At 35.6% G+C, this 144,179-nt stretch overlaps 4 protein-coding genes across 7 annotated transcripts in view; 3 read left to right on the top strand and 1 right to left on the bottom strand.

The window, feature by feature from the left end:
- The window catches only part of CLEC6A (C-type lectin domain containing 6A), a 10,416-nt gene extending 4,097 nt beyond the window's left edge, over positions 1-6,319 (top strand). Inside the window, exons 4-6 of the mRNA XM_079143184.1 lie at positions 2,724-2,875; positions 3,480-3,595; positions 4,591-6,319. Of these exons, the coding sequence (XP_078999310.1) occupies positions 2,724-2,875; positions 3,480-3,595; positions 4,591-4,735 (413 nt within the window). The 3' untranslated portion in view covers positions 4,736-6,319. The remainder of the gene's footprint in view (positions 1-2,723; positions 2,876-3,479; positions 3,596-4,590) is intronic.
- Positions 6,320-41,889: 35,570 nt separating this feature from the next.
- Positions 41,890-51,517, top strand: CLEC4D (C-type lectin domain family 4 member D). 3 transcript variants are annotated; one of them, XM_079143182.1, is made up of 6 exons: positions 41,890-42,075; positions 43,766-43,852; positions 46,224-46,328; positions 47,035-47,183; positions 48,711-48,826; positions 49,862-51,517. In XM_079143182.1, the coding sequence occupies exons 1-6, from the start codon at positions 42,048-42,050 to the stop codon at positions 50,007-50,009; spliced, it is 633 nt and encodes a 210-aa protein (XP_078999308.1). In that variant the 5' UTR covers positions 41,890-42,047; the 3' UTR covers positions 50,010-51,517. The 3 variants fall into 3 exon arrangements, with proteins under 3 accessions (XP_078999308.1, XP_078999307.1, XP_078999309.1); XM_079143181.1 differs by having other exon boundaries at positions 47,032-47,183; XM_079143183.1 differs by lacking the exon at positions 43,766-43,852 and having other exon boundaries at positions 47,032-47,183.
- Positions 51,518-54,956: 3,439 nt separating this feature from the next.
- CLEC4E (C-type lectin domain family 4 member E) lies at positions 54,957-60,467 on the bottom strand. Of its 2 annotated transcripts, XM_079143179.1 has the most exons (6): positions 60,268-60,467; positions 59,412-59,504; positions 58,668-58,757; positions 57,534-57,685; positions 56,781-56,896; positions 54,957-55,743 (listed from the first exon to the last, which is right to left on the bottom strand). In XM_079143179.1, the coding sequence occupies exons 1-6, from the start codon at positions 60,302-60,304 to the stop codon at positions 55,593-55,595; spliced, it is 639 nt and encodes a 212-aa protein (XP_078999305.1). In that variant the 5' UTR covers positions 60,305-60,467; the 3' UTR covers positions 54,957-55,592. The 2 variants fall into 2 exon arrangements, with proteins under 2 accessions (XP_078999305.1, XP_078999306.1); XM_079143180.1 differs by lacking the exon at positions 58,668-58,757 and having other exon boundaries at positions 60,268-60,466.
- Positions 60,468-67,754: 7,287 nt separating this feature from the next.
- Positions 67,755-133,714, top strand: LOC306662213 (vomeronasal type-2 receptor 26-like; the record flags this gene model as incomplete). Its single annotated transcript, XM_079141751.1, is given in 9 exon segments — positions 67,755-67,772; positions 68,119-68,279; positions 83,120-83,417; positions 87,134-87,943; positions 101,411-101,635; positions 102,229-102,352; positions 132,795-133,225; positions 133,229-133,351; positions 133,355-133,714. Coding segments are annotated over 9 exon segments (2,550 nt in total).
- Between the last annotated feature and the right edge of the window lie 10,465 nt (positions 133,715-144,179).

The raw sequence follows: 144,179 nt of genomic DNA, 5'->3' as shown, positions 1-144,179 counted from the left end.
TGAACACATCACATCACAAATTTAGTATAAATGTTCAAAATTATTAACCAATAAAGTAAGACTCAATGGAAAGTCCATCTCTTAATAAGATGAATGGGACCTTTAAAAATGCAGTCTGATGTACTAATGATTGAATGATATTATTGCTAGAATGAGATTGGTTTCCACATTAATTCTGTTTCAGATTTTCAATTTAATGACACGATCAGATAAATCTTGGTCACTGAAATAAGTAGATAGGAATGAAAAGAGCTTTGATAGAAGGTCAACCAATTTTTAAAATTCTTTTAGTTACCTGCCTAAAATCATATAGTGAAGTATTAAAAATTAATTGTAATGGTCTGTTAACTGAAAATTTGATAAATTATTCTTTAGTGTTTAAAATAAATTAAAAAAATAGAACAACTTGCAAAAGTTTCATTATTTCTCAGTCATTTGCTTTCTCAGTTTTTGGGGAATATATCAGAAAAAATTTAATTATTCTTATTGAGTAATTAATTAAATCTGTTATTTTTATACTTAAAATGCACTTTGATCAGCCCATTAGTCTCAGAATAGATTGGGAAAATAAAATATTATTAATGCCTATATGGCTTTTTGACAAATACTTTTTGATAACAGCCTTCAACCTAAAAATATTTTATAAATTTATTTTATAAATTTTATATTTATATATTTATGACTAAATAAATATACATTTATATATAAACATATATTTATAAATGTATAAATATATAAATACATATTTAAAAATATAATAGTTAACAAATATATGAAAAATGTTCAATATCTTTAGCAATTAAAGAAACAAAAATTAAAATTACAGTCAGAATGGCAGTTATCATGAATACAAACAACAATAAATGTTGGAGAGAATGTGGGGAAAAAGGTACTCTCATATATTGTTGGTGGGACTGCAAATTGGTACAACCACTTTGGAAAGCAGAATGAAGATTCCTCATAAAATGAGCAATGAAACCACCATGTGGCACCGTTATCCTACTTGTTGGCATACATACAAAAGATTTAAAATCAATATTATATATAGAAATATATATAGTTTTAATCTTTTTATCAATTTAAATATTTATTTTATGAATTTTATAAATAGATGTTTATGTTGTTGTTGCAGTTGGAGATTACACCCAGGACTTCAAAATTCTAGGCAACGCTGCCTCTGAGCGACACTCTTAGCCTCACAACTTCTTTTTTTTTTGATCAACTTTGGAGCTTGAGAGTCGGTATATTTGACATACAAAAAATGTTTTCAATATATAACTTAATTGACAAAGTCAAAACTCACCATCGAAACAGACAATTAAATCTTTAAATTTCAAATAATTTGTTAATACACACTTTGAGGAACATTATAAAAACAGTAATTATTAGTGAATGGGATGGATAATTAATATTCTAAAAGTTGACAATAATAAACTGATAAAGATGTGGTCTGTTTTATTCATTTTATAGCATCATAGAAGGAATAATAAGTCTATAGATTTTCATCACAATCTGTAACAACAAAAATGATTAAAATAAGTCTATGTAAAATAATATGAATGAATCATAATGTGGAATAAAAAAAATCTTGAGAAGACTGCATATATTATGTTTTCTTTTCTGCCGTGCATAGCATTGAACAAGACAAGCAGTGTCTTGACATGCTTTGCTGGTGCTCTACTGAGTCACGTTTCCAGCCCTGTATTATAATACCTTGGTAAAAATTCAAAATTCAAAAGAACTCACTATTTAAACATACATATATATTATGCTTAAATTATACGTATAGTATAAATCATGCTGAGTATATGTATAACAAAAATATGGCAGTGAATTTATATATGGCTAGCTATAGATTTCTTCAATCCTAGGAAAGTGGCAAGCTGGTACTTCTAAGAGGAAAAGGGAGAGAACTGATCATTAAAACTCTTTAAATTGCTTAATACTGTGTAAAAATTAGCAATAAGTAACATTTATTGAGTAATCTGAGTTAAGCATCCTTTATAGTGCTTTTCATGTAATTAAATCCCCCATAAAGCTGTGATTTTTATTATTTCTATTTTTCAGATGAAATAAGACTCAAGGAGGTTATGTTGGGCTGTTGGAGTTGCTCAGTAGTAGAGACCTTGCCTAGGCATGTTTGAGGTCCCAGGTTGGATACCCAATGTCAAAAAGGGAAAAAATAAAAAAGGGGGAGTGAGGGAGGGGGAGGAGGTAGTGTAACTAGCTTAAAGATATATGAAATAAATGGTAGAGCTAGAAATATAATGAGGTGAAATTCTAATAATTACAATTTCCATTTTGAAAACCTAAAGCCTGGTGGCTTGCTCAAAATCATTGAGTAGAACTGGATTTCCAGATTCATCTGTGTTAGTCACTTCAAACTCCAAGACAATTTGTACTTTTAATGTACAAGGGATATGGAACAACAGGACTATAAAAAAATATAAAGCAACAACTTAGTAGTCAATTTTTGAAAAAAAAATCCAGAGGAATTTTGTAGGCTAACTTAGTAAATATTTAGGACTTAATATTTAATAATGTTTACTTAACATCAATTCTATGGCCCCAAATTATATAATTCAGAAAAAAGTAAATACCTGAATTAAGAAAACAACTCTAAAAAACAACCACAGATCCTGGAAGTATCATGTGTATAGAGCATATCTCTTTCATCTTATTTGTCTCATATTGCAATCACACTTCTCTTTCATGCAACACAGAAAAAGTCTGGGGATGTTGCCCAAGTACTTGGAAGTCATTTGGTTCAAGCTGCTACTTCATTTCTACTGAATTCCATGTTTGGAGTACATGTGAACAGAAATGTGTTGAAATGGGGGCACATCTGGTGGTGATCAATACAGAAGCAGAGCAGGTACTTTTTCATCTTTATTTTTATCAAGCATTTTTGAATTGTAGGTAAATATAGAGCAAAATTTACTCTTAGCCATTTCAAATGCATAGTTTAGTAATGTTTATTATGTTCACATTGTACTGCATCTGATCTCTAGAATTTTTCATCTTGCAAAACTGAAACTCTGTACCCACTGAACAACGACCCATTTTTCAATCTACAAAGTCCCTGGCAATCACTCTTCCATCTTTTGCTTCTGTAGTTTGACTACTTTAGATTCCTGGTGTAATTGGAATCATACCACATTTCTCTTTTTGTGACTGACTTATTTCATTTAGCATGATGTCTGAAAGTTTCATCCATGTTGTTGCTTGTGACAACATTTTTTTCCTTCTTAAGGTAAAATTATATATATAATATATATCTATTTATACTATATATAGATAGATAGATAGCTTATATTTTCTTTTTTGTTTTGATTTCCTTTTTTTGGTTAGCATGTCATCATGTAACTGTTTCTTGCATCTTGATTTTTCTTAGTATACTTTAAAGTTATTAAGAACAGTTATTCTGTTTAGTAAGGAAATTCTAAACTCTGCTAATTCCTCCTATTTTTTTCATGCAGAATTTCATTGTCCAGCAGCTGAATGAGTCTTTTTCTTATTTTCTGGGGCTCTCTGATCCACAAGGTAATAATAATTGGCAGTGGATTGATCATACACCTTTTGAGAAAAATGTCAGGTGAGTGCAGACCTAGATTAATGAACCTTAGGACTTTGTATACATATAAAAATCTAGGGAATTTTGTTAGCAGTGATTATTAATATTAATAATTTTTATGATTATAATAGAATCTAATAATCATTAAGTTCTTACAAGTAAACACACTTAAATTTTATGAAAACTTCTCTGTTTTAAACTCTCTTTATAGAGGAAAAATTGAAAAGCTTGCTTAATACTATTGAATATGATGAGAAACTCTGTTTCAATCCCATGTCTATCCAAAGACGGTGCTTTTAGTCATTATATTATTTTCTACCTCTAAACATAAGTAGCCACTTAAACTAATCTCTAATAAGTAATATTTAAAACATCTGGGTTAGAGCTATGTGTAATTTTAATAATTATATAATAGTACTTTTGTAGTATTTAAAAAGGAATTTAATTGTGCACTACCTTATTTTAGTCTCACACAATCTTGTGTGTTAGACACTTTTATTGTGATTTGTTTTCATAGATGAGGAATCCAATCCTGAGAAGATTAAGATCAAGATAAATTAGCAGTAAAACCAAGTCTTTTAATTACAAAAATATTGACCAAGCCCTGCTCCGTAGTGTATTCCTCGGAGTCAGGGAAACTTCTTTATGTTTAGACTCAGGTACCTGATGTTCATTTAAGACAACTCTTTGAGAACAGGGAAGCTTAGGAAGAGGCATATAAAGTCCTCTTTATAAACAAATATAAAGAGGCAGCTTCTATGACGTGCTGGTAAGTAAACATTAGATTGTATGTTGAGGTCCAAGTATACACCACGTCATGGAGAATGTTAGAGAAACATGTGAAATGTGCTTCCCTACTTGAGTTTTGGGGGAAGGGTGGTATGAGAAAAGGTAGTAATTGTTAGAATGTCCTCTCACTCTCAACCCAGTTCTGTTCAACATCAAACTTACATACTTTCTGATCAGTCACTGTGCATTCATTGAAGAAATTCTATCTATCCTTTGTTTCTCCTTAGATTCTGGCACCAAAATGAGCCCAATTTTTCTGCAGAGCAGTGTGCTTCAATAGTTTTCTGGAAATCTGGAGGATGGGGCTGGAATGATGTTTTCTGTGATACTAAAAGAAATTCAATATGTGAGATGAAAAAGATTTACTTATGAGTAGAAATGTATTCATTGACACCTTCAGACCCATCATGAAATGATAATTACTTGTAATGCACATGTAATTCTTGTGTCACAGAGATTCATGGACATATTCAGATGGCTTTTTCCCTTTAATCGATCTTCTTCTAGTTTCTCAGTTTCCACCAATGATCGAATAAGTCTTTCCTCCCTTTGTTCTGTTTTTTCATCTACTAATTATTCTTTTTTCCCCTTTCATTATACCTATTTCCACATACATTCCTTGTTCCAGAGGTTGTACTATTTTGTCTGCTAGAAAATTTATAAGACAGCATTATTTGAAAATTATACCTCTATTCCTCAAAATGCCATAGAGAAATTCCTGTAATGAAGATTGTGATTAGAATCGTAGTCCTCTGAAGGCCTGACAAGAGCTGAGGAATCTACTTTAGATTGCTCACTCACTTGGCTGGTAACTTGGCTTGGCCATTAGGAGGCCTCAGCTCCTCAGCACATGGAAATCTCTCTCAAGCTATTTGCATGTTCTCACATACAGCAGCCACCTTTCTCTAAGGCAAGTGACCCAAAACAAATGAAAGCAACAATGTCGTTAATCATCTAGCCTTAGCAGTTACATGCCATAACTTCAGCTATACTCCATTGGTTAGGTGAGAAAAACACAGCAGTCTGCTTTGATCTCCTTGGCTCTGCAGCGGAAAACCACAATGTGGCTGTTTCAAGATGGTCCTTTGCTTTCGCTCTCCAAGAATTACTTTTCAAACAACAGCTTACCATGCAGCCTTTGGTTTAGTTAAAATCAGACTATCTCTCTGTTCCACAGGTTCTTTTGTGCCAAATTGATTCATTGTGTTTTTCTCTCTTCCTGCCTATATCACTTCTTTCCTCTGAGATAAACTGGTGCTGCTGGTGCAACCAGTCTGGCTTCAAAGTACTCTTTCTTGTGCTATGTTCAATGCACCTGAGTTTCTGTGTCTCTAAGATTGTCTCACTGTCCAATATTGAATTTCAGCTAAGCCCCTCCCTCCCCCACTTCACTGAGAAGCCGTACTCCTGAATTGAATCACAGGCTGCTCAAAATATACTCTTCCTCTATCCCACCATCTTTCCTTCTTCTATTAATTTTTCTTTTGTATTTTTATCTTATTTTTCTAGCTTCTTAAAATAAATAGCTATAAAAGAATCCCATAGTTTTTTAGACCTTTTTTTAGTTATTAGCAAAACATTAGAGACTATACCTTTACTTTGGTTATCATTATGGCTAAATCCAACAGGTTATAAAATTTGATAATCTCATTATTTTTCCTTTTACATGGTGGTAATTGCATGGATATTTTCTTTTCAGTCTAGGAGTTTTTTTTAATAGTCTAGGTTTGTTGGTTATTATTTTGAAAATTTCATATTTAATTTCATTTAAAGAATATGACATATGCTTGTATTCTTGATAACTGCCGTTCTGATTGGAGTGAGATGAAATCTTACAGTATTTTTTATTTGCATTTCTTTAAATGCTAGAGATGTTGAGCAATTTTTTTCATTTATTTCCTGATCAATTGTATATCTTCTGTGAAGTATCTGTTCAGTTTCTTAGCCCACTTATTGATTGGGTTATTATTATTATTTTTATTTTTGGTGTTAAGTTTTTTGAGTTCTTTATATATCCTCGAGATTAATGCTTCATCTGAGGTGCATGTGGAAAAGATTTTCTCTCAATCTTTAGGCTCTCTTCACGTTATTGCTCCTTTTGCTGAGAAGAAGTTTTTAATTTGAATCCATCCCATTTACTGCAAATTGGTGCAACCATTATGGAAAGCAGTATGGAAATTCCTCAGAAAACGTGGAATGGAATCACCATTTGACTGAGCTATCCCACTTCTTGGTTTATACTCAAAGGACTTAAAATCAGCATACTACAGTGATGCAGCCACATCGATGTTTACAGCAGCTCAACTCACAATAGCTAAACTATGGAACCAACCTAGGTGTTATTCAACAGATGAATGTATAAAGAAAACGTGGCATACATATACAATGGGATATTACTTAGCTTTACAGAAGAATGAAATTATGGCATTTGCTGGTACATGGATGGAGTTGGAGAATATTATGCTAGGCTAAATAAGTCAAACCCAAAAAATCCAAAGGCAGAATGCTTTCTCTGATATGCAGATGCTAATTCACAATAATGTGGGGGGTGACCATTCGGGAAGAATAGAGTTATTTTAGGTAGAAGGGAATTAAGTGGGGGAAGGGATATGGGGGTAGAAAGGATAGTAGGGTGAAACAGATATTATTACCTCATGTTCATGTATGATTGCATGACCAATCATATATATACAATCAGAAAAATGAGAAATTATCCTCCATTTATGTATGATTAACAAAACGCATAAATGCATTCTAAAGTCATGTATAACTAATTAGAACAAATTATTAAAAATTAAAAAAAAAGAAACACCACCTCTTCCTAACCCATGTGAGCTGTTGATCTTTGAATATTGATGGGTGACTGTAATTAATAAAATGCATGTGTATTTGTAAAAAAAAAAAAAGGAATGTGACATGCATTCTATACTACTTTAAGAGTTTAATTACATTTTTTTTTTTTTTAATTGCACATCACTCCTTTACTATACTGATCTGGAAAAACAATTTAGTACTGATATACTTAAAATGAGTATTGGCCTCTTGTGGCAGGGCCAAGCAACTGGAACTTGATTCAGAAATCAGACACGTGAAAGACACACTTAGACATGATCAAGAGGCATTTCACTACCACAAAACGAGGCAGAGGAGGAATTCTAAGATATGTAGAAATTTGTATACACCTTAGAGACCAAGGAGCTTATCATATATGGTGTGAGGAATGGTGGCTTACTTTCTGGTGACCACAAGTGGGACTATTTAATCACCACCAAAAAGCCCAGAAGGGTGGTATTATGTATAAGCTTATGTTTTTCTTTGTTTTTTTTTTTTTTTTCTTTTCATGCAAGTAAATGTAACACAATCTTAATTCAGTATTGATATCTACTTTCTGAGCCAGCTCCTCTGTGGTCAGGGAGAAAATAGCTTTTTTTTTTTTTTTAAATGGTTGTTATGGTTTGGATATGAGTGTTCCTCAAAAGCTCACGTGTGAGACAATGCAAGAAGGATCAGAGGAGAAAGGATTGGCTTTTGAGAGTCATAACCTAATCAGTGAATTAATCCCTGATGGGATGAACAGAGTGGTAACTGGAGGCAGGTAGGATGTGGCTGGAGGAGGTGGAAATTGGGACATGGCTTTGGTCTATACATATATATCTGCTTCCTGATCACCATGTTGTGAGCGGCTTCCCTCTGCCACACTCTCCCACATGATGATTAGCTTCACCTTGAACTCTGAGAAATGTAGCCAGCCTTCTGTGGACTAAGACCTCTGAAATAGTGAGTCCTCAAATAAACTTTTCCTCCTTTAAAATTGTTCTGGTCAGATCTTTTAGTCACAGCAGTGAAAAAGCTGATTAAAACAACTGCCAGGTAGGTTACATTTATATTTCACTGGAATAACTAGAGGCTCCCCTTTTGTCCCACCCCATGACCTGACTACAGAATAGCACAAAACTGGCTCTTAGGAACACAGATCGGCTCTTTCTCTGGCTTCTTCTCATTACTTCCTCTCTATTCCCTTCTTAAGACATCTTTAAATGGCACTAAGAAAAAGCCAGAATTACTACCTCAGCTCTCCCAGATACGACAAGCCTTCCCTGGGCTTGGACTGACAATCTGTGCCCCAGTGGTGCTATTTTGACTACATTCTATGAAGGAAGTGTGTATGGGAGACTAAATGTTAAAATTAAAATGGAAGCTGACATTTCCCATCAGCAGCTTCAACTTAAGATGCCTACAGATGTGGTCAGTGTGACAGGTGCAGGAGATAGGTGCAAAGGAATGGATGGGTAGGGCATCCCTTGGTACAAAATTCTACTGTTCTGCCTTTGTTTCTTGACTTTGTTCTGAGCAGCCACAGCTCCTACAATGGTCTCTTCATCCTCCAGGAACTACATGGGATTGATGGGCTTCAAGTTCTTGTCCACTTCATAGACAATGGGAATACCAGTTGGCAAGTTCAGCTCCGTACTGACCTTTTCAGAGAGACACTCCAGATACTTGACGATTCCCCTAAGGCTGTTGCCATGGAAGGCAACCAAAACCCATTTCCCCTCCTTGATTTGGGGGGTGATTTCTTCATTCTAGAGGGAGAGCTCAGGCAATATTGTTCTTCAGATTCTCACAGGAAGGCAGCTGATTCTCAGTAAGGCCTGCATATCTGTAAGACTTATTGAAATTTCTCTAGCAGGAATGATCAGGCTCCATTGGAGGTGGGCCTCACCTTGCTTGGCAGTAGCTTCTGCTTTATTGAGGTCACTCAGACCCCCATAGTGCCACTCGTTGAGGTGCCAAGTCCTCACCACCTGCAGCTGGCAGCCACATCTAGTCAATGGCATCCAGGACTGTCCAGAGGGTTCAGAGTGCCCTTTTCTGAGCCCAGGTAAAGCAGATGTCGAACTCATGGCCTACTAGCATCTCTCAGTGCCTGCCTGGTCAGCATCCTCATGGCCAGCTGGGCTGAGGTCTGCAGTCTGCCAGCCACTAAAGGGTTCTCCAGGTTCCAGGTGCTCTCGCTAACAGGGAATCAGCGCCAGCCTGCAGGCGGCCATGGCAGTGAAATGAGGATGCCACAACAGGTGCTTGCAGAGATTCCAGGAGTCTCAGCCTTCCCCCAACCCTCGCCTGACCCCTACCTGCCCCCGCCAGTCTCCTGCCCCACTTTACCAGACAATTGTCTCCGCACCTGGCTTCCATGCCATATTTCTCCAAGTTTATTACATTTTCTTTGCATTAGTCCAGACAAAAAACTAAACCGTGTTAGACATTTGGAGAGGACGATAATACGTTAGTCTTGTGAAAAACTTGCATTCTGGTTTTCTATACAACCAGAAACCATGTGCTCTTCAGTGGAGAGTATTAACATAACAAGCATCCTTGCACTGAGTCTATTCTGAGAGACATAATCTTATACGTCTTCCATAAACTTCCCTGATATCAATTCTACCAGCTTACTCCTCCCAGGTCCCTGACCACCCAGTTAACTCATCAGGCACTGGCCATGAATTGATGTGAATCTATATCACAAGCCACCTTTTTTTCTTTTTTTTTGCCCCAGGCAAAGTCAACTATTGTATTTGCAGTTTGAAGTTATCCCAGTAGGGGGTTTCCATTTGGTGCAGACCATTGGGGCTACTTCTAAGTAGAGCTAAAACTTTCAACAGTCTACTTCTAGCTGGTGCCCAATAATGAGCATATTCATCTGTTAGCCAAACGTCCCCCCTTCCCCTCAGACAACCAGGACATAGACGAAGATCGAGGGAAAGAAAGGTGACATTGTGGTAGAAATAAGCACATTGGGATTGTGAGTCACTGACTCATTAAACCAATATATGCCCAATCCCATTAAAAATGTTCCAATATTTACCTTGATGGATCAGCTAAAATTGTTTATGATGGTCTTCTGTGATTAGGTATTCTTTTTCTACTAGGGCCAACTAGTAGGCCAAGAACTATTTTTTTTTTTTTTTTGAAAGAAACTACTTATCAAAGAAGGCATGCATTTACTCAGAACTAAAGGGTCCACAGATGTGATTTTACAGAGGTTTGACACTCTGGATTCAACCATTTTATCTGCCACAGACAGTTTGGCAGTATTGGAATTTCTGGGTCATAAGTCAGCCTTGGTAGAATTTCATGCCTGCATCCTGGATAAGTGGAAGATCCTTCTCTTGTGCTCAGTGTCTCAAAGTTTGTAAGATTTAAGGTCAACTGAGCAGAATATCCCACACAAATCCCTCCCCAACCTATAATGGCCCAACAAACATCATGTGTTCTTATTGGTGGTAGGTGTTTACAGATTTAGCAACTTATCTTTCATTTTGTAGGGGTATCTTGACAGGATATATATATATTTATTTATATATAAATAAATAATTGGATGCCAGATACTTCAATTAGGGTCTAGATTTTGGTGAGATTTATTCCCTTTGACATATTCAGACCATACTAAGACATGAACTACATCATGTGAATATGAGCAGTAGCTAATATTAGAAAATGAAATATTTTCAGAACACTAGAGGCCTGCTACCTAGAAACTCTTTCTTATTTAAAACATCTCTCCTTTTACAAGGCAATAAATTAAACTTGTTAATACATTTAAAAGCAAATTTTGCTCTATACATTCTTTTACATTTAACTGAAAGTACTGTAATATAAGAAAAAAAATACCGTCTACATTGAACCTAGATTAATTTGGGCTCAAGGTGTTGGCAGAAGGAAGCAGGAGACTTTAAGGGGCTAAATAACTGGAAAAAGGATTGGGAAGTTCATAACACTGCACATACTCTGACCTGGACTTGTGAGTAATGTGAATGGTTTTTGCTGTGATGCATATATAGATTCTGGAATGTTTTCCATCCTTGAATAGAATTTTTGGGTAACATTTTTTGTAGATTGCTTTAACAAGTATTTGAATATTGAAACTTTATATAGGAAGATATACTTGTATATTAAAGGATTATTAGGTACAGGTAATACTAAAATTTATATTTATACTTGGAAAATTAAATCTTTCTATCATTATGAAGCCACTTTAACTTTAGTAATGTCTTTGGCTTTAGTTTTTCTCTTGATATTAAAATTATTGTCTAATTTTCTTTAGGTTAGTGTCATGTTTTTTCCATTTTTATTTTTAACTTTTCTTGATTGTTATGTTTTAGATATGCTTCTTGCAAATAGCATATAGTGAGATTTTTAAACATGATATGACAATATTTTATGTCAAAAATTTAATCCTTTTAAATTATGGAAGTTCTTCTTAGTTTTAGTCAGGTTTTTCACCACTGTGACTGAAAGACCCAACCAGCACAACTGTAGAGGAGGAACAGTTTATTTGAGGGCTCATGGTTTCAGAGGTCTCAGTCCATAGACAGCAAGTTCCATTCCTTGGGGCTCAAGGTGAGACAGGACATCAGGGTGGAGGAGTGTGGCAGAGGGAAGCAGCTCACATGATGATCAGGAGCAGAGAAAGAGAGGGAAATATCTCTACTTGCCAGGTACAAATATACACCCCAAATCTAGGCCCTCAATGCCCAACCTCCTCCAGCCACACTCAACCTGCCTTCAGTTACCACTCCATTAATTCCATCAGGTTATTAATTCCCTGATTGGATTAAGGCTCTCATAACTCAATAATTTCTTCTCTGAACTTTCCTGCATTGTCTCACGTGACCTTGGAGGGGACACCTCACATCCAATCCATAACACCCATGTACGTGGTTCTAAATCTATCATTTTACCATGTGGCTTCCATGTTCCCCAACACGATCTGTGCTCTTGTTATTTTTTCCTTCCTGCTTACTTGTTTTTTTGTTTTTGTTCTAATTAGTTATACATGATAGGAGCATAACTATTCACTTCTCTAGTCGTATATGATGTAGAGTCATACCATTCTCCAATGGTCCAGGTGTTAAAGGCTTAGTCCCTAGGATGGAGGTATTGTGAGGTGGTAAGAACTTTAAGAGGTGGAACCTAGTGGGAGGTTCTTGGGTCATTGGGGCAGTGTGCCCTCAAAAGGGATTAAGGTAATTCTCATATAACCCCCTTAGTAGTTCTCTCTCGTTGTGGTACTGGGAATGTTATACCACTGAGTTTTATGCCAAGCCCTTTCTTATTTGCAACAGGTTCTTGCTAAGTTGCCAAGGCTGGTCTTGAACTTGGATTCCTCCTGCCTTGTCCTCCTAAGTAGCAGGGATCACAGCATGCAACACTGCATCCTGCCCTTGGTATTTATTTTAAGAGGGGTGTTACAAAAGCCTGAGCCTGGCCCCACACAGCTCTCTGTGCTTCCTGGCTGGAGATATAACTGCTATCATGAGAACCCCTTTAGGGTTTTCATTTTTCTGTTTCTTTATTTTTTGATATAAAAATATTTTTTTCTGAAAATATAATAAAAATCAGATAATAAAATTCTGTGGGAGAGCAACCTAAGCTGCCTTCTTTTCAACCAGGTAGCCATAAGCTAGGCAATGAAAAAAATCTTTGATTCCAATCTTAACTACTAATATCCATAACACGGAAGTCACTCATCACACATGGCAGGAGAAACCATACTCTGCTGAAACCCAAGAACAGAGATTTAGAAATTCATCACTGTGGAGATTTTCCTGGGCAAAACTTGTGAATGAGCTGCCTCCTTAGATTTAGTGGGAATACATTGGTATAGACAACTAGAAATTTTTATAGGGTATTAAAAATTCTGAGACATTAGTGTAACAGAAAGAAACAGCACAGTCATAAAAGCTAGTTTCATTTTAGTTTTTCGAGCTCAAGTGCTATAGAAAATTGAGTTTGAAAAGTACTTCATTAATCAAGGGGAAGTAGATTAGGGAGCCATATTTAGACTAAGAGAAATATACATGAGTTAAATAAAGTTAGGTCACCAGTGAATGAAAATGAATGAAAGGAGTTAAGAAATAAAAGGAAGAACCGAGAAGATCATTTGGTATATTCTTGCAAAAGAACAAAGAAAGAGTTTTATTGTAAAACTTTAAAAGATATATCAAACATTAAAATTATTAGTGTTTAAATAGGAAACACCCTTAATAGTTTGTTTATTTGTTTTTAGGTATTAGCAGTCAGAAAACTTCAAAAACTTTTAAAAGGTCCATGAGTTTTTCTGGCAATAATAAAATACAAAGATGCAGACAGTTGGTGTGGCAAATTTTCCTTTGGGTAATTACTATTTTCCTGGTGCTGGGGAACAATGAGGCACTTTACAGAGCTCCTGCCTTGAACTATCTTAATGTGACAGATATTGAAAAAAAAATGTAGACCTATGAATAATGGTTTACAATATAGAATATATAAATACAAGCAAGCTCCAAGGTAGCACAATTTTCTTTCCTGGGGCAGGGTACAGAGAAGAATGGCATATTTAGGATTGGAGAAAATTGGGTCAAAATCATGATGCCCTACTTTTATCTTAAAACATGAGAGAGAATAAGTATGGGCTGCCAGGGTCAAATTAATTTGTGAGAAGATGGCACTTGGAGGATTTGATGAAGAACTGAGCTTTCTAGCCTGACAGAATTTGAAGACCTCTCTCTGACTCTCAAGTCATTTCCTCTATCTAGTGACTCACTGCAGTTCTGCATGATGGAAAATTGTCAAGGGATTTTTCTAGCCTTGAAATGCAATCCTATTGAAAGATCACTTTTCCATGAGTAATCAGACTTCTGATATCCAATTTCCCTTTCGTTTGTTCTCCCTTCTGAATTCCAAGTGAGTAGATTCTGCTGCTTCACTTGCAGATCTTAAGCATTTCAAAGTTAACATGTTGAAATGACTCTCTTGATTTCACCAACAAAACTTTGCCTCTTGTAGTGTTTCCTATTTCATGAATGTAAGTGGTTGGGCGGGTGCATACAGTATAAATCTAAGAATATTTTCTTTTTGCTGCTCTAAAGTCAGGGCCTCATATGTGCTAAGCAAGTGCCTTATCAATGAGCTACATCCTCGACCCTAAGAATAATTTTTTAAAATTTTCTTCTCTTCACCTGCTTTGTCTAAACCATTATCAAGACATGTATTACGGAGTTTAAAGGGGTGAGATGTAGCTCAATGGCAAAGTGCTTGCCTCACATACATGAAGCCCTGGGTTTGATCCTCAGTTCCAAGAAAAAAAAGGTAAAAAAAAAAAAAAAAACCCACTCCCCCCAAAAAATAGTTTATAGGTCCTGACTAGCAATACTCCTCTCATCTCTGAGTTATGAACAAAGGAAGAAATCTAAATACTAACTTTATTACTGGCAAAGTTGTACTTAAAAAAGTGTGAATTGGACTTAAAGCCAAAGAGTGTTTCCTATTACTGCCCAACCCTAAATGTAATATAGGAATGCTTTTCAGCAGAGTTGTAGGTAGCCTTCAGAAACAAGTTCTTTCTCTCACTTGCCTGTATATAGCCAAGAAAGAGAGGAAATCTGGAATGAATGTACACTTAATTAAAAAATAAAAACAAAGACTTCTTATGTGTGAGAAGAAGTGAGCAATCTTTAAAGGTAGCTTTCTGCCTAAATATTTGCAATATAAATGAGCTGTTTTCCCACAATTAAGATTGTTAAACTCTATGGGTCTTTTGATCAATTCAGGTGGAGGTAAATTGGTTCTTAAGTCATTGTAACCATCTGTGGAGTTCACAGCTGAATTCACCAAGGTGTCTGTGAGTGTTCTCTGCTGGGAAACTGATGATCTCAGTGAGGTCATGTGACCAAATCTCAGGTGACTGGTGGTTTGTTGAATATTTAACCAACTTTTGCTTAGTTGAAGATTCTGTAACTATAAGATGCATTTACTGTATAGATATGTTAAAGAAAAACGAAAATTTGGAATCACATCTGATTCACTTTAAGTACAGTCCTTTCTGTAGACTTATCAGAATATTGTTTTTGTATTTTTATAACAAAAATCCATTGTGGATCTCCAAAGTGGGATATAATGGAATAAGCAGGGTTTTTCCAATTTTTTATGGCACGTTTATCAACATATCCCATAATAACATTCTGTGATATATCTGTTTAGGAAACACTGCTGCAAAAGTTAGAGGCTTAGACACATATGGCAATATATTATTTAATATGTAATTTACAAAACAAACAAATATTGTCAGTACCAACTGAGCTAACTTAATGACTTATTTATGATTCATCCATAAATTATATATTGAGGTGAAAAATATACAGAGGTAAAAAAAAAAGTTGAAGTTTTCATTACATTATATTTTATTGGGAGGAAGTGGTAGACAAAAGTGAAGAATATGTCATAAATCATGTAAGTGTCTTAAAACAGCCATGATGAAAGAATGATAGTGATGGTGGTGTGCTAATCTGCATAAGTTATTTAAGAAAACACCTCTGTGAAGTTGACATTTGGGTAATCATATCAAGGAGAAGAAAAATTGAAGCAGGGAGATACCCGAGGAAAAGAGTTGTCCAGGCTGAATTATAAGGACCAAGGGTCTGAACATGAGCATGTTTAAAGTAAGACCTAGTGTGAATGGACGTGTGTTTTGTGAAAGAAATGCACTAAGGTAGGAGGACCTGATGATGTTGTACTTTATAGGCCATGATAAGGATTTTTAAACTTTAAATTACATTCTAAGCAAGGTAGCCTTTGGGTTGAGAAATTACATGGATTCAACATCCTTTCATTTAATTTTTTTATATGTCCACATAGGGAAAAGTCTGGGGCAAGAGAATATTTTAAGTGGGAAAATTAAGAGTTCCATGTTTTTAAACATTCCAAATTTGGGATCCCTACAAATCAAGTAGGGATATCAGTAGAAATATCAGGAAGTAATTCTTAGACATTTAAGGAAATTCACTGCCTTGGAAAAATAAGGACTCATTCTGGTTTTTTAGAATGAATGATAAATAAGTTAATATTTTATCTCTTTTTAAAATGTTATTTTAAATCATAAGAACCCATGGCAATCTACTAAGGAGGAAACGTGGCTTATACATAAAAAAATTTTAGAGTAAAAACTATTATTGACTCTGGTGAAGGCTAACCCTTTACCTGGTCAGAGACTTGGGAATATGATAATTTTAAATGAAATTATCATTTTTTTGTTGACAAGATAGTTGACTTTTTTTTTTTTTTTTTTTTTTTTAGTACTAGGGATTGAATCCAAGGGAATTTTACCACTGAGTCACATGTCCAGTCCTTTTTATTATTATTATTTATTTTGAGACAGGGTCTTGCTAAATTGCTTGGGCTAAGTTGCTGAGGCTGACCTTGCTGAGTTGCTGAGTCTGGTCTTGAACTTGTGATCTTCCTGCCTCATCCTCCAGAGTCAGTGGAATTATAAGCATATGCCACCACTCCTGGCCAGATAATTGACTTTTTTGACAGTGTTCACATGGTATTGATTTCTGTATTACCAGTACCTGTCCTATTATTAAGACTGAAATTGTTTTGCTAAATAATGTGTCTTCAGCGTTTTTACAAAGGTGAGCTTTTGAATCTTCTGAAGAAACACTTTATATTTCATGTCTTATAATTCCAATATTTGTATTTACTTTCAGTCTGTTTTACACCCTTGCTTTACTCTTGGTCATGTACTCTAAAATAATCTCTTTTTATTGGCTTTGCATGAATCAGGCAAAACTCTTTTTAATATATTATTTTTCTGTCTGAAATGATAGTATTTCTGTAATTTATTTGGTGACAGTGAATGGAAGATATAGGGTGCAAATACCTGACTTTGTTTTTCATTATCAATTATACACAAAGTTTGTTACAGAGAGAACAAATTCTCATTAAAATTAAATTGGGAATCCATAAATATCTAAGCATTTTAATTGTCCATGGCACAAAGTTATCCAATCAGAAGGTTTTGATTTATTTTATTACCACAGTGGGTACATGTAGGAAATGTGTCTTACAAGATTTTTAAATTTTGATTTTAATATTATTTTGTATTTATACTTTTAAGTTGGAGTTCTTTTTTAAAAAAATTAAAGTGAATTTTAAAGTTTAACTTAGATCACTCTGAAATAAAATCCTGGCAGGTCCAAAATTGGAATTATCAAAATGAAATATCAGTGACTTTGTTTAAAATTATAAATTTTGGTGTAAGAGTAGCCTTCAAATCTGTTTCTGACTGATCATGTCATATTTGAAAAATAACTGCTTCAAAGGTAATTTTCTATAATTGTCAAAGAATATTTTATAATGCTTCCCAAATTATAACATTTCTGTGCTTGATACCTGGTACCAGCTAAAGAAATAGTACTCAATTATTGTTCATTTCCACATATAGTAACTAGAGGAAATAGAAACAAATTAGAAGTTTCTCAACCAGTATGATTCATTTAATAATTAAGAAATTCATTTTTTATACATGAAATTGTTCAAATAATAAAGTCATCATACTCATGAGGAAAATGAGCAAATACCCCAAACCCAAAGCAATGCCATATATAAAGTACATACAAATATTGGAGCTATCAGACATGAAATATAAAATGTTTATGGTTAGCATCCATAGGAGACTAGATTAAGATGTACAATTTCAGCTGAGAACTAGAATTTACTTAAAAATCCCATGGAAATCCTGCAAAAAGAATAAATGAAGTTATTTCTGAAAAGCAATTCATTTGCGCCAAGCATTTGAGATTTAGTATGGTTGGTTCCTGATTTAGGATGTTTCAATTTACGATTTTTTTTTTAACTTTACCATGGTGATAGAGTGATAAAAATTCAGTAGAAACCCTGCTTCAAATTGTGCATTTTGATTTTTTTTCCAGTGCTAACAACATGGACATGGAATATAATACTCTTTCCTGATGCTGGGCAGTAATAGCCAGCTGCAGCTCCCAGTCAGATATTTGATCATAATAGTAAGCAATTGATACACTACAGTGTATCGTGTTGCTAAGCTATGATGCTTAATAGGTTAGGTGTATTAAATGTACTTTTGGCTTATGATAATTTCAGCTTACGTTGGGTTTATCAGGACATAAATATATCATACTGTGAAACAGTAGAGACCCGCTTATGAAAAGAAAAAGGTAGAGACCCTCTGATATAAAACAAATATATATAAGTAAGATTGACCAAACCAAAATGGGTGCAAATAAAATCATTCAGCTTTGCTGACTGTGGTAAATACAAGGACAGTACCTGAGTAAAATAATGTGGCTATGAGTTAGGACATTGTGACCATTTATGTGAAGCAACCCATCCCTTCGGAGGCCCCAGAAGCTACCATCCGGATGGGCTGACTGATGAGAGGCATTCTCTGTTGAAGCCAGTACACAAATATAAGAAGAGGTGACACCTTGTTTAAGTGCCTAGACAACAATGCAAGGTGCAAGGATCCTGATGATCAGAGACAAGTCATGCCACCAAAGAAGCAGAATAAAGATTCAATAACCAACCCTAAAAGAAAAGGTCTATGAAGTGCATGAAACATAAAAAGGATTAGTAATAATTACTATTAATAAGTTCAGTTAGTTACAAGGTAACACAGACAACGAAATAAAACCAGGGAAACCATATATGACTGAAATAAGACATATAATGAGATGGAATACATATAAAAAACATTCAAATGGAGATTATGGAGTCAAAGAATACAAGATCTGAACTGAAAAATTCAATAGAGAATGTCAATAACAGACTTAAATCAGCAAATTTGAAGAAAAGTTATTAAAAAGTATCCATTGGAACTGAAAGAAAAAGAGGAAGGGATAAAAGAAAGCTTTTGTATGGATGGAATAGAGAATATTATGCTAAATGAAAAAAGGCAAACCTAAAAAACCAAAGGCTGAATATTTTCTCTGATATGTGGATGGCAATTCACCATAAGGGTGGTAGGTAGGGAAGAATAGAGGTACTTTATATTAGGTAGAGGGAGTGAAGGGAGGGGAAAGGGTATGGAGGTAGGAAGGATAGTAGAGTGAAACAGACATTATTACCTCATGTACGAATATGACTGCATGACCACTGTGATCCTACAATACACATGACTAGAAAAATGAGAAATTACAATCATTTATGAATGATCCATCAGAATGGATAAATGGATTCTATTGTCAAGTATGACTAATTAGAACAAATTTAAAGATTAATGAAAAAAGAAAGCTTATGTGACTAAGGGGACACCATCAAGCAACCCAATTATGCACTATGGGAATTATAGGATAAGACAAAAAGAAATGGGAAAAAGAATGTGTAAAGAAATAATGGATCAGAAGATGCCAGACTGGGGCGATCCAAGATGGCGGACTAGAGGGTGACTGCATCTCTAGTCGCTCCAGAACCCAGGATTCAAGAAGGGGAGGCATTGAGAGACTCGGACTAAAATAGAACCACGGGGTGAGTCTCCCCCACCCGGTGAAGCTCGGCCCGGGCAGCAGGCCCGGATTTGTGCAGCTTATTAGAGTAGGGCAGGGCAGCTAGAGTATTCTCCAAGCAGCTGTGGGCACTCCAGCGGTGGGCCTCCCACACGGCCAGCTTCTCGGAGCAGGCCCCCCAGTGAGAGCCTTTCCACACAGAGACAGCTCCAAGCCCTGGAACCAGTAGCGGGCTAGGGACAGCTTTCTTCAGAAGCACTGCATTATCAGGTTACTCCAAGACTTCAGGCTACTGAAGGCTGGGAGGTGATACGCTGGAAATCTACAAGGACAATATAAGCCAATAGAGGAAATCTGCAGTATCACAGAGTCCCGCTGACATCTGACCAATATGAGAAAACAAGAGAAGAAAATGTCCCAAACAAACCTAGATACTATATCAATAAAACCCAATGACGGCACAGCAGAAGAAATGTCAGAAAGGGAGTTCAGAATGTACATAATTAAAACAATCAGGGAAGCAAATGAGGAGATGAAAGAGCAAATGCAGGCATTGAAGGAAGAGATGAAAGAGCAAATGCAGGCATTAAGTAATCACACCAATCAATAGTTAAAAGAGCAAATATGGGAAGCAAAAGATCAATTTAATAAAGAGTTAGAGATACTGAAAAAAAACCAGAAATCCTTGAAATGAAGGAAACAATAAACCAAGTTAAAAACTCCATAGAAAGCATAACCAATAGGATAGAACACCTGCAAGACAGAACCTCAGACATTGAAGACAAAATAATTAATCTTCAAAACAAAGTTGACCAAACAGAGAAGATGGTAAGAAATCATGAACAGAATCTACAAGAATTATGGGATATCATGAGAAGGCCAAATTTAAGAATTATTGGGATTGAGTAAGGCTTAGAGAAACAAACCAAAGGAAAGAACAATCTATTCAATGAAAAAATATCAGAAAATTTCCCAAATCTGAAGAATGAAATGGAAAACCAAATACAAGAGGCTTATAGGACTCCAAATATACAAAATTACAACAGACCCACACCAAGGCACATTATTATGAAAATACCTAACATACAAAATAAAGACAGAATTTTAAAGGGCGCGAGAGAAAAGAATCAAATTACATTCAGGGGGAAACCAATAAGAATATCACCAGATTTTTAAATCCAGACCCTAAAAGCTAGAAAGGCCTGGAATAACATTTACCAAGCCTTGAAGGAAAACGGATGCCAACCTAGAATCTTATACCCAGCAAAACTTACTTTCAGATTTGACGATGAAATAAAATCCTTCCATGATAAACAAAAGCTAAAGGAATTTACAAAAAGATAGCTGGCATTACAGAATATTCTTAGCAAAATATTCCATGAGGAAGAGATGAAAAACAATGATGCAAATCAGCAACGGGAGGAACAAGCCTAAAGGAATAGCCAAATAAAGGAGAAACCAAATCATGTTAAAAAACAAAAATGAGTCAAATGACTGGAAATACAAATCATATTGCAATAATAACCCTGAATGTTAATGGCCTGAACTCATGAATCAAAAGACATAGACTGGCAGATTGAGTTAAAAAGAAAAATCCAACAATATGCTGCCTGCAAGAGACTCATCTCATAGAAAGCGACACCCACAGCCTAAGGTTAAAGGATTGGAAAAAACATACCATGCACATGGACACAGCAAAAAAGCTGGAGTATCCATCCTCATATCAGATAATGTGGACTTCAAGCCAAAACTAGTCAGAAGGGATAAAGAAGGACATTATATACTGCTTAAGGGAAGCATAAATCAGCAAGACATAACAATCATGAATATCTATGCCCCAAACAGTGGCTCATCCATGTACGTCAAACAAATCCTTCTCATTCCAGAAATCAAATAGACCACTACACAATAATACTAGGTGATTTTAACACACCTCTCTCTGCTGGATAGAATGTCCAAACAAAAATTGAATAAAGAAACCATAGATCTCAATAACACAATCAACAATTTAGACTTAACCAACTTATATAGAATATACCATCCAACAAAGAAGGAATACACTTTCTTCTCAGCAGCACATGGATCCTTCTCTAAAATAGACCATATTTTATGCCACAAAGCTACGGTTAGCAAATACAAGAAGATAGAGATACTACCTTGTACTCTATCAGATCATAATGGATTGAAATTAAAAATAAATGAAAGAGTAAAAAACAGAAACTTCTCCAATACCTGGAGATTAAATAATACACTATTATATGATGAATGGATAACAGAAGACATCACGAGGGAAATAAAAAAATTCTTAGAAGTAAACAAGAACAAAGACACATCATATCAAAATCTCTGGGACACTATGAAAGCAGTACTTAGAGGAAGATTTATTTCATGGGGCGCATTCAACAAAAGAAGTAGAAATCAACAAAAGAATGACTTAACACTACAGCTCAAAGCCCTAGAAAAAGAAGAGCAGACCATCACCAAAAGTAGTAGAAGACAGGAAATAGTTAAAATCAGAGTCAAAATCAACAAAATTGAAACAATTGGAAAAATTAACAAAATAAATAGTTGATTCTTTGAAAAAATAAACAAAATTGATAAACCCTTAGCCACACTAACAAAGAGAAAGAGGGAGAAATCTCAAATTACTAAAATTTGGAATGAACAAGGAAGTATCACAACAGACACAAGTGAAATACAAAACATAATTAGAAGCAATTTTGAAAATCTATACTCCTACAAAACAGAAAACTTCAAAGACATCAACAAGTTTCTAGAGACATATGAATTACCTAAACTGAAGGAGGAAGACATACACAACTTAAATAAATCAATTTCAAGCAATAAAATAGAAGAGGTCATCAAAATCCTACCAACAAAGAAAAGTCCAGGACCAGATGGGTTCTCAGCTGAGTTCAACAAAACCTTTAAAGAACAGCTCATTCCAATACTTCCTCAAAGTATTCCATAAAATAGAAGAGGAGGGAGCCCTCCCAAACTCATTCTATGAAGGCAATATCACCCTGATACCTAAACCAGACAGAGACACATCGAGGAAAGAAAATTTCAGACCAATATCCTTAATGAACATCGACGCAAAAATTCTCAACAAAATTTTAGCAAATTGCATACAAAAACATATTAAAAAGATAGTGCACCATGATCAAGTGGGTTTTATCCCAGGGATGCAAGGTTGGTTCAACATCCAGAAATCAAAAAATGTCATTCACGATATCAACAGACTTAAAGTTAAGAATCACATGATTATTTCAATAGATGCAGAAAAAGCATTTGATAAAATACAGCATCCCTTCATGCTCAAAACACTAGAAAAATTTGGGATAGTGGGAACATTCCTTAACATTGTGAAGGCCATCTACGCTAAGCCCATGGCCAATATCATTCTAAATGGTGAAAAACTGAAAGCATTCCCCCTAAAAACTGGAACAAGGCAGGGATGCCCTCTTTCACCACTTCTATTCAACATTGTTCTTGAGACTCTGGCCAGAGCAATTAGACAAACCAAAGAAATTAAAGGGATACGAATTGGAAAAGAAGAACTCAAACTATCCCTGTTCGCTGATGACATGATTATATATTTAGAGGAACTGGAAATTCCACCAGAAAACTCTTAGAACTCATAAGTGAATTCAGTAAAGTAGCAGGTTACAAGATCAATGCCCATAAATCCAATGCATTTTTATACATAAGTGATGAATCTTCAGAAAGAGAAATTAGGAAAACTACCCCATTCACTATAGCCTCGAAAAAAATAAAATACTTGGGAATCAATCTCACAAAAGAGGTGAAAGACCTCTACAAAGAGAACTATACAACACTAAAGAAAGAAATTAAAGAACACATTAGAAGATGGAAAGATCTTCCATGTTCTTGGATAGGAAGAATTAATATTGTCAAAATGGCCACACTACCTAAAGTGCTATACAAATTCAATGCAATTCCAATTAAAATCCCAATGACGTACCTTACAGAAATAGAGCAAGCAATTATGAAATTCATCTGGAAGAATAAGAAACCCAGAATAGCTAAAGCAATCCTTAGCAGGAAGAGTGAAACAGGGGGTATTGCAATACCAGATCTTCAACTCTACTACAAAGCAATAGTAACAAAAACGGCATGGTATTGGTACCAAAAGAGAAAGGTAGATCAATGGTACAGAATAGAGGACACGGACACAAACCCAAATAAATACAATTTTCTCATACTAGACAAAGGAGCCAAAAATATGCAATGGAGAAAAGATAGCCTCTTCAACAAATGGTGCTGGGAGAATTGGAAATCCATATGCAACAGAATGAAACTAAACCCATATCTCTCACCATGCACGAAACTAAACTCAAAATGGATTAAGGACCTCGGAATCAGACCAGAGACCCTGCAGATTATAGAAGAAAAAGTAGGTCCAAATCTTCACCTTGTTGGTCTAGGATCAGACTTCCTTAACAGGACTCCCATAGCACAAGAAATAAAAGCCAGAATCAACCACTGGGATAGATTCAAACTAAAAAGCTTTCTCTCAGCAAAGGAAACTATCAGCAATGCGAAGAAAGAGCCTACAGAGTGGGAGAATATCTTTGCCAATCATACTTCAGATAGAGCACTAATCTCCAGAATCTATAAAGATCTCAAAAAACTCTACTCCAAGAATACAAATAATCCAGTCGACAAATGGGCTAAGGAAATGAATAGATACTTCACAGAAGAAGATCTACAAGCAATCAACAAACATATGGAAAAATGTTCAACATCTCTAGTAATAAGAGAAATGCAAATCAAAACTACCCTAAGATTCCATCTCAACCCAATTAGAATGGCGATTATCAAGAATACGAGCAACAACAGGTGTTGGCGAGGATGTGGGGAGAAAGGTACACTCATACATTGCTGGTGGGGCTGCAAATTAGTGCAGCCACTCTGGAAAGCAGTGTGGAGATTCCTTAGAAAACTCGGAATGGACCCTCCATTTGACCCAGCTATCCCACTCCTTGGCCTATACCCAAAGGACTTAAAATCAGCATACTACAGAGACACAGCCACATCAATGTTCATAGCTGCTGAATTCACAATAGCCAGACTGTGGAACCAACCTACATGCCCTTCAATTGATGAGTGGATAAAGAAACTGTGGTATATATATACAATGGAATATTACTCAGCCATAAAGAATGATAAAATTATGGCATTTGCAGGCAAATGGATGAAATTGGAGAATATCATGCTAAGTGAGATAAGCCAATCTCAAAAAGCCAAAGGACGAATGATATCGCTAGTAAGTGGAGGATGACACATAATGGGGGGAGGGAAGGGTTAGTGTTAGGGTTAGAGTTAGGGTTAGGGAGAGGGGCAAGTATGGAGGAAGGAAGGACTGTATAGAGGGTAAAGAGGGGTGGGAGGGGTGGGGGGAAGGGAAAAAATAACAGAATGAATCAAATAACATTACTCTATGTAAATTTATGATTACACAAATGGTATGCCTTTGTGCCATGTACAAACAGAGAAACAACATGTATCCCATTTGTTTACAATAAAAAAAAATTAAATTAAAAAAAAAAGAATCACATGATTATTTCAATAGTTGCAGAAAAAGCATTTGATAAAATACAGCATCCCTTCATGCTCAAAACACTAGAAAAATTTGGGATAGTGGGAACATTCCTTAACATTGTGAAGGCCATCTACGCTAAGCCCATGGCCAATATCATTCTAAATGGTGAAAAACTGAAAGCATTCCCCCTAAAAACTGGAACAAGGCAGGGATGCCCTCTTTCACCACTTCTATTCAACATTGTTCTGGAGACTCTAGCCAGAGCAATTAGACAAACCAAAGAAATTAAAGGGATACGAATTGGGAAAGAAGAACTCAAACAATCCCTGTTCGCAGATGACATGATTATATATTTAGAGGAACCTGGAAATTCCACCAGAAAACTTTTAGAACTCATAAGTGAATTCAGTAAAGTAATAGGTTACAAGATCAATGCTCATAAATCCAATGCATTTTTATACATAAATGTTGAATCTTCAGAAAGAGAAATTAGGAAAACTACCCCATTCACAATAGCCTCGAAAAAAATAAAATACTTGGGAATCAATCTCACAAAAGAGGTGTAAGACCTGTACAATGAGAACTACAGAACATTAAAGAAAGAAACTAAAGAAAAACTTAGAAGATGGAAAGATCTTCCATGTTCTTGGATGGGAAGAATTAATATTGTCAAAATGGCCATAGTACCAAAAGTGCTGCTATACAGATTCAATGCAATTCCAATTAAAATCCCAATGATGTTTCACACAGAAGTAGAGCAAGCAATTATGAAATTCATCTGGAAGAATAAGAAACCCAGAATAGCTAAAGCAATTCTCAGTAGAAAGAGCGAAGCAGGGGGTATCACAATACCAGATCTTCAACTTTATTACAAAGCAATAGTAACAAAAACGGCATGGTGTTGGTACCAAAATAGAAAGGTAGATCAATGGTACAGAATAGAGGACACGGACACAAACCCAAATAAATATAATTTTCTCATACTAGACAAAGGGGCCAAAAACATGCAACGGAGAAAAGATAGCCTCTTCAACAAATGGTGCTGGGAAAACTGGAAATCCATATGCAACACAATGAAATTAAACCCCTATCTCTCGCTCTGCACAAAACTCAACTGAAAATGGATCATGGACCTCGGAATCAGACCAGAGACCCTGCATGTGTATAAGAAAAAGTAGGTCCAAACCTTCAACTTGTTAGCTTAGGATCAGACTTCCTTAACAGGACTCCCATAGAACAAGAAATAAAAGCAAGAATCAACAACTGGGATAGATTCAAACTAAAAAGCTTTCTCTCAGCAAAGGAAACTATCAGTAATGTGAAGAGAGAGCCTACGGAGTGGGAGAATATCTTTGCCACTCATATTTCAGATAGAGCGCTAATTTCCAGAATCTATAGAGAACTCAAAAAACTCTACACCAGGAATACAAATAATCCAATCAACAAATGGGCTAAGGAAATGAACAGACACTTCACAGAAGAAGATGTACAAGCAATCAACAGATATATGAAAAAAATGTTCAACATCTCTAGTAATAAGAGAAATGCAAATCAAAACTACCCTAAGATTCCATCTCACCCCAATTAGAATGGTGATTATGAAGAATACAAGCAACAATAGGTGTTGGCGAGATGTGGGGGAAAAGGTACACTCATACATTGCTGGTGGGTTTGCAATTAGTGCAGCCACTCTGGAAAGCAGTATGGAGATTCCAAAGAAAACTCGGAATGGAACCACCATTTGACCCAGCGATCCCACTCCTTGGCCTATACCCAAAGGACTTAAAATCAGCATACTACAGAGATACAACCACATCAATGTTCATAGCTGCTCAATTCACCATAGCAGATTGTGGAACCAACCTACATGCTCTTCAGTTGATGAATGGATAAAGAAACTGTGGCATATATATATACAATGGAATATTACTCCACCATAAAGAATGATAAAATTATGGCATTTGCAGGCAAATGGGTGAAATTGGAGAATATCATGCTAAGTGAGATAAGCCAATCTCAAAACACCAAAGGATGAATGATCTCGCTGATAAGCAGATGATGACATAATGGGGGGTGGGAGGGGTTAGCGTTAGGGTTAGGGTTAGGTTTAGGGTTAGGGATAAGGAGGGAGGTAAGAATGGAGGAAGGAAGGACTGTATAGAGGGAAAAGAGGGGGGGAGGGGTAGAGGAAAGGGAAAAATTTAACAGAATGAATCAAACAACATTGCCATATGTAAATTTATGATTTTTAATTAAAAAAAAAAGAAAAAATGACTGTGCCACTGGGGAGACTTCTGTGCAAGGGAGGCAGGCCCAGAGACCCAGGCTAGACCAGCATTACAGAATATTCTCAGCAAAATATTTAATGTGGAAAAGTGAAAGAAAATGTCATAAGAAAAGGGAGGAACTACCCTAAAGGAATAGACAAATAAAGGAGAAACCAAGTCAGGTTAAAAACCAAAAATAAGCCAAAATTACCAGGAATACAAATAATAATAGTAACCCTGAATATTAATGGCCTGAACTCATCAATCAAAGACACAGACTGGCAGATTGAATTAAAAAGTAAGACCCAACAATATGCTGCCTTCAAGAGACTTATGTCATAGAAAAAGATACCCACAGACTGAAGGTGAAAGGATGGAAAAAAAAACATACCATGCACAAGGACACAGCAAAAAAGTGGGGGAATCCACCCTCATATCAGATAAAGTGGATCTCAAGCCAAAGGCAGAAGGGATAAAGAAGGACATTTCATACTGCTTAAGGGAAGTATAAATCAGCAAGACATAACAATCATAATTATGCCCCAAACAGTGGCTCATCCATGTATGTCAAACAAATCCTTCTCAATTTCAGAAACCAAATAGACCACAACACAATAATACCAGGTGACTTTAACACACATCTGTCACCACTGGACAGATCTTCCAAACAAAAATTGAACAAAGAAACCATAGATCTCAATAACACAAAAGATAATTTAGACTTAAGAGACATATATAGAATATTTCATCCATCAGTGAGCGAATACACTTTCTTCCCAGCAGCACATGGATCCTTCTCTAAAATAGACCATTATGTTATGTCACAAAGCTACTCTTAGCCAATACAAAAAGATAGAGATACTACCTTGTATTCTGTCAGATCATAATGGAATGAAATTAGAAATCATTGACAAAATAAAAAACAGAAACTACTCCAATGCCTGGACATTAAATAATATGCTATTGATTGATGCATGGATAACAGAAGACATCAGGGAGGAAATAAAAAAGTTCTTAGAGGTAAATGAGAAAAAAGATACATCATATCAAAATCTCTGAGACACTATGAAAGTAGTACTAAGAGGAAAATTCATCTCATGGAACTCATTAAATAAAAGAAGAAAAAGTCAACAAATGACCTAACACTAGAGCTCAAAGCCCTAGAAAAAGAAGAACAGATCAACACCAAAAGCTGTAAAAGACAGAAAATAATTAAAATTAGAGCAGAAATCAATGAAATTGAAACAAAAGAAACAATTCAAATTTACAAAATAAAGTTGGTTCTTTGAAAAAGTAAACAAAATTGATAAACGCTTAGCCACACTAACAAAGAGGAGAGAGAAAACGCAAATTACTAAACTGCAGGATGAAAAAAGAAATATAACGACAGACACTATTGAAATATGAAAAATAATTAGAAGATATTTTGAAAATCTATACTTTGACAAAATAGAAAATCTCGAAGATATCAACAGGTTTCTAGAGACATATGTCCACCCAAAATGAATCAGGAGGACATACACTATTTATTTATTTATTTATTTTATTGTAAACAAATGGGATACATGTTGTTTCTCTGTTTGTACATGGCGTAAAGGCATACCATTTGTTTAATCATAAATTTACATAGGGTAATGTTGTCTGATTCATTCTGTTATTTTTTCCCTTCCCCCCACCCCTCCCACCCCTCTTTACCCTCTATACAGTACTTCCTTCCTCCATACTTGCCCCCCTCCCTAACCCTAACTCTAACCCTAACACTAACCCTTCCCTCCCCCCATTATGTGTCATCCTCCACTTACTAGCGATATCATTCGTCCTTTGGCTTTTTGAGATTGGCTTATCTCACTTAGCATGATATTCTCCAATTTCATCCATTTGCCTGCAAATGCCATAATTTTATCATTCTTTATGGCTGAGTAATATTCCATTGTATATATATATACCACAGCCTCTTTATCCACTCATCAATTGAAGGGCATCTAGGTTGGTTCCACAGTCTGGCTATTGTGAATTGAGCAGCTATGAACATTGATGTGGCTGTATCTCTGTAGTATGCTGATTTTAAGTCCTTTGGGTATAGGCCAAGGAGTGGGATAGCTGGGTCAAATGGAGGGTCCATTCCGAGTTTTCTAAGGAATCTCCACACTGCTTTCCAGAGTGGCTGCACTAATTTGCAGTCCCACCAGCAATGTATGAGTGTACCTTTTTCCCCACATCCTCGCTAACACCTGTTGTTGCACGTATTCTTGATAATCGCAATTCTAATTGGGGTGAGATGGAATCTTAGGGTAGTTTTGATTTGCATTTCTCTTATTACTAGAGATGTTGAACATTTTTCCATATATTTGTTGATTGCTTGTACATCTTCTGTGAAGTGTCTGTTCATTTCCTTAGCCCATTTGTCGATTGGGTTATTTGCATTCTTGGTGTAGAGTTTTTTGAGTTCTTTATAGATTCTGGAGATTAGTGCTCTATCTGAAGTATGATTGGCAAAGATTTTCTCCCACTCTGTAGGCTCTTTCTTCGCATTGCTGATAGTTTCCTTTGCTGAGAGAAAGCTTTTTAGTTTGAATCTATCCCAGTTATTGATTCTTGCTTTTATTTCTTGTGCTATGGGAGTCCTGTTGAGGAAGTGTGGTCCTAAGCCGACATGTTGAAGATCTGGACCTACTTTTTCTTCTATAATCTGCAGGGTCTCTGGTCTGATTCCGAGGTCCTTAATCCATTTTGAGTTTAGTTTCGTGCATGGCGAGAGATATGGGTTTAGTTTCATTCTGTTGCATATGGATTTCCAATTCTCCCAGCACCATTTGTTGAAGAGGCTATCTTTTCTCCATTGCATATTTTGGCCCCTTAGACTAGTATGAGAAAATTGTGTTTATTTGGGTTTGTGTCCATGTCCTCTATTCTGTACCATTGATCTACCTTTCTATTTTGGTACCAACACCATGCCTTTTTTGTTACTATTGCTTTGTAGTAGAGTTGAAGATCTGGTATTGCAATACCCCCTGCTTCACTCTTTCTGCTAAAGATTGCTTTAGCTATTCTGGGTTTCTTATTCTTTCAGATGAATTTTATGATTGCTTGCTCTATTTCTGTAAGGTATGTCATTGGGATTTTAATTGGAATTGCATTGAATCTGTATAGCACTTTTGGTAGTATGGCCATTTTGACAATATTAATTCTTCCTATCCAAGAACATGGGAGATCTTTCCATCTCTAAGGTTTTCTTTAATTTCTTTCTTTAGTGTTCTGTAGTTCTCATTGTAGAGGTCTTTCACCTCTTTGGTTAGATTGATTCCCAAGTATTTTATTTTTTTGAGGCTATTGTGAATGGGGTAGTTTTCCTAATTTCTCTTTCTGAAGATTCATCACTTATGTATAAAAATGCATTAGATTTATGTGCATTGATCTTATATCCCGCTACTTTACTGAATTCACTTATGAGTTCTAAACGTTTTCTGGTGGAATTTCCTGGTTCCTCTAAATATATAATCATATTAACAGCAAATGGGGATAGTTTGAGTTCTTCTTTTCCTATTCATATCCCTGTAATTTCTTTGATCTGTGTAATTGCTCTGGCTAGAGTTTCAAGGATGATATAGAATAGAAGTAATGAAAGAGGGCATCCCTGCCTTGTTCCCGTTTTTAGGGGGAATGCTTTCAGTTTTTCACCATTTAGAATGATATTAGCCATGGGCTTCGCATAAATGGCCTTTACAATGTTAAGGAATGTTCCCACTATCCCTGTTTTTTCTAGTGTTTTGAGCATGAAGGGGTGCTATATTTTATCAAATGCTTTTTCTGCATCTATTGAAATAATCATGTGATTCTTGACTTTAAGTCTATTGATATGGTGAATGACATTTATTGATTTCCTGATGTTGAACCAACCTTGCATCCCTGGGATGAAATCCACTTGATCATGGTGCACTATCTTTTTAATATGTTTTTGTATGTGATTTGCTAAAATTTTGTTGAGAATTTTTGCATCAATGTTCATTAAGGATATTGGTCTGAAATTTTCTTTCCTCGATGTGTCTCTGTCTGGTTTAGGTATCAGGGTAATATTGGCTTCATAGAATGAGTTTGGGAGGGTTCCCTCCTCTTCTATTTCATGGAATACTTTGAGAAGTATTTGGAATGAGCTCTTCTTTAAAGATTTTGTAGAACTCGGCTGAGAACCCATCTGGTCCTGGACTTTTCTTTGTTGGTAGGCTTTTGATGACTTCCTCTATTTCATTACTTGAAATTGGTCTATTTAAATTGTGTATGTCCCCCTCGTTCAGTTTAGTCAATTCATATGTCTCTAGAAACCTGTTGATGTCTTCGAGGTTTTCTATTTTGTTGGAGTATAGATTTTCAAAATAGCTTCTAATTATGTTTTGTATTTCAGTCGTGTCTGTTGTGAGATTTCCTTGTTCATTCCAAATTTTAGTGATTTGGGTTTTCTCTTGTCTTTGTTAGTGTGGGTAAGGGTTTATCAATTTTGTTTATTTTTTCAAAGAACCAACTATTTATTTTGTCAATTTTTTGTATTGTTTCTTTTGTTTCAATTTCGTTTATTTCAGCTCTGATTTTAACTATTTCCTGTCTTCTACTACTTTTGGTGCTGGTCTGTTCTTCTTTTTCTAGGGCTTTGAACTGTAGTGTCAGGTCGTTTATTTGTTGAGTTTTACTTCTTTTATTGACTGTGCTTCATGAAATAAATTTTCCTCAAAGTACTGCCTTCATAGTGTCCCAGAGATTTTGATATGATGTTTCTTTGTTCTCATTTACCTCTAAGAATGTTTTAATTCCCTTCCTATTATCTTCTGTTATCCATTCATCATATAATAGCATATTGTTTAATCTCCAGGTGTTGGAGAAGTTTCTGTTTCTTACTCTTTCATTTATTTCTAACTTCAATCCAATATGATCTGATAGAATAGAAGGTAGTATCTCTATCTTCTTGTATTTGCTAACATTAGCTTTGTGGCATAAAATATAGTCTATTTTAGAGAAGGATCCATGTGCTGCTGAGAAGAAAGTGTATTTGCTCTTGGTTGGATGGTATATTCTATAAATGTCCCTTAAGTCTAAATTATTGATTGTGTTATTGAGATCTATGGTTTCTTTGTTCAATTTTTGTTTGGAAGATCTGTCCAGTGGTGAGAGAGGCATGTTAAAATCACCTAGTATATTGTCTTATGTTCTATTTGGTTTCTGAAATTGACAAGGATTTGTTTGACATACATGGATGAGCCACTGTTTGGGGCATAGATGTTTATGATTGTTATGTCTTGCTGATTTATGCTTCCCTTAAGCAGTATGAATTGTCTTTCTTTATCCCTTCTGACTAACTTTGGCTTGGGGTCCACTTTATCTGAAATGATGGATACCCCAGCTTTTTTGCTGAGTCCATGTGCATGGTATGTTTTTCCCCATCCTTTCACCTTTAGCCTATGGGAATCTCTTTCTATGAGGTGAGTCTCTTGCAGGCAACATATTGTTGGATCTTTTTTTTAATCCAGTCTGCCATTCTATGTCTTTTGATTGATGAGTTCAGGCCATTAATTTTCAGGGTTATTATTGAAATATGATTTGTATTCACAGTCATTTGGTTCTTTTTTAAAATTTTATTTATTTATTTATTTTGACACAACTTGGTTCCTCCTTTATTTGACAATTCCTTTAGGATAATTCCTCCCTTTGCTGATTTGCTTCTTTGTTTTCCATCTCTTCCTTATGGAATATTTTGCTGAGAATGTTGTGTAATGCCGGCTTCCTTTTTGTAAATTCTTTTAGCTTTTGTTTATCATGGAAGGATTTTATTTCATCGTTAAATGAAGGTAAGTTTTGCTGGGTATAAGATTCTTGGTTGGCATCCATTTTCTTTCAGGGCTTGAAAAATGTTGTTCCAGGCCCTTCTAGCTTTTAGGGTCTGGATTGAAAAGTCTGCTGATATCCGTATTGGTTTTCCCCTGAATGTAATTTGGTTCTTTTCTCTCACAGCCTTTAAAATTCTGTCTTTATTTTGTATGTTAGGTATTTTCATTATAATGTGCCTTGGTGTGGGTCTGTTGTAATTTTGTATATTTGGAGTCCTATAAGCCTCTTGTACTTGGTTTTCCATTTCATTCTTCAGATTGGGGAAATTTTCTGATATTATTTCATTGAATAGATTGTTCATTCCTTTCGTTTGTTTCTCTAAGCCTTCCTCAATCCCAATAATTCTTAAATTTGGCCTTTTCATGATATCCCATAGTTCTTGTAGATTCTGTTCATGATTTCTTACCATCTTCTCTGTTTGGTCAACTTTGTTTTCAAGGTTAAATATTTTGTCTTCAATATCTGAGGTTCTGTCTTCCAGGTGTTCTATCCTATTGGTTATGCTTTCTATGGAGTTCTTAATTTGGTTTATTGTTTCCTTCATTTCAAGGATTTCTGTTCGTTTTTTTTCAATATTGCTAACTCTTTATTGAAATGATCTTTTGCTTCCAGTATTTGCTCTTATAACTGTTGATTGGTGCGTTCATTCAATGCCTGAATTTGCTCTTTCATCCCCTCATTTGCTTCCCTGATTGTTTTAATTATGTACATTCTGAATTCCCTTTCTGTCATTTCTTCTCCCATGCTGTCATTGGATTTTATTGATGTAACATCTAGATTTGTTTGGGGCATTATCCTCCCTTGTTTTCTCATATTGTTCAGGTATCAGTGGACTGCTGAGATATTGCAGATTTCTTCTATTGACTTATAATGTCCCTGAAGATTTCTAGTATATCCCCTCTTTGCCTTCAGTATCCTGAATTCTTGGAGGAAGTTGATAATTTGGTGCTCCACAAGGAAGCTGCCTGTCTTTAGGTGGTGGCTTTCAGGTGGGGTATATTTCCTGCTAGTGGGCAGGGGTGCCTCCACTTGTTGACCAATGGTCATCCAAAGGGTAACTAGGGTGCAGGCTGAGGCAAGGCCTGTTTGGGCCTGTGTCTCTGGTTTTACTGTCCTTGTGGGAAAACCTCACCCGACAGGGAAGACTCACCTGGTGGGGAGATCTCGCTGGTCAGTTCCCCTCCTAGAGGTTCCCCTCAATCCACCACTACTGCCTGGGCTGGGCTGCCTTTCTCTGCAACGTTTCCAGTGGCCCGGACCTACCTCCTGGGCCTGGGAGCCTTACCCTTTGCAGATGAGTCTCCTTATGCTGCCTCTCCTCAGAGAATCTGCCCGCAGTCCTGGAACCTTCACTCCGCCCCTAGCTTGTCTCTGTGGGGCTCTTCCACCAAGAAGCCTCCTAGGTCCTGGGACCCTGCTCTGCACCTAATCACCTGGCTATATGGCCCCTCCTCTGAGCAGCCACCTGGAGCCCTGTACAATCGCTTCGAGTCCCAGAGACCCACCATACGCCTCTTCCTCCGGGCAGCCACCTGGTGTTCAGCTCTTGTCACTAGGAGTCCTAACAACTCACTGCACACCTCCTCCTCCTGACATTCGCCTGTAGCCCTGGTGCAGTCAGTCCAAGTCCAAGTGTCCTGCTGCACTCCTCCTCCTCCGGGTAGCCTCCCAGGTGTTCAGGAGCGGTTGCTCTGAGTCCAAGCGCCCTGCCGCATGCCTCTTCCTCCGGGCAGCCGCCTGGAGCTCTGGTGTGGCTGCTCTGAGTCCAAGCAACCTGCCACGCTCCTCCTCCTCCTCTGCGCAGTCTTCCGGTGTTCAGGAGTGGTTGCTCTGAGTCCAAACAACTCACTGCGCCTCCTTCTCTGGGTAGCCAAACGTAGCCCTGGTGCAGTCACTCTGAGTCCAAGCTACCCACCACACTCCTCCTCCTCCTCCGTGCAGCCCCCTGGTGTTCAGGAGGGCTCACTCAGAGTCCAAACAGCTCAACGCACAACTCCTCCTCTGCTCTGGGCAGCCACCTGGAGCCCCGGTGTGTTGCTCTGAGTCCCAGTGTTGTGCTGAGTGACCCTGCTCTACGATGCTCTCAGTTGGCCGAGTTCATCGGTGGCTTTGAGTTGGTCCCAAGTCTCTCAATATCTCCTCTTCTTGAATCCTGATTCCTGGAGCAACATGAAATGCAGCCACCCTCTAGTCTGCCATTTGAAACCGCCTTCTAACTTTTTTATATTAACAACTTTTTTATATTTGGAGAAATTTCCATGTTAGGAGTCTTACTTCATCTCTCTACCCCTCCCCAGGGTACTGGAGATTTAATCCAAGGGTGCTCTCCTACCAGTTAGCTGCATCCCCAGCAGTTCTTTTTATTTTTTATTTTGAGACAGACTCTCACTAAGCTGCCCAGGTTGGCCTCAAACTTTTGATCCTCATCAGCAATAGTCTTTCCTAATCCTCCTGTGCACTTCCAAGTTACTTCAGTGTATTTTTAAAGTTCTAAAAATTTTTTCCATGATTCAAAGTAAAAATTATATATCTATTTCTGAAAATTACAATCCAGTACTCCCCTAATTCCAGCTGAATCTAACTCTCCAATTCTTTTCATTTTTCTATTTTTGCCTTTTTGTATTTTAAATTTTGATAATTATGTCATGATTATTACTTTTATTGATTTTACTGGTTACTTTTATAAGTCTAAAAATATTGTTGGCTGTCTGTTTTTTATTTCAGCTCACTAAAATAAGAATGGCTGTTCCTACACTTCCTTCATGTTTATTTACCTTTTTACTTTTTTGGGGGGTGGTCCTGGAGATGGTAGACAGGGCCTACTTTGCAGCCGAGCCCTAGCCCCAGACCTTTACTTCTTACTTGAGTCACACTTGTGAAGGTCATTGACACATTCTGTACTACAGCCATGACCAAATGTACAAGCTTTGTTTGAAGACAATCAATAAATTTTGATAAAATCATGCCTTTTGTGGGCCAAGAATCAGTTAAGATTTTGTTACCCTTTCTATAGGTCTCATGTCTCAATTCTGATTCATTTCAAGGAGACAGCTTCTATTATTAGCACAAATTAACTCTATTTGCTTAAATTCAATTAATTATTTCAACTCAAGCTGCATTTTAATTTGATTCCTGTTTAAACGCTAACTTTGTCATACAACTTTTATTATTTTCTAATATTGTTTGTTACCCGTCCTTGAAATCTGTCTGTTATACCCTTGTCCTTTCAATTGTTCTGGTACATGGTGTTTTGTTTAGTCTGGTCTTCTCAGAACCCTTCTGCTTCTGGTTGGTCCATACCTAGTTTGTTATTCTTTAGACCTTTCCACAGTTGTCATACATGGACTTCGCTTCCCAACTCTTATGGTTTAGATCTACTGTTTCCTTTATATTGTGCCTTTCTCTTTGTCTTACTGGATGTAATCCTTAGTTTACAAAACTGAATGTGCTAAAAGCAGTACATGTTTTAAATAAAAAGAAGTCTAATTCTAAGATCTTATTATGCCAACCAAGTGAGACATTCAATCTATTATTCCAGGGCTCCTTTTCCTTAATTGCAATCGGATAAGAATCCAATTATTAATATCCAATTATTAATATTATTAATATTATCAATCCAATTATTAATATTTAATATTAATATTAAATATTAATAATTATTAATTATTAATAATCCTGTATTATCCAGGAAGAAGAGAAGGACTTTTAATATTCAGTGCACCAGAGTCTCACTGAATGTGCCGTGTTCACTTTTGGGAGCCTGGCAGGATGTGGGAACAAAGGTGCTGGAACATGACAACTTTCGTTCTTATCAAAGTCTTTGGAAATCTCCCCTCTGCCTCTTTATATGACCTTTACTCCAATACCCCCCTTTTCTGGAAAACAAAGGGTAAAAGGAATATCATCTGTTATAAGTAAATTTTTCTTCTTATTATTGCCTGATAAATCTTCCTTGAGGTGAAGAAACACAAGGCCTGGGGACCTATGAATATGAAATTCATGTGCTTTCAATATTCAGTTAGGTTGATAATCAAATATCAGTTTTGTAGCGTGATATGATAGTGGTCATCATCAGGCAGAGATCGAGGCACTGAAAGAATGGTGTCCATATCTTTGCCATTGAAAACATGTTAACATCCAGTGGCATATTTGTGCACAAAGGCCCTATTTAGATTGTCTTCATAGTTATAGGAGTCAGTAGGTATGCTAATATTTTCTTTCCTGACTTTATCTACTGAAATTACTTTTAAAATTAGTACTATGTATTTTTCTCAAATTTCTTATTAACCTCATCATTTCTTCAGAAAGTGTTTTAAATAGATTTTTGTGTGTGTGTGTGTGTGTGGGAGGGTGATGACATTAATAATTTCCTTAGAAGTTGGCAATTCTTTGTGAAAAGAGAGATTCAGCTTTTAAAACTGGAATCCTGTTCTTCTACCTTCTAGTCCCATTCCTTTATTGATCTTCCTTTGATTTTTATGAGATGCCTATACCCAACATTCTTTTCCTTTTTCCTCTCTAATTTCTATATATAAGAGAATGCAGAAGTTCCTTGACCTTCTGAGTTTGACTTATTACACTTAACATAGTGGTCTCTACTTTCATCTTGCAAATGACATAATTTCATTTTTCTTTATGGTTGAACAAAACTCCATTGTGCATATAAACCATATTTTCTTTAGCTATTCATCCATGAATGAATACCTAGACTGGTTCCATAGTTTGGCTAATACAAATTGTGCTGCTATATACATGGGTATGTGTGTATAACTGTAGGATGATGACTTTAATTCTTCAGGATAAATACAGAGGAGTGGTATAACTGGATCAAAGGGTGCTTTCATGCCTAGTTTTCTGAGGAAACTTTATACTGATTTCCATAGTATAGTGGTTGTATTAATTTACAATGTCAACAATATTGTAAAAGTGTTCCTTTTTTTCTACATCTTCTTCAGTACTTATTGTTTGTGTTCTTGATGACTGTTATTCTGACTGGAATGAGATGAAATCTCAGTGTAGTTTTGTTTGAGTATTTCCCCAATTGCTAATGTTTTGCACATTTTTTTCATATTTTTTTGGCCATTTTTATTTCTTGAGAAAAGTCTGTTTAATTCATTTGAGTATTTGTTAATTGGGTTATTGGTTTCTTTTGGTGTAATTTTTTGAGCCCTTTATATATATTCTAGATATTAATTCTCTGTTAGATGAGTAACTAGCAAAGATTTTCTCCCATTCTATAGGTTATCTCTTCACATTCCTAATTGTTTCCTTTGCTGTGCAGAAGCTTTTTACTTTGATGCCATCTCAAATTATATTTCCTGAGCTTTCGGGGTTCTATTGTGAAAGTTGTTGTATGTGAAGGGTTATGGAAAATAATATTTCTACAAGACAGCTCCCTGGGAATAAATGGGGGTAGTGTGACTGGGGTGGAAGGAGGGGAAATTAGGCAAACATCAAACCTCTCCCAGTGCATCCTTTCCCAGCAACATTGGGCCCTGAGAGCAAAAGCAAACTTTCGTCCCTTCCAGGATTCATCCCCAGCATTTCCACCAAAAGCATTCAAACCTTCCTAACCAAAATTGGTACTGAAGGAAGGAGGCAAATACTGAAACTCTAGGCCCTGGACTTTTGCCCTTTCCCATTGCAGATGAATCCTGGAAGGAGAAAAGCAAATAGTGAAGCTCTCGGTTAGTATGGGTCCCAGAGGAAAGAGATAAGCAGTGAATACCAAGTTGTGAGCTTTTCCCAATGACAATAAGTCTCAAACTTTTTACAACTGCCTTCCTGTGTTAAAACTTTAACCTGCACAACTAGGTCCCTGATTGTCCAAGTGGCACGTCCGCCATCTCTAATGATTAAACTCATTGTAAACTATAAGACCCAGACTCCTTCTGTAACCCAGGGGCCATCTCCTAACCCAGAAAATGAGAACTCCTGTGCCTGATTGATTGCCTTCACTGCAAAATAAAGGAAAGCTCGTTGATCTGAGGATTGCCTCCTCTCTTCTGCCTCTGTTATTTGTGTGCCATGTGCTTATAGTCTATGTCTATGTGATAGTTTGTTGATTCTACATTTTCTTCTAGGAGTTGTATAGTTTCTGGTCTAATTCCTTGATCTTTGATATATTTTGAGTTGATTTTTGTGCAGGGTGAGAGATAGGAGTATAGTTTCATTGTCCTACATATGAATAACCAGTTGTCACAGCACCATTTGTTAAAAAGGTTGTTGTTTCTTCAATATATGTTTTTGGCACTTTGTCAAGGATCAGAGAACTATAGATGTGTGGTTTTGTCTCTGTGTCTTCTAGTCTGTACCATTGGTCTATGTGCCTGTTTTTATGCCAGTATCGTGTGGTTTTGGTTAATATAGCTGTGTAGTATAGTCTGAAGTATAGTATAGTATAGTATAGTATAGTATACCTTCAGCACTGGTTTTTTGACTTAGAATTACTTTGTTTAATCTGGGTCTTTCATTCTTCCAAATGAATTTTAGGACTGTTTTTCGAGATCTGTGAGATATGTTACTGGTATTCTCATGAGGATAGCATTGAATCTGTATATTGCTTTTGATATGGCCATTTTAACAATAGTAATTCTATCCATTGGGGACATTGGAGGTCTTTCCATTTTCTGAGGTCTTCAATTTCTTTCTTCAGTGTTCTATAGTTTTCATTGTAGAAGTCTTTCATTTCCCTGGTTAGATTTATTCCTAGGTAATTTATTTCTTTTTTGAGGCTGTTTTGATTGGAATGTTTAATGAAAAAAATGAAGGAATCTTTTCCACTGAGGTGATCAAAATAGTTGACAAGATGAATGGTCACTATCTATTACTATCTTTCTTTCCATTTCTTCTTTGGCTGTGTACTTTGCTGGGTTGTGCCTTTGAGTTGTATATATATATTGGTACCAGGGATCGAACCCAGGGGTGCTGAACCACTGAGCAACATCCCCAACTCTTTTTATATTTTATTTAGAGTCTCACTGAGATGCTTAGGGCCTCACAAAATTGCTGAGGCTGGCTTGGAACTCATGATCCTCCTGCCTTAGCCTCCAGAGTCCCTGGGATTACAGGCATGTGCTACCACACCTGGCTTGAATTTTACAATTTGTCCCTGATGAGCAGAGCTTGCTCTTCTTCCTTGTTGTCCTATCCTGAGCTGCCTTCCTCTGCAGTGCTGTTCTGCCATGGTGTTTGACCTCACCTCGGGTCCAGACTATGAAATTGGTCATCTATAGACTGCAACTTCTGAAACCATGAGCCAAAACAAACTTTTCCTCCTCTGTTTTTCTTATAAGGTCTTTTGGTCACAGTGAGGCAAGAGTTTATTAAAACAGGGCTATATTCTGGAAACTGGACTTTAAGAAAGATCTCTAAAGTGCTAGGTACTTGCATTTAGTCAGCGTAGGTCACTACAACAAAATATCAACTATTGGAAGAGGAGCAGACACTCAAACTCACAGTTATGGAGTTGGAAATCTGAGATTAGGGTGCCAGTGTAGGCAGGTTCTGGTGAGGGCCCTTTTCCAGGTTTGAAGATGGTTAGTTTCTTTCTATAACCTCACATTGAGAGATGGTGAGAGAGAGAGAAAGAGAGAGAGAGAGAAAGTGAGAGAGAGAGAGAGAGAGAGAGAGAGAAAGAGAGAGAAAGAATGAAGGGAGAGAGAAAAAGAGATTGATGGGGATAGAGAGAAATAGAGAGGAAGGGAGGGAGAGAGTGAGTGAGAAAGAGAGAGAGAGAGAGATCAGACATATCAAGTGCAAACTTTCTGATCAGTTTTAAAAGGGCACTAATTCCATCAGTAGGATCCCCACCCTCATGATTTTATATAAGCCTACTTGTTGTCCAAAGGTCTCATCTCCAAATATCATATAGGGTGTTAGGGTTTCAACCAACAAAGTTTGAAGGGACAAAAATAGTCACTCTTTATAGTAAGTGAAGTCAGGGACCCTGTTGGTGACTATCACAGAATTTTCCATTTTCTTTTTCTTTGCCTTAGCAATCCTATTTTTTTCTCACATAAGAAGATCCTGGGATTTAATGGACAGTTTCCACACCCTTTCCTCAATTCCAAAATAAATAATTTTGTGTCTTCACATCAACAGACATACAAAATGTACATGAAAAGTTTTTTGCTCCTTGCTCACTTGTCTTTGCCATCTAGAAGAGAATTCCTCATTCAGTTCAAGGAAATTTCTAGGTAGAGTTTATCTCATACATTTAATTGCCTTTGAAAAGACAATATCCAGGAAAAGAAAAAGATGAGGGGATGATTAATTAAATTTTTATTAAGCATAGTGGTTATTTCTTTCAGGGTATTAATAATGTTTTGTCTAGATGAAGAAAAACAAATTGTGAAATGTTGCATGACACACTTGGGATCTCAGTATATTATGGAAATATCTACTAACTCTTTTTGGGCATTGCTTTCTCAATTTCCTTTTTCACTTTGCCCCATCTTCCTGAGTATATCAAGGGAAACCCAATTTTTGAAAAGACTTCTTCTTTTGACTCAGCTCTTCTACTGGGAACTTTCTAATCTCACCAAGAAGGTAAAATTGGTGTTCAATCGAAGTATTTGTGCACATATTTCTCAATTCACAGAAATATATACCCTGAGAAAAGATAGAGGAGGTTCCTGGTCCTCTTGACCACTGGTCAACATAGAGTGAACACAATGGGGCTTGAAGAATCTCAGAGTAAACGTAAGTACTTCTTTCAGCTTTAAAGAGGCAGGAGAAATTATGACTAAGAGTTAACAATATGAATTGAAGATAATTACAAAGATCGAAGGCAGTGATGAGAAGCAGCAGTGGGAGAAAATGAGGATGACCTTGGGGAAGAGGAATAATATAGACACAGATGAGTTGGGTAGCAGAAAGTTCTTTAGAAAATGTAGGTTGTACCAAGAGAGGGAAAAAGTGTATAAAAGAGAAATAAGGTGAAAAGAAAGAAAATAATTTGGGAAGGTTCTTCAAAAAAAATGTTTTCGTTAGTGCACTATATTTATATACAATAGGGGTACATTTTGACACAAGCATACATGTTGGAATATCTTTTGCCTCTTTTGAGTCCCCAGTATTTCTTTTTCCCTCCTCTCCACTCTCCTCCTGTTCCTCTTTCTCTATTTTACTGGTCTTCCTCCTATTTATTTATTATTTTTAAATTGGTGTTTTATAGACATACATAAAGGTAAAATTCACCGTAGTGTATTCACATATGTACATAGCATAACTTGGTCAATTTCATTCTGCTTGGGTGGATTCTTTTACAGGAAAGAGAGAAGGAGGGTGTAGAAAACACACTGACTTTGGCTCATGGTATGTCAGAGGCTCTGATTATGATTTTGTTGACTTAAAGGACACCAAAAGATTTGTGTTGTAGAAACATTGAATAAGTTTTTACAAATATAAAAACTAACAAAAAATATGTAAATATAAAATTAATCTTATCAACCTACCATGGTGACCTTCAGTGAGATCACATTGTACAGTTGTCCTGAAAAATTCCTTTTATGTAACAATGTGTCTTGGGAAATTTTATGCTAATACATAATGATATGCATGATTATTTAGTTGTTACATGGAATTTCATCATGTTCGCTGATTGTAATTTAGAATATCTGATATTGATAATACACATGTAAATATTAAGTTCTAGTGTTTCCATTTCCAAAGTTACTACATTGTACATTCTGTTATTTGTAGCAAATTAATGCATTTTAAAAATGAATAAATGCTACTGAGTTGATACTTCTGAAAGATTTTCTATTTATAGTCTTAGCAGCATTTGCTTCCTCACTGTGGGTGCTTATTTCCTCACATCCTTGCCAACACTGCAATTTTCACTTCACCTCTAAAAATCTGTATGAAAACCACACTGCAATGTTATAGTTCATATTTCCTGATCGAGCATACTTTGATAGCCATTTATAATTTCAGCAAATTATAATTTTGGCATATTTCCTGCTCAAAGTTTTGCTCAGTTTTCTCATTGATTTTGAAATACTTTATTCAATCTGGATTATAATATCGGGACAAGAATTTTCTTCCACATATTCCTTATTATTTTATGTTATTTGTGTTATATAGAAGTTTTAATTTTTATGTACTCAAATTCTCAAATTTTTATAAATTTTGGGTTTATACCTTGCTTATAAAAATGTTCCCTATTCCAAAATTATAAGAAAGTTCACATTTTTTATTTCTTATTTAAACAGTAAGCTCTAAAATCATTCTGTTCAGAGGAAATATTTAAGCTGTCTTCTAGATCCTAAAATGTCTTGGATGTTCTTATATTTAACTTGCTTCTTAGTAGAATTGGCTTCCTTACACTTTGTGGCCAAGAGGAAGATAACCAAATTATTTTCCTTTTTTTTTTTTTTTTTAATACAAGGAGGCCGGCATTCTCAGTTGATCACTTGGGTCTTTGCAATTGTTTTCGTTGCTCTTCTCAGTGCCTGTTTTATTGCAAATTGTTTTGGTAAGTTATTAGCTAAGGTGGAACTCTTATTAAATTATTTTTTGAAAACAACTTTCATAAGGTTAATCTAAGTCTTTTACTGTTTTGATTATTGCCAACATATAAATGTATAATATATTCAGTGTCTTTGATTTATAATTTACGCGCACCTAGTTGACCTTCTATTCTTTGATGGTGCTATCTTATGCCACAGAATGAAAGACCATTTTAGATATGTGTAAAAACGGATGAAAATAGTACATGTTTTTGCACTGGGATTACAAAGGGCTGCGTCTTATGAGTAGGAAGTAAGCAGAAAAAAACAACTTTCCAATGTATTGACTTTGAAAAGAAGAACAAGGTTGGAAGTTCCCGTCCCTTTCCTCCTCCTCTCCTTCCTTCCCTCCCTCCTTCCTTCCCTCCCTCCCTCCCTCCTTCCTTTTTTCTTTCTTTCTTTCTTTCTTTCTTTCTTTCTTTCTTTCTTTCTTTCTTTCTTTCTTTCTTTCTTTCTTTCTTTCTTTCTTTCTTTCTTTCCTTTTCTTTATCCCTTTTACTTCCCTCCCTCCCTCCCTTCCTTCCCTTCCCCTATCCTTCATTCCTTTCTTCCTTCCTCTTCCTCCTCCCTCTTTTTTCTTTCCCTTACTCCCTCAAAGAGAAATTTTATTGGGAAATGAGTCACATATAAAAACTGTAAATAGTTAACACATATATATCAAGTTTGAGGATAAGTATACATTTGTAGAACCATAAGCATCATCACAGCCATAGGAAAACTTGTTCTTTATGCTATCAAGATCTATAATAAAATTATTAAAATAAAAGTAATATTCCATAGGTAGAAAAATAAATAGACTGGTGGAAAGAATAGAGATCTTAGTTACAGATCTTGCAAATATAATCTCTTTACATAAAAACAGAGGTGACATTTCATAGTTATGAGAAGAGGATAGTTTTGCTAAATTAACACTTAAATTCATTAATTTTCTGTGTTTAAGAAATGAAACTGGGCTGCTGCATCACACTAAGTACAAACACCATCCAAATTGGATTATTGACCAAAATATGAAAAGTGAATCAATAAAGTCTTAAAAAGATAAATGGAGAATATCTTTATGATGTTGATAGAGTAATGATTTCTTAAATCTCAAATGCATATATAAAATAAGGACAGTTTTGACAAATTATTTTACATTAAAATAAGAGTTACTGTATAGCAAGACACCAAAGTGGAAACAGAAAGCTCTAAGAGAAAACATTTATAGTATATATGACTAGTATATATATATGTACTACAAAACCTTTTCAAGTCAATGGGAAAAATGTCTATAACACAATAGCAAAATGGGAAAAAATCTTAAATAGACACTATAAAAAAGGAAAAAAATGAAAGTCAAATAAACACAGGAAAGTCAACTTCATTAAGAGGAATGCAACTGCCACTCACAATGAGAGGCGATACACACATTCCCGGATGGTAGTGATTAAAAAACCTGGCACTTCCCAATATTGTTGATGCTGTGGAAAACTGGTCTTGGACCTCTAAAGAGTTGGTGCTTGTGTGAGTGTGAAGTAGACAACCTCTTTGGAAAAATTTACCATGATTATTGTTTATAACACATTTATGCCATTGTCATCAATCCCACTTCTAGGAATATACTTTAGGAAATGCATGCATATGTGCTTTAGAGTGCTGGTTAATATTTCTCAGAGTAGAGTAGCATAGTTCACAACAGCCAAACACTGGAAGTAATAGAAATGTCTGCTAGAAGTAGAATAGATAAATATGTTGCATTGCATGAAGATAATAGATCACTATAGCAATGAAATGGATGAATCATTGCACATGCATCAGCATGGATAACTTCAGAAACAATATTGAACAGAAAACTGAACGAAAGGAATACATACCATAATTCCATATGGTTTTGGAATACATTATTGAAGTGGTAAAATTGTGAAGCAAAGTACTTTAAAAGTCATGAAATGGCTTCCTTAAAGGAAAAGTGGGATGCATTTTGTTTCTGAAGGCCACCTGGGATCTTGGCAATATTCTATTTCTTGAGTAGGACAAAATACCTGGAGTGTAACATACTATTATTATATGTTACAATAGTTTTCTAAATTGTACATTCATATTTTTCACTTTCTTTAAAGCATTTGGCTATATTTCAGAGAAAATGTTAATAAATATTAATATCGAATATTCATTTTCAACAATTGCTTTCAACCAATTCATTTGTTGCTGTACAAAGATACTGCCTAGGAAGAAAGGAGAATGTGTGGGATTTAACTATTAGGGTGAGAAAAAAGTTAGACAGACTGCCCTCATTTTCCTATTTAAGTGGTTATACAAGGAAAGGAAACTAAACTTTTTTTTTTTTTTAATTGACAGTGACTTATCACAACTCTTTACGCTGTAAGAGAGGAACACAAGGGTTCAAGTTACCAGAGTATCATATGCAGCTAACATGCATCAAAGAAGAATCAGTACTGAAAGGTAATGATAGCAGAGAGCATAAACAAATGTCTTCTTATTTTCATTTCTATTCAAGTTCATAATTTGATTTAAAGAATATCAGCAGTAAGCCAAGAAGGAGTAAAATAACATAAAGTAAGAATCTGTCATAGAGGTGACTATATCAGTAAATTGGGAAAAATATTTTTCATGACTACAATCAGTGGAATATAACACACATTCATAGGCTATTTTTGACATCCAAAACATTACATTAATATAATTCCATTTCCCCAATGTATTATATGGACAGATTCTTCTTAGATTATATAGGTCAGCTGAGCTCTTTTTCTCTTTTATTGTTCTGGAATTTGCAGAATCTCATTTGAGAGAATGGAGAAATGCTTGAGTTTTAACATATTTTTTGCCTCCTTCAGTTAGGATGTCTTGCAAAAGACTTTAAGGAAACACTGTAAATTTTAATTTAAACAAATATAGGGACATTGTCTTCTGAGAGAATACTTACTTTTCGGTTTTCTCATAGTCATTTTGTGGTTTCAGATATTATTTAGAAGATATTTAGAATGTAGTTTTTAGAAATTTTGGGGGGATAGGAAACAATGATTGTGGTAATACTGGTTTATTGACACAAATGTTAATTGGATATTAAGTAGTAGGATAGTTATGCAATCCGTCACAGATGAAAAACTCTAAAAATTGATTTCTATTTCAATTTTCACCTAAGGAGATACCTGGAATTGCTGTCCTATTGGCTGGAAAGTCTTCCAGTCCGAATGTTATTTTCCTTTTAATGACAACAAAACATGGGCTGAGAGTGAAAAGAACTGTTCAGGGATGGGAGCCCATCTGGCAACAATCAGCACTGAAGCTGAGCAGGTTTGTCAGGACCTCTACCACAGTTTCTCTACAACTTTGAATCTCTTTCCAGGGAAAGGATTTCTCTGCTCTTCTATGCCTCTGGGTCTTTGCTTCATCTTATCCATCTGCTTTGGAAGCCCTTTTCTTCCTCTCTTATTTTTCTTTTTCTACTTTTCTTCTTTCTGTTTCTTCTTTCTTTCCTCCTCCTCCTCCTCCCCCTCCTCCTCCCCCTCCTCCCCCTCCTCCTCCTCCTCCTCCTCCTCCTCCTCCTCCTCCATTTCATCTGTGGTTTTCTTTTATTTTTTCTCATACTAGAGATTGAACTCAAGGGCTCTCAACCACTGAGCCACATCCCCTGCCCTTTTTTTTTTTTTTTTTTTTTTTTTTTAATTTAAAGACAGGGTCTCACTGAGTTGCTTAGCATGTCATTTTTGCTGAGGCTGACTTGGAATTTGTAATCCTCCTGCCTTAGCCTCCCAAGTCACTGGGATTACAGGTCTGCGCTACCAGGCCCAGCTCAACTGTGGTTTTCTTAATAGTAAAGCCCACCATATGTTACAGTGTTCTTTATCATTTCTCTGACAATAGAAACATTACATACATGTGGAATTATATCGAAAGATATTCATCTTATTTGTGAAATATCTTTTAAATGTTAGAAAATTAGTTATTTTTCTTTATATAGTCAACTTCTGGTCTTTCCAGGTTTTATTCAAGTGTTATCTCCTCTAGAATAGAACCCTGACCACTTTCCCTACTCCACCATCTCTATTCTAAGTTGTAGGTACTGCTGGAACTCATTTACAAGTTAGGTTGTGGCATTTACTCTAGTGTACTAAAATTGTCTGTGTGCTACATCATCTCCTCATTGACTCCAGCTTGGTAGAGGGCTGGGGCCATACTATACTCATCTTTGCATCTCTGGTGTCCTGTGCAGAGCCAGGTAGGCATACTGTATAAGATTTATTAAATGTTGGGTGAGTATGTGGATAAATGAATGGTTATTCAGGACTGAAATAGATTCTCAGAATAAAGTTTATATAAAATAGTTCAGATATATACTTTTAATTCCAAATAAAGAAATCTTCAGGTAAATTCAATTTTTCAAAGATGAAATTTATCTTCTCATATACTATATTTATGACTCAGATTCTATTCTTTTATTATTAGCCAACAGTTTGAGGATTCTGTCTCTGTGCCTTTGCCATCTATAGGCTTGCTGACTATTTAAATAAATGGAATTTAAAGAAATAGTCAATTAAAAAAGGCAATTGTAGAAACAAAAGCCCCTAAAAATAAAATCCATTAAGCAGGTATTAAGAGAGCTGCAAGCATGAGTTCATTTAATCTACACAGTAATTCTACGAAATAGTAAGTTGTCCCTTTTGAAGATGAGAAAACTGGGGATTCAGTAAGTTTAAAGCATTTACTAACATTAGAAGCAGGATTTAACCAGTAATCTATTTGACTTCCTTTCTCTTTCTCAACAAAGACTTCCTCACTTAAGATCAAATATATTTATAAAAATCTATATTTTGTGTGCAGAACTTCATGGCTAAATTTTTGGATAGACGATTTTCATATTTCCTGGGACTCACAGATGAGAATATGGAAGGTCAATGGCACTGGGTGGACCGGACGCCATTTAACCCACATATGGCGTGAGTATATTGGTTGGGGCTAAGGGCATTTATAGGCAAATGTAAGAAGATGTAGGAAGAATAATTCACTTTAGAGTGGAGTACACCAATGTAAAATATTTACTCAGAATAGAGCACTGAGGGTCAAATAGCATCTATAGACTGTTCCCAGTTGCAGCATAACAAAATTTTTGATATATTCATTTATTCAATATTGATGGACAAATGGATAGTTTAACAGTTATTTGAGAAAATATTCATATGTATATAATATATATTTATATATAAAATCATACCATGTTGCTTATATAAATTCAAGTTTAAGGACAATTTTATGTATAATACAGTATACATACAAATATATATAATCATATCATATATATATGTATGTATAAATACTTGGTACTTGGGACTGAACCCAGGGACACTGAGATATAACCCCAGTCCTTTACTTTTATTTTGAGACAGGGCCTTGTTAAGTTGCTAAGGCTGGCCTTGAACATAATTGTGATCTTTCTTAGTCTTTGGAATTAAGGTGTGTGCCACCACATCCTGATGATAATTTTTTTTTTTTGAGAATTATAACCTCATTTTCTTCTGTGAAACCAATATTATATAATATAAATATAATACAAAAACACAAGTACAATTAAAATTTTTTAGCAATAACATGAATAAAGTAAAAAGAAATAGTGAAATTTATTTTAATAATGCTTTAAAATCATTAGTTATATATTTAGCCTAATAATCCAAATCTTGTTTTGACATGTAATTAATAGAAAATTATTAGTGAGATGTTTTATACTCTTTCTTTCTTCTAAGTAAACTATGCACATAACACCTAAACACATCTCATATGGAGAGGTCACATTCCATATGGAGAGGTCACATTTCAAGTACTCAATAGATACTCAAGAGTCACATCAAATAGTGACTCTTGTCTTGCACAATGTAGCTCTAAAATGTTCAAATGGGAGCATTTTTTCTGACATGGTCCCCTGATATCTATATCAGTAATCCATATGTCTATGTCTCTCTGTTTCTTCTTTCTTTCAGATTCTGGCATGAGAATGAACCCAACAACTTTCAGGAAGAAAATTGTGTTGTCATTGTTAATGTCCAAGATAAATGGGCCTGGAATGATTTTCCTTGTAACTTTGAAACAAGTAGGATTTGTAAGATACCCGCAACAGGATTCAACTAGAAACCTATAAAGTGATCCTTGTGTTGAAAACAGAAAAAAAAGAACCAAATCAAGCAAGGCAAAATGTACAGCATCATTCAAACAGAGGAAACATGCAGAATCTAGAGCTCTTATTTATTTTTGTTCAATTCATTCAAGATTGTGTGTGTGTGTGTGTGTAAGATAATGTGGTTTGTATGGTGTTGTGACAGAATTACTCATGAGAACCATTTTCATTATCTTTGCTTTCTTGATACTATCTGAAGGTAATTACTTTTTGTTTGGTACGCATCCATTACATATCTAACAGAATTGCTTGAATAATGCAATCTTTTTGCCATTTTTCTCTTGATCTAATTCTTAACTCTTAGAATTCAAAAGTATTATACTCTTAACTGGTAGTGATGAATCTTTTTTTTTACCCAAATATCACAGACTTTGAAGTCTTTAAGTGATATTTTCGTTGTTTGATGCTTCATTTTCAGACTTTGTAATAATGTCATTGTACTGATATATTTGTGAGTGAAAATTTTCCAGATAAACAGTAGAAAGTAGTTCTAAATTATGATGCTGCACAGGTAGAAAAATGATGAATAACTTCTTTTTACTCCACTCTAAACAATTTTTAAGGCAGGAAGTATCAAACTGACAATATCATTTTTAGTGATAAAGACTATTATTGACCACTTGAAACAAACACCTTCAGTCCTTTAGCTGGGGAAAAAAATCCTTGGGAAGCTAAAAAGCTCACTTTTGCATTGCTTGCTCATGATAATCACTGCTATGGCTCAGAGCTATATTTTACCAGAGATGAAATGTATTCCCTTTGGAATTATTAGGAAAGTTACTGGGAATAATTTGGCTCTTCACTTAGCTCATGATTAAAATTTATTACTTATTTGAAGTTCCACTATATTGGTGCCTTTATTTTTAATTTGAATTAGGAAGGACACATTTTAACCCATTAATTTATATTGTTAAAATATATTAGAGCTATAAAGCTACAGTTCAAACTAGAAAGGAAGTCAATGTTTTGGCATCTTAAAATTATTATGTATATTATTATGTATGTAGAATCACTTGTGAAGCAGTCCCATTCAACTTTAATAAGATACGGTACTTTCTTAAAAATTTTAATCTGCTAATGTTTCCTGGCTTTCAACTGAAAAATTTTAAGTAATAACTTTTTAACTGACTTCCTCTGCCATTATTTAAAAAAAAACATTTATTTTGTAAAATGTTATTGATTTTCTGATTTTGGAGTGTTGTTTGATTATGTGCGGGGATTGTGTGTGTGTGTGTGTGTGTGTTGTGTGTTTACATCTCAAACTGATGCTTTTAACTGAAGTGATACTAAGTAGTTTTAATTCTGTTTATCATATACACTAAATTACACAGCACTGAACCTGTTAAAGTAATTTTATGTAGATGGTACTGGACTTTGTACAGTTAATTTTTCTGTTTTTAATTTGTACAAACCTGTATATAGGTAGAGATTCGGTTGTCAATAAAATGTGATCTTTTATTCACCTTTGTCTACATCTGTATAATCTGTTTGTCCAAATGCCAATCATCTTTTATCACCTCCAAAACCATCACCACCCCCAAAGTTCCTTGGCCTTTGGATTGGTCTCTCTGTTTCCAGTCTTAGTCATTTTCAGTCTCTTTTCAACTCTCATGGCTCTTCTTTTATTCACAGTTTTTTAAACATAATTTAAACAGTAATTCAATAAAAATAAACTTGAAATTTTACTAGATTATGATAGTCCTAGAAACTAGAAACACTCAAAACATTTTAAGCAGTGTTTTTGTTTATTAAAGAGGAAAAACAGGAAACACATAAATAAAAGTAAGAAATAAATCTTCAGTCCCCCAATGACTCTTCAGAGAAAATATGATTATCAGTTCCTTATATATACTTCTATATGTTTATGTACATAATACATAGCTATATATACCACATATGAAGTGTTAAGTATACATACTGTATAAGCTAGGTGTGCACTATATGAAATATAGACATAAATGTGCTTTATGAACATATATTAATATGTAATCCACAATATTTTATACTGGTATAATCAATACCTACATATTTTTAATTTTTTTTAACTTAATAATAGTTTGGAAATTGTTTTTATCTTTTCTTTACAAGTGAATAGTATTTCATTGTACTGTTATATCATATTTGGAAATCTTAAAATTACAAATTATTTCCTTTTTATAATAAAAATCAAGATAGTAACTCTAAAATGAACCACCAAGCAGTCCAAATTCAGAGCTGGAAAGGGGGATACTGTTCCATGGATTTTTCCGCTACAAATATATGGGACTTATAGAACAAATCTGAATGCATTGAGAGGTGATGTGCAGTTCTGGAGAGTTAGATGAATTATATCTGTACATAGAAAACTAGATAAATATGAAAAATGATGACAATATTAACCACAATGAAAAATAATACCTTAAGAGTGCATGATATTATTAGATGTATAATAAAACATAATAGTACAAGATTCAGCTGTGAATAATATTTACAAATTAACAACAATGTAAATGTTGAATATTTAACATTTAAATACAAATTTAAAAATAAATGATCATATAGCGTCAAGAGAATAGACACTGCGCATATGTGAAATAGGAAGATATTCTTGTTCACTAGGTGCAAGTAATAGAAACTAACCAAAAATTTAAAAAGAAATAAAAAAGTTATAATATAAACTATGTTTAGAAGCTATTGAGAATAGAAACATGGAGCTCAATAGATGAAGAAACATCTAAAAAGTTGAATGAAATTGCTTCTTGAGCTTAGGAACCAGAAGTCAGAGGAAAACAGCTACCTTCAATTACAACCCTTGCAGAAAAATTTATTTATTTAAACAATGTATATTTATGTAGATAATTTGAAAATCTGATAATGTAATTAGTCACATCAGTATTTATTTACTTATTTTGTGGTACTTGGGATTGAGCCTCTGACTTTATGCATGCTAGACAAATGCTAGCATGCCACATAGCTGCACCTCCAGTCCTTACATCAATATTGAAAGAGATGCTTGAGCGTTGTCATTGTCCATTTTCTGTTGTTTACCAAAACACCAGAGGCTTGGAAATATATAAAGAAAAGAGTTAATTTAGCTCACAGTTTGGGATGCTGAGAGCCTGAGGTCAGCTGGCCCCATCAGTGTTCTCTTTGGTGGAAGCTCTCTGGCTACATCACAACATAGAAGATGGCATCATGGTGGGAGGGCATGTGAGAGGGAAAGAGCAGACACACATTGAGACAGGAAGCAAGAAGGATACAGGGAATATAGTCACTTTTTCTATAACAACCCACTGTCACAGGAGCTAACTGGGGTTCCATGAAAATTACATTAGTCTCTTCCAAGGGCAGTGTTTTGCAACTGGCCTAATTACTTTCCATTAGGTCTCACCTATTAAAAGATCCCCCACTTCTTACATTACCACTCTGGAGGCCAAGTTTGCAGCACGTGCAACTGTAGGGGACATGGTCAAACCATATCCAATGATAGGAGGTATCATTTAATGAAATCAAGAAACCACTTAGTTTCAACTTTTTAACAAATAAGGAATAAAAGGAATTTTCTAAAGGGTGTCTACCCTAAATCTGTAGCAACTATTCTACTCAATGTAAAACATTAGAAGCATTCTTTTTAAAGTTAAGAGCAAAGCAAAATGCTTGCAATAGCAGCTTTTATGCAAGAGGATATTGGTTATCTTAGCTAGCTTAATATAAAAATAAAACTCTAGGCAAAAAGTAAAACTCATTATTTCTAGACCAGAACTGTCCAAAGATGGAGGAGAAAGACCTGAAGTATGAAAAAATTTCCTTGACTTATGCTAGATTTTGTTTTATTTTAAAATGGCAATAAAAGATATTTTTTTAATCTTCTAATATTTAGATTTACTAAAGCTAATTTTCCCATTAAAGGGAAATGCTTTGAAGATGTATTGTATGACCATTTTTCTAAGTTAATCATGATTATTTTGGAAAATGAAGAAATTAGTGTGTTTTTGAAGACAAAAAATAAAGGTATTTTTGGTTAAAAATAAATAAAAAGAAAAGTGAAATTAATTCAAACAACATATTCTATTTAAATCAACATATTCAGATGATATCCATGATTATCATTTTATCATGTAATCAATATGAAATTATTAGTGCTATAGCTGTTTTCCAAGTTAAGTTCTCAATAATCTGGTGTGTATTTTATATTTCTAGTATATATCAATTAAGATAATACTCAATAGTCTCCTGTGGCTAGTGACCAATAGGCTATTAACTCAGTTACATGGAGAGTATACATATCTACATAGAAAATATAAGGGACCATATGGCCAAATGTTAAAAAAGAAGAAGTTTAGTAAAATTTCTCACTAAATTATTAATATACAAAGATTAACAATATAATACCCTGAAAATTATAGAAAACATATTTTCAAATAAAACATTACACTTAAAATACCAAAAAAATATATAGTAGAATAAACTTGACAAAGTGTGTAAGTTTTTTTGAGAAAATTTTAAACTTGATTGCAAAACTTGTACTCATAAATGCACATATAAAAAAGATTCTGCTCCACCTTATGAATGATTTTCAGATTGCATCATCAAGAAAGGGAAAGGAACTGGAATGAGGAAATAAAAGAATAAGAACATTTTACACGATTCTTTATAATTCCTCTTCAGAGCAACTTTTTTTTTCTTTTTAAATTTTCTGGGCTAGGGATCCACTCAGGCCTTGCACATGCTAAGCAAGAGCTCTGCCTTTGATTTATACCCCAAATCCAGACAAAGCAACATTTTAGGAAAAAGTCATAATCTCTAAAGCATATACTTTTTTGAAGTTCTACAGCCTGTGTGTGTGTGTATTTTCTATCCCTTGTTTTCTAACTCTTGAAGTTGCAAAGGAGAAAAGCTAATAATTTTTCCCCTTCTAATCTCAGGTCCATGATTCATGTTCGCCACACAGAAGATAAATTAATGAGGAAACCATACAGATTTATTTAATAAAAGTTTTACATGACACAGGAGTCATCAGAAATAATTAGTCAGAGGAACAGTGAAATTAACATATATTTTATCTCATGACTTGAAGATGCTTGTTGTCATTATACAGGAAAATATAGAGAAGATATATTTTTGGACAGGAGATGAAAAACAACATGAGAGAATACAGGCTTTTCGGGAATTAGAAAGGGCAATCATTCAAAGGCACTTTCCAAAACCTTCTTTGTTGTACTCTGTACTTGCTCTATGTTTCTGTACTTTCATATAAATACCAATGAGGTGAATGTATCAAAAGGAAAGTTCCTTGCCTTTCCAGGCTAGTGGATTGCTTTGTAAATTTTGAGAAGAGGACCTTAAACTAATGTAGAGAAAAATGTACTTCAATCAGCATCATGAATTACAACGTCGAAAACCATTTTTTTTAATATCTGAGTAATAAATACTTATGAAGTCCTTCTGATATGCAATGAACATTTTCTCTTGTTGGGCTATGGGAATATTCATGTTCTTGTTCCCTATCATTTATATATTTAAATCATGCCTATAGTTCTTCAAGATTTTTCTTAGTTTTAAATATTTATTTCTGGCATTTCGCAAATACGAAACACACTGTAGAAACAGGGTATATCATTCCAATTTTGCCTTGGATTTGAAGAGTCCCTGATGGTGGCACAGTCCTCTACTGTAACTAAATTGTTGGGCTCTCCTGCATCCCAGAAGCTGAAAAAGAGACATGAAAAATTTTAAATCCCAGCAAGAGGAAATAAAATGACCTAATACATGAGGCAAACCACATTTGTATTATTTCACTTCACAAAAATTTTGTGATGTAGAAATTATAATCTCTATTTTGTCAAAGAAGAAAAGGAATCTCAGAAAAGCAAGAACATTTGTCCAAGTCATGGAGTGTGGGTATTAAAACTGAACTGGATCCTTCATACTTTCTATTCTGGCATGTTCCTTCATGGTTTTAGACCCAGGAGGAGAAGTTAGGGGAGGCTTGATTAGCTGATGGATTTGTTTCCTTTGCATTCTTATCTCATGTTAAACTTGGTTCTCTTTATTCTACTCAGTGTATGTGTTAACTTAGGAACAGCCTTCAATTTTACAATGATGTAATGAAGTAACTTCTCCAGAGAATCAGAGCCTCTGGATTCTATTCTTAAAACTGCAGTTTATTAGCTAAGTAGGACATTTAGTCCTTTGATCTTTAGCTAGATGAAGATCAATAACATTGATGTGTCTCAGAAAGGAGTAATTTAGGTAAAATGAAATAATGAATGAGAAAAATCTTAAGTGCTGTGTTCTAATAATTCAAGATTGTTATTAAGGAGAAAAGGGACATTATCAAATAGTTCTCACTTTCACATTAAAAGGGGGAAACCATACAAATTTATTTAATAAAAGTTTTATGTACTTTCTCAAAACACTATTTTTTCTCAATTTATTCTAGTTTGGGAGCATAATACTTGATTCTATTCTTTCTTTTGCAACTTAAATAAGCATTTCTTTCATTCTAATACCCTTCTCGTTTTCACTGGTTATTTTTCCTTGATTCTTGAGATAATCCCAGGAAATGGAAGAAGTAAGAGTTGTGCCTCTTTTCTCTCTTCTAGTTTTTCCTCTTTCTGAATCTAATATAACCAAGGATGACCTTCATGTATCAACAATAAAAAAGTTTTGAGAATTCCCATGAACAGTGGTCTAACTTTAGGATTGAGGGTAATGTGATGACTTTCCTACAGGAAGGTACATACCTCAGTGACTTTGTGAAAGGTGTGCCATCCACCCATTGCCACTCACCCTCAACCACCTGGTCTGTTAGTCCAATATAAAACATTCTATTTCTAGGTTTTGCATGGTAAAGGAATTCCTACGAAAGAGATAAAATCAAAAAGAGAAAATCAGCTATTTCACTTCTGTGATGTTGCAAGACATTGCAATTGAAAGAGGTAAAGTAGGATTGAGACTAGAGATGATAGATAAACGAATCTGAAATTGTCATATCATCAAGGATCATCTTCTAATTTTTGATTGCTGTAAAATACACATTAAAATGAAACTGAAAAGGTAACACTCAACAGGAAAATCTCAATAATTAATTCAAAGTTTACCTACATTTATAGGTAGTCAAATTTATTGTTTATATCTAGCACAAAACATTATTATTCATGACTTAAAAATAATGGTTCATAGTTGCCTTTCTTCTCTCATATGATATGTTTATTAACAAAAGGATTATTCTAAAATTAACTCCCAATTCTCTTTTCTTTCTCCCATCTAACTATTAATGTAAATCCACAAGGAAATCCCCTTTTTGTTAGGTTCATTAGTAAAGAAAATAAATTAAAACAAATAATGAGTTACAGAAATATTAGAAGCAGCATACATTTCATCATGTTCATTTAACAAATTGTAGTTGGGGTCATATATTGACCCATGTGTGGGTAAAAGGATGGATTCTATGGAGAACATTACATCAACACTGAAGGAGCCTGTACTCCCATTACCTGTTCCTCCTGGGTGTTGATAACCACCAGGTGAGCCCCCATGCCTGAGCAATTGTTTACACTCAATATCCAGGACATGGTGTTTGTAGAATAGAAATAGCAGCTGGATTGAAAATGTTCCCAGTTCAATGGACAGCAATTCTTAACTGACCCTAGGAGAAGAGAAATTTCAATTAGTGCCTCAGATGAACTGAGTGAGAAAACAAATTTCTTCTGATCCTATGGAGTCCAACATTGATAGTAGAAGCCTTGGAATTCCTTTTTCATACCCCACACCTTATTAAGACTTTAGATAGTTCCAATGTCAGTAAACATATGAACATCATTTTTCTTGGCTTTTGAACATATCTTTATTTTATAGATGTCAGTGCTAGTAACTACAACAATATATGCCATCTATTTCAGTTATGCAATTGATATAAACAAAACCCTATTGTGTGTTCTTAGATTACTAAAGGCAGAAAATGAAAGCTATATATTTTTTCTGGGTGGCTTATAAGCAAGCATCTCTTTTGTTACCTAAACAATATATTCTCAAACAAGGTGTTAAGATGGGCAAGATTTCTTAGAATTATACAATTTCAGCCTTTGAAATTTCTTTCCAAACAAAAACAGCAAAATCTCTCAATTTAATGGTGAGGAAAATTATAACTCAAAGAAGAGAGTCCATTTCCCAGTGTCTTGTACCATTTTTCTAAGACTTGGAACAAGACAGGATATACAGGTATATGCAGTTTATTTCTGAGGTTCTACCAAATTCTCTACTCTGTACTTTTTTTTTTTACTTTATTTTTGAAACAGGAGAATAAAAAAGAAAATGCTATACACTCCCAGGAATAACATTTTCCATTTATAGATTTACTGTTCAAACATATCCTCAAATTTATTCTAAACCTTTTCTCAAATGTCCCTGAGATTCTCTGCCCCAATGCTAATTACATTTCCAAAGTTTCATTCCTCTAATCTTACCAATTCCTCAACATTCTTCTATTGTACAGGCAGGATATCACATTTTGTTTAAAAAAAAAAAAACAGAATCTATTCCAATGATATTTTCTTTATTCCAAAATCAGTCTAGAAGCCATAAATAGTTGATTTATAAATTTTGATGTTCAATTTTGGGAACTGTTGTACCTGATCCATCATTGTAGCAGGAGAGCTCCTGTAAATTCTCATGTGGTTGAAACTTTTTCTCATCACAAATTTGAAAGCTATGATATGTCACTATAAGAAAAGGGGTCCAGTTAATGCTCATTGTTCTTTTTTTTGCTTGTTTATAAATTTTTTTCTCAGTTTAGTGTTCATAACAAAAGTGGCAATAATTATCATCATGTTTACATCCTATTTACTTTCCTTTCCACCTACAGACACACTGGGATTCACTTTCTAAAAGAGAGAAGAGAGAATTCACATTTCACGGTTTTCCTGACTTGTGAAGAAGAATACACTTTATTTCAGACCCAAAGACCCAGAAAAACCAAATATGTTTGCATTCCCTCTCATTCCAAGTCTAACCTCTCAAACCTTTCTTCCAAAAATAGTTTGTTTTATATCTGATCCTGACCAGTGAATCCAAGCTCCAAGTTAGTGTCTCATGAAGAAGATTGCACTAATGATCAGGGTACAATAGGAAGAACTCTAGAAACAGGGAGGTGAAAAATGTCCATCATGAAAACTGTGTCAGAGGTCACTGAAATTTGGTAGTGGTCCTATAGGAGTTGGGGTTTCTGGCTTGAAGAATAGCCTGGAGATTAAGAGGGGGAAAAAAAGCAAAATAGAAAGACAAGTTTCAGGAGAAGAAAAGTCAGAGGCAGCAAGTAAGAGTTTACTCTTAATATCACTGTAGAAGATTAGATTGAACTTGACCTCAGAACCCACCGACACATCTGGTGATAAAACAGGCACTGAGAAGCAGGATGGAGGCACTGGCCACAGCCCACAAGAACGCCTGGGAAGAGAAGAATCTTCTTTCTGTAGAAAGGCAGACTCAAACACAGTCAGTCTTCTTGGGACAAGGTCACAACCGAAATTTAAGTCTTATTTATTCTTATTTCTTTCCACTCACATGGTCTTAGCCCCAGAGTTAGCAATTCAGAGGAGCTCATTTGGAACCAACAAGTTTTCAGGGACTGCTGATGCTGCTGGTCTGAGGACCCCACTTTAAGAGTAACTGGTATAATTAATTTATCACTAATTTTAAGACTAACTCATGAACTCAGTTGTACAAGATTTCCCTTCTAATTCTTCCAGTTAAAAAATTACTTTCATATTTATAAGGTTCTTTTTCTTTCTCTCCCTTTTATCCCTTCTACCCCTCTGCTTTTCTTGTCTCTCTCCTCTCTCTTCAGTGTCTCATCTATCAAGTTCTCTGTAAATTAATCAGATAAAACACTGACAATCCTGTAGTAGTTCCCCCCTCTTCCTAATGTACATTTTAAGGACAAGGAAAGTGAGATCCATAGAAGTTAAGTGACTCAGGACATCACAGAAAGGGAAAAACAGCAGTCTGGTAGCTCTCCCTGCACTCGAGTCAGTCAACAGGCTTCCCTGCATAACAGTCTTATAACATCACTCATCACTTCCCTCTCTAAACCTCTTTTTTCCCTCTTCTCATTCCTTTCTATTTTTTTTTCTCTAATTCCCTGAGTACTTTTCTATTGTCTTGCCCCTCACCACATTTATGTCCTTTTCCAATAAAATATCTATGGGAGGAAAGGGAGAGTTGCAAATTTACCTGTGCATCGTAATGCAGATGATTTGGATGAATTCATCCTTTCTCTGATTCTCTCTCTTCTTAGTTTCTGGGTCCAAGAATGTTTGATTTGTAAAATTCCAGGGAAAATGAATCATGAACGATTAATGCTTTATCTCTTTTTAGAAAGTTCAACACTAGTACACATAGATTACTAGCTTGTTTGGTGACTGTGCATTTAACTCAGTATTTCCCTCCTTGCATAAGTTCAAGGGAGGTTACTGGGCAACACATTTTCCTCACTCCAGTAAATAACAAGATGAGGAAATGACAAAGCACTAAGCAGCAACACATGTAGGCTGACTAAGGTGAAATGCAAAAAACCTAAAAAAAAAATTTTCTTTTGGTGGATAAAATGACTCATTTTCTTCAAGCACAAAGATGCAGAAGTATGATACATATGACTTGGTAATCCCCACATTTGATGAAACAGATGTTCCATGTGTTAGAAAATGTCTTTGGTCTCAAAGGAACTTTGCATTATTTCAATAGATTAGGAAATATGCTCTGTGTTCTTCATTTTATAGTTATATAGATTTATTTAAAACAATTTAAAATTATATGTGCAAATTGCTATGGTTTGTAAGAGTGTCCACAAAGGTCTGTATGCAAAGTCTTGGTCCCCAGAGTGGTGCTATGGGTAGGTGCTTTGGATTAAGGAGTGAGCCCAGTCGGAGGTTCTTAGATCACTGGGGGTATATCTTTGATGAGGATTGTGGCTTCTCAGTTTCAGTCTCTATCTCCTTTGCTCTTGCCATGATGTGTTGTTCTCACTTGACATCCAAACCATGTGGCTGTCCAATGTTGGACTTGAACCTCTAGAACCATGAGCCAAAATAACCCAGTCTTTACTTTATAAGTGATGTGTATCAGACATTTTGTTATAGTGATGGAAAATTAACATATATATATATACACACATATATATATTTATACACACATATATATGCATATATATGTATATATATCAACTCTGTATAAAACTAAAATGTTTAACATACGAGTATTAAATATGTGTATATTTTATTGTATGTGATAAAGATAATATATGTCTTACATAATAGACCATATGTGCATCAATTATATATAATAGAATGTATATCATATCTATAATAGAATATACACATATGTAATATAGATATTATTAGCAAAGAGCTTTGACAATAAAAAAATTATCTACTGGATGAGTTATATAAATTATTATTGATGAATGATATTTATCAGAGTGAATTATTTTAGTATTTCCAATCAATCAGACATCATCAATATCAATAAGCAATTATGTTAATAATTATATTGTCAATATGCAATTAACTGGATACTAATAAATAAATATTTTCATAGTCAAACATGTATGTTAGCTGGGCATGGTAACCTCAGCAACTCTGCAAGATTTTAAGTAATTTAGCAAGACCCTGTCACAAAAAATTAAATAATTAATTTACAAAGGGCTGGGGATGTGGTTCAGTGATTAAGCATCCTTGGGTTCAATGCCCAGTACCAAACTAAACAAAACCAAACAAAAGCACAACAAAACCCCCTAAACCATGTATATAATTATATCAGCACATTAATTGTACAGATTAGTGGATTTACTGTGGTATTTCCATACACGCATATCTAGTGCATTGATCATATCTATCCATTCGTTTAGCTTCAACACCCCTGCGATCCCCACCTCCCTGCCTCCTGGCCCTCCTTCCTGTCCCTAGTAATTACTTTTCTATTTTCACTGTTGCAATTATTATTTTGCAAAAGTTAGCCTTTCATTTCTGAGACTAAGTAAGAATAATTTAAAACTTAACAATTTTTACCTTCACCTACTCCATCTCTGGTGTTCTTCCTTTCTTTTTATAGATGAAACATCTGACCTATAACATTTTTCTTACTGTTTATAGAAACTTCTTTTGATGTTTCTTATTTGGCATGTCTACTGTAAATTCCCTCCATATTTGTTTGATGACATCTTTATTTCTAGTTCACATTTGAAGAGTAATTTTGATGGGTACAGTATTGTCAGTTGGAGGGCCTTTTATCTCAACATTTTAAACCGCCCTACACTCTCTTCTTGTTTAAATGGTTCGGTTGAAAAGACAGATGTAATTCTTATATTTGCTCATCTACAGGAAAGATGTTTTTCCTCCCCTTCATCTTCTTCCAGAATTTTTCTTTACCTTTGATTTTCTGTGGTAAGAATATGTTACTCTTACGTGTACAAGTGTGTGTGAATGTGTGTGCATGTGTATCTCCACTGCTCTGCTTGGTGTTTCCTGAATATCCTGGATCTGTACTTTGGTGTCTGACATTAATTTGGGGAAATTTTCTTTTTTTTTTTTCATTATTTTTCCAGCTTTATTGACATATAATTGATAAAAGTTGCATATACACTATATAGCACAATGTTTTGATTTATGTATACATTGTAAAATGCATACCAGTCATCACAATCAAGAAATTAACATATCAGCTACTTCAGATAGCATTTTTTTGGTGGTGAGAACATTTAAGATTTAATATAATGTTTTAATGTTTTCAAAAATTAAATGACAAGATTTTGCTGCTTCATTTGGGAAATTCTTTAAGTAAAACTGTTTTTGTTATTGTTGCTAATTGTGTATAGTGGTGAAGATTACAATATGTACTAGTACAATTTGTGCCACCACCTTGATTTGTGCTAAGTAAGAAGCAGTTTTTGGTCATCATTATTTTGAACCATCAGTGCACACAGTCAGCACAATAAAAATGTCAAATAATGTTTTAGTATTATTATGAAAATATATATTTCCCCATGAGCTCCCTAAAAAAAAAATCAAGGGTTACTCCAGATCTGTGGTTCATGCATTAGTTTAAAACTTAGACTAACAAAAGATATTTTTTTCTAGATTTTTTTTTTTTTTTAATACTGGGAATTGAACTCAAGGCCTTATGCATGCTTGGCAAGCACTCTACTGTGGAACTGCATCCCCAGCCCTTTTTACTTCTTCATTTTCAGATGCAGGGGGGGTCTCACCAAATTTCCTTGGCTGGCCTTGAATTTGTGATTCTCTTGCCTCAGCCTCCTGAGTGGTTGGGATTACAGATATAATCTATTACTGCTCTTGGATGCTATAAATGTCTTTTCCCCATACCATCCTCCTGTTAAATTCTGTTCTTTCATTTCAGACAGGTAGAGGTTGCTTCTATTACATACAACCAAAAGAAATATCATAAATATACTTTGAGAAATTAAAAAAAGAAAATGAGCCAGGTGCAGTGGCTCATGCCTGTAGTCCCAGTGACTCGGGAGGCTGATGCAGGAGCATTGCAAGTTTGCAGTCAGCCTCAGCAACTTAGTGAGGCTCTAAACAAGCCTGTCTCAAAATAAAAAGTGAAGGCATCAAAAACATACATTTGTGAAAAGACAGCCTCTTCAACGAATGGTATTGGGAAAACTGGAAATTCACATGTAGTAGAATGAAATTTAACCCCTGTCTCTCACCCTGCACAAAACTCAAAGTGGAACAAAGACTTAGAAGTTAGATCAGAAAGTCTGCAGATACTAGAAGAAAATTTAGGCCAACACTCCAACATATTGGCTCAGGAACTGACTTCCTTAACAAGACTCCTAAAGCGCATGAAGTAAAATAAATACTTAATAAAGGGGAATGGCATCAAACTAAAAAGCTTCTTCAAAGCAAAGGAAACAATCAAGAACGTGAAGAGAGAGCCTTCAGAATGGGAGAAAATCTTTTCCACCTGCACCTCAGAGCATTATTTTCCAGGATATATAAAGCACTCAAAAAACTTAACACTAAAAAAAAAAACCAAAAAACCCAATCAAAAAATGGGCAAAGGAACTGAACAGACACTTCTCAGAAGAAATATGAATGGTCAACAGATATATGTAAAAATGTTCAACACATCTAGCAATTTGAGAAATGCAAATTAAAACTACACTAGGATATCATTCTAGTCAGAATGCCAATTATCAAGAATACAAGTAACAATAAATGTCGAGGATGTGGGGGAAAAAGTTACACTCATACATTGCTGGTGGGAATGCAAATTGTTACAACCACTCTGGAAAGCAGTATGGAGATTCCTTAAAAAACTGGGAATGGAACCACCATTTGACCCAACGATCCCACTTTTCAGTTTACATCTAAAAGACTTAAAATCAGCATACTACAGTGACACAGCGACATCAATGTTCATAGCAGCTCAGTACACAATAGCTAACCTATAGAACCAACGTAGGCACCCTTCAACAGATGAACAGATAAAAGAAATTGTAGTATATATACACAATGTTATATATACTCAACCATTAAGAAGAATAAAATTTTGACATTTGCCAGTAAATGGATGGATCTGGAAACTATCTTGCTAAGTGAAATAAGCCAAATCCCAAAAAAACAAACATCAAATGTTTTCACTGGTATGTGGAAGCTAACATTTCATTCTTTTTTTTTTTTTTTTTTTTTTTGTGCCGTGCAGGGAATCAAACCCAGGGCCCTGTGCTTGCAAGGCAAGCACTTTACCAACAGAGCTATCTCCCCAGCCCAGTGTTTCATTCTTGTTGGAGGTTTTCCTCTAACTCCGGCGATCATTGGCTATTTAAGAGTGACTGATGGATATTACTTTAGTGTTATATATTTGTGTTAGGAATGTTAGGATTTATTCTTGGCTATTCTCCTAGACTAGCTGTGGAAGTGGATGTGGGAAGGAGTCATGAGCAATCCACAGGAAAAGAGGCTACAGGTCTCACCATTTAATATGCAGATTTGAATTTAGCCTCTCTGTAGGTGAGACTGACTAACTGTAGAAGGCTTTTTGTTATCAGAAGAGTGCTGGGGAATTGTCCAAGGTCAAAAACTATAGGCCACATTGTATTTGTCTGTGTTTTCCTAGAGTTCTGCTGAGTTATTGGCCAAAAGTAGGAGCTTCCTAAATGTTTTTATGACAGAAATAAATGAATAAGGAGATGAATGAATGAATTTATCTCTGACTTTGACTTCTCTGTGCAGAAATTTATGATTACACAAATGGTATGCCTTTACTCCATGTACAAACAGAGAAACAACATGTATCCCATTTGTTTACAATAAAAAATAATACATTTATTATGCCAAAAAAAAAAAAAAAAAAAGCTTGTTGCTCAATCACCAGCCTTCAGGAGGAGTTGTGGATGGAATGTGACCTGTGATAAGGTCACCATAAACGACTTCAGCACTCAAGGAAAGCACATAAGTAATGATAAGCTGCGTTTTAACCCCAACCTAGCCCTGACTCACCACAAGACTCTGATTTCCTGATGATCTTTCATAAGGACACAGCATACTTACTAAGCCTTCCTTGACCTAACAGACCCCGACTGAAGATGACAAAGACAGCTGAGGGATTTAGTATTTTAGTCATGTTCTTTCATGTGTCAGTACCCCTAAAGTACAGAGAGGTGACCATGAAATGGTTAAACAGCAAAATCCCTGGCTTTTGTAGTCAGTGAGAAATGTCTTAGAGAAACTGTCATACAGCTAAAGATTTCTGGGGGAATTTTCTCAGTCATTATTGTTTCAAGTATTTATTCTCTTTCTGGTAATCCTATAACAGTCATTCAACTACAACCCTTGTAGTTGTCTCACAGCTTAGAAATATTCTACTTTTTTCCTTTTTTTCTGTTTGCTTTTCAGTTTTGAAGTTTTATATTGAGATATCTGTAAGCTCAGGATTTCTTTCCTCTACCATGTGAAGGCTACTAGTAAACCCATCAAAGGCATTATGCACTCTTCTAACAGTGATTTTTATCTCTAGCATTTTTGGGTTCTTTATTACAAAGTCTCTTTCTACTTTCATTGTCCATCTGTTCCTTCATGCTGCCTAACCATTAGGTTCCCTAGCATATTAATCATAGTTGTTTTAAGTTTCCTATGTGATTAGTGAACATTCTCTAAGAGAATTTGCAAAGCAAATTTGTATTTATATTACTACCAAGTGCTCTCAATAGTTATTGTGAGTTAATGCTAGAATCAGAAAGATGATCTAGCAACAGAATTAGAGGTATATGTTTGCAGTATTATAAGGACCATTGGATATAATAAAGCAATTCAGAAACTATTTCAATAATGCCTAGTAAGTTAATAATTTCATATTGTAATTTTGTCCACTAAAATTACACACATGACTACATGTATTTCATGAGCCAGAAGATATCAAGTTTCTGAGAATTTTTGAGAATATGGATACACATAACTTGGTATACAGTCTTTCTACATGCTGATAAAGTGTTGTATGTGTCATAACTTGTGAATACATTATCAATGTACTCCTGGGAATACTTGGAAAAGCTGGACTTTTGGTACTGAGAATGTCAGCATCCACAGATGCCTTCACTCAAACTTGGCTCAAAATCAGCAGAGTCAACCTTCAGAGGACAGCCATCACTGGAATGAGATGGTGAACAGAAGAAGCCAAGATGAACTAAGGATAAGGTGGGCTTTTCTTATTTTCCAAGCAATGAAATGTGTGTGTAATTCTAGAGAGGCTATTACCCTCCTTTTGATAGTAAATGAAATGGGTTGGATAGGACTTGATAGTAGATAAATTTGATTGGAAAAAGATAAATGTCATATCTCATGTACATTTTAGTTTGTAGTTATGAACACAAGATCAAAGGCTATAAACAGATTATAAACATAATAGATAGTTCTTATCTGTAAGCAATCCCTTGATTTCTTCTCCATGAAGTAAATCAATTTGAAATAATTTTGCTGCTTGAGAAAAGACTATATGGAAACTGAGAAGTTAATTGTTTCATGATTCATACATATTTCAAAATAGCCTAAACTGGGCACAGTGGTGGATACCTGTAAATCAGCATCTTGGGAAACTGAGGGAGGAATTTTGTAAGTTCAAGACCAGCCTGGGCAATTAAGCAAGACCCTCTCTCAAAATAAAGTAATGAAAAGGTCTATGGATGTAGCTTGGTGGTAGAGGGCCCTTGAATTATCTCTAGTACCACAAACAAACAAACAAACAAACAAAAACCTGTCATACCCCATAAGTATATACAATTGAACACGTTAGACATATATATATCATTAAATAAGTGACTTTGAAATGATCAGAAATGTTTTTATCTAATGAAAATGATTTGACTTATTTTTGCAGAGATATACACTGGATAATTTCTTTTTTGTCCAAAGTTATGCAGGTGTCCAAGTTTTACAGGAGTCCAATGAAGCATCCATACTCGACTGTACCTTATATACCCTTCTTCCTCTGATCTCTCCTACCTTGTTAAATGTTTGAGCATAATGAAAGCATTATTTGAATGAAGCTTCTTGATTCATGACAACATAATTTCAACATAAAGTCTATTGTACTTATCTTGGCCTCTCTAGATACTCTGAATTCATTGAGAATATAAAATTGCTAGGAGTTTTCTGTTATTTAAAACTTGTTTTTAATTAAATGTTTTTTCTGATGAGAATATGGACACCAGGTGCGAAGTTAGATTTTTGACCCCTTGGAGATATATAATAACTACAAATGGGACATGAGTTGTAGGCCAGAAAAGTGCAAGTTGGAAATACTCGTACAAAACAACGGGTGCTTACATATTATCAGCATATTAGCATCAGGTCAAAACAAATCCTTTACAATCTTGCCCTACACTGATTGCAGAGGTGTATGTTTTGAGCACTGTTCAAGCACTCTTAGCATTGATTAGTTCTTGACAGGATTCTCAACAGAGTGTTATTTCTGAGGTTTCAAATTATATTAACGTTTATCAATGTTAATATGAAATCCCCTGTTGTTTATTCTCTGATGGTTGTTCTCCTCTTTGTACTCCAGGAAAAAAATTCTATTCTTTCATTAAATGTACCCACTTCTGGCTACTATCAAGATGGCGATTTCATTATTGGTGGACTCTTTTCCCTAAGAGTGACTGATGGTTACACCAGAAGCAGATTTGGCTTTGGAGATAAAATCTATATACCAGATCATGTTCATGTGTAAGTGTTTGACTTCTCTGCAGTACATAAGAAGGTTTAAGAAGTACTCTATAACTGAGAATTATTTTACCTTGTTTAAAGTTGTAGGGCATGGGGATAAGAATTTTTTTTTACTTACATCCATTTGAATTGGTTTTCTGGGATTACTTTGGTGTATTGCCATGGATAATTTAGCAAAATACATTTTTCTGAAATATATTCCATAATCCAAGGGAGGAATATGTGAAATTCTAAATTGAATTCCGTTTACTTCATCTCTGACCTTACTTGCTTTGCCTCAAGCTACACATAAAAAAGCCAAAACTAAGGTGGAGGCACGCAGTGAGTTGCTTGGACTCCTAGTGACCGCACCGGAATACTGGGCGGCTGTCTGGAGGAAGAGGCGTGTGGCGGGTCTCTGGGACTCAGAGCGATTGTACGGGGCCACAGGTGGCTGCTCAGAGGAGGGGCCGCATAGCCAGGCGATTAGGTGCAGAGCAGGGTCCCAGGATCTAGGAGGCTTCTTGGTGGAAGAGCCGCACAGAGACAGGCTTAGGGCAGAGCGAAGGTTCCAGGCCTGAGGGCAGATTCTCTGAGGAAGGGCAGCCTAAGGAGATTCATCTGCGAAGGGTGAGGCTCCCAGGCCCAGGAAGTAGGGCCGGGCCCCTGGGAACTTTGCAGAGGAAGGCAGCACAGCCCAGGCGGTAGCTGTAAATTGAGGGGAACCTCTAGGAGGGAACTGACCAACGAGACCTCCCCACCGGGTGAGTCTTCCCTGCCGGGTGAGGTTTCCCCACAAGGACGGTAAAATCAGAGACTCAGGCCCAAACAGGCCTTGCCTCAGCCCGCAGCCTAGTTCCCCTTTGGATGACCATTGGTCAACAAGTGGAGGCACCTCTGCCCACTAGCAGGGATTATACCCCACCTGAAGGCCACCACTCCTAGAGAGGCAGCTTCCTTGTGGAGCACCGCATTATCAACTTCCTCCGAGACTTCAGCCTACTGAAGGCTAAGGGGGGGATATATATAAATATCTTCAGGGACATTGTAAGTCAATAGAGGAAATCTGCAATATCTCAGCGGTCCACTGATACCTGAACAATATGAGAAAACAAGGAAAGAGAATGCTGCAAACAAATCTAGATGTTACATCAATAAAACCCAATGACAGCATGGCAGAAGAAATGACAGAAAAGGAGTTCAGAATGTACAAAATTAAAATGATCAGAGAAGCAAACGATGAGATGAAAGAGCAAATGCAAGCATTGAATGATAGCACCAATCGACAAAAGAGCAAATACAGGAAGAGAAGATCATTTCAATAAAGAGTTAGAGAGGTTTTTCAAGATGGCGGCCTAGAGGGTGGCTGCATTACGTGTTGCTCCAGAACTCAGGATTCAAGAGAGGAGATATTGAGACGCTTGGGACCAACTCAAAGTAGCCGGGTGACTCTCACCCCCTGGGGGGGCATCCCGGATGGGACGGGGGTCCCGGAACGCAGGAAACTTTGTGAAGTAGAACTGCCGGCGAGACGCCCCTCCCCCCGCTGGAGCGCCATAGAGGAGGCAGCTCGGCACAGCGCTGGGACTCGGAGCAGCCACTGGGGCTCCGGCGGCTGCCCGGGGGAGGAGTGGCGGGGAGAACTGTGTGGACTCAGGACACCGGGGCCTGCCCTGAGGAGGAGGAGAGGAGCGTGGCCACTTGGATTCGGAGAGACTGCGCCAGAGCTGCAGGCGGTTGTCAGAGGAGAAGCCGCGCGGCGAGCTGTTTGGAATCAGAACGACGCTTCTGAACCCCGGGGCCTGCCCTGAGGACAAGGAGGAAGAGGAGCAGCCGCTTGGATTCGGGTGACTATACGGGAACTACAGGCGGTTGCCAGAGAAGGGGCTGCGTGACGAGCTGTTTGGACCCTGACCACTTCTGAACCCCGGGGCCTGCCCGGAGGAGTAGGAGAAGGAGGAGAAGGAGCGCGGCGGGTCCTTTGGACTCGCAGTGACTGCATTAGCGCTCCAGGCGGCTGCTCAGAGGAGAAGGCGAGTGGTGAGTTGTTTGGTCTTAAAGTGACAGCTCCTGAACACAGGGGGGCTGCCTGGAGGAAAAGCGTGGTGGGACGCTTGGTCTTGAGGGACCACACCAGAGCTCCGGGCGGTTGCCCAGAGGACCCGTGCAGCGGGTCACGTGGATTCAGAGCCACTCAGAGGGACTGCTCCTGAACACCCGGGGGGTTATCTGGAGAAGGAGGAGGAACGGGGAGGGTCACTTCGACTCGGAGTGATTGATTGCCCCGGGCTACGGGTGGTTGGTGGGAGGAGGAGGCACGAAGTGAGTTTCTTGGACTCCTAGTGACCGCACCGGCATACTGGGCGGCTGTCTGGAGGAAGAGGCCTGTGGCGGGTCTCTGGGACTCAGAGCGATTGTTCGGGGCCACAGGTGGCTGCTCAGAGGAGGGGCCACGCAGCCAGGCGATTAGGTGCAGAACAGGGTCCCAGGATCTAGGAGGCTTCTGGGTGGAAGAGCCGCACAGAGACAGGCTTAGGGCGGAGCGAAGGTTCCAGGCCTATGGGCAAATTCTCTGAGGAGGGGCAGCCTAAGGAGATTCATCTGCGAAGGGTGAGGCTCCCAGGCCCAGGAGGTAGGGCCGGGCCCCTGGAAACTTTGCAGAGGAAGGCAGCCCAGCCCAGGCAGTAGCTGTAAATTGAGGGGAACCTCTAGGAGGAAACTGATCAGCGAGACCTCCCCACCGGGTGAGTCTTCCCTGCTGGGTGAGGTTTCCCACAAGGACGGTAAAACCAGAGGCTCAGGCCCAAACAGGCCTTGCCTCAGCCCACAGCCTAGGTCCCCTTTGGATGACCATTGGTCAACAAGTGGAGGCACCTCTGCCCACTAGCAGGGAATATACCCCACCTGAAGGCCACCACTCCTACAGAGGCAGCTTCCTTGTGGAGCACCGCATTATCAACCTCCTCCAAAACTTCAGCCTACTGAAGGCTAAGAGGGGATATATATAGAAATCTTCAGGGTCATTGTAAATCAACAGAGGAAATCTGCAATATCTCAGCGGTCCACTGATATCTGAACAACATGAGAAAACAAGGAAAGAAAATGCTGCAAACAAATCTAGATGTTACATCAATAAAACCCAATGACAGCATGGCAGAAGAAATGACAGAAAAGGAGTTCAGAATGTACATAATTAAAATGATCAGAGAAGCAAACGAGGAGATGAAAGAGCAAATGCAAGCATTGAATGATGAGATGAAAGAGCAAATGCAAGCATTGATTGATCGCACCAATCGACAGTTAAAAGAGCAAATACAGGAAGCAAAAGATCATTTCAATAAAGAGTTAGAGATATTGAAAAAAAAACCAAACAGAAATCCTTGACATGAAGGAAACAATAAACCAAATTAAGAACTCCATAGAAAGCATATCCAATAGGATAGAACACCTGGAAGACAGAACCTCAGACATTGAAGACAAAATATTTAACCTTGAAAACAAAGCTGAACAAACAGAGAAGATGGTAAGAAATCATGAACAGAATCTACAAGAACTATGGGATATCATGAAAAGGCCAAATTTAAGAATTATTGGGATTGAGGAAGGCCTAGAGAAACAAGCCAAAGGAATGAACAACCTATTCAATGAAATAATATCAGAAAATTTCCCAAATCTAAAGAATGAAATGGAAAATCAAGTTCAAGAGGCTTACAGGACTCCAAATACACAAAATTACAACAGACCCACACCAAGGCACATTATAATGAAAATACCTAACATACAAAATAAAGACAGAATTTTAAAGGCTGTGAGAGAAAAGAACCAAATTACATTCAGGGGGAAATCAATATGCATATCAGCAGATTTTTCAATCCAGACCCTAAAAGCTAGAAGGTCCTGGAACAACATTTTTCAAGCCCTGAAAGAAAATGGATGCCAACCAAGAATCTTATACACAGCAAAACTTACCTTCAAATTTGACGATGAAATAAAATCCTTCCATGATAAACAAAAGCTAAAAGAATTTACAAAAAGAAAGCCAGCATTACAGAACATTCTCAACAAAATATTCCATGAGGAAGAGATGAACAACAAAGAAGCAAATCAGCAAAGGGAGGAATTATCCTAAAGGAATTGTCAAATAAAGGAGGAAACAAGTTGTGTCAAACAAATAAATAAACAAAATTTAAAAAATGAACCAAATGACCGGGAAACCAAATCATTTCTCTATAATAACCCTGAACGTTAATGGCCTGAATTCATCAATCAAAAGACAAAGACTGGCAGACTGGATTAAAAAGAAAGATCCAACAATATGTTGCCTGCAAGAGACTCACCTCATAGAAAAAGATACCCATAGATTAAAGGTGAAAGGATGGGGAAAAACATACCATGCACATGGACTCAGCAAAAAAGCTGGAGTATCCATCCTCATTTCCGATAATGTGGACTTCAAGCCAAAGTTAGTCAGAAGGGATAAAGAAGGTCATTTCATACTGCTTAAGGGAAGCATAAATCAGCAAGATATAACAATCATAAACATCTATGCCCCAAACAGTGGCTCATCTATGTATGTCAAACAAATCCTTCTCAATTTCAGAAACCAAATAGACCACAACACAATAATACTAGGTGATTTTAACACGCCGCTCTCACCACTGGACAGATCTTCCAGACAAAAATTGAGCAAAGAAACCATAGATCTCAACAACACAATCAATAATTTAGACTTAACGGACATTTATAGAATATTCCATCCAACCAAGAGTGAATACACTTTCTTCTCAGCAGCACATGGATCCTTCTCTAAAATAGACCATATATTATGCCACAAAGCTAATGTTAGCAAATACAAGAAGATAGAGACACTAGCATGTATTCTATCAGATCATAATGGATTGAAGTTAGAAATAAATGAAAGAGTAAAACACAGAAACTATTCCAACATCTGGAGATTAAACAATATGTTATTATATGATGAATGGATAACAGAAGATATTAGGAAGGAAATTAAAAAATTCTTAGAGGTAAATGAGAACAAAGAAACATCATATCAAAACCTCTGGGACACTATGAAAGCAGTACTTAGAGGGAAATTTATTTCATGGAGCGCATTTAATAAAAGAAGTAAAACTCAACAAATAAACAACCTAACACTACAGCTCAAAGCCTTAGAAAAAGAAGAACAGAACAGCACCAAAAGTAGTAGAAGACAGGAAATTGTTAAACTCAGAGCTGAAATCAATGAAATTGAAACAAAAGAAACAATACAAAAAATTGACAAAATAAATAGTTGGTTCTTCGAAAAAATAAACAAAATTGATAAACCTTTAGCCACACTAACAAAGAGAAGACGAGAGAAAACCCAAATCACTAAAATTCGGAATGAACAAGGAAATATCACTACAGACAGGATGGAAATACAAAACATAATTAGAAGCTATTTTGAAAATCTATACTCCAACAAAATAGAAAACTTCGAAGACATCAACAGGTTTCTAGAGACATATGAATTGCCTAAACTGAATGAGGAGGACATAAACAATTTAAATAGACCAATTTCAAGTACTGAAATAGAAGAAGTCATCAAAAGCCTACCAACAAAGAAAAGTCCGGGACCAGATGGGTTCTCAGCCGAGTTCTACAAAACCTTTAAGGAAGAGCTCATTCCAATACTTCTCAAAGTATTCCATAAAATAGAAGAGGAGGGAACCCTCCCAAACTCATTCTATGAAGCCAATATCACACTGATACCTAAACCAGACAGAGACTCATCAAGGAAAGAAAATTTCAGACCAATATCCTTAATGAACATCGACGCAAAAATTCTCAACAAAATTTTAGCAAATCGCATACAAAAACATATTAAAAAGATAGTGCACCATGATCAAGTGGGTTTCATCCCAGGGATGCAAGGTTGGTTCAACATCAGGAAATCAATAAACGTAATTCACCATATTAATAGACTTAAAGTCAAGAATCACATGATTATTTCAATAGATGCAGAAAAAGCATTTGATAAAATACAGCACCCCTTCATGCTCAAAACACTAGAAAAAATAGGGATAGTGGGAACATTCCTTAATATTGTAAAGGCCATTTATGCTAAGCCCATGGCTAATATCATTCTAAATGGTGAAAAACTGAAAGCATTCCCCCTAAAAACTGGAACAAGGCAGGGATGCCCTCTTTCACCACTTCTATTCAACATCGTTCTTGAGACTCTGGCCAGAGCAATTAGACAAACCAAAGAAATTAAAGGGATACGAATTGGAAAAGAAGAACTCAAACTATCCCTGTTCACTGATTATATATTTAGAGGAACCTGGAAATTCCACCAGAAAACTCTTAGAACTCATAAATGATTTCAGTAAAGTAGCAGGTTACAAGATCAATGCCCATAAATCCAACGCATTTTTATACATAAGTGATGAATCTTCAGAAAGAGAAATTAGGAAAACTACCCCATTCACAATAGCCTCGAAAAAAATAAAATACTTGGGAATCAATCTCACAAAAGAGGTGAAAGACCTCTACAATGAGAACTATACAACACTAAAGAAAGAAATTAAAGAACACCTTAGAAGATGGAAAGATCTTCCATGTTCTTGGATAGGAAGAATTAATATTGTCAAAATGGCCATACTACCTAAAGTGCTATACAAATTCAATGCAATTCCAATTAAAATCCCAATGACGTACCTTACAGAAATAGAGCAGGCAATTATGAAATTCATCTGGAAGAATAAGAAACCCAGAATAGCTAATGCAATCCTTAGCAGGAAGAGTGAAACAGGGGGTATTGCAATACCAGATCTTCAACTCTACTACAAAGCAATAGTAACAAAAACGGCATGGTATTGGTACCAAAATAGAAAGGTAGATCAATGGTACAGAATAGAGGACACGGACACAAACACAAATAAATACAATTTTCTCATACTAGACAAAGGGGCCAAAAATATGCAATGGAGAAAAGATAGCCTCTTCAACAAATGGTGCTGGGAGAATTGGAAATCCATATGCAACAGAATGAAACTAAACCCATATCTCTCACCATGCACGAAACTAAACTCAAAATGGATTAAGGACCTCGGAATCAGACCAGAGACCCTGCAGATTATAGAAGAAAAAGTAGGTCCAAATCTTCATCTTGTTGGTCTAGGACCAGACTTCCTTAACAGGACTCCCATAGCACAAGAAATAAAAGCTAGAATCAACCACTGGGATAGATTCAAACTAAACAGCTTTCTCTCAGCAAAGGAAACTATCAGCAATGCGAAGAAAGAGCCTACAGAGTGGGAGAATATCTTTGCCAATCATACTTCAGATAGAGCACTAATCTCCAGAATCTATAAAGAACTCAAGAAACTCTACTCCAAGAATTCAAACAATCCAGTCGACAAATGGGCTAAGGAAATGAATAGACACTTCACAGAAGAAGATCTACAAGCAATCAACAAACATATGGAAAAATGTTGAACATCTCTAGTAATAAGAGAAATGCAAATCAAAACCACCCTAAGGTTCCATCTCACCCCAATTAGAATGGCGATTATCAAGAATACGAGCAACAACAGGTGTTGGCGAGGATGTGGGGAGAAAGGTACACTCATACACTGCTGGTTTGGCTGCAAATTAGTGCAGCCGCTATGGAAAGCAGTGTGGAGATTCCTTAGAAAACTTGGAATGGAACCACCATTTGACCCAGCTATCCCACTCCTTGGCCTATACCCAAAGGACTTAAAATGAGCATACTACAGAAATACAGCCACATCAATGTTCATAGCTGCTCAATTCACAATAGCCAGACTGTGGAACCAACCTAGATGCCCTTCAATTGATGAGTGGATAAAGAAACTGTGGTATATATATACTATGGAATATTACTCAGCCATAAAGAATGATAAAATTATGACATTTGCAGGCAAATGGATGAAATTGGAGAATATCATGCTAAGTGAGATAAGCCAATCTCAAAAAGCCAAAGGACGAATGATATCGCTAATAAGTGGAGGTTGACACATAATGGGGGGGAGGGAAGGGTTAGAGTTAGGGTTAGGGAGGGGGGCAAGTATGGAGGAAGGAAGTACTGTATAGAGGGTAAAGAGGGGTGGGAGGGGTGGGGGGAAGGGAAAAAATAACAGAATGAATCAAACAACATTACTCTATGTAAATTTATGATTACACAAATGGTATGCCTTTACGCCATGTACAAACAGAGAAACAACATGTATCCCATTTGTTTACAATAAAAAAAAAAAAAAAAAAAAAAAAAAAAACCTTGTAGCTAGGTGTGGTGGTGCATGTCTGTAATCCCATTTCTGGGAGGCTGATATAAGAGAATCCGGCTAGCCTGGATATCATAGTGAGACAACACCTCAAAACAACAATAACAACAAGAAAAATATTTTTAAATTAATAAGTATATAATTACAAAGGAAACCATTTACATAAAAAATCTATTAAAATATTGAGTATATTTGAGTTATAGTAGTCATGTTCTACTTCTTTTTAACTCTCTAATAAGATCTAACTGTGGATTTGATGATTATAGCAGTTTTGAAGAAATAGTAGGCATGAGAGATATTTTTAAGATATTACAACAATTGTAATGTTTAAGATAGTTTGTATGATTCCTGTTGGTGACAAAGACACAGGAACTGTTGATATGATTGCTACATTTTTGCTAGAGGGTATTAAAGATATAACCTTTTTGTCATGCAAGCTCACAGATTTCCTGAATTCTAAGAATTTCTTCAGTTGGTTTGTAGACCCCAAGTTAAGAACAGCATTCATTTATTGATGTTACTTTAATAAACAGCTTTCCAAAAAGTGAATATTACTCAGACTGAAACATGTAGGTGAATTTCCAGGGATTGCTCTAGTTCTAAAAGAACTTTAACTTGGTGACCCTACTTGAATAATTTTAAATTTTCATGTTAGCATAATTTGGCTCACTTAGGTAACTTTTTACAACTGAATTCTGCTCAGTTTCAGTACTGGCCTTTGCATTTATTTTTATGTTTTGTGTGATAATAAATTACCAAAGTGAAAATATTTCATTTTTAATGCAACATTTCTCAAACTTAGATCCCTCGGTTTTGCAAACACAAACTCATATGATTGTTTCCTCTTTCAAATTAATAAATTTTATTCAAGAATGGGAAACCCTGATTGAGGCCCCACTGAAGGAGGAATTTCCAAGAGTTTGCTTTTAGACAAATATTTTCAGTTAGTAGTTGAATTAATTTAAAAATGCTTTTAACAGGTATTTATAATTTTTAGCTTTAGAATTCACTGTTATTTCATTTTCACAAAATTTTTATGCTTTTAACTTTTAAAATCCTAAACCTATATCATTATCTTCACTTAATTATTCTACTCCACCCTGCCAACCCCATGTCTGTACCCCTAACTTAAAGTACAAATACATCATCTTTCTGGGGAGACAAACTTTGACTTTGTTTTTTGAAAAGTTAAACATGTCATTACTTGTTTTATGAGTGTTTTTGTTTTTTGTTTTTTATGAGACGGGTTCTCACTAAATTGCGCAGGCTGGTTTCTAATTTGCAATCCTCCCATCTCAGCCTTTCAAATGCTTTGGATTACAGACATGCACCACCATGCCTGCATTTATGGGTGTTTTTGTTTGTACTAATGTTAATGTGTTCAAAGAATAATTTATTACTATTAAACTCTCTGTAGCATTACACAAAAAAAAAAAAAAAAAAAATAAAGAGTTAGAGATATTGAAAAAAAACCAAACAGAAATCCTTGACATGAAGGAAACAATAAACCAAATTAAGAACTCCATAGAAAGCATATCCAATAGGATAGAACACCTGGAAGACAGAACCTCAGACATTGAAGACAAAATATTTAACCTTGAAAACAAAGTTGAACAAACAGAGAAGATGGTAAGAGATCATGAACAGAATCTACAAGAACTATGGGATATCATGAAAAGGCCAAATTTAAGAATTATTGGGATTGAGGAAGGCCTAGAGAAACAAGCCAAAGGAATGAACAACCTATTCAATGAAATAATATCAGAAAATTTTCCAAATCTGAAGAATGAAATGGAAAATCAAGTTCAAGAGGCTTATAGGACTCCAAATACACAAAATTACAACAGACCCACACCAAGGCACATTATAATGAAAATACCTAACATACAAAATAAAGACAGAATTTTAAAGGCTGTGAGAGAAAAGAACCAAATTACATTCAGGGGGAAACCAATACGGATATCAGCAGATTTTTCAATCCAGACCCTAAAAGCTAGAAGGGCCTGGATCAACATTTTTCAAGCCCTGAAAGAAAATGGATGCCAACCAAGAATCTTATACCCAGCAAAACTTACCTTCAAATTTGACGATGAAATAAAATCCTTCCATGATAAACAAAAGCTAAAAGAATTTATAAAAAGAAAGCCAGCATTACAGAACATTCTCAGCAAAATATTCCATGAGGAAGAGATGAAAAACAAAGAAGCAAATCAGCAAAGGGAGGAATTATCCTAAAGGAATTGTCAAATAAAGGAGGATCCAAGTTGTGTCAAAATAAATAAATAAATAAAATTTTAAAAAAGAACCAAATGACTGTGAATACAAATCATATTTCAATAATAACCCTGAAAATTAATGGCCTGAACTCATCAATCAAAAGACATAGAATGGCAGATTGGATTAAAAAAAAGATCCAACAATATGTTGCCTGCAAGAGACTCACCTCATAGAAAGAGATTCCCATAGACTAAAGGTGAAAGGATGGGGAAAAACATACCATGCACATGGACTCAGCAAAAAAGCTGGAGTATCCATCCTCATTTCAGATAATGTGCACTTCAAGCCAAAGTTAGTCAGAAGGGATAAAGAAGGTCATTTCATACTGCTTAAGGGAAGCATAAATCAGCAAGATATAACAATCATAAACATCTATGCCCCAAACAGTGGCTCATCCATGTATGTCAAACAAATCCTTCTCAATTTCAGAAATCAAATAGACCATAACACAATAATACTAGGTGATTTTAACACGCCTCTCTCACCACTGGACAGATCTTCCAGACAAAAATTGAACAAAGAAACCATAGATCTCAATAACACAATCAATAATTTAGACTTAACGGACATTTATAGAATATACCATCCAACCAAGAGCGAATACACTTTCTTCTCAGCAGCACATGGATCCTTCTCTAAAATAGACCATATATTATGCCACAAAGCTAATGTTAGCAAATACAAGAAGATAGAGACACTACCATGTATTCTATCAGATCATAATGGATTAAGTTAGAAATAAATGAAAGAGTAAAACACAGAAACTATTCCAACATCTGGAGATTAAACAATATGCTATTATATAATGAATGGATAACAGAAGATATTAGGAAGGAAATTAAAAAATTCTTAGAGGTAAATGAGAACAAAGAAACATCATCAAAATCTCTGGGACACTATGAAAGCAGTACTTAGAGGGAAATTTATTTCATGGAGCGCATTTAATAAAAGAAGTAAAACTCAACAAATAAACGACCTAACACTACAGCTCAAAGCCCTAGAAAAAGAAGAACAGAACAGCACCAAAAGTAGTAGAAGAAATAGTTAAACTCAGAGCTGAAATCAATGAAATTGAAACAAAAGAAACAATACAAAAAATTGACAAAATAAATAGTTGGTTCTTCAAAAAAATAAACAAAATTGATAAACCTTTAGCCACACTAACAAAGAGAAGACGAGAGAAAACTCAAATCACTAAAATTTGGAATGAACAAGGAAATATCACAACAGACAGGATTGAAATACAAAACATAATTAGAAGCTATTTTGAAAATCTATACTCCAACAAAATAGAAAATTTTGAAGACATCAACAGGTTTCTAGAGACATATGAATTGCCTAAACTGAACGAGGAGGACATAAACAATTTAAATAGACCAATTTCAAGTACTGAAATAGAAGAAGTCATCAAAAGTCTACCAACAAACAAAAGTCCGGGACCAGATGGGTTCCCAGCCGAGTTCTACAAAACCTTTAAAGAAGAGCTCATTCCAATACTTCTCAAAGTATTCCATAAAATAGAAGAGGAGGGAACCCTCCCAAACTCATTCTATGAAGCCAATATCACATTGAAACGTAAACCAGACAGAGACTCATCAAGGAAAGAAAATTTCAGACCAATATCCTTAATGAACATCGACTCAAAAATTCTCAACAAAATTTTAGCAAATCGCATACAAAAACATATTAAAAAGATAGTGCACCATGATCAAGTGGGTTTCATCCCAGGGATGCAAGGTTGGTTCAACATCAGGAAATCAATAAACGTAATTCACCATATTAATAGACTTAAAGTCAAGAATCACATGATTATTTCAATAGATGCAGAAAAAGCATTTGATAAAATACAGCACCCCTTCATGCTCAAAACACTAGAAAAAATAGGGATAGTGGGAACATTCCTTAACATTGTAAAGGCCATTTATGCTAAGCCCATGGCTAATATCATTCTAAATGGTGAAAAACTGAAAGCATTCCCCCTAAAAACTGGAACAAGGCAGGGATGCCCTCTTTCACCACTTCTATTCAACATCGTTCTTGAGACTCTGGCCAGAGCAATTAGACAAACCAAAGAGATTAAAGGGATACGAATTGGGAAAGAAGAACTCAAACTATCCCTGTTCGCTGATGACATGATTATATATTTAGAGGAACCTGGAAATTCCACTAGAAAACTCTTAGAACTCATAAGTGAATTCAGTAAAGTAGCAGGTTACAAGATCAATGCCCATAAATCCAACGCATTGTTATACATAAGTGATGATTCTTCAGAAAGAGAAATTAGGAAAACTACCCCATTCACAATAGCTTCGAAAAAAATAAAATACTTGGGAATCAATCTCACAAAAGAGGTGAAAGACCTCTACAATGAGAACTATACAACACTAAAGAAAGAAATTAAAGGACACTTTAGAAGATGGAAAGAGCTTCCATGTTCTTGGATAGGAAGAATTAATATTGTCAAAATGGCCATACTACCTAAAGCGCTATACAAATTCAATGCAATTCCAATTAAAATCCCAATGACGTACCTTACAGAAATAGAGCAAGCAATTATGAAATTCATCTGGAAGAATAAGAAACCCAGAATAGCTAAAGCAATCCTTAGCAGGAAGAGTGAAACAGGGGGTATTGCAATACCAGATCTTCAACTCTACTACAAAGCAATAGTAACAAAAATGGCATGGTATTGGTACCAAAATAGAAAGGTAGATCAATGGTACAGAATAGGGGACACGGACACAAACACAAATAAATACAATTTTCTCATACTAGACAAAGGGGCCAAAAATATGCAATGGAGAAAAGATAGCCTCTTCAACAAATGGTGCTGGGAGAATTGGAAATCCATATGCAACAGAATGAAACTAAACCCATATCTGTCACCATGCACAAAACTAAACTCAAAATGGATTAAGGACCTCGGAATCAGACCAGACACCCTGCAGATTATAGAAGAAAAAGTAGGTCCAAATCTTCACCTTGTTGGTCTAGGATCAGACTTCCTTAACAGGACTCCCATAGCACAAGAAATAAAAGCTAGAATCAACCACTGGGATAGATTCAAACTAAAAAGCTTTCTCTCAGCAAAGGAAACTATCAGCAATGCGAAGAAAGAGCCTACAGAGTGGGAGAATATCTTTGCCAATCATACTTCAGATAGAGCACTAATCTCCAGAATCTATAAAGAACTCAAGAAACTCTACTCCAAGAATTCAAATAATCCAGTTGACAAATGGGCTAAGGAAATGAATAGACACTTCACAGAAGAAGATCTACAAGCAATCAACAAACATATGGAAAAATGTTCAACATCTCTAGTAATAAGAGAAATGCAAATCAAAACCACCCTAAGATTCCATCTCACCCCAATTAGAGTGGCGATTATCAAGAATACGAGCAACAGCAGGTGTTGGCGAGGATGTGGGGAGAAACGTACACTCATACATTGCTGGTGGGGGCTGCAAATTAGTGTAGCCACTCTGGAAAGCAGTGTGGAGATTCCTTAGAAAACTTGGAATGGACCCTCCATTTGACCCAGCTATCCCACTCCTTGGCCTATACCCAAAGGACTTAAAATGAGCATACTACAGAGATACAGCCACATCAATGTTCATAGCTTCTCAATTCACAATAGCCAGACTGTGGAACCAACCTAGATGCCCTTCAATTGATGAGTGAATAAAGAAGCTGTGGTATATATATACAATGGAATATTACTCAGCCATAAAGAATGATAAAATTATGGCATTTGCAGGCAAATGGATGAAATTGGAGAATATCATGCTAAGTGAGATAAGCCAATCTCAAAAAGCCAAAGGACGAATGATATCGCTAATAAGTGGAGGATGACACATAATGGGGGGGAGGGAAGGGTTAGTGTTAGGGTTAGAGTTAGGGTTAGGGAGGGGGGCAAGTATGGAGGAAGGAAGTACTGTATAGAGGGTAAAGAGGGGTGGGAGGGGTGGGGGGAAGGGAAAAAATAACAGAATGAATCAAACAACATTACTCTATGTAAATTTATGATTACACAAATGGTATGCCTTTACGCCATGTACAAACAGAGAATCAACATGTATTCCATTTGTTTACGATAAAAAAAAAAAAAGCCAAAACTATAAATTTGACAGTAAATCACCAGACTGTCAGTGTGATATTTTTTTTAGGCACCCAATTTCTGAACCTTTTCATCATTGAATGTGTTATTTATTTCTTATGGTGCCATGTGTTTTTTTGACTTACCTCTTTAGGAAGAAAAATCTAAAAGAGTATTTTTGTACCTTTGCCTTTTAGGGATCTTACTAAGCATTATCAGCACCTGCTGGCCATGGTTTTTGCTATAGAGAAAATCAACAAGGATCAGAATATGTTGTTCAATATGTCTCTGGGATTCCACCTCTTCAATGTTGACTTTATTGAGATGAAGGCTGTGGAGAGTTCCATGTCTCTGCTTTCAGGAAAGAGTCCTCCAGTTCCTAATTATGACTGTACGTCTGAGAAGAGAAACAAGCTGGTGGCTGTGGTAGGAGGCGTTGCAACAGGAATAACAGCTCAGAGTTCTCAGGCGCTAAGTCTCTACAATGTCCCCCAGGTAAATGAAGAATCTGTGTTTTTGATATTTAACATAGTAATACAGTAAGTAATACAAGTCAAAATTTAATTTACATTTTTTTTCTACAGAATTATGGAACAATTCTATTCATAGGCTGCTTTTTACTCATTTGTAATATGCAGTACTATGAATGTTTTTCATTTATGTTCAATTACTTATCTGCAATATCAATTTTGGTTGCAAGATAAAATTTATACAAAAGTTATGTAGTCTCTATTATAGGCAACATTGGGTTGTTTTCAATTTTCCTTTATTCTACAGTTTTTTAATTTATGTCCTTGTTTTACAAATTATTTTATTAATTAGTTTCAATTTAATTTTTTCTAGTAGTAGCATTTTGGTGTCAAATGTATTAATTCTTATAAAGCTTATGGTAAAATTAAAAATTGCTATCTATAGATATTAGTTTGTCACAAATATTACTTGAGATTCAGTTTACTTTCTTCTTAACATTGCTGGAGTAATTTTAAAAGTCTTTGTCAAATATAAGAAGCAATTAAAGATTTTTTGTTTTAATTTTTATTTACTTGTGTTTAAGAGTTAACTTATTTTTTATGTATTCTTAATCTTATATTTTGGTTATGTAATGGTAGGGTGGTGATTTTATTGTTTTCTTATTGGTTAAAAAAGTCTTCCTTCTTGCCCTTTCCCTATAAATAAATGCAATATTTCAAATTATAGAAGAAAATAAGCTATTTTATATAAATTTCAAATACACATTCTAAAAATAAATGTTAAAACTTGTTCACTAATATTTTGGGGGGAATTTTTAAACAAAACTGAAACTAGAGACTAGTTTAATAAGACTTATCTACCCATCATCAAGCTTCAACAAAACAAAAATAGGATAACAATATTTTGGTTTATTTTACCAAATGCTGATTTTTTTCTTATATTTCCTGCTTTCTTCACAAAAACAGATGTTCAACTTCATTTTATGCTTTCATAATTTCTTTTTTCCTTATCTCTTTCTCTCTCCCTCTTTAATGTTTAAAGCATTCATTCACACATCCAGCTCTGTGACAAGCATTTAATATGCATGTATGTCCAAAGATCATGTTTTTTTTTTTTTATTTTTTCATACCTGGGATTAAACCCAGAAACCGTTTTTCCACTGAGTTACATCCTCGGCTCCTTTTAGTTTTTATTTTGAGACAGTGTCTCACTAAATTGCCCAAGGCTTTGCTTAATTGCTGAGGCAGGCTTTGAACTTGCAATTCTCCTGCCTCAGCCTCCCAGATTTCTGGGATTACAGGCATGAGCCACCATGCTCAGCACATCATGGTTTTGGAAGTGATGTGTGAGATCTCTGCTAAACATTCAAGTTTAGATGCCTTGTCAGTAGTGGAATATATGAACCTATAGTTTGGGTAAAATTCTGTGCTAGACATATTAATTTAGGGAATGTGTGTGGAAAAATGGAAAATGTCTCAATCTGAGTCATGGAGTCTTCTGATGTTATGAGTTTGGAGAGATGTGGAAGATTCAGTAAGGTAGACTGATAATGTTTCATATCCTGCAAATTAATCATAGAAAGATCATTCTGGAAATTAGTTCATGAAGATGTTTCAAGGAAAGGATTATGATCTACTGTTTTACATCAATAGCAGATTCAATAAAATGAGTTCTGTTACTTGACCATTTGATTTAGAAGATTAGATAATTAATGTCTTGGTTTTTAAAGGATGAAGAGTGGTGGGGATACCCCATAGAGTAGGTTTGAGAGATAAGTCAAGCGACATACAGGAATAGCAGTCTAGACAATTCAGTTGCAGAGTTTTTTATGTATATGAGTAATGACATGGGGCAGGGGACTAGACTGTGTTGGATAAAGAGAGATTTTATATGAAGTGATAGGAAAATAATTAGACTTTTCTCCTTCATTTTGGCATAGTGGGCTGTGTATACAGATATAACAGTAAAGTATAGGGTTCCTAGGGAAATGCAGAATTCTTTCTCTAGTGAATTTTAAAATGCTTAATGTATTCCTTTTCTCAATTAATTTGATTCTAGAAAAAAATCTAGTGTTAAAATTTTGTTGCTTTGGTAATCTAGAAAGTTCATAGCCCACCATGGGGAGGTTTTTTTTTTTTTAATGTTTTGTATTGGTGCATTATAGTTATACATAATAGTGTGGTCTGTGTTGGCAATCACATATGCAAGGAATATAATTTGTTTCATTTCAGTTCCTAGTACCTTCTCCTTCAGCTTCTACCTCCACTTTCTACTTCACTGGCCTTTCCCCATTTATTTATTTATTTTTATAAATTGGCACTTAAAAATAAGAAGTGAAGTTCACCATGTTACATTCACACAGGTATATAGCATGATTTGGTCAACCTCATTCTGTTATTCCTCACCTTTCCCATCCCTTCCCAATCCCTCAACCTTTTTCCTCAACTCCATTTTCCTTCAGTTTTCATGATGTTGAACTCCTATACGTTTCCCCCCTTATTTTGCTCTAGCTTGGGCATGTCAGAGACATGTAACCCTTGACTTTCTGAGTCTGGCTTATTTCTTAAGTTCCATCTATATACTGGCAAATACCATAATTTTATTCTTTATGGCTGGGGAAAACTCCATCATGTATATATAAACCACATTCTCTTTATGCATTCATCTATTGATGGGATCTGGGCTGGTTGCATAACTTGGCTATTGTAAAGTGTGCTGCTATAATTATTGATGTGCCTGTATCACTCTTGTATCCTGATTTTAGTTCTTTTGGATAATTTGAATAAATACCAGGGGGTGGTACATTAAGCATTTACATTTCTATTAAAAAAGGGAAGAGCCTAAGTAAATAATATAATGTTACACCTCAAGTTCCTAGAAAAGGAAGAAGAAACTAATTCTGAAACCAATATAAGACTGGAAATAATTAAGATCAGAGCTTAAATTAATGAAATCAAGAAAAATACAAAGGATCAGTAGAGGATTGGTTCATTGAAAAGACTGATATACCCTTAGCCAAACTAATAAAAAGAGAGAGAAGACCCAAGTCAACAAAATTAGAGATGAAGAGGGAGATATCACCACAGACATTTCTGAACTCCAGAGAAGCATTAAAAATTATTTTGAAAATTTATGCTCCAATAAACAGGAAAACCTACAAGATATTGACAAATTTCTAGACCTGTATGACCAACCCAAATTGAACCATGGGGTACAGAAAACCTAAAGAGACCAATCTCAAGCAATGGGATAGAAGTAACTATTAAATGTCTATAAACAAAGAAAAGCCCAGGATCAGATGGATTCCCAGACAAGTTCTACCAAACTTGCAAATAATCTTCACGAATTTATGTCACTTTAAGAGCATGAAATGAAAACTTTTTTGACTCTTTGGATATATTTTTAAAAAGAATAAAGAAAAGCATGCACACCCATATTTGTATTCATATAAATGTAAGTATATACATGTGTGTGTATATATTTATATTTATGATTAAAAGAATGTATGTGTATATATAGTGTAAATTAAATGACAGGAAATTAAGCAATTAAATAAATGTGTGTGTATGTATAGTGAAAATTAACTTATAGGTGGTATATAACAAATTGATACTTCTTAGTCAACTTATTTCTTCAATTGTTTTATTCCTTCCACAGAGTATATACGAAATGGGTTAAATTAATCATTTGTGAATAAACATCATAATTCTGTTTAAGCAGTAACATTGTGTTCTTTTTAGATCAGCTATGGTCCATTTGACCACAGCCTCAGAGACAGAGCCCGGTACCAGTCTCTTTACCAGTTTCCCATAAACCATACAGCTCTATATCAGGGAATTATTCAAATAATGCTGCACTTTGATTGGACTTGGGTTGGCCTTGTGGTTCCAGATGACATTCGGGGAGAAATGTTCCTCAGGGACATGACACAGGAAATGACCAGCAATGGACTCTGTGTTGCATTTGCGGAAAGGATTCCAGAGTTTCCTGTTGAGGATATTATTAACAATGAACTTTTTATGGAAAGATTCACATTTACAAATGTCAGTGTTGTATTTGGAGACATATATTCTCTTCTGAGATTTGTATATAAATTACTTTGTAATCTTCCTTTTGGAAATATCTGGGTTACGACGTCCGACTGGGATATAACTCTACTACCCTTTGGACAAGAGCAAGGCTATACGTATTTTGGTGGAGGATTATCATTTTCTGTACACATAGAAGAGATCCCTGGTTTTAATAATTTTCTCAAAAGTGTTCAGCCTGCAAAATATCCCCATGATGTTTTCATCCAGGATGTGTGGTCTGTATTATTTGAATGTCCGTATCTTTATCAACATGGGATCAAGTTGTTGAGCCAGTGTGAGCAAAATGGTAGCCTGGCAACTCGAACTCTGCCTGTCTGGGATATGAAAGCCTCACACCAGAGTTACAACATCTACTCTGCTGTAAATGCCATTGCCCAGGCACTTCATGAAGAACTCTCACTAAGGGTGGAAGAAGGATCACTTGACAGAGGTGCAAGTATAACTCCTCATTCTTGGCAGGTAGCAGCAATTCATTCTTGTAATTTTCTAGGGCAATGGATCATGGATTGTCTTTTCTCTTTCTTGATTCATGATGCTTTCACAGTTATATATTATTATTTTTTTTTGTTTTGTTTTCTGGTAAAAGTCGTAAAGGAGTGCAATAACTGGCAAACATACTCTCCTTGAAACAAATATATTCTCTTAACATAAGTTTAATCTATTGGTGACTCCTGGAATTAATCGACACCTAATCATGACATTAATGTTTTATGTTAGATTTAATTTTTGTATGTTACTGAGAAAAATTAGTCTGAAATTTTCTTTTTCCTGGTTTTATTGAGGTACATTTGATAAATTAAAATTGTACATTTTCAAGGTGTATAACATGATATTTTAATATATGAACAAATTGTGAAATGATTAACCACAAGTAAACTAGTTAACACATCCATCACCTCACATAATTGTGAATGTGTGTGCTTGCAGGTGTGTGAGAATACTTAATATTTACTGTGTTAGAAAATTACAAGTATGTAATATGTAATTATCTGATGTAGTCAGCATGCTGTAGAGTAGGTCTTCTGTATTTATTCATCTTGGAATTGCAAATTGGGTCCCTTTGTCCACACCTCCCCATTTCTACCACCACAAAATCTTTGATAAACACCCTTCTACTATTTATTTGATTTCATGCATATTATCACAAATGGCAGCATTCCCATTTAAGGGTGACTAGTACTCTTTTGTATGTACACATACCATGTTTTCTTTATTTATCCTTTTGCAATCTAATACTTAGATTGTTTCCATATCTTGGTTATTTTGATTAATGCTTCAGTGAACATGGGAGTGATTTTGTTTCCTTTGGATATGTACCTAGAAGTGGGGTTGCTAGATCATAATGGTAGTTCTGTTTTGAATTGTTGAGAAGCCTCTGTATTCTTTTCCATAGTGGCTGTACCTGTTTGCATTTCCACCCACATCTAGTTGTGGTTTTCATTTGTGTTTCCCTGGTGATTAGTGATGTTGAGCATATTTTTATGTCTTTCTTGGGAACATGTCTCTTTTCAAGCTATTTCTCATTATAAAACACCTTTTTGTTTTTTGCTAATAAGTTGCACAAATTACTATTATGTTTTGGAAATGAACCACTTTTGGGATATGTAGTTTTCAAATATCTTTTCCTTTCCCATGGATTGCCCTTTCGCTTTGTCAATTGTTTCCTTTTGGCTCGATGTTCTTCCACCTGTTTAATTTTGCTGTCATCACCTGTGCTTTTGATGTCATATATGATAATTTCATTACCAAGACCAATGATATGGGACTTTTCCTCTATATTTTCTTCTACGAGTTTTATAGTTTCAAGTTGTTAATCCATTCTGAGTTTATTTTTGTATATGGTACAAGATAAGGATCCAATTTCTTTTCTTTTTACATGTAGAAAACCAGTTTTCCCCAAACCCATTTATTAAATTGATTATTTTTTTAATTGTGTGTTTTTGGTGGCTTCATCAAATATAGTTGACCTCATCTGTGCAAGTTTGTATCTGGACTTTCTGTTTGGTTCCATTGGTCTATGTATCTATTTTTTTTTTTTTTTTTTTTTTTTTTTTACAGACTGCATTTTGATTCATTGTACACAAATGGGGTACATCATTTCATTTCTATGGTTGTGCACGATATAGATTCATACCATTCATGTAATCACACGTGTACATAGGATAATGATGTCTGTCTCATTCCACCATCTTTCATACCCCCGCACTGTCCTCCCTCTCATTTCCCTCTATGTAATCTAAAGTTCCTCCATTCTTCTCTCACTCCCACTCCCCAACCCCCATTATATATCATCATTCACTTATCAGGGAAAACATTTGGTCTTGTATCTATTTTTATGCCAGTACCACACCATATTTCATACTATGGTTTTATAAATATAATTTGAAATCAAGAATTATGATGTGTTCAGCTTTTTTGGGCTTATTAATTTTTTTCTATTTTTCTTAGCTTTCTATAAAAAAGGTTTATCAATTTCAGGAGTTTTTTTTTTTTAAATCAACTCAGTTTTATTTATTATTTCTGGTTTTCCTTATAGTCTACTTCCTTCCTTCTAATCAATTTTCCTTGGTCTATTTTTTCTTTTTATGCTTCCTAGAGATGTAGCATTGGTTATTTTTGATCTTTCCTTTTCAAAAATATTATTAATACATTTTGTTATACATAATAGTGTGGTTCATTTTGATATAGTCATACATGCATGGAATATAATTTACTCCATTTCAATCCTCATTTCTCTCCTCCTCTACCCCTTCCTTTACTTTACTGGTTATGTCTCTATTTATTTATTGTTCTCAATTGTTTCTTTAAATATATACATAAAGTTGAAGTATATTCCTATATGTACATAGTATAATTTGACCAGTTTTATTCTGCAATTCCTTCCTTTCCCCTTTCATCCTTTCTGCCCCTCAATTGCATTCTCTTACTCCACTGAGATCCCTTCTTTATCTTGGGATTCCCCCTTTCCATTTTTTCCCTTACTTTACTGTAGTTTATCCATATGAGAGAAACATTCAACCATTGACTTTCTGAGTATGACTTACTTCATTTAGCATGATGTGCCACAGTTCCATCCATCTACCAGCAAATGCTATAATTTTATTTTTCTCTGTAGTTGAATAAAACTCCATTGTGTATATATTAACACATTTTCTTTATCCATTCATCTATTGATAGGCACTTGGTCTGCTTCCATATCTTGGCTATTATAAATTACATTGCTGTAAACATTGATATGCATGTTATCACTACAGTATGCTGATTTTAGTTCATTTGGATAAATATCAAGGAAACTGGGAAAACTGGGTCATATTGTGGTTGCTTCCTAGTCTTTTGAGGAACCTTCAGGTTTCCAAAGTCGTTATAATAATTTGCAGTCCACTAACAACATATGAGTGTTCCCCATATGCTTACCAGCATTTACAATTACTCGTGTTCTTGATGTTTGCTCTTCTAATTGGAGTGAGATGAAATCTTAGGGAAGTTTTGATTTACTTTTCCCTGATTGCTAAGAACGTTGAATACATTTTTGTGTGTGTATTTGTTGGCTATTTGTATTTCTTCTTTTGAGAAATGTCTGTAGTTTTTTTGTCCATTCATTGATTGAGTTATTTGTTCTTTTTGCGTTAAGTTTTTTTAGAGTCCTTTATATAGTCTGAATATGAATCCTCTGTAGAGGGATAACTGACTCAAATTTTGTCCCATTCTATAGGATTTCTTTTCATGTTTTTGTTTTCTTTGCTGTGCAGAAGCTTTTCAAGTTGATGGCATCCCTGCTATTGATTCTTGGTTTTATTTTTTGAGATTATTTTGGGGGGGAATTTTTTTTTAAGGAAGTTGGTGTCTGAACCAATATATTTTAGTATTGAATCTATGTTTTCTTTAGCATTTGCAGGGTTCCTGGTCTAATTCCTAGATCTTTGATTCACTTCGTTGTGCAGGGTGAGAGATAGGGATTTAGTTTCATTCTACTACATATGAATATCCAGTTTTCATAGCAACATTAAAAGAGCCTCTCTTTTCTTCAGTGTTATTTTTTTGGCACCTTTGTCAAATATCAGATGACTGTATCTATGTGAGTTTGTCTCTGTGTCTTCTATACTATTCTACTGGTCTTCATGCCTGTTTTGATGATAATATCTTTTTTTTTTTTTTTTTAACTATAGCTTGGTAGTATAATTGGTGGCTGGTGGCTGTGAATTGCTAAGAGACGACTCCCCTTTACTGGGGCTTGTGTGGTGCCTGTATCTGAGGGCTTGGTTGCTGTCTCCAACAGCAAAACCTAGGAATGCAGAATCTCTGTGGGTGATCTATTGTATAGAAGTGTCTACCCTGGCTGGTGCATTTTCTCAAGATTCTATCCATTCTCATGACAGGGGTAGAATGTCAGTTGACTTGTTTTCACCTAATCTCCTCCTGAGACTGTAGGAAGTGCTGCTTTAGAGTTAGCACTCCCAGGAGTGACTTGCTCTTGAGTAAGCTCCATTTCACTCCCCTTGACTGTGATGATGGGGTAGGGATTTGGGCAACCTTCACTAGCAGTGATCCTTCTACAGTTTTATTCTAGTTTGATTACTGAGGCCACCTGTTTCAAAGCTATTCCCTATGGTTGTATTTTTTACCATCTAAAATAGATGGAAAGAAACTGCATATATTTAATTTCTTTGAGGGAGGTTGTGTAGCTATGGCCTCTAGAAATGGTTATCCAGTCAAGGATGGCTTTCAACCCATAATTTGGGCTGAACTATGTGATCTCCACCATTTTTGTTGCTCCCAGTCCTGTTTTAACGTGTCTGCTTTTCTTTCCAACAGTTGTTGAGGAAGTCAGCTTTTTACCTCCCTTTTTCTTTCTGTTACCCCTTCCCCCTGAATCCAACCCGATCTGGATTTCATGTTAAGGATTTCGCTTCTTATATTCTTCTCTGGTAACCAAATTCTAAACTCCAATTCTTGAGCTGTCCAATATAGAGTTTTAGAGTGTTTACTCTGCCACCTTCCTCTCTGGTCAGCTATTCTTTCACTGCTTTATTCTGGGCTGTAGGGGAGTCAAGGGTTGCTGCCTAGAACCACTCCACCATCTTGAGAAAGCTCTCAAAACCCCCCATTTTCTCAACTTAAGCATTTGGTGTAAAATTTCCATCTGGAAATGCTTGTTTCATCCTATAGCTTTTGGAGGTTGTGTTCACATTTTTCTTTGTCTCCAGATTTTTTAAGTTTATCTTTTGATTTCTTCTTTGATCCATTGGCTGTTCAGGAACATTTTGGTTAGGTTTCACAAATTCTCAAAATTTCTCTTCGTTACCTATTTTCAGTCTCATAACATTGTAGTCTGATTTAATTCAAATCCAATGTTTCTTTTTAATTTTCTGTCTGAATGATCTATCCATTACTGAAAATGGGAGCATTTCTTTACTCTCTACTATTATTTTATTGGAGCCTATTTCTCCCTTCATATCTCTTGATATTTACTTTACATATTTAGGTGCTCTGATGTTAGTCCATATTTACATTTGCAATCGATATATCCTCCTGGTGAATTAACCCTGTTGTTATTATGTGACATTGTCTTACTCTTGTGACAGTGTCTGAATTAAAGTCTTCCCTACCCAATGGAGCTATTTTGCTCATTTTGTTTACCATTTGCATGCAATGTCATTTTTTTTCCCATTCCTCCATTTTCTGACTGTGTGTTTCCTTGAAGCTAAATCAAGTCTCTTGTAGGTAGCATTTGGTTGGATCTTCTTGTATTTAAAAATCTATTTAATCCCTTTATTCTTTTGATTAGAGTGGCCAAACTTTAAGTATACCCACATGCTTCATAACAATGAACTGACTTAATAACAGAGTGTTCTCCAACTCCATCTATTTTGTTGCTAATGCCAGAATTTCCATTTTGAAAGCTGGATAGTAGTCCTTTGTGTATATATTTTGCATTTTCACAATACATTTGTTATAGTTTTTAACATGTCCTTCAAAGTTCATGTGTTAGAAAATTGACACCCAAATGCAACCATATTTAGAAGTGGAATTTTTTATTTTTCTTGGTACCAGGCATTGAACCAGAGGCACTCTACCATGAAGCCGTATCTCCAGCCCTTTTTATGTTTTATTTAGAGACAGGGTCTTTCTAAATAGCTTAGGCCCTCCCTAAAGTTTCAAGGATGGCTTTACACCCACCATCCTTCTACTTCAGCCTCCGCAGTTGCTGGGATTACAGGCAAGTGCCACCTGGTCCAACTTAGTGGTGGGCATTTTAACTTGATTAAATAATGATGGCTCTATGTTCATGAGTGGATTAAGTCAATTATTTGGGGAGTAAGTTCACTCCCAAGGGAGAAGATAACTTATAAATATGAGTTTGACTTATTTCTCTATCGCTCGCACGTGTCCTTTCACCATATGATGCCCCTGCCAGATACAGGGCAGCAGAAAGGCCCTCTTCAGATGCAGTCCTGTTGATCTAGACTTCCTCAATTGAGTCAAACAAATCAGTATTGTTTATAAGTTGTTCCATGTGTTGAATTCTCTTATAGCAGCATAGAATGGAGCCTCTATAGATGGCTGCACCAATTTATATCTCCATCAATAGCATACAAGGGCTGTGGTTTTTTTGATATACTTCTCCACAATTTTTATCTGCCATTGTTTAGAAAATTGAGCATCTTGACAGGGTTTAGGTTATGTCATCTTATTCTCAGCTTTTGTTTGTCTAAAAATGTCTTTTTATCTCCTTTATTTCAGAATGACTATTTTGTCAAGTAAAATATTCTTGTTCATTTTTTTTTTCTTCTAGAACTTTGAACATACCATCTAATTCTCTCATGGCCTGAAAATTTCTGCTGAGAAATATGCTGACTGTCTTAAATAAGGTTATTTTCTATGAATAGTCTCTTTTGGTGCTTTCAAAATTCTCTAACTTTTGACAATTTGATTATAATATGTCTCAGTGATGTCCTTTTCATGATAAACCTGTTTTGTTATCTTTAACACTCATGTCCATAGATGTTCCTATTTCTCTTCAGATTAGGAAGCATTCAGCCATTATTTCTTCAAGTATGTTTTCTGCACTTTTCTCTCTTCTTTTGAAATTCTCATAACTCATAAATTATTCCTCTTGATGATGTCCCATAGATTTATAGGCTTTTTAAATTCTTTTTTATTATTATTTTCTTTTTTCTTTTTCTTCACTGAATAGATAATCCAAATGATCTCTCTTTGTGTTCACCAATTCTTTCCTCTGCTTTTCAATTCAGTTGACACTACTGTGTTTTTCCTTTATTTATTATATTCTTCACCTTCAGAAATCCTGTGGCTATTTTTTATGTTTTCTATTTGAATTGTTTACCAGATACCACCTAGTAGCCTGTGTTCCTTTGTAGCTTACCAATATTCCTTAAAACAACTATTTGGTATTGTCAGATAACTCAGATATGTATTTCTTTAGAGTCAGTAAGCAGATAATTAGTGTTCTTTTGTTTCTTTGACTTTTCCTTGATTTTTCATGTTCCTCAAAGTTTTACATGATTGTCTGAGTTTTTGAGGAAGGGACCATCTCCTCTAATCTTTACTGACTGGCTTTACAGAGAAATAATTTCATTTTTTGTCAATCATCCTTGAGATACTATGATTCCTCAGAACATTTTTATGGATACTCCCAATTCACATCTCTGGTTCCCTTTTGAAGAAGTGAACTTCTTCAGAATGTATGTTTTCTTCTTGGTCTGTTAAAAAGAGACTAGGATCTACTGAAAGCCTTCTTTTTTCCCCTTAGGGCAGTGCCGTGGAATATTTTCCTTGAATATCTTCTTGAAATCCCACAGTGCTAACAAACTTTCTACAGAGGCTTTGCCTGAAATCAGTTACATGATACATACAAAATAATGTTTTGGCAGTTTTATGGGAATTGTATTTAGTCTATAGGTCAAGTTGGGCAGAATGACATCTTTTTTTGTTTTTTCCAAAACTATAATCACCAAATAAAGTAAACAACAACTCTTAAGTTAGAGTGCAAAATTCACCTTATTGTTTTAAAGATGAAAAAGCAAGAAATATAAACACAAATACCTTTTAAATAGTTGTATGGTAAGGTAATTCTATTTAGAAACATTTTTAATAGAAAAATTACTTATAAATCAATTTACAAAAGATGAAAAACTCAATGTTTAATACCAACTTTAACAGAATGGCATCTTAATATTATTGGGTCTCTCTATTCAGGAACATGGAATAGATCTGTACTTTTAAAGATCTGCTTTCATTTGTTTCATCAGAGACTTGTTCCTATCTAATTATGAATTTGAATAATGCTACCCTCATAGAGTGTATCAGAAGTCTTTTTACAGCTTTTATTTTCTGTAAGAAGTTATAGAGAAAGGATGTTACTAAGTCATTGCATGTTTGGTAGAATTTTGCTGGTATAATTGGCTGGTGCTTTCTCTTCTGAAAAGGTTTTATTTATTGATTTAATTTTAAAAATAGACAAATCTATTCAGATAATCTATTTTGCCTTCTGTGAGTTTTGGTACATTGTGTCTTTAAGGATTGATCAATTTCATCCAAGTTATCAAATTTGTGATTATTTGTTCATGACTCTTCTTTATTTTCCTTTTTGTATCAGTTGCATTAGTAGTTATAAAATCTTTCATTTCTGATATTAGTTATATGTGTCCTTACTTTTTTTCCTGTTAGAAGTTTATCAATTTCATTGTAAACCAATTTTTGGTTTACTAGTATTTTCTTTTCCTGTTTTCATTTTCTTTGTTTTCTGTTTTAATTTTTGTATTTATTTTTTCTTACTTACAATAGGTTTATACTGAAATTTTTTCTTCTTGTTTCCTAAAATGGGAGTTTATATTATTGGTTTTAGATTTTTTAAAATTTCTAATATGTGCATTCAATGCTATAAATTTCCCTCTAAGCACTGTTTTGGCTACATCTTATAAGTTTTGATAAACTGTATCATAACTGATTTTATTTTGCTCAAAGTTAAAAAAATTTTCTTTTGAGGACTTATGTTCTTTAGAAGTGTATTGTTATAACTAATAGTTTTGTATTTTCTTGCTTTCTATTATTTATTTCTAATTGAATATTATTGTAGTTTGATTGCAATATTTTTATTCTTTAAATTTTTTTTTTCTTTAGTTTGTTTTGTTTTTGTTTTTGTTTTTTTATGGCCCAGAATGTAGACTATCTTTGTAAATGTTACATGTGATTGTGTGGACACTATATACTTCTGTTCTTCTGTTGTTTGATGGAATATTCTATGATATTCTGGTCTGTAAAAGTCAGTTACTTCCGGTTGATTTGTGGTGCTGCTTAGTTCAAGTATGTCCTTAAAGATCTTCTGCCTGCTGGATCTGGCAGTTGGTTTTAAAGATGAATGAAGTCTCCAGTTGCAATAGTGAATTGGTCAATTTATACTTGTAGTTCTAATTATTATTATTTTTTGCTCATAGTTTTTATTTTATTATTATTATTATTATTTTGCGGTACTGGGGATCGAACTCAGGGCCTTGTGCTTACCAGGCAAGCACTCTACCAGCTGAGCTATCTCCCCAGCCCTGCTCATAGTTTTTGATGTTCTTTTAGTAGGCATACATGTGTTAAGAATTATTATATTTTCTTGTATGACTGACCAGTTTGTCATCAAGTAATGCCTTTTTGCATTCCTTATAATTTTATTTGTTATGAAGGCTGTTTGTCAAAATTTAAATGCGTTAATTCAACTTTCTTTTCTAATGTTAGCATGGAATATATTTCTCTACCACTTGACATTTAATTAATTCATTTAAAGTAGATTTTATGTTAGATAACACATGGTTGAGTGCTTGGGGTTTTGTTTATTTTTCATTTTGTTTTGATTTTTATCTTGTTTTTCATTCAGCTTGTCAGTCTGTTTTTATTATTTGTTGTACTGAAAGCACTCAAATTAAATTGATTATTGACATTTTCATTAATATCTATCATGTGCAACTTTTTTCTATTTCTTGGCCTTGTTTTTGTTTGTTTCTTTATTTTTGTCGATTCCTCATTTTCTTCCATCTCTAGTTTTGACTGAACATGCTTATTTTTCTATCTTCTCTCCTTTCTTAGAATATCAATTATGACTTTAAAAAAAACATCTTGTGTTTTCTCTGGCATTCATTGTTGACATTTAAAAATAGTACTTGCATTGACTGCAGTATAGTTCTGTAGTAGACTTCTCACCTAGCATGTTTGAGGCCCTGTGTTTGATCCACAGTGCAACAAAATAATAATGTTGATAATGATAATAAAATACAATAAATACTGCCTGTCAGTAGTGCAGGTGTGTTATGACAGTATTTCCACTTCCTCTCTCCCATCACAACACTGCTCTCAGTTATTCCATCTACCTATGTGATATTTCACAAAATATGATATTCCTATAGTTATTTAGAATAAATGGTTATTTATTAGATCATTGAAGAATGAGGGAAATGTAGTGTTTTACTGTTCTAAGTATAATATAAAAATATAATGCTATACTTTTTATGTCTATTTTATTTTCTATCTAATCTTTTTCTTTTCCCTGAAAACTTTCCTTTATCATTTATTACAGAGCAGGGCTACTGACAAAAATTTCCCTATTTCTGTCTGTGATCATTTTTATTTCTTCTTCATTTCCAAGTGATGATTTTTCTGATACAAAATTTTAGTGATTTTTGATCTTTCAACTATATACGTATTTTACAACTTTCTTCTTGTTTGTACATATTTTGGAAAATGTTGCTGTAATTTTTATCCTTTTTCCTCTGTAAGTATTAGTATTAGTCCCGTGTTTTCCCTAAGACTTTTTGTCTGTTGTAGTTGGAATTGAAATGACTTAAGTGTGGTTCTTTTATGTTTATCCCACTTGGTGTTTGTCAATTTTTATTACTTGACAGAACATCTGAGACAAGGAAATATGTAAAGAACTCAGAAATTATTTTCTCACAGTTTTACAGGCAAGGAATTCTTGCTGCACCCTCCAGAGGAGAGAACACTGTGTCCTCATGTGTCTTAAGGTTGAAGGGCAAAGAGTCACAGGCAATGAACTCACCCTCGTGTAACAGTATTCATCCATTCTGAGGATGGAGTCCTTATGACCTAAACACCTCCCCTGAAGCCCTACCTACCTCCCAGCACTGTTGCACCAGGAACTAGGTTTCAATGTGAGATTTTTAGGGGATAAAATCATTCAATCCATACCAGTGGCATGCTTACTATATCTACAGTTTGATGCCTGTCATTAAGTTGGAAAATTCTTTTATTTTAAACCTGACATACTCTGCCATAGTTTCGTTTATGCTTAAAAATATTTTTCTGCTCCATTCTGGTGTTTCCTCCTTTTGGTAGCCTCATTTTGTGTACTGTGCCTTCTTTTATTGTCTCAGTGTTCTTAGATATTATGCTATATTTTTTCTTTTTTCTTATTTTGCTTTTTAGTTTGGGATGTTTCCCTTGACATAACTTCAAGAGCACTAATTTGTTCCTCAGCAGTGTTCAGTCTACTGATGGACCCATCAACAGCATTTTCTATTACAGTATCTTTTATGTCTAATGTTTCATTCTGATTTTTCTTAGGGTATTAATCTCTCTGCTTACATTATTCACCCTCTTTTCCAAATTTTTATTTATCCTGTGTATTGGAAGATTAATCATAGTTTCAAAACTTCTAGTCTGACAATCCCAAATTCTCCACCATTTTTGAGAGCGGTTCTTTTGCTTGCTTCATTTGTTAGATTATGTTTTTCAAATTGATTTTAGCATGATATGTAAGTTTTAAAATAAATTAGAGATGATGGATTAGGTAATTAATAATTGAAGCTCTTTCCTTCCTTTGGTTGTAGGTGTCCAAGATTTCATTTCTTGTTTTGTCTTGCTCACCATCTTTGTTTCCTAGAACCTCCTTAAATATGCAGAAACTTTCCATTGTTCCAGTTTTAATCTTGTCCTTTTGTGCAGAAACTGTGCTGACATGGTGATAACGTGGAAGATGAGGGGAAATGTTCTGTGATCTGAAGATCAAATTTTTGTCTTTTGGTGTGACTGTGTCCTTGTGCTGTGATCTTTAAAAGTGCATCCCATATATTTTTCTTCTTTAGGTGAGACAGAAAGGATAGAAGGGATTGGAGTTTAGCATTTTTCTTTTCACAGGTTTATTGGGCTCTTTCACATAGTTTCCGTGAAGTCTTGTGGGAAATAAAGTGCTCTGAGCATGTTTCAGAATAGTTACTCTTCCTTTGGTTGGAAGTGAGAGGGGATTTTTTTTTTTTTTCACTGTGAGAACCTGGTAGAATACACAGTAGTAAAACTCATGAAAGGTGCCCCTCCCACATTCCCTCAAGTTAAGGTCTCTAGTAGTATTCCTCTCTCCAATTCGTGCTTGTTTGGTCTCCACATGATAAATAATAATGGTGTTTGTTTTCCTACTAATTTATGTGTACAGAGACTTCTACTCCCACTAAACTGTCATTTTCCAAACTTAGGTGTCACACTAGTTTTCAAGGCAGCAATTTGCCTCAATTCTCTAATGCACATAAGAAGTGTTTATCTGTAAATTTCTTCAGATTTTTCCTTGCTGGCATTGGTATGAAAAGAGGTCCTGAGAACTTTTTACATATTGAAGTGGAAACTAGAAGTTCATTACTGATTTTTATATTCCAGGATTGTAGTCACTAGCTTTCTCTCATTTTCTTCTTTATTTCTGAAAAGTTTTTAGTTTATTCTTTTGAATTTTATTAGTACATATAACATTACACGCAGTTTTCATTTTGCGTTAGCAGATGCACAACAAAATTTGAACATTTTCCCCCAACATTTTTGTATATTTATGCATGCAAACTAAGGAAAAACTTTTAAATATATACATTCTTTAGAGTTTATTCAGTTTTCCCAAATGATCTACAACTCTATGATGTAATTCTCAGTTTATGGTTCATTTGCACATATTTTTACTTCAGTGAACATTAAGCTGGATTTTAATTTTGGAGTTTTTCTTATGAAATTTGTATGGTTATGTTTTCTGTGTAAGTTCTCTGTGATATGAGATGTCAGACAATTACAATGAATGACTAGGTCAATTAATAAATAAGTGGTCAATCAACAAATACTTTTCAGGTACACTATAAGATTCCTTTCTAGTTGAAACTTCTTGACAAATTTAACTTGTTATAGGAATACTTATATTTCATTAATGTAATAGGAATAAAATTTTATTTTTCTTTCATAATTAATAGATAAGAAGTTTCTATAAAATTATATCAGATATTTGTCATCAATTTACTATAGAAAAATGATAAAATTATGAGTATGTTTATTCATTAGAATATAGTTTATATTCTTAAAAAGTTAAAAAAAATCATATTCTATTGACATCACTAGTTTACTTTTTAAATGTTTTAGTTTTGTGTTAGAATGAAAATACATTCCTTGAGGAACCATTTTGCACAGATTTTAAGACCTCTGATTTAAATTTCTAGTTTATTCCTTTAAAATTAGGACCTGGTGATTAGAGTCCTGATTTCACCACCGAGTAGCTGTGTAACCTTAGCAAAATTTTTTAGCTTTATTTTATTTACTTATGTTTTTATGTAGCGCAGAGTATTGAAACCAGTGCCTTACATGTGCTAAGCAAGTGCTCAACCACTGAGCCACACCCCAGCCAACCTAATTGTTTTTTGATTCATAAAATGAAGATAATAGGAGAAAAATAACACATTTTTTTTTTAGAAACTATGTTTATATAAAGCATGTACACCCACATTTGGTGCATATTAATCTTTACATGAGTATTTGAAAGACCAGCAAATGGAAGAAGTCCATTAGAACACCTGGTTAGAGGAAAGGGAGCAGTTGATTTAGTAAAGTTTACCTCTATTTCTATGCTTTACTAACACATGTTCTGAAAGTAATTTTAACTTTCAGCTCCATCCATTTCTACAAAAATGCCAACTTGAAAGAAGAGTTGATAAGGAGAAAATTGTGAATAAGAAAATTTCAACAACCAAATTTGACATCTTCAACTATCAGTCTTTGCTGAATGGTACTAAAACCCAAGTGAAAGTTGGAGAGTTTGAATTCAAATCCTACAGTGATCAGTGCCTTTCCTTAAATGATAAACTGATAATGTGGGGTGAGCACTACGGTGAGGTAAGCATCCTCTTAAGAGTGCCCCATAGTGATATTCTGCAGAACAAAGTGCTCTCAGAGTAGGATTTAGGTAAGCTTCTGGATCCTTTAGGCAGAGAGACTCGCTTTATTCAGTGCTTTGCTATAACACCAAATATGTGAACTTTCGGGATTCGGAATCACTGTGAAAACTATTTACTTATTTGAATTAATTGAATGAATTCCTTTAATGATGAAATAGACCTGTTGCCTATATTGTAAGAAAATTTCCACTTTCTAGGATAAATAGTTTCTAGAAAGTTCATAGCATTGGTGGTAATGAAAATCACTGACTCAGATGAGAGATATGAAAAGACTAATTTGGGATAAAAATAGCCTTCTTATTTAATTATTAATATTTTAATTCCCACTAAGTTCATGCTCCCTGAATATTTCAGTAATATTAGAATGAAAAGAGAGGTGAGGCACAGTCATGAGAAACATATAGACAGCAAACATTTTCCAAAAGTTAAAATGTATATTGCACAGAGTTCTGCAATCTTCTACTTATATGGTTACTGAATCTTGTATATTGATTGGTTTTCCTTCCTCTCACGACTCAGAAGAGTCTCATGACTCCCTCTGCTGTTTGCAGTCAAAGTTGCCCACTTGGATTCAGAAAAACAGCCGTTGAAGGAAAACCATTTTGTTGTTTTGATTGTGTTCCTTGCCGAGATGGGGAGATCGCCAATGAAACAGGTAGGCATTCTGAAAATTATTCTTGAGTGTGGAAACGGTATATAATGTGAGATCAATCAACAGTAAATGAACTAAGAATTTCAGAGGCATAAACCTTGAACACTGTGATAGATGATACCTTACCTTCCCAGGGCTCCAGGAAACAGGTAAGCCTCAAAGCTGACTACATTGGTTGCACACCCTGGTCATTTCCCAGAACAGATGCCTATGCTCTCTGGAGAAAACTCTCCTGCAGTTAGACTAACAAGATGCACAGGAATTAATGTGAAATAATAAACACAATATGAAATAACTTGTAAAAATTTTAAAAATCAGCACAAAATTTCAGATTATTAGTAAATAAATATCAGATTATCAGTAAAAAAATTTCTCTAAACATGAAAATTAAAATTGTTAGAATTTAAAAGTCATCGAATGGAGTATGAATAGATTGGAAAGGAGCGAAATGAGATTTAGTGCACTGAAAGTACATCTGAAGAAATTACCCAGAATGCAGCCCAGGAAGGTAAAATGATAGAACAAGAGGTTAATCCCTGGAGGAAACATTACAGAAGATGGAAGAAAGAGTATGTAAAGATATAATATCAGTTTGAATCCATTCCATTTATTGATTCTTGCTTTGATTTCTTGAGCTTTGTGAGTCTTGTTAAGGAAGTCTGATCCTAAACCAACATGATGAAGATTTGGCCTACTTTGTCTTCTATTTGGTACAGGATCTCTGGTCTAATTCCTAGGCCTTGATCCATTTTGAGTTTAGTTTTGTGCAGGTTGAGAGAGAGAGATTTAATTTCATTTTACAGCATATGGATTCCCAGTTTTGCCAGCACCATTTGTTGAAGAGGCTATATTTTCTCCATTGTATGATTTTGGCACTTTGTCTATTATGCAGTAACTGTATTTTTGTGCGTTTGTCTCTGTGTCTTCTGTTCTGTACCATTGGTCTGCCTGTCTATTTTGGTGCCAATACCATGCTGTTTCTGTTACTATCATTCTGTAGTATAGTTTAAGCTCTGGTATCATGATACTTCCTGCTTCACTCTTTTTGCTCAGGATTACTTTGGCTATTTGAGGTCTCTTATTCTTCTAGATGAAGTTAAGGATTGCTTTCTCTATTTCTATGAGGAATGTTATTGGGATTTTAATAGGAATTGTGTTGAATCTATATAGCACCTTTGGTAGAATGGCCATTTTGACAATACTAATTCTGCCTATCCAAGAACATGGGAGATCTTTCCACTTTCTAAGGTTTTCTTCAATTTCTTTCTTTAGTGTTCTGTAGTTTTAATTGTAGAAGTCTTTCACCTCTTTTGTTAGATTGATTCCCAAGTATTTTATTTTATTTTTTTGAGGCTACTGTGAATGGAGTCATTTTCCTAATTTTCAGAGGATTCATCACTTATGAATAGAAATGCATTAGATTTATGTGTATTGATTTTATATCCTGCTACTTTTCTGAATTCATTTATTAGTTCTAAAAGTTTTCTAGTGGAGTTTTTTGCATTCCCTAAATATAGAATCATGTCATTGGCAAATAGTGACAGCTTGAGTTCTTCTTTTCCTATTCATATCCTTTTAATATCTTTGGTCTGTCTAATTGCTCTGGCTAGAGTTTCCAGGACTATGTTGAATAGAAGTGGTGAAAGAGGGCGTCCCTGTCTTGTTCCAGTTTTTAGAGGGAGTGCTTTCAGTTTTTCTCCCTTGAGAATGATGTTCGTCATGGGCTTAGCATAGATAGCCTTTAAAATGTTGAGGTATGTTTTTTTCTCAGCAAACTATATAATCAATAATGTGAAAAGGGAGCCTACAGAGTGGGAGAAAATCTTTTCCACATGCACTTGAGATACAGCACTAACTTCAAAATTTATAAAGAACTTACAAAAGTTGTCACCAAAAATACAAAGACCCCAATCAATAAATGGGCCAAGGAACCCAACAAACACTTTACAGAAGAAGATATACAGGTGATTAAAAAATATATGAAAATGTGTTCAACATCTCTAGTAATTAGAGAAATGCAAATTAAAACAACTCTAAGATTTCATCTTACTCCAATTAGGAATGACTATTATCATGAACACAGATAATAATAGATGATGGTATGGATGTAGGGAAAAAGGCACACTTTTACATTGCTGGTGGAGTTGCAAATTGTACAGTCACTCTGGAAAGCAGTATGGAGATTCCTCAGAAAACTTGGAATGGACCTACTTTTTGACCCAGTTATCGCACTCCTCATTTTATACCCAAAGGACTTAAAATTAGCATGCTACAGTAACGCAGCCACATAAATGTTTATAGCAGTTCAATTCACAATAGCTGGATTGTGGAACCAACCTAGATTTCCTTCAACAGATTAATGGACAAAGAAATTGTGGTGTATATACACAATGGAATATTATTCAGCCATAAAGAAGAATAATATTATGGCATTTGCAGATAAATGAATGGAATTGGAGAATATCATGCTAAGTGAAATAAGCCAATCCCAAAAAACCAAAGGCCAAATGTTTTCCCTGAGAAGTGAATGATGATACATAATGGGGGAATGATAAAAGAATGGAGAAACTTTAGATTATGTAGAGGGAAATGAGAGGGAGGAGGGGGCATGGGTATGAAAGAAGGTGGAATGAGGCAGACATCCTTACCTTATGTACATGTATGATTTCACCAATGGTAAGAATGTACATCGTGCACAACCATAAAAATGAAAAGTTGTACACCATTTGTGTACAATGAGTCAAAATGCAGTTTGTAAAACTAAAAATAAATTAATTAAAAAGATATAATATCAGAATATTTTCAAAAATAGATAAATACTAAAATATATTTTTTCTCTATCTACATTTAAATATACTAACCAGAACATTAGAAACAGGAAAAACTGAAAAATACTGTATCAACCCAGAATGCTCACAAATGCAGAATCCAAAAAATTGAAATGTTTTAAAGAAGTCATAAAGAAAAGATAAAACATATAAAAAGGAATAATTTATTAGACTTACAGTAAAAGTCTCAACAAAACAATGGAAGGTAAAAGTTAATAGAAAAATATCTTCAATATGCTATCAGAGAAAACATTTTTATAAGTTGGTAATTATAGGAGGTGATTGTTACCTTTTCTTGGACTTCCTAACCCCTATGTCAGAATCATATTGCAGAAGTATACATGGGATTTCTGCCCCAAATATAATGAGGAGAATATTATATTGAGGCTATTTCATATATGGAGACAGAACTGACAATTAACTTAACCCAGTCTTGACATTGTGTCTTTTAACTCCCAATCCAAGGTCCTTAACAAACTCAGACTTTATGCTCATCATTCTTGCAATACTTTGTTTGAAGCTTTCTTAGGCTTAGTCATTTTTCATTGCTCACTTTCCTGAACAATACCTTGCACTGTTTAGACCCTAAAATAAGTCTATGACTTCTCACCACTTAGAGCTTTGTATTTCCTTTTGTTTCTGGAAACATTACTTTTTTTTCCTGTGACTATGAATTTGTGTTTTTGCTTTTTGTTTTAATTTTTATTTATTTTTGTTGGTGATTTTTATCAGTTGTTATTTTATTCTTGTATTAAAGTCAATATCATGCAGACTGAGCATCGTCTTATACAATGTACTTTTATTTGCAAACATTCTGTGTCATTATATCCTAGGAGTGGATCTTATATTAAAATGTTGTATTTTAAAAATTAAAATGGATTTGCAAAATTGGATTAATGATGCATTTGAACCATTTGCAATGAATCTTCTTTTGTACTTTCCACCATGACTTGCTTGTATCAACAGGAATTTAGGTCTCACAGTTCCAGAAGCTAGAAGACAAAAGTTGAGGTCTCAGCAGTGCCACGCTTCCTCTGAAATCTGTAGAGGAGACCACGCCTTTCTGCCTTTCTACCTTCTGCTGGTGGTCACTAAGTCTTGGGGCTCTGTTTTTGCAATATCACTCATTCTCTTCCTCATTCTTCATATAGTTGTCTTCCTGCTTGTCCGTCTCCAGATGGAGTTTTCCTTTCCTCATACAAATACCAGGTGTACCAATTAGGACCCACTCTAATGATCTCATCTTGACTCGAGTTCATCTCCAATGACCATATTTCTGAATGAGGTCACTTTCACATCTATCAGGTGTTAGTGTTTCAGCGTAACTCTCAGGGGACACATTCAACCGATAGCATACGCCTACCTGTGTATTTTAAAATATTCATCATGCACTTCCTAACTGTAGCAACTATATTAAATGCTGGGTGCTCAGTGGTTATCTAAAGATATAACTATTTGTCTTCATTCAGTTTATGGCCCACTGAAGGAAGTTAATATTTAATACATGAACAAAGCGTCAATATGTAATTATAAATTGTGATGTGTGATACAAAAGAATAAATGGACTTACAAAGAATTAGCCTGGGATACCTAGTGTGAAGCAAGTGGTCAGGGCAGATATTTCCATTTAATTGATACTTAAACTGACATCTCAGTAATGAAGTGGAACTAACCTTTAGGTAAAAATGACTCCGGGCATAGACATATGACAAATTCGAGAGGCAGTAAACCATGCTTGAAATGAATTGGCAATATATCAGTGTTACTGAGTTACAGAGTATGGAGCAGGAAAATGATTCTATTCCACATTGGAGATATGGGCAGGGATCAGATCATTAGGACACTATAGTTGAATCCTTGGAATTATTTTAAGAAGGACAGGCAGGGTCTTGTACTGGGTGTGTGGTTCAGTGGCAGAGTACTTGTATAGCATCTGCAAGTTCCTGAGTTTGATTACAAACACACACACACACACACACACACACACACACACACACACACAAACCATGGTCTTTGTAGTGAGTATGCATAGATGAAACACAATTTGTGTCATTCCACACGTCAGAATTTATTGAATAACAATTAATTCACAGCTACACCACTTTCCTCAGTGGCAGTTCACTGAACACTTGTGGGTCACCTGGTGCCATAAACTGGGCAATCACAGGTGCTTCTATTTTAATCTTAATTTCTGTAACACTCAAGACACCCATCACACTTTACAAAATTATATGTTTAGGTTACAGAAAGACTAAGAAAGATTAAGGCAGCTACAGGGGTTCAGAAGGTTGAACTCAGAACAAGGTAGAAATGTGAATACAAAGAGTTACTGTAGGTGGTCAGATAAGATTATGAACCATCCTAAGAATTTGTTGAAGGTGAAGAACTGTCGAAGTACAGGAAATTAGTCTAGGCCAAGTTCTGAGGGAAAGGCAGCTTCAGAGTGTCAGTGTAGAGTGTGAGCTTGAGATGTCAGTTTGGAGTGGTTCTTGTGTGGTCGTCATAGGCAAGAGAAACCACATTCTGCTAAAACCTGAGGGCAGAGATTTGGAGGTTTGTCACTGTGGCGATTTTCATGGGCCAGGCTTGTGGTAAGTTACTAGGTGATGGGGTCAGGAAGTAACAGAGCTGGGGCTTTCCAAGAAAACGAAGCAGTGTTAAGGTTCCCCTTCAAACTCCAACTCTTGCAATCATGTTAGAAAGATTTCTGACATGTCATTCAGAATAACTGGCAATGAGTTTATTAGAAGGAATGGGAAAGGGGAGAAAAGGACACATGACACACTCAGAGAGTATGTGCCTTCAGGACAGCCGGCTTTCTTGCACTCCAGTTTTTCTTTCTGGTTTTTTTTTTTTTTTTTTTTTTGGACTGGGGATTGAACCACCCAGGGCTGCTTAACCACTGAGCCATATCTACAGCCAATTTAATTTTTTTTTTCATATGAGACCCCTATAAGTTACTTAGGGCCTTGCCAAATTGCTGAAGCTGACTTCAAAATTGAAATCCTCCTGCCTCAGCCTCCAGAGCTGAGGGTTATATGCATGTGCCACTGTGCCCTGCATACTCCAGTTTTATTGAGAATCCCAGAGAAGTTACTATAGAGACCTGCCCAGACACACCTTTTGACTTTTTCTTTTCTTTCCTTCTTTTTTTGTATTAGTACTTTTTAGTTATACATAGTAATTGGGTTCATCCTAACAAACTCATACATGCATGGAATTTGATTTCAGTTCATGATCTGCATCTTTCCCTCTCCTTTTCCCTTCTATACTCCTTCCCCCTTCCATTTTCCTACCTGTATTCTACTAGACTTTCTTTCGCTCATCTATTAATTTATATTTGATTGGTTATTTATAAAATTTTATCCTTCCCTACCCGTTTCCTTTATTTTACTCTCACTTCCATATAGGAAAGAAAACATTCAGCCTTTGAATTTCTGAGTTTGACTTATTTCACTTAGCATATTTTACATTTCCATTCATTTATTGACAAATGCCATTGTTTTATTTTTATTTATGGCTGAGTAGAACTCTATCAAATATGTATACACCACAATTTCTTAATCCATTCAGCCATTAATGGACATCTGGGTTGATTCCAAAAATTACTTATTGTGAATTGTGCTGCTGTAAACATTGATGTGATTTTGTTGCTGTAGTATGCCAATTTTAGATTTTTTTGGAAAATACCAAGGAGTCAGATACCTGGGTCATATGTTTTTTTGTGGAATCTCTGTACTGGTTTCTAGAGTGGTTATACTTGTCTGCAGTCTCACTAAAAATAGATACAATTGTACCTTTTTCCCTATTACCTCACAGCATTTATTGTTTGCCATTCTAAATGGAGTAAGATGAAATCTTAAATTAGATTTACATTTTCCTGATTGCTAGAGATGTTGAACATTGTGTCATTTTTTGTTAGACATTTGTGTTTCTTCTTCTGAGAAGTTTTTGTTTAGTTTTTTTTCCCCCATTTATAGATTGGGTTATTTATTTTCTTGTATTAAGCTTTTTTGAGTTCTTTATATATTCTGTATATTAGTCCCTTATCAAAGGAGTAGTTGGAGAATATTTTCTCCTATTCTGTAGACTCTTTCTTTTGCTGTGAAGAAGCGTTTTAGTTTGATGGCATCCCACTTATTGATTCTTGGTTTCATTTCTTGTGCTTTGGGGTCTTGTTAAGGAAGTTGGTGTCAGCAGCAAAACAATGGAGGGTTAAACCTATGTTTTCTTCTAGTGATTGCATGGTTTCTGGTCTAATTCCTAAATCTTTAATCCTATTTGATTTGAATTGGGGGCAGGGTGAGAGATAGGGATCTAATTTTGCACATTTATCAAGCATCAGATGGCTGTAGGTATGTGGATTTATCTTTGTGTCTTCTATTCTGTTCCATTGGTCTTCATCATGCTGTTTTGGATAGTACAGCTCTGTAGTATAATTTCAGAACAGGTATTGTGATGCCTCTTGCTTCACTTTTTTTGCCTAGTATTGCTTTGGCTATTCTGGCTCACTAATTCTTCTGAATGAATTTAAAAATTGTTTTTTCTAATTCTATGAAGAATGTTATTGGCATTTTGAGGGGGATTGCATTTAATCTGTATATTGCTTTTGGTAGTGTGTCCATTTCAATAATATTAATTCTGCCTATCCAAGAACATGGATGAGCTTTCCATCAACTAAGTTCTTCAATTTCTTCATATTCTATGATTTTCATTGTAGAGCTCTTTTACCTCTTTTGTTTGATAAATTTCCAAGTTTTTTATTTTATTTTTTGAAGTTATTGTGACTGCGATGGATTTTCTTATTCCTAGTTTGCCGGGGTCACTGTTGGAGTATAGGAACTTGATGGATTTACGGATGTTGATCTTGTATCCTGCTACTTTGCTGAATTCATTTATAAGCTCTAGAAATCTTCTGGTGGAATTTTTGGGTCCTTCAGACATAGGATAGTCACAAGCAAATAGATCCTTTGACTTATTTTCCTATTTGTGTACTTTTGATTTCCTTCTCTTGTCTGACTGCTTTGGCTAAGTTTTGAGGACTATATTAAATAGTTGTAGTGAGAGTGAACAGTCTTGTCTTGTTCCTGATTTTAGAGGAAATGCTTTGAGTTTTTCTTCATTCAGTATGATGTTGGCTTTGGGTTTTGTCATAAATGACCCTTGCATTGTTGAGGTAATTTCCTTTGATCCCTAGCTTCTCCAGTGTTTTTAACATGAAAGGGTGCTGAATTTTATCAAAGGCCCTTTCTACAGGTATTTAGCTGATCATGTGCTTTTTTCCTTAATTCCATTTAAGTGGTGAATTACATTTCTTGATTTGTATATTTTGAACCAAGTTTGCATCCCTGGAATGAAACACACTCGATCATGGTGTATTATCTTCTTGATGTGTTTTTGAATGTGGTTTGCTAATATTTTATTAAGGTTTTTTTTTCATCTATATTCATCAGGAATATTGGTCTGTGGTTTTCTTTCCTTGAAGCATCTTTATCTTGTTTTGATACCAGGGTTATAGTAGCTTCATAGAATGTATTTGGGAGTGTTTATTTATTTGGGACCTCTATATTTTTTTTAAATGTAGGGATTTCTCTATTTTTTTTTAAATGTAAACAGTCAGTACTATAAATTTTCCTCTGAGACCTACATTCCTATTGTCCCAGGATTTTGATATGTTGTCTGTCTGTTCTTGTCCATTTCTAAAAATTTCTTGATTTCTAGTTTCATTTCTTCTTTGATCCATTCTTCATCTACGAGAGTATTGTTCTATCTTCATGCATTTATGTAGTTCATATTAGTTTTATTGCTGTTGATTTCTAATTTCATTCCATTATAAGCTGATAGGATGCATGTGATTATATCAATTGCTTTTTGTATTTGCTAAGATTTGCTTTGTAACAGAATATAGTCTATTTTGGAAAAAGTTCTACATATGGCTGAGAAGAAGGTAAATTCAGATGTTTTGGGGTGACATTTTCTGTAGACATCTGTTAGGTCCATTTGATTTATAGTTTATTTAGATTGGAGATTCTTGATTGATTTTATGTTTTTATGGGATTTTTTTTTAGTTCTTCTCTGTGCCATTTAGGTTTGAGTACTATTTGTAGTCCAGTTTGATGTTCGTGAATTCTTTTTGTTTATTTTTGTCATGGAAAGTTTTTATTTCCCCTTCAAATTCGAAATGGAGCTTTGCTGTGTGTAGTGACATTGGCTGGCAGTTGTTATCTTTTAGAGTTTAAAATATCTCATTCCATGTTCTCCTTGATTTTAGAGTCTGGATTGAGAAACCTAAAGTGAGCCTCATTGGTTTGCCTCTAAATGTGACCTGATGATTCTCTGTTGTAGCTTTCAATATTTTTTCCTTATTTTGTATATTTGACATTTTGATTATGATATGTCTTGGATAACTTCTCATTTGAAGAGGACCATTTGTCATCCTGTAATCCTTCTGACTGAGGATATCTATCTCATTTCTGATATTGGAAAAGTTTTCTTTAACTATCTCATTGAAAATATTCTCAATGCCTTTGATTTGTATCTCTACATTCTCTTCTATCCTAGTTACTCTCATCTTGGTTTTAAATATTGTTCCAGAGTTCTTGTATATTCTGATCATGTTCTATATTTTTTCCCTTCATTGAATTCTGTGTATTCAAGATCATATACCCTGTCTTCAAGGCCTGAAGTTCTATTTTCTACACAATCTAATCTGTTAGTGATGCTTTGAAGTAAGTTGTTAATTTGATTGATTATATCTTTCATTTCTAGGAGTTCTGATTGATTTCTTTTTTGTTTCTGTTTTTTATTAAAGTGTATTTTGATCTCCTTTGATTACTCGCTTCCTTAGATCTTTTAGTTCACTGAACATTTTTTAATAATCTTTCTCTGGGTTTTTATCCACCTCACTATCAGTGGAATCCTTTATTGGGTGATTCTAGAATTTTGGGGGAGATTTATTTGTCTGCTTCCTTGTGTTTACAGAGGTCTGAGACTTTTGTGTTGATTGAGATGGATTCCCCTTTCTCTTTTTCCGAATGTGTTCTTTTGAGTGTAATAATCTTATTTGTTCTGGGACTTTTCTCTTTTTGTGATATATGAGTAGATGTCAAGTGGGTGAGACCTGGGGACCCTCTTTGGGTTCCTGTTGGTTTGGGAATTTTGTCTCCTTAATTCTTTGAGTTGAAGTAATATTGGGGCTCAGGTGGGGTTAGAGTGTGTGTCTGGTGAGATTCACTGTTGCTTGGTTGAGATGTGAATATTCTTAGCTGCAGAATTTCTACTCTGTGTTATTGAAGTGTTCCAGTCTTTCCAGTTCCTCTGAGAGGGAGGGGGGAGAGCCAGGAGTGTCACAAATGTCAGAAGCATGTGTACAGTTTTAAGATAAATGTGCATTGTCTACTTTGACATCTGTAACACTAATAGCCTCCTCACTAAAAAGCAGTACTCCTTCTGCTTAAATCCCAAATCCCACAGCAACTAGGAGTGTATTCTTCTTCTACTCTGCCATCTTGAATCCCCCCTCATCTATTGACTTTTACTGAAAGCAGAATGACATCAAGTCCCCACTGCATTGGCAACTCTAATTCACTTTGGCCCATGGTGACTGGTTCTGTTTGGATTCTTAATCATAAGCTCTTACAGATATTATGGTTATATTGTAAGGCCCCCCAAAAAGGAAACCCCAACTCTGTCCCATGGATGGATGGCAACCCCAATCAACCGCAGGAGGCGTCACTTGATGCAAACCGCAAGAGGTGTTTATTCCAGCGCGCTGGGACCCAACTCCAGGAGTCGAGTCCCTAGCAGAAAATCTTGTAGGTTTATAAAGGCAGAAACCACACATCGGGAGGGGTCACACATGAAAGGGGGAAAAGGGGGAACAAAGCTGCCAGGAAATTTCAAAGGGGGTCTGGGTATGCTGACAAAATGTTTCACAATGTTTTACAACAGGCTGTAGATTCTGGTCAATAGTTTCTGGTAATCCTACTGTTTGAGCACTATCTGGCTATCAGGCTCAATTTACTCTTTTACTCTCTGTTTGGGGCTGTTTCCTGGAACAGCTTTAAGGGCTTTGTTCCCATTACTGGGAGGGAAACCTTAGGGAGTTGAGATAAAACAGACAGCTTAAAAAAATGTCCATTCTTTCATTTCCCCATTTTCTTTTTTGGTAAGTTCTAATCATGGAACTTCTGTCTCTATATACTCTTCTCCAAAGCTATTTCCTTGGCAGAGGGACTGGTATTGTTGCCTGAGCATTAGTACCTGTACAGCACTTACTCTTTCCCTGATGAAGGTGACTAGGCGATTTCAGGCAGGCAAGAGCCCAGGGGGCGGGCCACCAATTAGCAGCCCCTTGTTTGCAGTCCTTGATAAAGGCAGGTAAATTTGGTAATCAATGGGCTCCGGAGATCCTTGACATTCCATTCTTCCAGGGGCAGTCTCCAACTTCCAGAGGCAGATGATTTTATGGCCATTTCCTCGATTTGACCTGATCCCCTATTTCTACACTAACTACCTGTTCCCAATTCTGGCTTCATTCCCCCCTCTAATCTCAGGAACTCCATGCTGCTGGGGAAGGAGGTCGATGACCGCTCTAGCTTCTTCGAGCTGGAAGTGGGTGGCGTGGGGCAAGCAGCTTGGAGTTCCTTTTCTAAAAATCAGGTCAATCAAGGGGTCCCAGGAAGAAGCCTGGTTGGGGAAGAACAGGTTGTAAAGTCATCTGGGGGCGGCTGCTTCTATGATAGAAGAACAAAAAGACATGAGTACTGAAATGAGATTAGCACAAAGTAAATGTTGCAGCGTCTGAAACATGCCACTGAGTATCATGAAAATGGCAGAAGTTAATCTCTCACCAGGAGGTGGAAGAACTGAGAAATTGTTCCCATAACTAGGCCTAGCAAAGGCTGGAGAGAACCCTTTATTTGGGGACTTTAACATTGTCATAGATGTCCCCAGAAAATATAGTTAAGCTACTTAATGTCATCTGATTTTGTAAAATATCCCTTTATTGGTATAACCTGTGTTTACTAGAGATCTCTATACTTCTGTTACTTAGGAATAGATAATCATACTAGCAAACATAGATTAAGTCTACCTGTGTAGCTTAGGAAGGTCTTAAACTGACTAAAAACTTCTGACTCTGGCAGTTTCTCTTGATAGTTATCAGGCACATTTGCTGAAGAATCTTTCTTTCATTTGTAGCTTCCAGCCTTTATTCTAGTGGGCTAATATAAGTGTACATCTTAAGTTACATTTAATTATTATTTCCTTTAAATGCCCAAGAATGGCTATATTTTGGTTTTAACTGTTTTGCTGGGTATCTAAGATCAAGCTGGTCAAATTGACCTGGTTTCTGTCTTGTTAAAGAGTCAGCTGAGTTCCCACAGGGGTCACTCATACAGAACTTAAGAGCGGCTCCTTAGCTCCACCAGTGACTTTGATTAGGCAGGGTCTCTTGATGAGGTGACTTCCTTTAGAAACATCAAGGGATGTTTCCCCTTTTCCATGACCCTCCTCTGCAGCAGATGCACTGGATAATTTTTCATCCTCTAGTCTCAACAATCTCCTTGATCAGGAGGTTGTGTGACCCAGACTTGCAACGCTCCTTAGAGAAGTTCTCTTATTCCCTGGGTTCAGGCTAACGTTGAGGGCAAGACCCAAATATGGACTTTTCTTGACCTCTGTATTTAACTCCAATTTCTAAGTTTGATCTTAATTATCCAGCAAGCCAGTCTCACCAGTCATAAATTAAGAGTAATGGGCTTTAACTTTAATGTCCATAACTTTACAGTTATTTACCCTTTTATCTAACTGGAGTCTGCATTAGTACTGGAAGTTACCACTATCTATTCTATAGGTGATGGCTTATTATCACAAGTTACCTAGGTTGTTTGTTCTTGGAGCAGCTACTTCTGCAAAACATTAACAGGTAACAGTTTTACAAAATGAAATTAGCAAGAGTAAAAATATATTCAGCTTGTATAATAGCTATCTTGAATTTTGATTGAGAACTACATTCTATCCCCTATTTGAGATCACAGTACTTTTACAACAAGAACCAATCTTTTGACTATAACTTTAAATAAGCTGAAGTCTGGCTTATTTTGGAGTCACTCTAACATGCAGTGAGATGGGAGGCAGAGCCTTATCTCAGGTAAGGCAGGGCTCTTTACAGATCTTAAGTGTTCTAATTCTGATGTTGATCTTTGCTTCTTTTCCTTAAATACCATTAAGTAGTTTACATATACTGTTTCCTGAGTCTATATAAACTTTATAATTAACACAATTTAACATAGTATCTAAAGCATGAATCAAAGAAAGGCTGAGAGAGCTTTTAACTTTCCTTTTGTGTGATTAAGTGGCAAAATGTTTTCATGTTTCTTTCATATTTCACAATATTAACCTTTAAACAAATCAGACTCTAATGTTTAGAAATACATTTACATTTGAAATTCTTTATCCCAGTGTAAAAAGTAACAAATTTTACACATACCCTATTGATAGCAGGTCCTATAATAGAACATTAAATGATAGAAATAAATCCCCAATAAAATTTACTCTTTATAAGTTTAAGATTACCATTACAGACAAGTTTTAATCTGGAGAATAGCAGAGCTTAATAAATTCCTTGCTTTAAAAACTTGTGGTCCTGAAAAATATGAACACATTTAATATACAACTAGTGACCATTTCACAAATACCTTGACACTTTTATCTTACCAAATTGAGTTTTTAAAGAGAAATGTAGACTCTGTAACAAAGTACAATACTCTATAATAGTTGTTTAACCATAATTGTATACACCCCAATTTTTAAGACTAATTGTTCTAAAGAATAAACTTAATAGACACAAAGTTAAGAGTAAATTAGTGTTTCAAATCCTTGTCATTTTACCATGTCATTCTACCATATAGATTAAACTTTGGTTTATATCAGAACGTTAGTATTTCACCTTAGGAAAAACCTTCAATAGTTTTAGCTGTCTCACATACATATAACCAACTTAGTTACACACAAACTTATTGAAACTTGCCCTTTATTTACACCGACTTTCTTAGCACTTACTTAGACCCTCATGTATTTCATCAAACAAGCACTTTCTTACCCAGAAACATTTCCTTTTTCCTTTTACTAAATATATTTCCATACTCAGAACCTTTTATTTTCTCTTTCCTACTCGTTGACCCCTTTTTGTTCACATTCTGAAACAACTCTTATGAAATTTCTGAATTTAGATAAATTACTCTATTTTAATAAGATTAAATATTCTGTTATTTATAGTACTCTAATTGAAACACAGTTGAAACTTTTGGGACCCTTTGTATATAGAAGTGCACTTGTTAGGACATAACTCTTAGTAACCTTGTTTTTAGTTTAGTGATGACACAAAGCAAGTTTAAACCCTTTTATTTACCAACCTATGAAAACACCAATAATGTTTAAGTATGATACCCCATGGAATTTAAGGAGTTAAAAGTACTCGATGTTATTTAACAATTAGCATTTTAACTTTGTAAATTAATCAGATGTCTCTACAAACACATTAGAGTAATCCCATACATGTTAACTCTAATTCACTTATTCTGTAAAAAACCAAGATAGACAAGTGTCCTGAAGAGTATTTGCTGTCTCTTCCCTGTTGAAGAAAAGTCCTAGAAACAATTGATATTAGACATTTTATTAACATCAATATTTTATTAGCTTGACCACCTAGAGACTTGCAAGTTATTTTCAAAGACATTTTACTTTTATTAGTTTGCCCAATTTGAACCTTTTTTAAATCACGTGAATTAAAAGTATCTGGATCCATTTTTAAATTTTAATTTTAGGAGCGCTCAGTTTTGATACAGACAAAACATGACATCAGACAGCACAACATACAAATAACACAAAATCAAGCCCTTGTAACTTTATAGGTGAATCTCCATTGCAGTGTAACAGATGTTCAAAAACTCTAGTTGAATAAAAAATAGAACTGATCAAAAAATCATGAGCTCAAAAAAACATATAATTAAAAATATAGCATTTACTTTGCTGGAGTTTTAAAGACTCTTTTTACCTTTTCTTTCCCTGGGTTTGAGACCGGTCTCCTACTGAGCCTTTAGGCTTCTTTTATTTATATTTCAATGTAAGCCTTGACTGAGATCTGGAAGGATCTAACAGGTTTTAACAGAAACTCTGTGTCTAAGGCATTTTAGCCACCTCATCAGGACAGGTTGGATGTTAAAATTATGAGACCTTATTTTTCATTACTTTTGAGACTGAAGCTACTTTGCTAAGTTACCCTTCAGGGCTGTCGGGAAGGGGAGTCCAGAGAAGGAACCTTTGGGGTCCACCCGAGAGTAGCCCAGTCCGAGAACCCCCCAGTTGTTCCAACCCTTCCTCCACCTTGTCCGCCACAAACACACAACAGAACCAGATACAGACGGGCACCAATCTCTGATCCACCAATTGAACCCCATCAGCGCCCTTACCGACGGAGACTACCAGGCGTCCCTGGCTCTCCTTCCACCCTTAGGGCGTCCCCCAGGGCTGCAACCTGTGGCCCCCCAGGCACGTCTGCTGGCCACTGTTCGGCCACTCTCACGAGTCACCGAACGGTTGCCACCGAAACCGAAAGCGCGCTCACAGAACCAGACCAACTAACAAAACACAAGACAAAGACAGACAACTTCGGGGTACCCCTTCTTACCTCCAAGGTCGACTCCGCGGATGAGGGGGGGCCATCTTATCCCGGGCGAGCCCCCAAATGTAAGGCCCCCCAAAAAGGAAACCCCAACTCTGTCCCATGGATGGATGGCAACCCCAATCAACCGCAGGAGGCGTCACTTGATGCAAACCGCAAGAGGTGTTTATTCCAGCGCGCTGGGACCCAACTCCAGGAGTCGAGTCCCTAGCAGAAAATCTTGTAGGTTTATAAAGGCAGAAACCACACATCGGGAGGGGTCACACATGAAAGGGGGAAAAGGGGGAACAAAGCTGCCAGGAAATTTCAAAGGGGGTCTGGGTATGCTGACAAAATGTTTCACAATGTTTTACAACAGGCTGTAGATTCTGGTCAATAGTTTCTGGTAATCCTACTGTTTGAGCACTATCTGGCTATCAGGCTCAATTTACTCTTTTACTCTCTGTTTGGGGCTGTTTCCTGGAACAGCTTTAAGGGCTTTGTTCCCATTACTGGGAGGGAAACCTTAGGGAGTTGAGATAAAACAGACAGCTTAAAAAAATGTCCATTCTTTCAATATTATCCTTCTCTCCCTGAGTTCCAGGGTCTTGCCTGTTAAAAGAGTCATAAGTCTTTCCCTTCAGGGTAACTTGGATTCCTCTTATCGACATTATTTCAGTCCTGAATTTCTCCTGCAGATAACAAGTATTTTCTTGAGGAATGTGTCAAATGTGTCATAGCCTCTCCACTTAAGCCAGTCAGGTCTGCAGGTATAGCCTGAAATTTGTTGCACTACATATCATGGAGTAACTCAAGCCAAATACAGTCTACTCTCCACAAACATGATGAAGTTTACACAATAAACTACTTTTTTTCCTCAAGTTGCAACTTGACTGGAGAAAGTCTGATGGTTAGGGGACTTTTTCTTTAAAGAAAAAAAAAAAAAAAACTTTATACAGTTTGATCAAAATGGGGAGAAGCAACTGAAGCCAGAATTGGGAACAGGTAGTTAGTGTAGAAATAGGGGATCAGGTCAAATCGAGGAAATGGCCATAAAATCATCTGCCTCTGGAAGTTGGAGACTGCCCCTGGAAGAATGGAATGTCAAGGATCTCTGGAGCCCATTGATTACCAAATTTACCTGCCTTTATCAAGGACTGCAAGCATGGAGCTGCTAATTAATGCCCCCTGGGCCCTTGCCTGCCTGAATCACCCTGGCCCTCCCCCTGCCCATGGCTTCTCACTTAATGCAAAACCAAGCCTAGTCACGTAGGCAGGAAGGAGAGATAAGGGGGAGAGAGAACTGGAGAACAAAAGAGAATTTAACCTATAAAAGATGTAGGGTGCGCTCACTTCTTGGGACTTGAGAACATCAGCCATGGCCCCCTTCTCCCTGCCGGGAGAAGTCTGTATTATTAGCTTTAAATAAAACCTGCTTAACATGCTTGCCTTGGCGTGCTTCTCTAGTGTTCAATCTTCAACATTAGAAGGAGCAGAACTCGGCACCGGTAAACGGCGGTATCAGATTTGGAGGTCCCACCGAGATTTACGCCGAGGTAAGTAAGCTTCTCTCTCCATGCACCCCACATCTGTTTGGGGTGCATCTTTCTGTCTCTTTATTTTTGGAGGGCAAAATGGGCACCCGTCGGCTACTTAAATGCAGTTAGTGCAGCCGCCATTCTTAAGACTCGGGTGGAAGGTTTCCCGGCCCAGGCAAGTTTCCAATCACCTGCTCTGCAGGCATGTTGGACTGTGCTGAAGCCGTTTCCTACTTTTCTGTCCAGGCCCGGAGCGCAATTGCCGCCAGTACACGGTGTCCCTAGTCCTGATCTGCCCAGGATGCGTGGAGGTGGAGGAAGGGTTGGAACAACTGCGGGGTTCTCGGCCCGGGCTACTCTCGGGTGGACCCCAAAGTTTCCTTCTCCGGATTCCCCCTCCCGACAGCCCTGAGGGGTATCCAGAGTGATCGGTAGACGAATGGCACCGAGGGAAAGCGCCAATTACCTTTGCCTCCGTATGGGCCACACAGTGCACAACACTCCCGCACATCCACTCCCTCCTGGATGCTCCCCTTCCCTTGCCGGTCAGATATTAGGAATTCAAGCTGTAGGATTAAGGCCTGGGATGATTAGTGTGAAAATGCCCAGGTTCCCTTTGTTCACATAGTTAGCCTTCACTAGTGTAGACACTAGAGTCTCCCCATTACTGTTCCTGTGCTTAAATGTGCTCACTCAGAGTGTTCTCTTTAAGCTGCAAGAGGGAGGCATTTAAAAACCCCTCCCGTGAGACCCTCCAAGCAAAGGGCGTTATACACCTAACAACCAATAGATGTCCCCTCACCCTCTGGAGATTCCTTTAGTCTACAGGGCAAAAAGATAAGCAAAAGGCACGCTTTTTACTTGTCATCGTTTTTCACAATTAGGAGTTTATAGTGGCAGGAGGAAAGCAGTAATGTCCTTAAGTCTGAATCCTCCCAGGGTCCCTAGCACAGGGCAAACTAGGACCCTAGCACTTTGCCGAAGAAGGCCAGAAATAACTTTGGCAAAGCCAGGTAGTGAGAGACGGGTTTTCTGGACCGTAAGGAAGCTCAAAGTTAGGGAGACGTCCCTAATATTTCTAACTCAGAAGGGAGCTTCTCTCTCAACAGTATTGCCAGGTTCACCACTAGCCTGCATACTGCTAAATTGCAAATGATCAAGAAAAGTGCCTTTCATATGTTACCATGCTTGACACCAATAATCTCTACCATGAGAGGAGAAAGCCTTGAGGAATCGCCCACTAAGGGAGGAAAATTGAGGGGACCCTCCCAACTTAAGACAGACAAAATAAATTTAAGGAGGCTCTTGGAGGATCCTAATAAATATTGAGATGTTTCAAAACTTATGCCAGGTATGACTTCACCTGGAAAATTATGCTATTAACCATCTAGACCACAGGCAGTTCCCAGAAACCATCCTAACTGGGATTTGAATAATGAGTAGGATGCCTAAAAAACTATTATGCAGCCTTCAGGAAAGTCCTGCTATTTTCATAAGAGAGACTTAGGAAAGCAATAAGAAAACACACCACTCTGAATTCTGAATCCATAAAGAGCCACCTACTTTTAAAGTATAAATTTATCATTTAGTCAGCCCCAAATACTTAGAGGAATTTACAAAATTGGCACGTGGCCCTGATCAATCCTCAGATGATCTTCTCCAGCTTGCATCTTCCGTTTTTTTTAATAGACATCAAAAGGAAAAAAGGGAACATATAGGCAAGGAAAAGGACTTATTAAAGATCATTCAAACTGATAGAAACTTTTAATGCCTTGCAATAGTCCATGCAATTTGCCCATTTTAGGAGTTAAAAAGCAAACTGCCTAGTCCAAAACCTTAGAATAATGAAGCAGTAATTTCCCCACCCTGTAGTTCTTAATCCATACACTTTTATCTTGTACTCCAACTGCTGCTTGGTTTACTAAGTTAGATTTAAAAGATGACTTTTCCTGTCTGTGCTAGACTCTAAATGGCAATTTCTGTTTGCCTTTGAGGAACCAGATACTGTATCTCAACTAACCTAGATAGTATTGCCTCAGGATTTAGATGGCCCTCACCTGTTCCGGACAAACCTTAGCTAAGGACTTAACAAAATTCAGAGATAAAACATCTGTAATTGTTCTCCAGTAAGTAAATGACATCCTTTATGTGCCTCCACCCAGGAGGAATATCAAAAGGCCATTACAGACATCCTAAACTTCTTAGCTAATAGGAATTATAAGATCTCAAAAAAATAAAGCTTAATTATGTCATCAACAGGTTCAATACTACAGGAAATAGCCACCATAGGACAATATTCTGCCCCAGGAATATCAAGAAGGGGACTTACTTCTAGCTCCTGTCCTCAGCTTACCTATGAAACAAGATTTAACTTGTTAGTCACAAAAGGGAAAATAAATCCTGGATAAGCAGCCATAGACAGCTCAGTAACCAATGGCATATCTCAGTGAAGAACTTAGCAAAGTAGCTTCATTCTCAAAAGTAATGGAAAATAAGTTCTCATAATTTTCTTTGACATCCAACCTGTCCTGATGAGATGGCTAAAATGCCCTAGGCACAAAGTTTGTGTTAAAACCTGTTAGATCCTTCCAGATCTCAGTCAAGGCTTACATTGAAATGTGAATAAAGGAAACCTAAAGGCTCAGTAGGAGACCGGTCTCAAATCCAGGGAAAGAAAAGGTAAAAAGAGCCTTATCTAAACTCCAGCAAAAGTAAATTTTATGGTACTTCACTAAAGTAATTAACGGCCGTATCATTTTTCCAGGACTCTTGTTTTTTTTAATTATGTTTTTTTTTGAGCTCATGATTTTTTTTGATCAGTTCTATTTTTTTTTATTCAACTAGTTTTTGAACATCTGTTACATTGCAATGGAGATTCACCTATAAAGTTACAAGGCCTTTAATTTTGTGTTATTTGTATGTTGTGCTGTCTGATGTCATGTTTTGTCTGTATCAAAACTGAGCACTCCTAAAATTAAAATTAAAAAAATGGATCCAGATACTCTCAATTCACGTGATTTAAAAAGGTTCAAATTGGGTAAAATAATAAAAGTAAAATGTCTTTGAAAATAACTTGCAAGTCTCTAGGTGGTCAAGCTAATAAAATATTGATGTTAATAAAGTGTCTAATATCAATTGTTTCTAGGACTTTTCTTCAACAGGGAAGAGACAGCAAATACTCTTCAGGACACTTGTCTGATATCTTGGTTTTTACAGAATAAGTGAATTAGAGTTAACCTGTATGGGATTACTCAAATGTGTTTGTAGAGACATCTGATTAATTTACAAAGTTAAAATGCTAATTGTTAAATAACATCGAGTACTTTTAACTCCTTAAATTCCATGGGGTATCATACTTAAACATTATTGGTATTTTCATAGGTTGGTAAATAAAAGGGTTTAAACTTGCTTTGTGTCATCACTAAACTAAAAACAAGGTTACTAAGTTATGTCCTAACAAGTGCAATTCTATATACAAAGGGTCCCAAAAGTTTCAACTGTGTTTCAATTAGAGTACTATAAACAACAGAATATTTAATCTTATTAAAATAGAGTAATTTATCTAAATTCAGAAATTTCATTTAAGAGTTGTTTCAGAATGTGAACAAAAAGGGGTCTACAAATAGGAAAGAGAAAATAAAAGGTTCTGGGTATGGAAATATATTTAGTAAAAGGAAAAAGGAAATGTTTCTGGGTAAGAAAGTGCTTGTGTAATGAAATACATGAGGGTCTAAGTAAGTGCTAAGAAGGTCTGTGTGTAAGTAAAGGGCAAGTCTAAACAAGATTGCGGTAACTAAGTTGGTTGTATGTGTGTGAGACACCTAAAGCTATGTAAGTTTTTTCCTAAGGTAAAATACTAATGTTCTGATATAAACCAAAGCTTAATCTATATGGTAAAATGACAAGGATTTCTTAGAAACACTAATTTACTCTTAACTTTGTGTCTATTAAGTTTTATTCTTTAGAACAATTAGTCTTGAAAATTGGAGTGTATACAATTATGGTTAAACAACTGTTATAGAGTATTGTACTATGTTACAGAGTCTACATTTTTCTTTAAAAACTAAATTTGGTAAGATAAAAATGTCAAGGTAATTGTGAAATGGTCACTAGTTGTATATTAAATGTGTTCATATTTTTCAGGTACACAAGTTTTTAAAGCAGGGAATTTTATAAAGCTGCTATTCTCCAGATTAAACTTGTCTGTAATGGTAATTTTAAACTTATAAAGAGTAAATTTTATTGGGAATTAATTTCTATCATTTAATGTTCTATTATAGGACCTGATATCAATAGGGTATGTGTAAAATTTGTTACTTTTTACACTGAGATAAAGAATTTCAAATGTAAATGTATTTCTAAACATTAGAGTCTGATTTGTTTAAAGGTTAATATTGTAAAACATGAAAACATTTTGCCACTTATTCACACAAAAGGAAAGTTAAAAGCTCTCAGGCTTTCTTTAATTCATGTTTTAGATATAATGTTAAATTGTTTTAACTAGTGTTCATATAGACTCAGGAAACAATATGTGTAAACTTCTTAAAATGACATTTAAGAAAGAAGCAAAGATCAACATCAGAATTAGAACATTTAAGATCTGTAAAGAGCCACACCTTACCTGAGATAAGGCTCTGCCTCCCACCTCACTGTGTGTAGGATAGCTCCAAAATAAGCCAGACTTCAGCTTATTTAAAGTTATAGTCAAAAGATTGGTTTTTGTTGTAAAAGTACTGTGATCTCAAATAGGGGATATAATGTGGTCCTCAGTCAAAACTCAAAATAGCTATTATACAAACAAGATATATTTTTACTCTTGCTAATTTCATTTAGTAAAACTGTTACCTGTTGATGTTTTGCAGAAGTAGCTGCTTCAGGAACACACAACCTAGGTAACTTGTGATAATAAGCCATCACCTATAGAACAGATAGTGGTAACTTCTAGTACTAATACAGACTCCAGTTAGATAAAAGGGTAAATAACTGTAAAGTTATAGACACTGAAGTTGAAGCCCAGTACTCTTACTTTATGACTGGTGAGACTGGCTTGCTGGATAATTAAGATCAAACTTAGAAATTGGAGTTAAATACAGAGGTCAAGAAAAGTCCATATTTGGGTCTTGCCCTCAACGTCAGCCTGAACCCAGGGAATAAGAGAACTTCTCTAAGGAGCGTTGCAAGTCTGGGTCACACAACCTCCTGATCAAGGAGATTGTTGAGACTAGAGGATGAAAAATCACCCAGTGTATCTGCTGCAGAGGAGGGTCATGGAAAAGGGGAAACATCCCTTAATGCTTCTAAAGGAAGTCACCTCATCAAGAGACCCTGCCTAACCAAAGTCACTGGTGGAACCAGGAAGCCGCTCTTCAGTTCTGTACGAGTGACCCCTGTGGGAACTCAGCTGACTCTTTAACAAGACAGGAACCAGGTCAATTTGACCAGCTTGATCTTAGATACCCAGCAAAACAGTTAAAACCAAAATATAGCCATTCTTGGGCATTTAAAGGAAATAATAGTTAAATGTAACTTAAGATGTACACTTGTACTAGCCCACTAGAATAAAGACTGGAAGCTACAAATGAAAGATTCTTCAGCAAATGTGCCTGATAACTATCAAGAGAAACCGCCAGAGTCAGAAGTTTTAGTCAGTTTAAGACCTTCCTAAGCTACACAGGTATGATTATCTAGCCCTAAGTAACAGAAGTATAGAGATCTCTACTAAACACAGGTTATACCAATAAAGGGATATTTTACAAAATCAGGTGACATTAAGTAGCTTAACTATATTTTCTGAGGACATCAATGACATTAAGAGTTAAATGTTGTGTTTACATTCCTGATAATCTGGACAATGTTAAAGTCCCCAAATAAAGGCCTTGTCCTCTCCAGCCTTTGCTAGGCCTAGTTATGGGAACAATTTCTCAGTTCTTCCACCTCCTGGTGAGAGATTGACTTCTGTCATTTTCATGATACTCAGTGGCATGTTTCAGATGCTGCAACATTTACTTTGTACTAATCTCATTTCAGTACTCATGTCTTTTTGTTCTTCTATCATAGAAGCACCCACCCCCAGATGACTTTACAACCTGCTCTTCCCCAACCAGGCTTCTTCCTGGGACCCCTCGATTGACCCGATTTTTAGAAAAGGAACTCCAAGCTGCTTGCCCCACGCCACCCACTTCCAGCTCGAAGAAGTCAGAGCGGTCATCGACCTCCTTCCCCAGCAGCATGGAGTTCCTAAGATAGAGGGGGGAATGAAGCCAGAATTGGGAACAGGTAGTTAGTGTAGAAATAGGGGATCAGGTCAAATCGAGGAAATGGCCATAAAATCATCTGCCTCTGGAAGTTGGAGACTGCCCCTGGAAGAATGGAATGTCAAGGATCTCTGGAACCCATTGATTACCAAATTTACCTGCCTTTATCAAGGACTGCAAGCATGGAGCTGCTAATTAATGCCCCCTGGGCCCTTGCCTGCCTGAATCACCCTGGCCCTCCCCCTGCCCATGGCTTCTCACTTAATGCAAAACCAAGCCTAGTCACGTAGGCAGGAAGGAGAGATAAGGGGGAGAGAGAACTGGAGAACAAAAGAGAATTTAACCTATAAAAGATGTAGGGTGCGCTCACTTCTTGGGACTTGAGAACATCAGCCATGGCCCCCTTCTCCCTGCCGGGAGAAGTCTGTATTATTAGCTTTAAATAAAACCTGCTTAACATGCTTGCCTTGGCGTGCTTCTCTAGTGTTCAATCTTCAACATTAGAAGGAGCAGAACTCGGCACCGGTAAACGGCGGTATCACAACTAGACTGCATTCCCTCAGTCACACAGAAGCAGTTATAGTTAATAGAAACAAAAGCCAGTTGATATCCATATGCAGATTTAGTTAGCCTGAAGTGTTAGAAAAATGGGGAAAAATGCAGATATAATTTGCCTGTGCTACACAGGCTGGACAGGGGGCAATCTCTGTTCTCAGCTTTCTTGGTATCCAAACAATTAGAATTTACAGTGGTTCACCCATCAATCTCTGCCTTAGGAAGTTATTTTTAAGTTCAGAGCAGGTGGTCAAATCGAGCATGTTTCAGATTACCCCTGTTCAGTTATCTTCTCAATACTGAGGAAATCAGTGTTTCCATGTCACCTGGCTGGTGGTCCATTGTTGGACCTGTGTGCAGAACTCAAACAAGAAAGATCAGATGCCTATTCCTGAAGGAGGCAAACTGAAAAATTTAAAAGCTTTTTGTAGGAGAAGGAATACATTAGTTTGCATAAGAACTCTTTTTCCGTCAACTCCCAACCATATATGTGTGTGTGTATGTGTATTTTTTTGCCCTCCTTTGGAGCAGGAGAGACAAGGAGAGGAGAAAATAGACAAGTAAGTCCTTGTAAGTTTCCCTCATGTTTCTGAATGACTTCCTCTAAAATCACTGCCAATAATTTTCCAAATGTCTTGACTTCCACATTGAGGGAGTATTGTCTCATTCTTTGGTGTGAATTAGCCCACATTAAGGGGCTATAGCAGTGGAGTTAACATCAGAAGACCCCATATTTTATTCAATTCTAAGTAACAAGATTTTTTGAAAGATTTGTATTTCAAAATAAGAGCAACCGGTAGCCATACGGTATGTCTAAAAGATTTGAAATAGTAAACACAATCTCTTGAGTTCTGTCATCTTTTCCATAGAAAACCAACTTTTCTATTAAAAGCAATCCTGTCAGTTTTGCTTTAGAGAGTTTCTGTCAGCTAAACTCCTTCTTATGAAAATCAAAGTTAATCAGCATCTGTGTAGAAAGTTTAATTTACACTGCGTAGCATCTTTAGAATTTAGATACATTTTATAGTCTGTAAAAATCTTGAAACCAGGTTATAAGAATTAATATCATTTTATTAAATAAGAATAAACATAGATACATAAATGTAGTTTTTAAAGTCACAATACAGACAGTAGAACTGAGAGATAGTCTTTTATAAAATAGCTAGTCTTTATACCTATTCTTTGTTAAAATCTTTAACTTTGTTTTGAAATGGAGGAAAATAAAGTAGGATTTCCCTTTATTAGTGACATAGATATAGTTCACATTATCTACAATGACTACAAACAATAGATAAGGTATTATTATTTAAATAACTAAGTACCGTAGCAAAACAGTTGTTTCCTCTACAATATGTTAAAACAATCTCAATTTACAGCATCATATTCAGACTGTCAGAATTTACACAAGCTTTGGAGTTTTTATATCAATAAAACATATGACATTATTGTAAAAGCGTTTGTTTATTGAACTAGAGTTATAAACTGAAAGGAAACATTAGAACAAATGAAGATTTGGATAAATCTTAACTCCAGTAGAACTTAATTTTCTTTTAGGCAATAAAAATATAGTAAAATTATCAGAAAAAACTATTATCTTGATGGAACCAAAACACCTTTGTTCTCTAGGCTAGTTCTTTGGTAAGCTTTGGTAAAAGCATTGCACAACTACTTTTTAAAAAGTTACTTTTTGTTTTCTATAATTTAAACATCACAAGGCTTTTGGCATGAGACATACAGAAAAATCTATTTGACATTTTAAGAAAGCAGGTAAGTATCTTGTTGTTTAGAAGAATAAAACGTAGGCACTTCATTCAGAAAATATTTAACCATAAATGAAAACTACTTGATTTATTCTATGAGCAATACCATAAAAACACATTTTTAACTCCAGTTAAGTGTATTTTATGAAATATAAGTCACCACTGTTAGTTCATAGAGACATTCAAGCACATAAACACGTAGGCGTAAACAAGAACATTTTATTGAATTTTAACACTTAGATTTATCACTTGCTGGTTTTAAAAAGTCAGACTTTGACAGATATTGAAAATAATCTGTTAAATTTAAATTGGCAATTACCAAGTTGAGGCCAGGTAGCAAATATACAACTTAAAGACTAAGGATAGCAAGGCTTGAATAGTAAGTTTCTTTCACAGAGACAGAAAAACCAACAAACAACAGTCCTAAAACAAATAATAGTTCAGATAAAGAAAATTGAAAGACATAATAAAAACATATAAAGTAAGGTGCAGAACCCCAAAATTGAATTCACTAGAGAGTAAAAAATTCAATCAACCAACCAAAACAAACAAAACTAAAAGGCATGAATTCCAAATAAACCAATTGCAGATAAATTTTGTTCATTTTATTAATAGACGCCCATCTGGTGAGCACAGCAGGGGCTATGGTTATGAAGTGGAATTCCCTACCCTAGTAGATAAATCATAATTGCAGCCATAAGAATTTGCCTATAAGCCAATCACAAGTTAATAAACTTATGAAACAGTTGTATTAAATCACCAGACCCTTTCAGAATAGGCCATTTTGCAATAAAAAATTGTCTAAAGACCTAATTATTTTATTCTGTATGGTTGAATAGAACTCCACTATGTATATATGGCACATTTTCTTTATCTATTTATGTCTTGATGGACAACTGGTCTGGTTTCATCTTGGCTATTTCACCTCTTGTGCTATTATAAGCATTGGTATGTATTTATCACTAAAGTATGCTGATTTTATTTCTGTCACATAAATAACAAGGAGTAGGGTAGCTGGGTCCTATGGTGGTTCCATTCATTGTATTTTGAGGAATGTCCATATTGCTTTCAAAAGTAGTTGTACTAATTTACAGTCTCACTACCAATGTATAAGTGTACATTTCCCCTATATTCTTACCAGTGAGTCTTGTTATTTGTGTTTGATGATTGATACTCTAGCTGGCGTGAGATGAAATCTCAGTGTACTGGAGAACATCATGCTATGTGAAATAGGTCAGAACCAAAAAGTTGGGTGTTGGCTCTCATATGCAGAAGCAGTTCCCTTCTTCTAAGGTTGGCTAGCCACAGGTGGCCTTATATTCCCAACATATGGTTGCCATCCTGTTCCCCAGAGCCTGCCCAGGGACCATACCTGGAACCTGGCTGAATTTGATCAATGAATCACATCGCAGTAGGCTGAGGTTTTTGAAAGCAGATGCTGACCCAGAATTAGGCTTTATTAGGATATTTATTAGGGATCCACTAGTATTGAAAGAGTGATTCCTTCCCAAACAAATCTCTGCCAAGCCTGTGGGGGTACTTGGCTGCATATATGGCATTAGATTAAGTCTGGTAATGGGCCAAAACGTCTGGAGTTTTATAGCCCCATTTTAATCAGGAATCCCATGTCCCAGGTAGTTGGAGGGTTACCAATAAACTAATTCTGTATTTAAGGCACAAACTGAAGACCTGACAGAGTACTGACAGCACTTCCATCAGGTGGGATACCAATGATTCTTTGAAGGGCTATCTGGGTGGCACATCTCCATGTCTACTGCCCGGGACGGAGATTTGAGAATACTAATTAATACTAATTATTGGACCTGAGCTAGTTGAGAGTCAGAATCAAATGAAATTAAAATAAAACTTTTGTTTTATTTCTAATAAAGCTATGTTAAATAATTTCTTTGATATTTAGCCAAATGAGTTTTTAAATTTGCAAAAAAGTTGAACTGATTTATCCCTGCTCAGATAATAGGCTCTATGAACAAAATAGAATGGGTGGAGAACTTAATTTTCAAAACAGTTAAAACATTGACAGAATTTTTTATATCATGGAGTGATGAATGGACCAGTTGTCCACTACAGAAGTTATTGCAATATTACCTGCATCATTTTTAGGATTACCTGTGTACACATTTAGATTGGGTCTCTAGTAAAGACATGAATAGTGGTGGTCTAAGACAGATTGCACAACTGTATTGATATGTGTAGGGAAAAATTGGAGTTGTTCAAAAGGGAAAATTTATTACCAGAAAAGTGAGTATGAAAGTGAAAGTCTAGTTCTATAATTTTGCTGTACCAAATTTTATGGAAGGGTTTTTAATAACTTGGTTATATGCATGAGAATTTAGATTCTTTTGAGGAAAAGCAAGGAAACCCAATGTTCTCTTTCATTCCTGAGGTCAGTAGACCCAGGAAGAAATATTTTTCATGTAGTCATCCTTCTGATCTTTTTTATCAAAACCATTTTCTAGTTCTAAGATTTCTCAAGCATCAAATTCATCAATTTTTAAAATAATCTAATTTCATCAAGATATAATTTAAAAAAAAAGATATAATTTCAGCACTTCCTAAAACTTTGTTCTAATTAGTTATACATGACAATAGAATGCATTTTTTGATCCATGATATGTAAATGGAGTATAACTTCTCATTCTTCTGGTTGTACATGATGTAGGATTATACCAGTTGTGAATCATATGTGCACACACATTCATAATGTTGGATTCATTCTATTATCCTTCCTACTCTCACACCCCCTCCCCTCCCTTCTCTCCCTCTCTTTAATCCAAAGTACCTCTATTGTACCCTAGGTGCTCCTGTATTGTGAATTAGAATCCACCTATTAGAGAAAACAGTAAGCCTTTGATTCTTAGGGATTGGTTTATTTTGCTTAGCATGATATTCTCCAGCTCCATCCATTTACTGGCAAATGCTACAATTTCATTCTTCTTTAAGGCTGAGTAATATTCCATTGTGTATACATACCATATTTTATTTATCCATTCATCTGTTGAAGGGCACCTAGGTTGGTTCCATACTTTAGCTATTGTGAATTGAGCTGCTATAAACATGGATGTGACTGTGTCACTGTAATATGCATTTTCAGCATGCTTGAGGGATTACAAGAGGTATTAGATGTAGTGCCTTAACTCAGATAACTCATAATATTTAAATGTTATATATTATTGGTTTTTCTTCCTCCATGTTCTTAATACCTGATTTAAGAGAGAAACAAATGGGAGCTATCACATTAAACTTTTAATCCCATTAATATTAGTGGATTCTAAAGAATTTCACTCTTCATTCTTTTTTAATATAATTTCTTTAAAAAAATTTCAGCTTAAGGGCTGGAGATATAGCTCAGTTGGTAGAGTGCTTGCCTCAAAAGCACTAAGCCCCTGGGTTCAATCCCCAGCACTACAAAAAAAAAAAATAAATAAAAGAAAGAAAAAGAAAAAACATCAGCTTATGCTGGGATAGCTCATTAATTTCTAGGTTTCAATCACCTTCTGCAGTCTGATGATTTCTAAATTTTCAGTTTATTTTTTTTCCTCAGATCCACTTAACTATAATCAGTCTAGAGATATAGCACATATCAAAATTTTATAACCTGATTTTCTTCTGACATAATGTACATCTTTTTCTTTCCTATTCTCTTCCTCATCATTGATTCATCAGTGAATTGTTGCCTCATCCATTCACCAGGACTCCCATTTTAGCTAATTAGAAGTAACGCATGACTATTTTTTCTCCATTTTGTTTAACTGAGTTGTCTTTTAAAAAAAAATGCTAAAATAGTTTTTCTATCTCTGAAGAGTATTCCTAAATACTTTCCTCTTCCTTCAATAGTTTGGATTCAAATTATTGTGGTTTACATCAAGCATTTCTAAGAGTGATCTACAGCATAGAAATGTTTAATATATTTTCACTATTTTCAGTAAAAATTTTGTGAGGTGTAAATCCACTGTTCAATATATATATTTTTTTCTAATTAAAAAATGAGTCTTATGCAAGTGTTTTTAACAGTGTGTGATGTCAAAACTTATTGGATAAGCTGTGAAATTTCATTGTGTTTCACTGAAATTTCTTCAAAGTTTTTGCCACATAGACTTTTAAGTGAAAAAAATCTTGTGAAGAAAATTATTAATTTGTAAAAACAATCTTGAAAAATGCAAATTTATATCATAAATGTACCTCAAAATTAGCTGCAAAATAATTTTGCATTTTAATAGGACTCTAATCTAAATTGCAATTTGTAGTGTATATTTACCAAATGAAATATATCCACCAAAGTAAATATATTTCACAGTATGAAAGAAAACCTCAAAAATGTATTCCTTGCATCTTTACATTGTATTGCACATACTAAAATAATGATACATTCTTTGTAATAGTTTTTATTAAAATCACAGTATAACTTAAAAGTATAATTTATCACAATTTCTAATAAATAGTAAATAAATGTTGGAAACATTTATTTTCTGGACCTCCCAAAATTAAAACATAGAGCCTGAGAATGTGTCATCTCTACCTTTTAAATAAAATCAAATACATTTTTCATAGACTATGTGGTTTTCCTGCAATATCAAATTCAACATTCTTGAATTGTTCAATTCAACTAATTTTCTATATATTTTATGGATCCAAATGTGTAATGGATGATTTCTAATTCATGTAGTAAAGTATTTATTGATCTATTTTTTAATGTTACAGTCCAATGAATGTAACTGGGAACATTTCCTTTAGAATCCAAGTCTAATTCTTTTATAAAATGTAATTTTTAAACATATATTGGGAAATGACTGCTGGAACATCATAAATCCATCTGTATTCCTTTCAGACATGGATCAATGCATCCAGTGTCCTGAAGACCAGTATCCAAATAAGCAGAGAAGTCAGTGTCTCCCCCAAATTATGACATTTTTGTCTCATGAAGACCCTCTAGGAGCTCTTTTGGTCTCCATAGCCCTTGGTTTATCTGTCCTCACTGCTCTGATTTTAAAACTATTTATTGAATATCGAGACACACCCATCGTCAGGGCAAATAACAGAAACCTCAGTTACCTCCTCCTTGTTTCCTTGATGCTCTGCTTCTTTTGCTCCTTGATGTTTATTGGTCAACCTAGCCCAGTCTCCTGTATTCTGAGACAAACGTTCTTTGGAGCTGTATTTTCTGTAGCTGTTTCTGCTATTTTGGCAAAGACCTTCATTGTGGTTGTGGCCTTCAAAGCTGTCAAACCAGGAGGCATATTTCAAATGTGGATGGTGACCTGATTCTCCAATGCCATAGTCGTCACTGGCTCCCTCATTCAAGTGTGCATTTGCACAATCTGGCTGGGAACTTCTCTCCCTTTCCCTGACATGGACACTCAGTCAGAGTTTGGTCAAATCATCCTTTAGTGTAATGAAGGCTCCCCGGCTGCCTTCTACTGTGTACTGGGTTACTTGGGGTTTCTGGCACTTCTCAGCTTGATTAGTGCTTTTCTGGCCAGGAGGTTACCAGACAGATTTAATGAGGCAAAACTGATCACATTCAGCATGCTGGTCTTCTGTAGTGTGTGGATTTGTTTCATACCTACCTATTTGAGCACCAAGGGCAAAAACATGGTAGCTTTGGAAATTTTTTCAATCTTGACTTCTGGTGCTGGTTTGTTGTGTTGTATATTTCTTCCCAAGTGCTATGTGATCTTACTGAGAGCAGATGACAATCCAAGGAAAAACTACTTAAAACAAGGTCCTTCCATGAGGCAAAGAAATTAATGTTCAGATGACATGATTGACATGAAATAAACTATAGTGTGGAAATTAAGATTCTAAAGTGTGGCACAAAATAAATGTATTTTGTTCAAACAATGGCTATTGCTTTTTCTATTTTTTTTTTTTTTTTTTATTCAAGAGTCCCAGTTATCATTGGAGGCAGCAAGTTATGGTGAACAATGCTATGGGGTCAAATAGACAAATGTTTAAATTCAGCACCCTGATGAGTGACTGTGATGTTTAATGTCTCCTAAACTCTTCTTTGAATCACACTTTTCTTGTGATTAAACAAGCATAGAAGATCTTACAGAGCATTTAGTTGAGAATTAATTAAAGTCATCCATATGAAAACATAATTGGTGGTGTAAAATAAGCTTCTTTATGCTGGTTTTATTCTACTTCTTTAAATAATAATTAATTTTTAAGGATTTTTAATACCTGGTGGTGGAAACAGTGATATCTGCTTCTCATTAGCCTTCTCATAAAAAATAAAACAATGTGAAAATTGACTTTTGGACTATCTGAATTGTGTCTTGTATTCTTTCATATACTTAGGTGAAACATCATAGGCTTAAGCTTTGGCAAATCCCTATTGGAAACTAAAGGAGAATCTCAGGAAACAGTGCTTTATCACTGAGGACTCTTAACACATCAGTGGAGAAGCTTGTTTTAGTGAGAGGAAACTTTATGGAAGATTGCTGTTTTCTCTATAGTCAGGACTTTCAAATATTTTCTCTTTTACGTTTTCCCCTATTAATACTTGATATCACTTATAACTTATTAATTTATATTTTCGAGCAGTGAAATGTGTCAGAACTTAGAAGTGGGTCAAGAGATGAGGTTTCAATCTTTGAATGTAAGATAACAGTTGTAATTGAAAGGAATTCTAGAGCTATAGAATAATTCTTCCTGGGACATGCATTTTTTCAGGTATTTATTTGTCCTGGCATAGACTTTTTTTTATACACTTTTACCAGTTTGTTATGGGGAGTCATACAAAGCCAAGCTCCTCAGGTTGGTTTCCAGAGCCTCAAATAAAGTGTGATATAGTGATATTGTGACATATACAATTCCTGGAGAAAAGGCATAAAAAATTATGTGAGAAACCAATATGTGAAAAACTTTAGCACACTTCAGAAAGTAGCCACTAATAGAATGATAACCCTTGTTGTATATGTCATTTTCTTCAAGTTAACAGAGAAACTTAGTGTAATCTTAACACAGAAAGCAAGAGTATTCTTTCCTTGAGAAAAAAACAAGTTGATTCTAAAATTCGTATTGCAGAAGACTGTCTGGCTGCAATATTAGGCACATCCTAAGAAGTAGCATGAACAGGGAATAATCCTTCCAGATATTAAAGCACATTACAAAGCCTCTGTATTTAAAACATTGTAGAGAAAAAGAGTGTTGCATGATATTCTGTGAAAAATCTCAGTGTTGATGTAATAGAAAAAAGCATAAGGTAGTTATCAGATGTTGAGGCTGAAAGTGTACATGTTACTAAACAGTATAACATTTCAGTAAGGAAATGAATAAGTTTTGGATATCTAATGTACATCATGTTGAATACACATAACATTATATATTTGAAATTTGATAAAAGTAGATGTTTATTCACACAATTCTTTCTTACACACATATGCAAACTCTATATGATGATGATAGCTGACTAGATTTATGTGATAATTACTTCACCATGTATATGTTATTCAAACATTACATTATACACCTTGAATATATAAAATATTTACTTGTCTATTGTACCTCAATAAACCTGGAAAAATATGACAGTGCTACATACACAGATCAATGGCAAAAAGAAAAATTCAGAAATGAATCTATAAAAATATAAAATTGCCATCTCGAACTGTAGTTTTAAATAAAGGAAAATGGATAACTTATTCATTTGGAAATTCCTTTATGTTAAACAGCAGCATGAAGTTCAAATAGATAAGATAAATATATTTAATAAAATCCTATTAAGTACAAGAATAAGCCAGAGGAGAATTTTTATATAGCTCAAGCTTCAGATTACATCTATGAGTAAATATAATTGGAAATATAGGGTCTACATTATAAATATTTACACACAATAATAATTTATTAAGGACATATAAGAATATGGAAGATTCATATTTGCAAAAACACCATGATTAAATAATGAAGCCCTTAAGAGTAACTAATATATTTGGTGCAGGATCTCTGCTTGATTTCTTGCACTTTGGGAGTCTTGTTAAGGAAGACTGGCCTAAGCCAGCATGATGAAGATTTGGGGCCTACTTTTTCTTAAGAATCTTCACTGTTTTGGCTTAGGATCAAAGTTCCTTAGCAAGACTCCTAAAGCACAAGAAATCAAAGCAAGAATCAATACATGGGATGGATTAAAACTAAAACCTCTTTTTCAGTAAAGGATACAATCAATAATGTGAAAAGAGCCTACAGACTGGGAGAACATCTTTACCACGTGCACTTCAGATAGAGCATTATTCTCCAAAATTTATAAAGCACTTACAAAACTTTACATCAAAAATACAAAGAACCCAATCAATAAATGGGCCAAGGAACTGGACAATTTACAGAAGAAGATCTATAGGAGATTAACGAATATATGAAAAAGTGTTCAACTTCTCCAGTAATTAGAGAAATGCAAATTAAAACAACTCTAAGATTTCATCGTACTCCTGTTAGAATGGCTATTATCAAGAACACAAGCAATAACAGGTGTTGATGTGGATGTGGGGAAGCAAATTGCTGGTGGAGTTGCAAATTGGTGCAACCACTCTGGAAAGCAGTATGGAGATTCCTCAGAAAACTTGGAATGGACCTACCTTTTGACCCAGTTATCCCACTCCTCAGTTTATACCCAAAGGACTTAAAATTAGCATACTACAGTAACACAGCCATGTCAATGTTTATAGCAGTTCAATTCACAATAACTAGATTGTGGAACCAATCTAGATGCCCTTCAATAGATGAATGGAATAAGAAACTGTTTATATATATATGTATGTATGTATATATATATATATGTATGTGCATACATATATGTATGTATATATATAATTATATATATAATGGAATATTATTATATATATAATGGAATATTATTCAACCATAAAGAAGACTAATATTATGGCATTTGCAGATAAATGGATGATATTGGGGAATATCATGCTACGTGATATAAGCCAATCCCAAAAGACCAAAGGCCAAATATTTTCCCTGATAAGTGGAAGATTATACATAATGGGTATGGGGGAGTCAGGGTAAGAGGAGAATGGAGGAACTTTAGATTACATAGAGGGAAATGAGGTGGGGGAGAGGGGGGTATGAAAGATGGTGGAATAAGACAGATATCATTACCCTATGTACATGTATGAAAACATAAATGGTATGAATCTATATCATGTACAACCATAGAAACAAAAGTTGTACCCCATTTGTGTACAATGAATCAAAATGCAGTCTGTAAAAACAAAAATAATAAAAAATAAAACAAAATAGTAACTAACATAAAAGCTCTTCCTTCTAAAGAAGAAAGACCAGTGATATCCTGCTTGGAATGTGACAGGGCCTACATAGTTGCTTTTATGCACCATTTCTCTTTAAGGCCAATGAGATCCTCTTTTGGATAGACTAATTCCAAGTCTGAGAGAGGAAAGGTACAGGGCAAGCCTTGCCTATCTTTATTATTTTGTGCTGGAACGCAAGACATTTTTCACAATCTGAAACAGATTTGTACAAGGGAACCAGCATGTAGAGAGTTTTATATATATATCATTTTTTTTTATCCATTCATCTGTTGAAGGGCAACTAGGTTGGTTCCATAGCTTAGCTATTGTGAATTGAACATTGATGTGGCCCCATCACTTGAGTATGCTAGTATTTTAAGTCCTTTGAGTATATGCTGAGGAGGAGGATAACTGGCTCAAATGGTGGTTCCATTCAAAGTTTTCTGAGGAATCTCCATATTGCTTTCCAGAATTGCAGACCAATTTGCAGCTCCACCAGCAATATACAAATGTACCTTTTTCCCCACATCCTTGCCAACATTTACTGTTACTTGTATTCTTGATTATTGCCATTCTGACCGGATGAGGTGCAATTTCAGTGTGATTTTAATTTACATTTGTCTAATCACTACAGATATTGAACATTTTTCAATATTTTTTTGACCATTTATAGTTTTCCCTCTGTGAAATTCTTGCTCAGTTCCTTCTACTATTTATTGATTGGCTAAATTGTTTTTGTGGTGTAATTTTTTTTGAAATTTGTATGTATCCTGACTATTACTGCTCTACCTGTGATGCAGGTGAAAAGATTTTCTCCCATTCTTTTCACATTTTTGATTGTGTTCTTTGCTGAGAAAAAGCTTTTTACTTTGATACCATTCCTTTCACTGATACTTTATTTTACTTCTTACACTTTAGGAGTCTGGTTGAGGAAGTTTTTTCTTAAGCTAACGTGATGGAGAGTTGAGCCTATATTTTCTCCTAGTAGGTATAGGGTCACTGATTTAATGCTTAGGTCCTCAATCCACTTTGATTTGAGTTTTGTACAGGTTGAGAGGTAGGGCTTCAATTTCATTCTGCTACATATGGATTTCCAATTTTACCAGCACCACTTGTTGAAGAGGATATATTTTCTCCAATGTGTGTTTATGGTACCTTTGCACTAGCACTTCTGTATAGCTTCTATATGTCAATGTAATATGACCATTTTGCCAATATTAATTCTTTCTATTCAAGAACATTGGGGATCTTTCCATCTTCTAAAGTCTTCTTAATTTCTCTCCTTAGTGCTCTGTAGTTTTATTTTACAGGTCTTTCACCTCTTCTGTTAGATCGATTCCCAAGCTTTTTTTTTTTTTTAAGGTATTGTGACTGAGATTTTTTTTTCTTTAAATTCTATTTCAGTTGATTCATCCCTAACATATAGGAACACAATTGATGTATGAGTGTTAATTTTATATCCTGCTATTTGTTGAATTTCCTTATGAGTTGTACAAATTTTGGGTTTTCTAAACAAAGAATCATGAGAGACTTGACACAAGGAAGGTATTCATCTGGAGGTTCATGGAAAGCAATAGGAACTAAAAAATCAGTTAGGAGAGCCTGATAATATGAAGAAAACTGTAAATACTGTAAATATAAAGTTTTTCCATAAGTAAAATAAAGTACATGAATATCCATTCCTGTAAGAAATAAAATATGATTGCGACCATCTGAGATCAGTTGAACATACATATCAGCATAAGGGAGAACATTTCTTCTGAAAAGTGAGGAGAATATAACCACTCAATTATATAGAAGGTTTGATTATGAATGGCAACAACTGCAACAAAGGTATAAGGTTCTCCTGTAAAGATTATTAGAGATAAAAGAACACTCAGTGTTGGAAGTCTGTCTACAAGAACTGTAGATAACTTCTCATTAACATACTGAAGAGCTGCAGTCAGTGCAGGAGTTGACTGGAAAAAACTGGTGGGATTATGTTGTTTTTTCAACAGCTGAAAGAAAGGCAACAACATATCAGCAGTTAAAGAAATATATGATTGATCCCAATTTAAGTGTCCTAAAAATTGCTGTAAATGAACTAAGGAAAATTGGGAAGGAAGAGTCAATTATGGAATATGAGTAATGGAATAACATTGTGGTATCTTATTCCCTAAATAGTTAATAGGGAGTTGTCATTAAATTTTTTCTGTGGCCACATGGAGTCCAGATTGTAATAGAATGTGTTGTAATTTAGCTAAAGTATCTTCTGTAAGTATTGGCCCAGCAATCAAAATATCATCCATATAATGATAAACAAGAATATATGAGAATAATTGTCAGAAAGGCTGAAGAGGCTTATTCACAAAATGTTGACATAATGTGGGGCTATTTAACATACCTTGAGGAAGAACTTTGCACTGATTACTTATTAGCAGGCTTATGATGATTGAAAACAGGACCTGTGAAGGCAAATTTCTCTAGATCAATCGGGAAAGAGAGGAATAGTAAAAAAAAAAAAAAAAAAAAAAAAAAAACCCAAAAAACAGTCTTTTAAGTCTATTACATATAAGGAAAAATCTTGAGGGATTAAATTAGGGTTAGGCAATCCACACTGATGTGGACACATAGGTTGTATACATTTATTAATCTCTCTTAAATCTTGTAATAATCTCCATTTTCCTGATTTCTTCTTTATGATAAAAATGGGTGTATTCCACAGGCTGGTAGAAGGTTCAATATAGCTCAATTGTAACTGTTCTTGAATGAGGGTCTCTGCGGCTGCCACCTTCTCCTTAAACAATGTCCACTGTTCTACCAGGCAGGAGTGGTGACCTTCCATTTTAATGGTAAGGTGGTCAATTTCACAGAAGATCCTATAAAAAGGTGACTCCATAGACATTTGTAACTTGTGTAAGATGTCTCTGCCCCATATAGGAAATGGAATTGCCATCATGTCTGGTTGAATATGAGTAATAACTTGTGGGTTGGAAGGGGTGGCACATTACAACCATAGAGAGCTTTTAGACACCTGTTCATTATTGCCTCCTATGCCCCAAACCAGGGTGGTCCTCTGTAAGGGCCATGCATGAGGCCACATTAAGACAGGTATAACTGTAACATCAGCACTGGTGTCCAATAACCCTGTGATTGACTGCTCATTTAAACAAAGGGTTTATTTTGGTCTATTTTAAATAATAGGTAAACATGCTCCAATAATAGTGGAACCAAATCCTGCATTCCCTCTTTCTTTTAGGGGTTGTTGGGCAGTAACATAAGGAATGACAATTGAGCTATGGAGGATCCTTTGGGGAGATTTAAGGGCATATGAGTCCACACTTGAATGTATATTACATCAGTATAATCAGAATCAATCACTCCAGGAATTATAAATTTTCCTTCTTTAGCACTGTGAGAGTGGGGCAAAATTAAATCAAAGGTACTTTTAGGTAGAGGTCCTTGAATTTGGGTTCCAATTTTCAAACTTCCCCAGGGAGACATATATAAACATCCTCAGTACTAATCAAACCTATTCATGCTCCCTCTAGTGGCATGAAAGGATTTGTGGAAGGTGCTTCTATTTGAACTGGAAACATCTGTGAAGGAGATATCTTTGTCTACAGATGAGAAGGATTCCTCCTCCTTTGGTCCTTGGTCGTGAGGTGACCTGTAATTGGGTTTCCCAACATGTCTGTTTTAGATCTGCATTGATGATTAGCTCAATAAAATCCTTTATGACAGATTGGACATTTATGATTGGGCCCTTTTTGTTGCCCCCCCCCCCCTTTTTTATCTTACAGTCCTTTTGAAGATGGTCAGGTTTTGTACAATTGTAACTAAGTTTATCAGGGGACTTTAGAGCAGCAGCAAGTAAAGCCATTTTATGAGTTTGCGTTCCATCATTTTGACATGCCTTTAGTAAATCAGAAAGTGTAGTATTTACTTTATGGTAAATAGGTTTCATCACTTCCTTATAATCTCAGTTGGCATTTTCATAGGCCAGTTGCTTGATCAGATTATTGACAGACTCTAAATTGTCTCCTTGTCTTTCAATAACTTTAGTCAACCTTTTAACAAAATTAATAAAAGGCTCCTCTGAGTCTTGCCAAATTACAGCAAAGGACTTGGAAGCATCCGAGTGTCTGGGATCCTCCTCCATGCTGTACAAACTAAGGTTCTAATCTGGGCAATGACAGCTGTGGGCATCTGAGCTTGTTGTTGTAATGTCCCTCTTTGCCCCTTGCCAAACAAGTCATCATAATCAATATTAACATCTCCTTGAGCATTATCCTTGGCTTGAACATGGGCTAAATCAGAGTATTTTTGTAAAAACACTGCATTTTGGGCAGAAGTGACCATTTTCACCAATGCTTTCCAATCACTAGGAACCAAGGCATAACTCATTCCCAACCCCTCTATCATATTAAAAGTAAAATTACTATTAATTTCACTCTCCAACACTGTCCTTCTTAATTCTTTAAACCCACCAAAAGACAATTGTTCATATTCAGGCTGATTAGCATTGTTTAATCTAATGGGGCAGACAGCCAACATCTGAGATTCTCCCTCTGCTGCTGCCTGTCTAGACATTCAGACAAATGAGACTGGACTGGGGGAGATAAGGGGGAGAAGTAGGAATGTAGGGAGAGGGCTGAGAAAAAGCTTCATTCTCAGAGACTACCAAAGAAATTGGAGGCTCTGTGAAGGCTATTTTTGAGATAGTGTCTCGACACAAATACCAAGCATGTAACACAGGTATAGGAGCCCTGCTCCTCATGCAATATTTTACCTATGTCTTCCCAAACTTAAGGACCCACTCTCTAGGACCCACTCTCTGGATACCATGTACAGCAAAAATCTATTTCAGACAGCAAAGCAGCAAGATCAGCATTACTTACAGTATGTTTAGCCTTATGAAGTAAATAAGAAAGTTCAGCCGGATGATGACATTGAGCATCAGACAGGGAATTCCCCATAGCTTACCAGTGGGAATGGTACCAGCAGATGCGTGACGTGTGTCAAAGCCTCTTCCAGGCAGTAAGCTATTCCCTTCTCTGGTCAATATGTCCAGAAGGGTCCCTGCTGGGGACCCCATATATAAAGGTTAATTGGTGTCCAGCTATATGGGTTAAGGGGAAAGCAATAAAGAGGTAAAGCACACAGGATGGTGAAGAGCAAGAAGTTGCTCCTGTGGGAAAGTCACTCTAGTTTTATTTTCTATTTCATACCTAGGTTATTCTATACCTTAGTTACATAGTAGTTATTATCTATTCTATACCTAGGTTACATAGTACAGTTAGCTTTGCACATGTGCAGATTACATAACTTTCTTGCTTCTCAGAGTCCACTACTATAAAAGTTATTATGATAAGATAATGTCTCCAGGCCTCAAGGACAGAGAAGTTGCAGAGCATTTCTAAGTCATTCAAACAGAGCACCTTTTGTCCTGAGGAGTTTGCTCGACTGGAAGGACTTCTGGCTCCTCTGTACATCGACTGACCTGAAATCCCTACAAGTGCCTTCAATTTCATTGCTGAAATTGATTAAATTGTGTAGATCTTCCTGATTCAATTTGGGTAGGTCATCTATCTCTAGAAATTTGTATCTTCAAGATTTTTAATTTATTTGGGTTTAAAGTTTCAAAATATTTTCTGATTATTACCTGTATTTCAGTTGTCTCTGTCATGATACTTCCTTTTTTCATCTTGAATTTTAGTAAATTGAGTTTTTTTTTTCTCTCTCATTAGTTTGATTTAGGATTTATCATTATTTATTTTTATCAAAGAATCAAGTTTTGTTTTTTCAAGTTTTTGGATTATTCATTTTATTTCAATTTCATTGACTTCAGCTCTGATTTTAATTATTTCCTATCCTCTGCTCTTGGTGTTGATTTGTTCTGCTTTCTCTATGACTTTAAGATGTAATGTTAGATAATTTATTTATGACTTCCTATTCTTTTAATGAATGAGCTCAATGCAGTGAACTTTCCTCTTAGCATTGCCTTCATAGTGTTCCAGATGTTTTGAAAAAAATTCTGTCACTATTCTCAAATACCTCTAAGTATTTTAAAATTTCATCCCTGATTTCTTCAGTTGTTCAATGATAATACAATAGGATATTATTTAGTCTCCAGTTGCCAGAGTAGCTTCTAAGTTTTATTTTATTTTTAATTTCTAATTTCATTCCATTACGATCTGATGAAATGCAAAGGTATTATCACTATATATTTTTATTTGCTAAGAGTTACTTTGTGTCCTATGAAATAATCTGTTTTAGAGAAGGATCTGTGTGCTGCTGAGAAGAAAGTGCATTCAGTCATCATTAATGGATGAAATATCCTATATGTGTATGTTAAGTCTAAATCATTAATTATTCTTTTTAGTTCTATATCTTTATTTAGTTTTTGTTTGGAGGATCTATCCAGTATTGAGAGAGGCATGTGAAAGTCACCCACTCTTATTGTGTTGTGGTCTGTTTGATTCTCCAAATTGAGAAGGGTTTATTTGATGTATGTAGGTGCTCCACTGTTTGGGGCATAAATATTTATGATTATTATCTTATTGATATATACTTAAGCAATATTAAATGACCTTCTTGATCCCACTAATTTTGGCTTGAGGTCCACTTTACCTGATGTGAAGATAAAAACCTTTTCTTGTTTATGTGTTCCATGGCAATGATATGTCATCTTAGCATTTTTGCTGTTGTGACTAATAGACTGGACTAGAACAATTGTAGAGGAAGAAAAGTTTATTTGAGGGGTTCACAGTTTTAGAGGTCTCAGTTCATTGACAGCTGGCTCCATTCCTCAGGGTTTGAGGTGAGCATGAAGTATATGGCAGAGGAAAGTGGATTTCATTATGCTCAGGAAGCAAAGACAGATGCTCCACTCTCCAGATGCAATATATATGTACTGCAAAGCCATGTCCCTAATTACCCACCTCCTCCATGTTCACAAGACCTGTCTTCAGTTA

This window comes from Sciurus vulgaris, assembly GCF_902686455.1.
Source record: "Sciurus vulgaris genome assembly, chromosome: 5".
In the NCBI taxonomy this organism is placed as follows: Eukaryota; Metazoa; Chordata; class Mammalia; order Rodentia; family Sciuridae; genus Sciurus; species Sciurus vulgaris.
Note: the sequence above shows the minus strand (reverse complement) of the source record. Positions and strands in the feature narration are given on the sequence as shown.

What these genes read in the sequence shown, in the direction of transcription:
- CLEC4D (XM_079143181.1), top strand. Translation starts at nt 42,048, where the DNA reads ATGGGGCTTGAAGAATCTCAGAGTAAAC. An exon ending in TGAAGAATCTCAGAGTAAAC is followed by an intron (nt 42,076 to 43,765) that starts GTAAGTACTTCT and finishes TTTTAATACAAG; the next exon opens with GAGGCCGGCATTCTCAGTTG. An exon ending in CCATTTAACCCACATATGGC is followed by an intron (nt 48,827 to 49,861) that starts GTGAGTATATTG and finishes TCTTTCTTTCAG; the next exon opens with ATTCTGGCATGAGAATGAAC.
- CLEC4E (XM_079143179.1), bottom strand. Translation starts at nt 60,304, where the DNA reads ATGAATTCATCCAAATCATCTGCATTACGATGCACAG. An exon ending in TTTTATCACCAGATGTGTCG is followed by an intron (nt 58,758 to 59,411) that starts GTGGGTTCTGAG and finishes CTTTTCTTATAG; the next exon opens with TGACATATCATAGCTTTCAA. An exon ending in CCTTTCACAAAGTCACTGAG is followed by an intron (nt 55,744 to 56,780) that starts GTATGTACCTTC and finishes TCTCTTTTTCAG; the next exon opens with CTTCTGGGATGCAGGAGAGC.